At 40.3% G+C, this 144,179-nt stretch overlaps 1 protein-coding gene and 1 long non-coding RNA gene across 2 annotated transcripts; both read left to right on the top strand.

The window, feature by feature from the left end:
* Window positions 1–32,579: 32,579 nt before the first annotated feature.
* LOC143746333 (uncharacterized) lies at window positions 32,580–39,103 on the top strand. Its single transcript, XR_013206497.1, has 3 exons — window positions 32,580–32,639; window positions 37,683–37,761; window positions 38,288–39,103. It is a non-coding gene; the product is annotated as an uncharacterized LOC143746333 (long non-coding RNA).
* Window positions 39,104–43,253: 4,150 nt separating this feature from the next.
* On the top strand, window positions 43,254–114,501 carry aqr (aquarius intron-binding spliceosomal factor). Its single transcript, XM_077238569.1, has 35 exons — window positions 43,254–44,336; window positions 44,434–44,490; window positions 44,695–44,735; window positions 45,315–45,350; window positions 45,431–45,551; window positions 46,029–46,169; window positions 46,800–46,868; window positions 48,567–48,667; window positions 48,747–48,823; window positions 50,201–50,265; window positions 52,168–52,284; window positions 53,302–53,415; window positions 57,392–57,495; window positions 59,653–59,755; window positions 64,642–64,762; window positions 66,347–66,488; window positions 69,829–70,007; window positions 72,229–72,396; window positions 78,649–78,818; window positions 81,107–81,348; window positions 83,361–83,504; window positions 83,642–83,711; window positions 84,773–84,883; window positions 85,205–85,314; window positions 86,702–86,837; window positions 89,610–89,819; window positions 92,745–92,882; window positions 94,305–94,376; window positions 95,338–95,525; window positions 96,286–96,457; window positions 101,496–101,666; window positions 107,818–107,903; window positions 110,040–110,205; window positions 111,018–111,131; window positions 114,218–114,501. Exons 1-35 carry the CDS (start codon window positions 44,244–44,246, stop codon window positions 114,407–114,409), a joined length of 4,341 nt encoding a protein of 1,446 aa, XP_077094684.1. The 5' UTR covers window positions 43,254–44,243; the 3' UTR covers window positions 114,410–114,501.
* The last annotated feature ends 29,678 nt before the right edge of the window (window positions 114,502–144,179 follow it).

Below are 144,179 nucleotides of genomic sequence, written 5' to 3'. Positions count from 1 at the left end.
AACAGTGGCTTGGATCTTTACCTTTTCTACCTTTACCTAACTTCGGTGCCTTGCTTTTGATTTTTGAACTTTTGTCACAGGAACGCAGTAACTTGGAAAGATCCTCACAATGCCCTTGCTGTCTGAGTTGGCACTAATGGACTAATATCACATTGGACAATTATTTTGGTCACATAACCAGACAATGTCTCCTGCAGTTGCAGTTTCTCTGGGTACTGTGACACTTGGTTCTTACAAACAAGTTGGATTTTCCATATCCACTCCGTCCCATCTTTCGCTGTGGCCTCCTCCAGGTCTGCCTTGTTTTGGCCATCCAAAGATCTGTACAATTCCTCCAAGACCGGTTTAGTTCCTATGAAATTGGTGCCTGGATCTGACCAGATCTTTCTTGTATGCCCTCTGATTGCTGTAAATCTTTGATAGGCCATTAGGAAACCTTCTGCTGATACGGAGTTTACTAGTTCTATATGGATGGCTCTGCTACCCATGCAGCAAAAGACAAACCCCAGACCTTTAGTGCCACCCTTTTCTTGATGACATTTTTCACTTGATAGGGTCCAAAAAGGTCCACGGTAGTGAACTTGAACAGTGCAGCGGGTTTAGTTCTTTCTTACGGCAAGTCACCCATTACTTGTTGACATTTCCTTGCTTTTGTCTTACTGCAGACCATGCAGCCATCAACAACCTTCTGGGCAGTTATCCTTCCCCTAATGACCCTTGCCTTCCTTCTCATCTTGAGCAAAGCTCCAGCCACCCCATCATGACTTCCATTGTGGGCCTCCTGAGCCAGCAATGTAGACACCCATGCATCATAGGGCAAGATGGGGACCGCAACTTGATCGCTTTTAAAGCTTTGCACTCGGCCACCACAAACCAACAGCCCAGAGTCTTGATCTTTGTAGACCACTAGTCTGTCTGCAGTGGTGCAAGGGGAAGTTGAGCCTTCTTGGGCTGCAAGAAAAATGTCTCTAAGGGCCTCTTCTCGTTCTCTTACCGAGATGACTCCAGCTGAAGAAACAGTCTCCCACTTTGGACTATTTGCAACTTGATTGTGTCCTATGAACCTCTTTGCTACTCTCCAGATCCATGCAATTGTTTTTACCAGTCGGGTTAGAACACTGAACCGTTTAACATCCACCAGGTTCCGGAAAGCTGCAGATGGTCTCCTTGGTCCTATTTGGGCCTGGTTGGGCTCTGGTTCCTGTGTCTTTATCTTGGCCCTTGTAAGAGCAGCAGCAAATGCCTTCTTCTTCAATCTGTTGATGCTTTCTCTGGCAGCCACTGCTAGTTCTTTAGCTGACTTTATTGGCCACTCATTCTCTGGCAAACCCAAAAACTTGGGCCCTTTTTGCCACTCTGATCTGTCTTCATCCAGGTCTTGAGGGCTCGTGCCTCTTGTGATTACGTCAGTAATATTTTGTGAACCAGGTATCCACCACCAATCCTGAATCCTAGTGCTGGTTTGAATTTCTCCAATCCTATTCGTGCAGAAAGTTTGATAGCCATAGCTCTCTCGCTGCACAGCACTGTTGTGGCAAAACTTCTGTTAAACATCATCACTGCGTAAGAGACACTCGGAGTCAAATTAATAAAAAGAAAAGTATTTATTCTTGCAAGAATAGGTCCAGTCTAGTAAACAGAAGTTACGCTGTGCAAGAGAGTGACACACAACAGGAAGATATGAGACAGCCTTTATAGTGTTTTCAAGGTTCCTCCTCACCCGCTGTACCTTTCACCCACTCAGATAAGGTCCTTACTGCTGTTCAGTTTCTACTTAAAGACACAAACTGGTACTGAAATAAACTGGCCAAAACTGACCGTCCCTAAGGTCAGAGGTCCTGTCCCATATGTTCCTGAAAAGTCACGCACAAGCACGTACACACATATACTTTTATACATTGAATAGGTTCTTTCTCTTATGATACCTGTTTGGGATCAATGACTATTAAAATTTCCACAACAATTCCCCCCTTTTTATCATTCAGATTACCCAATCATAATAATAAAAATAATAGAACAAATTTTAAGTCATTTCATCACACTTATACTCTTCATCTCTGGTTTTCACATAACTGACCACTCTCTTAAACATTTGTGAAATAACATTTGGAAAAGTAAAAAGCTTAGGCTGTTTTTGTGGGGATAGTCCCTTAATTATTAGCAAGCAAGTAAAGACTTTATCTGCGGCCGGGCTGAATGAATAAGCACTGTTATTGCACTCCCGACCTAGGTCGGACCCTCAGTCACCTCAGTATAAACAAGAAATAGTGTATAGTTTAAGTAGGAAACACATCAATTTAACACCCTGGTTATCATTACACATCTTGAAACCCACATGGCATTTCAACAGGCTAAGAAATACGAAGAAATAAAAGTAGAATAAAATCCCTCATTTCGACCCCTCTCCTTGTACGTCATCACATAGCGGATAACCACAGCTTTTAACCTTCTGTTCATATCAAAAACATTCATAGAAAGAAAGAAAAAGAAAAGGAAACATACACTTTAACACATGTCACAGTAGCTCCCACTACTTGTATCATCATATTTTGTTCATCCTACTGAACAGACATCCCAGCTTTAACCAGTCTCTGTACTGAGCTGGAAACACACATTATAATTCATGGTAAACATAATAATATTGATAATCCTATCGCTGAAATTGGTAGTACAGTACCCCCAACCCCCCAAAGATTAACCAATCTTATCCATTTACCATCAGTCCACGCCCATTTCCATACATCGCCTCCATTTTCTTAACCATATTTTCTTAACTTTTAACTCGATTCAGCCAATGGTTTTACTTAGTAAGCTCTATTTAACACCATATTTAATAAAATCTATCCAGAAAAGGTTTTATATTTTTTTATCCATTCTTTTAACCAATGTAGTTGTTCAAAATTAACTCAAATATTTCCATTACGGACCATCTTTTAGCTTATTACCATACATATTCTCCCATGATCGGCCTTTCTTACCCTTAATGGACAGCCTAATCAAGTTTCTTCAATAATAATCCCTATAATTTACCTGAAATGTTTTCTAATGAATCCTTAACCAATCAAAATCATTTGATCTAGCCATATTTTGATTCAATCAAATAAAATCATCAAAATCATCACAAAAACAGATTCTTTTGCTAAACTCAAACCATTAGTTGGTGCATCTTCCTCCAGGTGTGTTGGTCATCTCGTTTGCCCCATGGACATTCCGTCTTCACCAGGTTGACTCTTTGCGAGTCGTTGCCGTAGTCTTTCCCTCGCCGGTGAGGGAGGTACGTTACTAGCACGTCCTTGAATCCCTCACTTTGTGCTCTATTGGATGGTTGAGGCCTGTTGGTGTTGTCTAAGGTGAGAGGCTTGGACCCAGGTGTCACACTCTCCAACCATTTTCTGATCCTTATAAGGTTTTCCCTTAAATCACGATGTACCCCTACTGGAGTGAACCATCTCCTGCTTTGACCTGTGAATGAAGACCTTAAGGTTTTGTTAGTGACCGCTTGTCTGGCCGGTCGTGCCTATTGGTGTGACCTGTGGAATTTTCACCATTTGTTCACCTTGCTGATGATATGCATAAAGAATTTCAAGTTTATTCTCAACACTTGTCCAATTCAACCTTGTTTCTTCTCATTTTACAAATCATCTTATCACTAAATAATTTCTTCCTCACTTAATAGCACTCAGAGTCCTTTTCCTCTAAAAAACATTCAACCCACTTTGTGTCACGGTGGGACCGGGAATAATTCCGTGGATTCAAGTGCAGATCAAGAAGTGTTTTAATAGGACAAAACATAAAATAAACAAACCAAAACTAAATCCAAAAACAGACAAGGCAATCCAAAAACAGACAAGGCAGGGCAGGAACAGGTACAGCATACAAAACGCGTAACAAATACAACGAACGAGCACAGGACAGCAAACACAGGAAGACTAAATAGGGAGGCAAACAAAGGAGGGTAACGAGACAGACAGGTGGAGCAATTAAACCAATAATCAGATAACAAGGGGGAGGGATTAAACAATGACAAGAGCACATGGCTCAAAATAACAAAACACCCATGTGCATAACAAGACAGGACAGACATGTGACATAACCCCCTCCCTACGGAGCGGCTACCAGACGCTCCATCCGACTCGGGCGGGACCGGAGGGACAGGCCAGGGGGGGAACAGGAGAGACAGACCAGGGCAAAACACACAACAAAAGAGTTCAGGAGGGAGGTGGAATGGTGGAGGATCAGGGGGAGGGATGGGGGGCCAGGTCCATGAAAGGGAACAGAATCAGGGGGTGATGGTTTAGCCGGGGGCCAGGGCGAAGCAGACAGTCCATCGGGCGGCCAGGGCGAAGCAGACGGTTTAGCCGGGGGCCAGGGCGAAGCAAACAGTCCATCGGGCGGCCAGGGTGAAGCAGACAGTCCATCGGGCGGCCAGGGCGAAGCAGACGACCCATCGGGCGGCCAAGGCGAAGCAGACGACCCATCGGGCGGCCAAGGCGAAGCAGACGACCCATCGGGCGGCCAGGGCGAAGCAGACGACCCATCGGGCGGCCAGGGCGAAGCAGGCGACCCATCGGGCGGCCAGGGCGAAGCAGACGACCCATCGGGCGGCCAGGGCGAAGCAGACGACCCATCGGGCGGCCAGGGCGAAGCAGACGACCCATCGGGCGGCCAGGGCGAAGGTGACGACCCATCGGGCGGCCAGGGTGGTGACGACCCCTCGGGCGGCCAGGGCGGTGACGACCCCTCGGGCGGCCAGGGCGGTGACGACCAGGGCGAGGGCGACCATGGCACAGGAACAGCAACAGACACCGGCTGATGAACAGATACCGGCTCAGGCACTGGAACAGGCACCGGCTTTGGAACAGACATCGGCTCAGGAACAGACACCGGCTCAGGAACAGACACCGGCTCAGGAACAGACACCGGCTCAGGAACAGACACCGGCTCAGGAACAGACACCGGCTCAGGAACAGACACCGGCTCAGGAACAGACACCGGCTCAGGAACAGACACCAAAACTGTAACAGCCACAAGAACAGACACAAACACAGAAACAAACACTGGCTCTGGCGCTGGAACAGGCACTGGCTCTGGAACAGGCATTGGCTCCAGCTCTGGAACGGGCACTGGCTCGGCCTCCGGCTCTGGAACGGGCACTGGCTCTGCCTCCGGCTCAGGAACACGCACTGGCTCTGCCTCCGGCTCAGGAACACGCACTGGCTCTGCCTCCGGCTCAGGAACACGCACTGGCTCTGCCTCCGGCTCAGGAACACGCACTGGCTCTGCCTCCGGCTCAGGAACACGCACTGGCTCTGCCTCCGGCTCAGGAACACGCACTGGCTCTGCCTCCGGCTCAGGAACACGCACTGGCTCTGCCTCCGGCTCAGGAACACGCACTGGCTCTGCCTCCGGCTCAGGAACACGCACTGGCTCTGCCTCCGGCTCAGGAACACGCACTGGCTCTGCCTCCGGCTCAGGAACACGCACTGGCTCTGCCTCCGGCTCTGGAACACGCACTGGCTCTGCCTCCGGCTCTGGAACACGCACTGGCTCTGCCTCCGGCTCTGGAACACGCACTGGCTCTGCCTCCGGCTCTGGAACACGCACTGGCTCTGCCTCCGGCTCTGGAACACGCACTGGCTCTGCCTCCGGCTCTGGAACAGCAGACACGGGCATGTCCAGGATCCGAGCCAGACGCTCCAGATAGTCTGTAACTGCCTTGGAGGCCACACAAATGGGCATTTCCGGATCTGTCTCCGACTGGGCAGACGTGACGTGCTCAGTCTCTCGCTGGGCAGACGGGACGTGAACAGTCTCTCGCTGGGCAGACGGGACGTGAACAGTCTCTCGCTGGGCAGACGGGACGTGAACCGTCTCTCGCTGGGCAGACGGGACGTGAACCGTCTCTCGCTGGGCAGACGGGACGTGAACCGTCTCTCGCTGGGCAGACAGGACGTGAACAGTCTCTCGCTGGGCAGACGGGACGTGAACAGTCTCTCGCTGGGCAGACGGGACGTGAACAGTCTCTCGCTGGGCAGACGGGACGTGAACAGTCTCTCTATTTAGTCTTCCTGTGTTTGCTGTCCTGTGCTCGTTCGTTCTGTCACGGTGGGACCGGGAATAATTCCGTGGATTCAAGTGCAGATCAAGAAGTGTTTTAATAGGACAAAACATAAAATAAACAAACCAAAACTAAATCCAAAAACAGACAAGGCAATCCAAAAACAGACAAGGCAGGGCAGGAACAGGTACAGCATACAAAACGCGTAACAAATACAACGAACGAGCACAGGACAGCAAACACAGGAAGACTAAATAGGGAGGCAAACAAAGGAGGGTAACGAGACAGACAGGTGGAGCAATTAAACCAATAATCAGATAACAAGGGGGAGGGATTAAACAATGACAAGAGCACATGGCTCAAAATAACAAAACACCCATGTGCATAACAAGACAGGACAGACATGTGACACTTTGCTTATGTAAACAAGACAACATTTATACATTTAGAACAGAATTAGTTCTGTTTTCTGCAATCCTTCCTGACATTCTGCAAAAGGAAAATCTTAAGTTATGCGCTGCGCAGGTGTGGCCTTGTTTCTTTCTGCCACAATAACAATCCAGGCCAGGATAGTAAGTCAAATTCATCCATAACCATTATTTTATTGGGCACATTCTGCCCTGCATCAAAAGTCTGCATGCTCTGTAAAGAAAAACAAATGTCGAGGTTATTTTCAGATAGTAAAGTACACGTAGTTTCTTTTGTCTGCTGTGCTGCCACGGCCTTCGCTGCTGCATCTGCCCTGGCGTCTCCTGTTGAAACAGTCCTGCAATTTTGTTATCAGCGTGTGCGGCACACTTACAGACAGCAATTTTGTTAGGGAGAAGAATGGCTTCTTGCCAGGCTTTTACCCAGTCAAGCTCAGTGTCTTCCCAACATATATTGTCCCCTAGTAAACCATACTTTGTCAATTGTTATCAAAATTGTTACCAATTGTTACCATCCCCCTTTTGATGCAATGATTCAACTCTTGCATCAATCTAACATAATGGTGTTTAGGTAAAGTTTGCCATCATCACTAACCCAAACGTTGTCCTTCAGACAAATTTCCTTCAGACATCTTTCTCAGCCTCTTGAAACAAAAATATTACTTAATTACACTTTGTTTATTACACCTTCTCGGTGGGCATTTACAGTTACATGTTAGATGGTCCTGCTGACCACAATTAAAACACTCTCTGTCATCTAGTGGGTTCATGTGTCAGCCTCAACTACAGCATCAGACACCTGTCCTTGACTATAGTTTGATCACTGTGAGCTTGCAAACGGCTCCAACTTACTGCACATCATTGAAGCAGTGTGTCCCATTCAGGAATGTAAACAGAGCCACTGATTAAGCAGTTCTCTGTATTCTTTTACAGTCCACCAGTGGCGGATTTAATCACAATAGCCGAATCATAATCTTTATCATTATTATTGGCAGAACATTAATTTTCATAAGCTGCATCGAAATGCACAAAATATTCTAAGTTGTTTTCACAAAGTTTTCGTTTAACTTTAGTCATACTTGTCCAGGGAAATTATCCCCGACCCATAATTTCATTTATAAAACAGACAATATCTTTTGCTTCAATTACTTAATATCAACAAATATCCAACATTATACATTATTGATTTTCAGAATTTTTTTGGTCAAAGTTGTCTTTACATTTTACTAATTTGGTATTATCATCAACAACCCTAATTACAGAACAAGTACATATCTAACATCCGGGAACCGGGCTGAATAATCAAACCCTGTTGCTGTACCCCCAGCATAGCTGGACCCTAGGTTCAAAACACAATGGTTATCAAACTAAAACTAAACCTAATTTCAATCATTATTTTACCATTAAAATATAGAATTTTTCCCCATTTTGCTTAATGAAACATTCCTTATCTTTATATCACATTAGTCCCCGTTAATCATACTCAATGCCTTATTTTTATTCTGAAACTCACTTTTCATACCATTTAAACAGTTAATTTGACTTCCATAAATTCTGTCAGACATTTAATTTTCATCACATATAGTTTTCTACTATATTCCTTCCATCTTTCCCTACATGCCAGTTCCTTCTGCATCCTCTGTTCTACATGCTAATTCTTTCTTTTCTCTACATGCCAGTTCCTTCATTATCTAACCAGTACATGATTGTTTGCACAATCGCCACACAAACATATCTCACACACCAACCTTCTTGGTTTTTTTTGGTTTTTTTCCGCTTCCTTCTTCCATCAAGTCTCTCACCCGTCATAGTGACACTTGAATTTCCAATCTTTCCCTTGTTTTGATAACAATCCCCTATTTCACACAGACAGCCTTATTGCTGCTTGCAACTTCAACCCTTATCATGTAAAGTTCTCAGACATCTAATGTCATGCTTCCATTTACTGGATGAAGAAGTAAAAACTTTATTTCTCCTGGCAGTTCAACTTTTTTTTATCTGCCTAATCACACATGTTGAATGCAGCCATAAAAACCTTTTTGTTTCTCACTGCCCTGTTCAACTGATTCTCGCACTACTTTCAGTCTAGTTGTGCTCAGTGTTCCCTCCCTGGGGAAATCATGGTATTTTCTCAGTTTTTTCAATATCTAAAACATAAATTTTCCCCCATAATTTTCTCATTTGATAGAAAAACCGGTGTATCAAATTTGCATGCTTACCTTGAGACTTCCCCATATTTGCTGCTTCTCTGTTCTCTGTGGATTTCTCTTCAACGCGCGTTTTCCTGATCTGTTAGGCATCCCCAACAGACCCGATTTTTCTTTTTAACCCAAATCGGTTGGGTTGCACTATTAGTGCCCTCCTAATTAAGGTTTACCAAAAACTGTTCTGGTTCCCCCTAATTAGCCTCAGTACCTAAAAACAATTTGCTCCGTCGTGGAACAACTAATTTTCAGGTTACCTATCTGTTTGAAATCTCTTGATCTGTTACAGACCTCAATTAATCTCAGATAATTTTCTCTCGTATCTGTTTGAAACCTCTTGATCTATATATAGATCTCAATTAATCTCAGATTACGTACCACAGAAACAGCCCTCAGCCAATATGGTTCACTCACATTTCATACCCGAAACAAAATACTTTTCCCCAAAAGAAAATATTTTAGACGTCTCTTACCAGAGATATGTTGGCTGCCACGGGTTCGCTTTCTTTTGATTCCAGTGGAGCCCCTCCCGGACCCGATAGCGGTCGGCCCCTCTCTCTCAAGCTTACGAGGTAGAGCTGGAACTGCTCAGTCCAGGTGGCCAAACACCGTCCGCTCTCAGGTCCAGAAGGCACTTCCAAGGAATCCCACTCTGACACCAAATTGTTGTGGCAAAAATTCTGTTAAACATCATCACTGCGTAAGAGACACTCAGAGACAAATTAACAAAAAGGAAAGTATTTATTCTTGCAAGAATAGGTTCATTCTAGTACACAGAAGTTACGCTGTGCAAGAGAGTGACACCCAACAGGAAGATATGAGACAGCCTTTATACTGTTTTCAAGGTTCCTCCTCACCCGCTGTACCTTTCACCCACTCAGATAAGGTCCTTACTGCTGTTCAGTTTCTACTTAAAGACACAAACTGGTACTGAAATAAACTGGCCAAAACTGACCGTCCCTAAGGTCAGAGGTCCTGTCCCATATGTTCCTGAAAAGTCACGCACAAGCATGTACACACATATACTTTTATACATTGAATAGGTTCTTTCTCTTATGATACCTGTTTGGGATCAATGACTATTAAAATTTCCACAACAGCACCAAGGACTGTTTGACTATTGACAAAATGGTACCACCTTTCAACTTTAATTCGCCTGTGCTGCTCAAGGTACTTCTTCAGCCTTGAGACAAACAATGCTCCACATATCTCCTAACGGCTTCGCCTTTTTGATGCAGCGGAGTTAACTTTGCTTTGGATTCCACCAGTCTAACAATTGAACCCTGGGCTGAGTTCCACCTCAGATACCTTACTGCTCCATAGGCATGCTCACTTACATCAGAGAAAGTAATTGCCCATGGTTCACCTGCAGAGCATGGGGGAGTCAGTGATCTGGTGAACTTGACTTTTCCAAGTTCAATGTACTCTTCAAAGAGCTTAATCACATCTTCCCTGAGGCCAACTGAGAGTGCTGTGTCCCACGTCTCTTTAACAGGACACTTTTCTCTTTTTGCCTACTGGAATGCCTTGCGTACCAGAATAGTCCCCTTCTGCTTGGCAGGAGTTACCAGGCCCACTGGGTCGTATAGCCCTGATACCTGGCTGAGCAGCTCTCTTCTTGTTAGGGTATTTGGCGTCTGGGTTCTAACTTGCCCTTGCAGAAGATCTTGGCCCAGTCGCATCTTCCTCTTTCTCCACGAGAAATTGATTGCAACCATTACATGAAGCTTATCTTCCTCTACTATGTAGCCCAGTCTGAGCGCCTTGTTGTCACCATCACGCAGATGGATTGGTAGGATCAAGGTCTTTGTTCCGTCTCCTTCCAGAATGCAATCCGTTCTGATGCTAAACGCCGTCCTCCCACTTTGCCCAGAAAAGACCCAAGGTTTGAGCTCAAACCCCCCGCCTTCAGGATCTGCTCGATTTGCTGTGATAGTTTTCAGCTGGCAAAGGTCATTCTGGGACGTAAGAATGTCATCAACATAACTATCACACTTGACGCTCCTCCTTGAGGTGAATGAAAGGAGGGAGGTTGACAGTTTCTCGCATTGCCAGCTGTGCAATGCACCCGGCTGGTTTGTCGCCAATGTTTACTCCAGTGATTGCATATTCCCCCAGCTCTTCATCTTCAGAATCCCGCCAGAGAAATCTAAACAGGTGCACTTCTCGATCTTCCAACCAAATTGAGTTGTACATCTTTTTTATGCCACCTAGAGCAGCATATACTCCACCCCTAAATCTGAGAAGGACAGCATGAATCTGGTTGAGAATATCTGGACCTTTCATTAACAGGTCATTCAAACTAACACCTCTAAACATTTGACTGCTGTTCCACACGAGTCTTACAGGGGTTGTTAATTATGAATTAATTTATAGGGAATCTTAAAAGAATCACTTAAATGGGCGAGCAAATGACTCGTCCAGCGTTCATTTGAACGGGCAGTAACAATCAGCTCTAAAACGGATATAAATATCCAAATTATAGTGAAACACTATATATAAGCAAGGTAACTTAGATCAGCAGTTTAAGACATTGAATTCTCAAGCACATAACACAATAAAAATTATCTTTAAATACAAACAAGACTTTATTGATTATTCTAACACATAAAACTAATACCTAACACAATCAGACGCACACACAAATTCATACGAGTTGCAGAAAGAAAGAGAATGAGGAAAGGAGGAGTTTTAAGAGTGAGATGATGAAATCCCAAGTTTCTATATGCACTTATAAGACATGACCTGAACGAACCATAAATCATTAATTTAACCCTTCTATCATTTCTTAAGCGGGGTAATTAAATGTTATATCAAAGCACCAGTTCAGTTAAGAGTCTGGAGGCTACTTGCTTGTCTTTGCGTTCCTTTGGGGATTCCTTTGTCTGCGTAAAAAGGTGTTTTCCGGGTCCGTTGATTGGCTGGCGGTCTCCTCGTGCCTGGATAGATGTCTTGGGCGGCCAATCACGTGGTGTGTTGGCAGATGGATGAAAGTCTTGGAAGTTGGAAAGCTGGCTTTGCAGTCGAAACGTTTAAACGAAACTTTGCAGCAGAACTTAAAATAAAATAAAGCTAAGAAACAGAAAGAAAAGTGAGACGAGAGTAGTTATAGATGGCTTGAATGAAACTGTTTAACCCATGTCCTTCTGATCTTGATTTTGGGTTATTTTTGTCTGCTCGTCTACATGGTTACTCGTCTGTCCAGTTCGTCATGGATTCTCCATGACTTCTGTAAATCTGCTCTAGCGAACAAATTCAACTCAACCAAACCTCCATTCAATTCAACTAAAAAAACCACACTGGCTTTTTCGGGTCCTAAGATTTTAAATTCAGCTGTTTGTCTCGCCTCTTGGATGAGTTCTGACCAATTAGGCACTGTCTTTATTTGGGAGATGGCATTCTCTTTACCTCTCATCATAAATCATGCGTTATCTGTGATCTATTTACTCTCCGGCTTTAGCAGAGTACAAAAGTGTACAGTTTAGACATGATTCCTATTATAAGAACACAAAACATTTTACACAGATTTCAATCAAGCCATCTTCTGAATTAAGAACATCTGATCGTACTGACAGGAAACAAGACGCACTTTCATTCAAACATCCAATAGTTATAACAATTACATGACTTGTATGTGATCTAAGCATAATAGACACATACAGAGGTTGTAGATACAATATAGGATTATGTAGTGGAACGATGTTTGAAAGTCCGTCAAGAATTGTTTTGGGATGATTTTATGTAATTTTATATGTAAAGTCTCAGTCTCTGTGGTTTTAAGAGATTTCCACCCTGGGGTCTTTCAAAGGTCCTTAAAAAGGAGGAGGTCTGTTTTAAATCATTTGTCATGGGTTCAAACAACCTCTGCCGTTATCTTGGTGGGTTCTGAGCCGTGCCATCTCTGAACCAATCAGTCTTTTCCAAACTATCTAACGTTGATGACGTTCTCCTTTAGTTGGGCACATCTCTTTGAAGCTTTAGAACTGGCTGGAGCCCACTCCATTTATGGCCCTTGATTAGACTTGTGTTTTGGGGGTCTGGAATGTTGAGTTTTGTGTGGAATTATGTTTGAACGAATCACCTGGAAGATTAATTTGTGTTTGGTTCGCCCTCAAATCCTTCAGTGGGTTAGGAGCAATCAGGTGACTCACATATCATACTGGCCCATCCCAGTTGACAATCATACCCTTGGTCAATTTAATCACAGCCCTTCGATCCACCATGTCATGCACTTGGACTGTGTAGGCAACTTTTCCATACAGATTATTTGGCCAGTTGTTTCTCTGTTCTCAGAAATGTGGCCCCGACTGCCCTTTTATTGTTTGGCAAAGAAGCTGGATCCTTCAACCAAGGATATATGGCATGCCAATGTGGTTCCTTGCTGTGTCTGTCACCTGTGACATATGTGAGGCCTCCTTTTATTACTCAGAGTTCCTTCTCCTCAGCAAGAGTCATTTCTTTGCCACCTGGCTGACAGTTTCCACAGCGGCAGCCCCAACACTTTGGCTCGCATACCGCACCATTGCTTTCCCATCTCCACCACTCTAGGAAGTCCCGGTAGGTTTTCGAAGTACTTCTTGAAACTCAACCCCAGCCGGTTTGCTTGATAGATGTATTTCACAACAGCTGTTCTCATTGACCTGGCAAAATATGTCTTGGACATGTGGGCTGACACAGTAAGCTCCTCAAAGAGTTCTGGATGAGTCCCTCCAACAGTCTTTCTTAGTGGTCCATCACAAAGCACTAAGTCCCCAACAACTCTGCTCCTCTGAGGTGCCAACTGTCATTCTCTATGGCTTATGAGCAGGCTTATTTCTTTTGGTCTCACAAGCTCTTCAAATGGTACGTCTGGAAAGTACTTCTGCAATGTCTTTGCTGTCACACTGTTGTGGATGTCTGCAATGCTGTCTAGTCCATAACAAACCAGTTGGTATGATTTAAGAGTGCCCTTGGGGGTGTTTACTCGGATCGTTAGAAGGTACCGCTTTGTCTTCACATGAACCTTCATCCCCCAACTCCATGAACAACAAGAGCAATTTTTTCACTTCTGAGGTTCAGTCTGCTTGCCGCCGTGTGGGTTATATAATTGGTGTCTGAAGCCAGATCAATTAATGTTCCGACTTTAAAAGTGCTGCCTAATGCTAATCGTAAATTCTCTAAGATTGTTATTCATGTCGGCACTAATGATGTTCGACTCCGCCAGTCGGAGATCACCAAAATTAATATTTAAGAGGTGTTTGAACTCGCAAGTACGATGTCAGGCACTGTAATTTGCTCTGGCCCCCTTCCTGTTCGAAGGAGTGATGAGATAGTTAGCAGATTGTCATCACTCAATGGCTGGCTGTCTAAGTGGTGTCCGCAAAATAATATAGAATTCATAGACAATTGGAAAAGTTTTTGGGTAATTCTCTCTAGTAATTTAGCTCATAGTCTTAGAGACAAAACATGACAATCTGGGGCTCAGGTCAGGAAGCAGACCAACTGGCTAAACCGACCGTCTGCTAGCGGCCTCGTGTCACCAAGGTCAGATAAATCCCATCACATAGAGGCTCTTTCACCTAGATATCATCATATAGAGACTGTGTCTGTTCCCCGAATTTGGAAATCCAAAAAACGTCCAAACCGATCTAAGGTTAAAAATGTAATTGATATTCAACAAATAAAAAATAGATATAATACAGATGAGCAAACGATAAAGCTTGGGTTGCTGAATATTCGATCCCTTACTTCAAAAGCACTCATAGTTAATGATATGATTTCAGATTATAACCTAGATGTGCTGTGTATGACAGAAACCTGGCTAAAACCAGACGATTACATTACTTTAAATGAGTCCACCCCTCATGATTACTGTTATAAACATGAACCTCACCTGAAAGGCAAAGGGGGAGGTGTTGCTGTAATTTATAGTAATATTTTCAAAACCACTAAAAAATCTAGTTTAAAATATATTTCTTTTGAAGTGTTGGTGCTTAATGTAAAAATATATAATGTAAACGATAAATCAAGTTTGAGAATTCTGCTGGCAACTGTCTACAGGCCACCAGGGCACCATAAAGATTTTATCAAAGAATTTGCTGACTTTCTATCAGAATTAGTATTGACTGCAGATAAAGTCCTAATTGTTGGTGATTTTAATATACATGTAGATAATGGAAAAGATGCAATGGGATTGGCATTTAAAGACATTCTTAACTCTATTGGAGTTAGACAAAACGTGTCAGGACCTACTCATTGTCGTAATCATACTCTAGATCTAATATTATCACATGGAATCAATGTTGATGCTGTTGAAATACTGCAGCAGAGCGACGACATCTCAGATCATTATTCAATTCAATTAAAATTTATTTGTATAGCGCTTTTCACAATACACATTGTCTCAAAGCAGCTTTACAGAAAGTGCATTTCGGAAATGTACATAGAAAAATACAGTTAGTTAATCAAGTAGTAATTTATGGCATAACATATCGCCGGCTTTGAGTCGTCTCTTCACAGGCGTCGAGTCGTCTCTTCACAGGCGTTGGGGCATCTGAAGTCTCCGTGAGAGGCTGGATACAAACTGGAGCTGACGAACGCTATTTACCTCGGGACTAGCGTCCCGAGATAACAGCAGAAAGGCAGATGGGAAATAATTAGCATAGCTGATGTTCATAATGTTAATGCATTCGAACTGATTCAGCAGTAGTATTAAAGGTTAAGCATTAAGTGAATGCTTGGTTAAAGAGATGCGTCTTTAATCTAGTTTTAAACTGGGACAGCGAGTCTGAGTCTCGAACAATATCAGGAAGGCTATTCCAGAGTTTAGGAGCTAAATGTGAGAACGCCCTCCCTCCTTTAGTAGACTTAGATATCCTAGGAATGACCAGAAGCCTCGAATTTAGTGATCTTAAAGAGCGCGATGGATTGTATGGCGATAGAAGGTCTGTTAAATACACAGGAGCTAAACCATTTAGGGCTTTATAGGTCAGTAGGAATACTTTGTAATTGATACGTAACTTAATAGGTAACCAGTGTAGAGATGATAAAATAGGTGTTATATGAACTCTAGCGGCTGCATTTTGCACTAACTGTAGCTTGTTTATTGAGGATGCAGGACAACCAGCTAATAAAGCATTACAGTAATCTAGTCTCGAGGTCATGAATGCATGAACTAACTTTTCTGCATCAGAAACAGATAGCATGTTACGTAGCTTAGCAATGTTTCTAAGGTGGAAAAAGACTGTTCTTGTAATAAATGAAATATGATTTTCGAAAGTCAAGTTGCGGTCTAGTATAACACCCAGGTCTTTTACTGTAGTGGATAAAGTAACAGGACATCATTCTAAATTAAAGTTGTATTGTAAGGGATTTTGTGGGTAGTTATCTTAGTTATTAGGGTTAGTATCTGAATTTAATAGCAGGAAATTACACGTCATCCAGCATTTTATATCATTTAGACACAATTTCTCAATTTAGATAAGTTAGTGTTTTCATCTGGTCGTGATGAGATATATAATTGAGTGTCATCAGCATAACAGTGGAAATTAATTCCATGTTTTCTTATAATATTACCAAGTGGCAGCATGTATATTGAGAATAGCAGAGGGCCTAACACCGATCCTTGCGGCACTCCATAGTCTACTGACGTTATCTTTGATTTTTCCCCATTTAAACAGGCAAAATGGTAACGGTCTGATAAGTACGATCTAAACCAGCTTAATGCCTGTCCCTGAACACCAGTGTAGTTTTGTAGTCAATCCAAGAGTATTTTATGATCTATAGTGTCGAACGCAGCGCTAAGATCGAGTAGAACTAGTATTGAGATACAGCCTTGGTCAGAAGCTAAAAGTAAATCATTTGTAATTTTAACTAGCGCAGTTCCCTTTCAAGGGAACTTCGAGCTGCGTCAAGCGCTGCGGGAACGCCCCTGCGTTGTGCGTCATGAAGCACGTATGGAATCAGCCCAATGGAGAGATGAAACGTCATAGGCGGGTGACGTCATCGACCAGGAAACTATAAAGCACCCCAAAAACACAAGCGCATTAGCTTCTGTGCTTTCAGTCGCGCTACATGTGAATCTGTCCCTGTGTGATATTGTCTGTCTTACATACCCTGCACCACACAAACAATTTATCCCTATATATATATATATTGAGAGATTATGGGGGACGAACAGCAGTTTAGAAAGTGTGTTCCTCCCTGCTCGCGTTATTTAACGAGCGGGGATACACATGATCTTTGTGTTGTTTGTTTGGGAGTTCAGCATGCCCAGTTTGCTCTCGAGGGAGCAGACTGTGAGCATTGCGAGCGTTTGCCGTTAAGGACGCTCCGCTCCCGCCGATCGCTCTTTGAGGAGAGCGGTTCGGTGCGCGCTCCCCGCGGTTCGGGTCCCGCTTCTGCCGAGGCAGAGCGGCGGCGCTTATCGTGGGGATCGCAGATGGATCTCACAGCGGGGTTTGAGACGGGCTCTGCCTTATCTCTCCCTTCACCTGTGAGATCCAGTGCCTCAGTCCCGGGTTCGGAAGCACGCGCTGCGGTTTCTTCCGCTCGGGCTGAGGCACCAATGCTGCAGCTATCCAGTTCTGAGGAACTTGATGTTGTTAGTGTTGAGGGAGATGTGGAGGATTCGCCACCCCACACTCCTGAGAGTGATGAGCTTATGGAGGTGTTAACAAGAGCTGTTGAAAAACTTAATATTGAATGGCCAGTGACTAGACAGGAGTCTGTTTCTAAATCAAAGTTGGATGAGAGATTTTTGCCGTCACGTGTGCAGCCTCCACGCCGGTGCCTGCCGTTTTTCCATGATCTCCACACCGAGGTGTCGAAATCATGGAGAAAACCGGTGTCATATAGAGTGTTTAGTCCCCAGACTTCAACATACGCTAATATTATGGGAGCCAAGGCTCATGGTTATGGTGCTTTGCCTCGTGTGGAAGAGACGCTTGCGAGCCATCTCTCCCCCGAAGCAGCATCATCTTTTAAGGCACCGGCATTACCCACCAAGCCTTTAAGAAACACTTCGGCTTTGGTGGGTAAAGCATATTCGGCAGCAGGTCAGGCTGCGTCATGTCTGCATACTATGTCAATCTTGCAGGCATACCAGGCTGATCTGCTAAGGTACATGAGTGAGAGTGAGGAGGTCAGTACTGACGTAGTTCGCGAACTGCGTCAGGCTGCTGATTTATCCCTGCGTGCCACCAGAGAATCGGCCAAATTAATGGGTCGTTCTATGGCAGCTCTGGTGGCCGCAGAAAGACATTTGTGGTTAAATCAGACTAATATTAAAGAGAGAGAAAAAGCTTTTCTTTTAGATGCTCCTCTTTCTCCCATGGGGTTGTTTGGTGATGCTGTGAATTCAGTTATCGATAAATTCCAAGAAGAAAAGAAACAAACTGCAGCTTTTAAAAAGTTTCTTCCCCTTAAAGTTCATGTCCCTGGGGCTGCTGGGCGGGAGCAGCCCCGGCCGTCTTCGAGCTCATCACATAGAGCGCAGCAGAGGCAGAGTGTCGCGTCTCGTGCTCCCCCTGCTGGACAGTGGGCTCAGCCGCGACACTCTCAGCCGAAGCCTTCTCCCAGTAGAACTGATCTGAGGACAGTTATATTGGCTAAGAAGGCTTCGGCTAAGAAGAAGTCCTGACGCCAAGCCGTTCAGGATGCTGAGGGTGGTCCCCACCGAGGCGGAAAGGTGTTCACCTCTTTTTACGGTGCCCATTCCTCCTCGGTGCCCTCAGGGGCTCGTTCTGCCAACCCCGCCTTTATGCCGGGGCACAGACGATCCCAGCGAGCGCTTTCCCGAGGGACGCTCGCTCCCTCTGAGGAGGGTCTCAGAGCGGTCAGACCAGTTGTTCCCTGCCGGTGCGCCGTTACAGGGCGCTGCGTCTGCTGCTCAAGTTACACCAGAGGCCAGTCTCGAGAGGCTGGTACCCTTAGTAGAATTTCTGGCAGAGTGGAAAAGCCTTCCAAAAATATCTCATTGGGTCCTGCAGACAGTAGAAAAGGGTTATGCTATCCAGTTCAGGTGTCGTCCACCAAAATTCAGAGGGGTTCTGCACACAGTGGTGGGCCCCGAGCAGGCTCTGGTATTGGAACAAGAGGTGAAAACGCTCCTTCAAAAAGAGGCTATAGAACGGGTTCCTCCTCCCAGTTTGGAGTCAGGTTATTACAGCCGATATTTCATCGTTCCAAAGAAGGATGGGGGGTTGCGTCCAATTTTAGACCTGCGCATATTGAATCGCTCGGTAGGGAAGCTAAAATTCAAGATGCTCACTATCAAGCAGATCGTGTCTCAAATCAGGTCCGAGGACTGGTTTGTCACGATAGATCTGAAGGACGCATACTTCCATGTGTCCATCCTTCCACAACACAGGAAGTTCCTGAGGTTCGCCTTCGGGGGCGAGGCGTACCAGTACAGGGTTCTTCCGTTTGGCCTAGCTTTATCTCCCCGCACTTTCACGAAATGCATGGATGCAGCACTAGTGCCTCTGAGGCTTCAGGGCATTCGTATTCTCAATTACATCGACGATTGGTTGATTTTAGCTCAGACCGAGCAGATGGCGGTTCGGCATCGAGATGTCGTCCTCGCTCATATCAGAAAGTTGGGGTTGAGGCTGAACGCAAAGAAAAGTGTATTATCTCCTTCCCAGAAGACCACTTTTCTGGGTGTCGTTTGGGATTCGGTATCGATGCGGGCGCGACTCTCTCCGACCCGCATCGCTTCGATTCTCTCAGCTGTGAAACAAGTGAAGCTAGGCCAGCTACTCACTGTCAAGCAGTTTCAGAGACTGTTGGGTCTGATGGCAGCAGCGTCCAACGTTATACCTTGCGGCCTGTTGTACATGAGACCGCTACAGTGGTGGCTCAGGACCAAGGGATTCTCCCCGAGGGGAAATCCGCTCCGCACGTTCAAAGTCACGCGGCGCTGCATTCGTGCTCTGGTCATGTGGAGAGAAACTTGGTTCCTATCCAAAGGTCCTGTGCTGGGGGCTCTTTGTCGTCGCATAACGCTAACGACGGATGCTTCCCTCACAGGGTGGGGGGCGGTCATGAGTGGTCGCCCAGCCCAAGGTCTGTGGCAGGATCATCATCTTTCGTGGCACATAAATTGTCTAGAGATGTTGGCTGTGTTTCAGGCTCTGAAACACTTCCTAACAGACCTGAGAGGCCATCATGTGTTAGTTCAATCAGACAACACGTCGGTGGTCTCTTATATAAATCATCAGGGGGGCCTGCGGTCTCGCCGGCTTTACAAGTTGGCCCGTCAGATCCTCCTGTGGTCCAAAGGGAAGCTACTATCTCTGAGAGCAATGTATCTCCCTGGGTATTTGAATGTGGTAGCAGACTCCCTGTCGAGGCAGGGGCCGAGGCCAGGGGAATGGAGACTCCACCCCGAGGTGGTGGAGCTCCTTTGGTTGAGTTTCGGTCGCGCCGAGGTGGACCTATTCGCTTCCAAGGAGACCACTCATTGTCATCGGTGGTTCTCCATCACTCTTCCAGCCCCCCTGGGGTTGGATGCTATGGTGCAGCCGTGGCCGAGGTCACGTCTGTACGCCTTTCCCTCGATTGCTCTGTTACCAGGAGTTCTGGAGAGGGTCCGCCGGGACGGGGTCAGTCTACTACTAGTAGCCCCGTTCTGGCCGGCCCGAGTATGGTTTGCGGACCTGATTTCTCTCCTGGACGGTTCTCCTTTGGAGCTCCCGGTCAGGAGGGATCTACTCTCCCAGGCGGGGGGCACGATACTTCACCCCCGCCCAGAATTGTGGAAACTGTGGGCTTGGCCTCTGAGGGGGCCCAGCTCATAGACTCCGGTCTCTCAACCGAGGTTGTTGAGACCATTCTTAACTCCAGAGCTCCATCCACGAGGAAGCTTTATGCCTTGAAGTGGAAACTTTTCACTTCTTGGTGTGGAGAACACCTGCAGGACCCAGTTAACTGCCCAGTGGGTGCAGTGCTGGAATTCCTGCAGGAGCGCTTCTCCACAGGGTTATCCCCCTCCACACTAAAGGTGTATGTGGCGGCACTAGCTGCTTACCACGTCCCTTTCAGTGGAGTTTCTCTTGGGAGACACCCGCTTATAACTCGTTTCCTCCGTGGCACTTTGAGGCTGAGGCCAGCAGTTCGTACGAGGGTGCCGACCTGGGATCTGGCCATTGTATTAGAAGGTCTTTCCCTAGCTCCTTTTGAACCTATCGAAGAAGTTCCCGAGAAGTTTCTCACTTTTAAGACTATCTTTTTGCTTGCTATCTCTTCACTAAAAAGAATCGGAGATTTGCAGGCTCTGTCGGTTTCACCCTCGTGCCTGGAATTTGCACCTGGCATGGTTAAAGCTTTTCTGCATCCTAGACCAGGTTACGTTCCTAAGGTTCCTACTAATATTGTTAGACCTACGGTTCTGCAGGCTTTCTGTCCTCCTCCATTTATGTCATCGGACCAGGAGAAACTTAATTCACTCTGCCCTGTTAGGGCATTAGACGCTTATGTCCACAGAGCTGCCCTGTGGAGGAAATCAGAACAACTTTTTGTATGTTTCGGGCCACCCAGGAAAGGGTGTCCGGCGTCTAAACAGAGAATGAGCAAGTGGGTGGTTGAGGCTATCTCACTTGCTTATGAGTCGGCTGGCCAGCCTTCACCTTTGGTTGTCCGAGCTCACTCTACCAGGAGTATGGCTGCTTCTAAAGCTCTTTTGTCGGGGGTTTCCCTGAGTGATGTTTGTGATGCGGCTGGATGGTCTTCACCGCATACTTTTATTAAGTTCTATGACCTAGACTTAAGCTCTACCCCTGGGGCACAGGTGCTCTCGTCCTCTGTGCGCTAGTCTCACATGACGGTCATTTGGTCCTATGGCGACGTGGGTATTCGCGTTCCCGCAGCGTTTGACGCAGCTCGAAGTTCCCTTGAAAGGGAACGTCTCGGTTACGTATGTAACCCTAGTTCCCTGATAGGGAACGAGACGCTGCGTCGCTCCGCCATACTCCCGGCACTCCCGTTAGTGCTTCCTTCAAGCCTATCAGAAGCTAATGCGCTTGTGTTTTTGGGGTGCTTTATAGTTTCCTGGTCGATGACGTCACCCGCCTATGACGTTTCATCTCTCCATTGGGCTGATTCCATACGTGCTTCATGACGCACAACGCAGGGGCGTTCCCGCAGCGTTTGACGCAGCGTCTCGTTCCCTATCAGGGAACTAGGGTTACATACGTAACCGAGACGTTTCTGTGCTATGATGCGGTCTGAATCCCGACTGGAATTTTTCATAGATATCATTTTCTTGCAAGAAAGAACACAATTGAGTGGACACAACTTTTTCTGGTATTTTAGACATAAATGGAAGATTTGAGATGGGTCTGTAATTTGCTAAGTTATTTGGATCTAATTGCGGTTTCTTAATAAGAGGTTTTATTACTGCCAGCTTGAATATTTTTGGAACATGACCTAAAAATAAAGATGAGTTAATAATATTATCTAGTCTCATGTAAATTACATTTAGCCAAGGCTGCAAAGCCAACTCCGTGTTACAAGTATGTTTGACCTATCACTTCTGCCACTAAAGATTGCTTTATCAATAATCTTCCTAATCAGTTTCATCGTCTCAGCATCCCAGATAGCTTAGAAGAACTTGATTTTGCAACAGAAACTTTTAACTCTCTCCTTTCCAGCACTTTAGATACAGTTGCTCCGTTGCGCTTAAAGAAGATTAAAGAAAATAGTCCAACACCGTGGTACAACGAGCACACCCGGTCCCTTAAGAGAGCAGCCAGAAAAATGGAGCGCAACTGGAAGAAAACAAAACTAGAAGTATTTAGGATTTCATGGAAGGAGAGCTCGATTGCTTACAGAGAGACTTTAAAAGCTGCTAGATCTGCTTATTTTTCAACCCTATTAAAAGAAAATAAACATAATCCAAGGTATTTATTTGAAAAAGTGGCTACACTAACGAAAAAGAAAGCTTCAAGCCCAGAAGTTTCCAAGAAACACAGCAGTAATGACTTTATGAACTTCTTCACTTATAAGATTGATAATATTAGGGACAAAATTATAACTATGCAACCGTCTACTACAGCATCACATCAGGGAGTGCATTATAGTCTCCCCGAGGTAAAATTTGATTCATTTGTTGCCATAGGAGAGGAAGAATTTTGCAAACTCGTTAATTCATCTAAATCGACAACATGTATGTTAGACCCTATACCGACTAAACTACTGAAAGAGATGCTTCCAGAAGTCATAGATCCTCTTCTTAACATCATTAATTCATCTTTGTCTCTAGGATACGTACCAAAAACCTTTAAGCTGGCTATGATTAAACCACTTTTTAAAAAAACGCTACTTGATCCAACAGAATTAGTCAATTACAGACCGATCTCAAATCTACCTTTTCTGTCAAAGATACTATAAAAGGCAGTATCCTCACAACTGTGTTCCTTTCTTAAAAGAAATGGTATCTGCGAGGATTTCCAGTCAGGATTTAGACCGCACCATAGCACTGAGACAGCTCTCATTAGAGTCACAAATGATTTGCTCTTATCATCCGATCGTGGTTGTATCTCTCTATTAGTGTTACTTGATCTTAGTGCTGCATTTGACACCATTGACCACAACAGTCTCTTAAATAGACTAGAAAACTATGTTGGCATTAGTGGAATTGCATTAGCATGGTTTAAATCATATATATCTGACCACTAGCAGTTTGTAGCAGTAAATGAAGAGATGTCTTATCGATCACAAGTTCAGTATGGCGTACCACAAGGCTCAGAACTAGGACCGCTGCTGTTCACTCTGTACATGCTACCTTTAGGAGATATCATTAGGAAACATGGAATTAGCTTTCACTGTTATGCTGATGATACTCAGCTCTATATTTCTTCCAAACCTAACGAAACTCACCAATTCACAAAATTATCGGAATGCATAGTTGATATCAAAAATTGGATGACTAGTAATTTCCTACTACTAAATTCTGAAAAAACAGAGATTGTAATTATCGGACAAAAAACTTCCACACGTAATAACCTAGAATACCGTCTAACACTTGATGGCTGCTCTGTTAAGTCTTCGTCGTCAGTTAGGAACCTGGGTGTGCTCTTTGATACCAATCTTTCATTTGAAAGTCAGGTGTCTAGTGTCTGTAAAACCGCATTTTTCCATCTTAAAAATATATCTAAATTACATCATATGCTCTCATTGACAAATGCGGAACAACTAGTTCATGCGTTCATGACATCAAGGCTAGATTATTGTAATACTTTACTGGGTGGTTGCCCTGCACGCTTAATAAACAAACTACAGCTAGTTCAAAACGCAGCCGCTAGAGTTCTTACCAGAACCAGGAAGTACGACCATATTAGCCCGGTTCTGTCAACACTGCATTGGCTCCCTATTAAACATCGTATACATTTTAAAATATTGCTGATTACTTACAAAGCACTAAATGGTTTAGCTCCCCAGTACTTGAGCGAGCTCTTAACGCATTATAGTCCTTCACGTCTATTGCGATCTCACAACTCCGGCCAGTTGATAATACCTAGAATATATAAATCAACTGCTGGCGGGAGATCCTTTTCCTATTTAGCACCAAAACTTTGGAACAATCTTTCTAACATTGTCCGGGAAGCAGACACAGTCTGTCAGTTCAAAGCTAGACTAAAAACACATCTCTTTGACCTAGCATTCACATAACACTCTATAGACTTCTATAATTCAATATTAGGGTGCTTAGATTAGGTCAGCCGGAACTGGGAACACTTCCCTCAAATCCTGATGTACTCGTTACATCATAAGTAGAATGGCATCTACGCTAATTTTAGTGTCTTTGTTTATCCCGAGGTTTTCCCGCAGCCTGCTGGATCCAGGCCGTTTCCAGATCTGACGAAGGACTTTCGCCTGGACCCGATGACAATGCAGTGCTGAAGTGCCAACTAGCCTCTCCCTATGGAGGATCCCTATACCACTCTACAGATAAAGCTTTGTGAAATTTTTCGGTTCGCGTGCCAACCCAAAGTGATAAGATAAAATACAAATTCTGCATCAAAATTTATAGACAAGTAGTTTGTTTAGGCATGGTTTGTAAGGAATTACAAACCTGTGGACATATATTCAAACGCACATAACTATAGAATCAATTCTTAATGCGCATGTGAACGCCATCAGCGTTTATCACAGGTTCACGTTTAAAGTCTGTTTAGAGAGAACGGTGTCGTCTTAGCAGCCCCTAATTTAATAACAAATGATCATTTAGACGGAAGTGAATCAATCAAAACTAACTTTAGCTGGAAAAAACATTTTTCAAGAGCCACTATAAAACCAAACCAATCTCTGTTACCTTAAATTATATGTTTATCTATGTAAAGCTGCTTTGAAACAATCTACATTGTTAAAAGCGCTATATAAATGAGGATGACTTGACTTGACTTGACTTGGAAGATGTCATCTGCAGTGTTGTACAAAATGAGACGAATGTCCCTTGTGATTTTGTCCTCAAGACTGTCCAGCAACTGAACTTTTTTCACCTCTCTGGTACCAGTCGGTTCACCCTGCCTCTGGAGTGCTTCCCAGTCCTTTCTCCACCTACAAAAATCACGTTTATTTCCAGTGAACTTTGGAAGAGCCGTTGGTTTCAATTTGATGGCTGCGACAGGATAATTGAGTCAATGCTATCTGTGATAGATGTTCAGCCTCTTCCTTTATCCTTGCCTCTATAAAGTCAGCCTTTCTGGAAACCAACTTGGGGATGAAAAAATGTTCAAGCCCCTTTAGATGCTCCTTGGATGCTCTCCTGATCTTCTGGTGGGATGCAGCATTTCCACGGACCATGCACCTCCTTTGCAGTTTTTACCAATCCCTGTAGGAGGTTAAGCATGGAGTCATAGCCCTCCTGCTTACCACTGGGCTTTACAGCCCAGTCAACATCAGCTGCCTTAAGTGCTATGGAAAATTCAGCAGCTCCAGAATAAGACCAAAGGGCCTCCTGAATTAGATCTTTGACCTCTTTTAGTTTCAAAACACTCATTCGCAGTTTTTTCTAGGTCAGCTCTTTGCTGTTCAGTTAACACAGGCTCCTCTCCTGTATCCAGCTCTGCCTCCCAATCTGCAATGAATCCAGCCTCCACATTATCATTTGCTCCATGACTTTTTCAGTTCCCTTCTGAGTTTATTGAATCCGTCTCTGAGTTCTTCCTCAGACATGTCTTTATAGGTCCTGAACATACTGTAGACCAGCCGAGAGAAAGATCTTTTTGCAGTTGTTCTCTCCACCTTAAGTTGCTCAACTGATCTCCCAATAGCTTTATCAGCCATATTTCAACTTCAGTCACAGATCACTTCTGAGAAGGAAAGTGTGACTGTTGAAAGATCTTTTGTGTTCTTCCAGGATCCAGGCTATAGAGTTCCAATTATCCAGCCTTTTTTGGTCCCAGGTTTTTCACTGTCAAGTTATCCTCTTAGATATGTGCAGCTTCCCCACTTGAAAGAGAATATGTCTACTCGAAGATTTTGAACTGGATTCCACTCAATGACTGAACAGCCGTTTCTTTTTCTCCTTTTTTATTCGTCCAGAATCAGTAGTTCATTTCTTTTTTCTCTTGAGTTCCCATCAGTGCAATTCATCGTCAGTTACCATTAGCCATTTGTCATTAGGTGAAAAACCTTTAAATAAACGACTCTGTTCACTAGCCCAGCGGGACTTCAGCATAGACAGGTAAGCAGAACAGGTCGGTATGAATTCAGTAAGATAGCTCCGTCTTCCTGGACACAGGACTGGACAACAACAGTGGAGATTCAACTCGGTTCACTGGCTCAGCGGGACATCAGCATAGACAGGTAAGCAGAACAGGTCGGTATGAATTCAGTAAGATAACTCTGTCTTCCTGGACATGGGACTGGATAACCACAGTGGAGGTTCGACTCGGCTCACTGGCTCAGCGGGACTTCAGCATAGACAGGTGAGCAGAACAGGTCGGTATGAATTCAGTAAGATAGCTCCGTCTTCCTGGACATGAGACTGGATCACAACAGTGGAGGTTCAACTTGATTCACTGGCTCAGCGGGACTTCAGCATAGACAGGTGAGCAGAACAGGTCGGTATGAATTCAGTAAGATAACTCAGCTTCCTGGACATAGGATTGGATAACCACAGTGAAGATTCGATTTGTCAAGGCTCTGTTCGTTCGAATACCACACAATCTGCGACTTCTTTCCCCCCACTCGTGTATGCACTGAAAAACACTCAACGGAACACGTGATTAAAGTCACCGCCACTGCACTCACAAACCTCAACCAATACGGCAGCGTGCGGGCCCGGCCGGCAGCCTCGGCGGACAGAACCTCCATTAACGATGTAAACAAACTCTGCACTGCAATATCACATCCCAAAGCACTCCTCTTCTTTCTCAAAATAATGCCTTCAGACACAATAGAACCACAACCTCTTTAAGAAACAAACAGAGTATGATGAATCTTCCACCCAATAATACTGCAGCGATTCCCAATATCATATTAAGCGAAAAAAGACAATCACTTATCTCCTTTGGCTCGTTCCGTGTTTCCGTGTTTCCTACCGCTGGCCATTTCCTTGCTGTCTCTCCATAAGAATCCACTGCGTCTTCTCGGTTCACTCTCCGCTCCCCCCGCATGCTTCCCTCTCAATATCAACCTCTTTTATGTTCCTCATGGTCCAATCGCACTTCGAGATCTTTCCCCGCCACACAGCTGACAACAATCGCACTCGTCAGCTCTCCTTCATTGTTTCTCCCTACTTCCGTGTTTTCCCGGAACAGGCCCCGTGTCTCATCAGAAGCGTTCCCTGTACACAACTTCCGCCAATAAGGTTCTGCTTTTAGTCACCCCATGACACAGGTACATTAAGCAACCTCAGAGCAACTACACATACATCAATACCTTTAGCTCATTACGCATCAGCATATCGCATCTTTCACAACGAAGAATCTCATAATCACATTCAGTAATATTAGACCATGTAGCTAATCGTTTTTGCAAGCCTTTTTATCCTTCAAGTCCATAACAAGCTGCAGAAAAGAGCCTACAAACAACTATCAACTGATTTATCTGTTATCATTTCACCATACTCGTTAACCTGAATAAAAATCATTATAGTTAAAGGGATAGTTCACCCAAAAATGAAACTTCTGTCAGTATTTACTCACCCTCATGTTGTTCCATCCCCGTAAGACCTTCGTTCATCTTTGGAACACGAATTAAGATATTTCTGATGAAATCTGAGAGCTGGATCACTCCTCCATACTAGTCCATAGGCTTCTTGAGGGATTGAACTTGCCGGCCTCGAAAACTTACTAAAGACATCGTTAAAATAGTCCAAGTGACTACAGTGGCTCAATCTTAAGTTTATCAAACGGCGAGAACACTTTTTGTGCGCAAAAATAACGACTTTATTTCAACTATTCATTTCCTTCTCTCAGGACCTCGAGTCAGGTTACTAGTTTAACAGCGTATGATCTGTTGATGTACGTCACACGCATCACCCACATGACCAGCGTCGGCCAATAGTGAGCCTATGTGAGACGTAGCTATACGCAATTACACTAGTTTAACTGACTAGAGGCCCAAAGAGAAGGAAATGAATAGTTGAAATAAAGTCGTTATTTATGTTTGTTTTTGCGCACAAAAAGTATTCCCGTCGCTTGATAAACTTAATGTTGAGCCACTTTAGTCACTTGGACTATTTTAACAATGTCTTTAATAACTTTTCGAGGCCGGCAAGTTCAATCCCTCAAGAAGCCTATGGACTAGTATGGAGGACTGATCCAGCTCTCAGATTTCATCAAAAAATAACTTAATTCATGTTCCGAAGATAAAATGAAGGTCTTACGGGGTTGGAACAACATGAGGGTGAGTAAATACTGACAGAATTTTCATTTTTGGGTGAACTATCCCTTTAACAATCCCCACTCAGCTTGCTTTTATCACAGCACCAGTGTTTGTACTTAAACATCAGAATCACAAATACAATCAACTAACACTTATCACCGAAGTAACAGACTAAGCCAACTATCCAATACAACTCCAAACTAGTTTAACAGTAGCAATAATCTCCGGTAAAACGTTCATCACATTTCTCTACAGTTCAGCATCTTAACGACTGCCTCTTCAGATTTTGTAGACATCTCAGACCTGCACAGTCTTACCGCCGATCACGCCGCAGTTGTAGCATTTTCTTTTAACATCCTTGTTCTTCTGCAATATTTGTTTGTATGATACGTGCTCTATACCGGAAACTGACGATACTGACAGTTTTTGAGTGATTGTACGGTTTTCTTGCCGGGGGGGGGGTATGTCTTACATGCGCTTCATAGGGCACACGCACATTTGCACCAGGGTTTCCGTTGTCCGGTAATTACCGGACATTGGCCGGGAAAAAAATTGAAATGTCCGACAAAATTAAATCTCTCCGGTCAAATTGTCCGATTAAAATTGCCTTATAATCACGCCCCCTAACACAATCTGAATTTGAGAATAAGCCTAAAATGTAGGCTATAAAGCAAAAATACACCGACCTTTGGCTATGTTATAAGTATAAAGGAACAGGCTCTACCTTTGAAAGTTATGAAACAACATGCTGCATTTCAAATAAAGCGCACGCCTAAAACGGCTGTAGCCTAATATAGACCTAAACAACGAACGATTGAGTGAGACGTTTCAAATATGGCCAGGCCCAGGCAGACTAGCCTTAAAAGCTTTTTCCAGAGGCCAGACGATGGTGAATCAGGAACATCTCATTATTGCCTATAGTTCAGTGGTTCTAATCTGTGCACTCGTACAGTTTTTTTTCTCTCTCATTAAAACTGAATAGCCTATGTTCATCAGTGCATGGTTACAGTCTATATCAAGCAGGGACACGTTTGTGTGCATTTTATTTTTTGATTTCACCGGAATGGATAGAGTCTCTGCAACAGCGATAGATTAAACGCGCGTCCGAGTGAAGATTGCGCAACTCACGCAGCGCGTCGTTCATGCAACTGATAGCAGCGGACACAAGTTCTCAGCTTGATTTAAAAAACAACAGATTTTAGCGCTATATCTCTTATTTAATAGCGAAATAAATGAATGATCTGATAGTTAACTGGAGATGTTTTATTTATTTGTATTAGGTACATCCGTGCCTCAATGTTTCAAAAAGTGAATTTGTGAGAAACCATAGTAAAAAACAATTGGCATTGATTGAAGCCAATCGGACGTTCATGTTTTTTTTTTGTCTATTTGAAAGTTAAGCTAATAATAACATGTTGCATTCTATATGGCCTGATGATTTCATTTTTTAAGTTACATAGCCTGCCTCCAGTTTTCCTCAACTTTACTAATTAAGAGGCGATATTTGACCGGCATATCATCAAAATGTCTGTAAAATGAAACCTCTGCCGGTCCTCTGCCTGCACCATTTTTTTTCTAGCGGAAACTCTGATTTGCACACACACACACGCAAGGTCTCTCGCTCTTTCCCTCTCTGCCGTGCGCGCGCTACACGGTTTGGATCTCCCGAGCTCTAGATTCCGGGAGATTTTAACTAATTTGCGGGCATCAGGGAGCCGCTATCAATATGCGGGAGACTCCCGGGAGACTTGGGATGTTTGTTATTGTAAGCCGCTTTCTCCTCTGTCATTTGAACGACCGGTTGACTTCCCGATTCTATGAAACCCCTCCCTCAGAAACAGGCAAGGGCTCAGATTGGTTAGTTGGGCCGGTGTGTTGCAATTGGCTAAACTGCTTAGCGCACGTTGTGCGGAAACTTCACGCCCATTACCTTTATGGGCAAAAGTTGCATGTGCTCTGGACAAATGTAAATAATGGTGTCAAGCGCTGTATCAGTTTGAGCCAGAATCAGACACAGAAAGCGGACCCATGAAGAGAGTCAAGCAGAACCTCCCCAAACACGGCTCTTACAAAACGTTTCTGAATGGTACATTTTTGTATTATTATTATTCTATTCTACTATTATTATATAAGAATTTCGATACGCTGTTACTTGAAAATGCTACTGCTGCTTATTAGCTTTTGAGATACGGTTTTTTCCTGATTAAATATTTAATATAACTATAAATGACTGAGTAATACTGTTTTTTAAAGTTATTGTTTTATCGATATAATGAACAACCGTTTGTCTATTCACAAAACTTAGTTTACTCGGTGTATCGTTTTCTTTAGGTGTACATGTGGCAACTGTGTTAAAATGCCAACAGAACGTGAAAACATCTGTTGCAAACAAACCATACTGTACACTGATAACAGCAGCTGAAGTTTGCTGTTGCGATTACATGTAATTTTTTTAACTTTATACACGTTTGTCTTGCACACAAAATAGCATAGAACTAACTGGCTACTATAAACAAACAGCGTTCACTCTTAAAAATAAAGGTTCTTCAAAGGTTCTTTGTTGGGATATATGGTTCCATGAAGAACCTTTTATATCCTTTCCATTGCACAAAAGGTTATTTGTAGCGCCAAGAGGTATAGTTCTTCACCATCAATCTCATGTGACCTCACATTGTTGGAGTAAATTTGTGTCCCATACAATGATTTATTTGTGGCGGCGTGCCACAATCTCTGCACTGACCGCCACAAAAAAGATTTGAAGTTTTAGTTGATGATTACAGCATTTTTTTTACTAGATCTGTAATGAGATGAGTTTGTAAACTTGTTTTCTGCCTAAATAAAAGCTGGACTGCAGTTTCCGTCAAAATAAAAGCTCACGTGCATGTAGAAATTTGCATTTAATGATTTTTTGATCATAACAGCTCTTCAATGTATATGTTAAAATATAATTATTATCATTAATTAACAATAATAGTTTCAGCCTCAAGAGTGTGCAGCAGAAACCTTTTGCCTTATGTGATTTTGTGTGAATTTACAATTTTGTCTGCATGCCTAACAGTTTACATTGCATTATTACATTTGTATTCATACACTGTCATGTAATTTGACCAATTAATTAAATAGTAATACAGACTGCAAATAAAACATAATACACCGCTATGTTAATTCGCGCAAACTATAGTTATTGGTTGTTTTGCCGTTTTACTTTGAGCATGATTGGTTAATCTGCCTGTCTTCCAGGAAACTGTCCAATAAGAATGTGAGCGGCTTTGCGCGCCTATTTTAAGTTTGAAAATACGTACGTTACTCTCGGTCGGTAAACAGCTGCTGCTTGCGTTGATTACTCGGTCAGACCTGGATTATTTAATATCTGCCTGTTGAATTCCTACATTTTGAGCGAATTTGAGTTGATATGTCAATGAAGAACAAAGCTGGAATGTGAACAGAGGAATACTGGCTAAGAAAACTTTTTTTCTAACGTTTAGGGACACGGGTAACGGTCATAGGCTTAACGTTACTGCAACCTCATAAGATAAATAAGTTATCTCTGTGTGTGTTTTTGTACTGCTTCACCATTAGCGTAACGATATTAGCACGTATTTCAATGTAATGTTAGTACCATCTGACATTGCTGTGTTTTGTTGTTGGTAACGTTATGTGTTTAATGTTGTCAGCTAACGTTAGTTTAAAACTCAAACGCATAAGAGGTAAAAAAAACGTCATTTATTCGTTAGAAGTAGTTTACATAACCTCTTCAAACACTGATAACGATATTGAAAATATATTTGTTTACATTATTATTATATTTTTTAGATCAAGCATTGGAATAAGATTTTTATCGGGGGAGAACACCCAACAGAAAGACCCATTCACCAACTACAGTAAGTTAATTTTACCCACTGTTCAAAAACCTACACTGGGATTAATGTATAGTATTAAGTATGATTTTCATCTTTAAAGTAAGACATTTAACATTACTGATAGAAAGTCTGAGTAACTTTTTGTCTTTTTTTCTGCTGAAGTGGGGCACTGAAAGGGGATTCATGTCACCTTCATCAGTCATCTCTTTAATCACTGGAAACCATTAAGGGAAAGACCCTCAGACGTGTCATAATAGGATAAATGCTGCTGCAGGTAAAATTATTTAATGGTTTGATTTTGGTGTAAGTTACCTATTGGCTTTTTTTGTGTGTGTGCTTCCCTTGCTATTATACACATTTCTGATGGGTGAAGTATTACTCGACAGCATCAGAGGTATGTGTACGAACATCTTTACTTGGGGTTCACATGTTCAATATAGCATACACTTCCGGTACACGCATACAGCGTCTTACGTACACATGTATTACGTAGACTATCACAACATCCCCCCTGTTTAACATAAATGTGTAAACACCTCAGACAACCAATACAACAACAAGATTGCTTCTTTTTTTTCGTATAACATAAGATTCTTAACAAAAATATGTCAAGCTTTTTTTTTTTTCAATAGAGTGCACATTATAACAATAATGAACAATAACAACCTGTTTGGTGGTTACATGTGCAAAATAAGCATTCAGTCCATATTTGGTATTCTTTTTACTGCTTGACTATTAATTCAGCTTTACACATAGTCCCTGTATTGCGCTGGCTTGACAATGACCCGTCCAGACCTTGTGCATGTTGGTCTTGTTGTCTCAGTACCTGTATTGTCTGCTTTTGTTTCAAGAGGTTGTGTGATTTTGTTTTCAACTGGATTCTTGTGGCTTTGTTCAACCACATCTCTTTTGGGTGTTTCAGCGAATTGTACCTTTTTCTGGATTTTCTGTGTGTGTGGTGCATACATTTCACGGAGTTGGCTCCTAGTACGTCTGACTGTGTTTCCATTTGGTGTTTGGATCAGGTAACTTCTCGGCTCCTTGCATCTTTCCACAATAGTCCCTGTGTGCCATGTTTTCCTCTCCTTGTCCAGCACTCTCACACTCTGTCCACGAAACAATGGTGGCAAGTCTCTACCACTACATTGATCATGGTGTGTTTTCATCCTTGTAATCCCTTTTTCCAGGTGCTGTCTGTGTTCAAGTTTACCTGGATCTGCATGACTTGGTAGGAGTGTGGTGATTGGTCTGCCAAGGAGTAATTCTGCAGGGGATGGTAACTCACTGTCAATGGGTGTCGCTCGCACCTGCATCAGAGCCACTTGTACATCTCCTTTGTGTTGTATTGTTTTTTTGATGATGGATTTGATGTGTCTCACATGTCTCTCAATAAATCCATTGCTTTTTGGGTAGTGTGGTGAACTTGTGATGTGTTCGATTCCCCAATCGGCTATGAACTTCCTGAAAGGTTGTCCCGTGTACTGTGGTCCGTTATCTGTCATTATTTCATCTGGTCGACCAAATAAAGACATGTAACTTTGCATTTTTTGTGCAACTGCATGGCTACTTACTGGTATGGGCATTTCGTCAACTAATGGGTACTTGGAATACCTGTCCACTGTAAGGAGGTACTGATGTCCATGGATCTCGAATAGATCTGACGCCAGGTATTGCCATGGCTTTGTGGGTATTTTGTGTGGAATGAGAGGTTCTTTTGGTTGTGCATCTTGATGTTCTGCACAGGTACTGCAAGATCTGCACAGTTTTTCAATGTCTGTGTTTATCTTTGTCCAATATACACTTTCTCTAGCCAACCTGCGTGTTTTTTCAACACCTTGGTGGGCTGCGTGGAGTTGAGTCAGAATGTCGCTGGTCATGGATTCTGGAATAAGCACTTGTCTGCCCTTAAATACAACTCCAGCTTCTATGGCAAGTTCATCTCGGAAAGGCCAATAGCTGCGTAGGTCTTTTGGCAGGTCTTGAATTCTGTCAGGCCATCCCTGATGAATGATTTCTTTTAGCACACTGAGCTTGGGGTCTTTTGCAGTCTCAGTTCTGAGAATCTCCTGTTTGTTTGGGGAGAAGTTTACAATTGCAATAGTATGATGCTCAGGGTCTTCAAATTCGGTATCCAGCCCATCAATGCGTTCATCAAGTTCAATGTCTTCATTGTTTTCAGGGTTTGGCAGGCGGCTGAGAGTGTCAGCTAGAATCATTTGGCATCCAGGACGATACACGATGCTGTAGTTGTATCCCTGTGTTTTGATCAGCATGCGTTGTAGCCTGGTAGGAGCAGCATGCAGAGGCTTTGTGCATATGGTGACGAGAGGTTTGTGATCCGTTACTACGATGAATGATTTGCCGTACAAGTATGTGTGATATCGCTGCATACCATACACAATAGCAAGCATTTCTCTTTCAATGTTGCTGTATCTTGATTGACATTCAGTTAATGTCTTCGAACCGAAAGCAATGGGCCTGTTGTCTTGCACCAGTGCTACACCAATGCCTCTCTGTGATGCATCTACCTCCAGTGTGAGGGTGGCTGCTGGATTGTAGTACTTTAAGCAAGCATCAACAGTCACTGTTTTCTTTAGGTCATCGAAGTATTTCTGATAATCAGTGTCCCATACCCACTGTGAGTCACTTTTTAGCAATCCTCTCAGATTGTGGGCTTTATCAGCAAACTTTGGTATGTAGGGTGACAGGTAGTTTAGCATGCCCATGAATCGATGAAAGTCATCTTTGCTTTGTGGCGTTGGCATTTTTTGTATATCGTGGATTTTAGCTGGATCTGGTCTGATGCCTTTGTCTGTGTACAGGTTGCCAAAAAAGGATATGCTCTGCTGTTTGATGATACATTTGTCACTGTTAAACACCAGACCTGTTTCTACAGCTCTTTCCATCAGGCTTATCAGATTCCTGTCGTGATCCTCTTCGTCAACTCCACAAACTGCAACATCGTCTGCTATGCTGATTACACCATGAAGACCTTCAAGAATTTGGTCCATTTTGGCTTGGAAAAGGTCTTGGGACACACTGAGACCAAATGGTAAGCGTCTCCAGCAGTATCTGCCAAAAGGAGTGCGGAACGTCGTTATAATTTGTGACTCCTCTTCAAGATGTATCGACCAGTATCCGGCTTTTGCGTCTAGCTTGCTGAACACTTTTGCATTTGCAAATTTGGGGTTAAGTTCTTCCACAGTTGGAATTTTGTGAGGGCACCTCTTCAGGCTTGCATTTAGTTTCTGAGGGTCTAAACAGATTCGAAGTGATCCGTCTTTTTTGGTGCTGAAGGCAAGACTAGAACACCAATCTGTGTTCTCTTCTACTTTTCGCAGGACTCCTTGATCGACAAGTTTGTTCAGTTCATTTTGAAGTTTGTCCTTGATGTGGATACTGCATTTGCGTGGTGGGTCGATGAATGGATTAGCACCTTCCTTTAGGATGAGCTTTGCTGTGCCACTGAAACTGCCAATTTTATCAAATTGGTCTGGGTATTTCTCTCTTAGTTCTTTGATGCCTTTTATGTGTTGTTGGGTACTCACTTTTGTTTGTCGTCCTTCATGTTCATTGTTTTCTCTTTCAGTCATCACATCAACATTTACTGTCACAAGGCTGAGGAGCTCACTTGTGGGTAGTCCAACCACGGCTGGTCCAGGTACGTCAACGACATAGAACTTTGCATCTATCCATCTGGACTTTTTGTGCTGGCATGGCATGTTGATGGTTCCAAAGCAGGGGATCACATCACCAGTGTATGACGTCAATTTTACATTGGATGCTGATTTGAGATGTTCCATGCTTTGTGGTGATGCACCATATATCTGTTTGAATGTACGCAGTGGAAGCGTGTTTCCAGATGCCCCTGTATCTATTTTCAGGCGAAGTGTGTATCCATGTCCTTGCAGGAGAGGTGGTTTAATATTCAGAGTTGTATATGCCTCATCTCTGGGTGGTTTCACATGAATGCTATGCATGCATTTTGCACTGATGGTGATGGAGTAAAAGTGTTGCTGGTATGTATACTCATCATCTTTAGTGCTGTCTACAGTGCTAATGCTGGACTCATCTTTGCGTTTGTGGTCTTTCCATGGGTGAGCGTGGCTTTGGTATCTGTTGCGTGTTCGTGACTTACTTCTTCTGCACTGGCTGGATAGCTGTCTCTGTCGTCTGCTCTTTTTACAGCACTTTGCCCAGTGGCCTCTGTTACCACACATAGAACATATATCGTTGTATGCAGGGCACTGCCTTGGCTTGTGGTTTGTGTTGCAGTTTTGACATGTTCGTCCTCTTGTTACAGCATGGACATTTTCAGTCTGTGACATACCAAGTTGTTGTATCTGTTCATTACCAGCTGCTAAGGCTTCGTACTTTCGTCCCTCTGCTAGTACCTCGGCAATGGGGTGACCTTTAGGTTTGCTGTATAGGTCGTTTCTTAAGGAATCAAAAGGAGTACTGGCAATGATAAGTTCGACTAAGCGTTCATTGAGCTCATCGTCAGTGAATTGGCATTTCAGTGCTAAAGTTCTTGCTCTAGTCACGAAATCATCGATGCTCTCACTTGGCTTTTGTCTATATTGCATGAGATGGAGTCTGTGAATTCTGAAGTTCACATTTAATTTTAGTTGCCCTTCAAAGAAATTCCACAAGGTGTCAGGCTCTCTCTTATCTGCATCACTAAGCCCACTTGCATTTAGTCGTTTTAATCCTTCATCTCCAATTCCTCTACATATTTTTCTAGCTTGTTTCCCTGCATCCGTTATTTCTTCATCTTCCATGTACAGATTCATTTTTTGTTTGAATAAAGACATTGCTTCACTCAGATCGGGGTCAGACCAGTTCATCATTGGTAAATGTGCTGCCATTTTAACGCCTTTATCTTGTACTCACGTCAAAAGTAGTCGTTGTTTTTTATGGACAATTATCACGCAGACAATGCTCTTTTACGATCCCACCGCTGCCACCATGAAGTATTACTCGACAGCATCAGAGGTATGTGTACGAACATCTTTACTTGGGGTTCACATGTTCAATATAGCATACACTTCCGGTACACGCATACAGCGTCTTACGTACACATGTATTACGTAGACTATCACAACAATGGGATTGCCATGCTTTAAGTGTATGTTTACATTTTTAATCATGTAATAACAGTCTCAAAGATGACATTACTCAGTTCATGTTGTGTGAATGTTATAATGGCAATCGTTTTAATAATTTAAATCAATTTTAAGATTGTTTAAAGGAATGGTAAAAAAAACTGCTTTTTAAGGACTTTCCATTGAATAATTTCTTCTTTCCCCCCCTTCAGATTCGCCAAGTATCCAGCTGATTACTGGCAATTTGGTGGAGGATTATTCTTTAGCTGCTACATTGCACTATCACTTCTGGTACGGATTCATTGACCTTTTGTGTTATTTTTTTATTTGACCTAATTTAATAAATTTCTTTTAATTAGTACAATGTATGGTTAGGATTCTGAATTAAAACGGTGTAATGTTTCTCCACAAATATTATTCGAAATATACGGAGCCCCCAGGGGTCAGGCAAAAATTGTTGAAACAATATAAACCTGCATTGAAAGATATGTCAAAGAGCAACAGACCACAACCCTCTCAGCTCAACACCAAAATTTGTTGATTTCATTTTACTTAATATTTTAAAAAATACCTGCATGTAATTACAGCTGTAATTAATATTAATATTCCTAAAGACCTCTTAGCCGAATCACACAATAGCAGCTAAAGTGTTTTACAATACAACATCAACACAATAAGTACATTGAAACCATAGGCCCCTAAATATGCTCTTTTTAGATATAATATTGTTAAATATATATATATATATATATATATATATATATATATATAAAATAAAAAAAAATCACCGTAAAATACTGTGTGTTTGTTTTCACAGGATCCTCCACACCCAACCCCAGCCATCGTCCTAAAGGACTGCGAGAATGGGAACCCTTTAGCCAGTGGCAGTGTTTCCATTAGGATGGATGGAGAGGACATGGTTGAAGATGAGGGGCATTGACGTTACCCTGGGTGTTAGCCTGCTCTTCTCGATGTATCAAATCTATAATGTCGCCTACCCAAAGTGCCTGAGAAAGACATTGTTGTTTTTTGAGGCTTTTGTTTTTAAAGGAGTGGACCAGTCCCTATTTGTGTGAAGAGAGTTTATAATTCCCTGTAGTACAGTTCTGTCTTCTGCTATTTCTCTTACAATGGGATTTTACAAGGGATGGCTCACCCAAAAATGAAAATTATCATCATTTACTCACCAGCAGCCATCAACTTTCTGGTTACCAACATTCTTCAAAATATCTGTTGTTCAACAGAAGAAAGAATTGTGTGCAGGGTTTGAACAACTTGGGGGTGAGTAAATGATGATAATTTTCATTGTTGGGTGTGCTATCCCTTTAATTATAAGCGAAACAGAAACCAGGCATTGTTAACCATGTTCTCTCCATCCTTCCAACTATCTCTTTAATACTTTAAGTTGCAGTTTTCATTTGGAGTGGACTGTTTATTATTGTAGAGTCTGGTTTATTTGTTGAGTCTGTTTTCTGTTGATATCTGGTTTATTTTAGTGCTTCTGCTGTCTTGACGTTTTAAATTAAAACGTCTGATTCATTGAAATTAAATGTATAATGAAATGTTTGTCTGATTCATGAAATGAATACATTTGGCCATAGGCCATAAAAATAAAATAATTTTTATTCCTGCATTTTCTTTATATGTTTGTTTACTATGGGTGTCAAAAAAACTTTTCATAAATGGTTCTACAAAGAACCTAATAAAGTGACATGAAGAACTGTTATAGGTTCTTTAAAGAACCTTTGAGAAGGGTTCTTTGCAGTTCCGAAAAAGGTTCTTTATGGCACTAAGAAAAGATAGGTTCTTCAAGGAACCTTTCAGTGAAAGGTTCTTTGGGGAACCAAAAAAGGTTCTTCTATGGCATCGCTGTGAAATCCCCTTTTTGCCAATAGTATCCAGCTGCAGACCCGCAGCACCACCAGTTTCAGAACCCCAGCGCCAGAACCGGAAGTAAGGGGCGGAGCTTACGTTCTAACACCAGCGCCAGGACCGGAAGTGAGGGGCGGAGCTTACGTTCTAAACCGAGAAACGCCACCTAACGTTTTGGAGCGTAATTTGCTTAGACACGAAACGTCATTATTACACACGAAATGTCATACTTTATACTTATTATAATGATACATTAAGGTATAGTACAATAAGCATTTAAAACATTGATTTTGTGTAATATAATTCTATATAGTTATCCGTTTTATTGTATTATGAGAGTTACTTCCTGATCGTGAAAATAATGCTTGAAACTTATGGTCATTTTATATAAAATATACTTTATTTCACAAGAACATGTGCAGCATGCATTTTTATTTATGTAAAATAATGTCAAAAATCTAAAAAGAGAGAGAAGATCCGGCATTGTTTTAAAAGAAACCATAAAAATGTACCGTACTTCAAATAATAGCCGAGTCCCAAATAGACGATTGTCTCTTTAGACGCCTGGTGTGGCTGCAGGTCTGGGTAAATAAGTCCGGTCTCAAATAGAGGTCGGGTCTGTTTTTTAGTTTCAGGTTGTATTAAATCTTCTAAAACCCGTCAGATCGTCCGCTTTTTGGCGGAATAGATGACTGCTGCGCATGACAGGGCGCTTAACGAGCAGAGAGAGAGAGAGCCCCGGCCGCGCGCGCGCACTCTCACGTCTTCAAACAACACGAGCACTGTCTTGCTCTTTATTTGTCACATACCAGTTATAGTTCATACAACGAGCAGTGACTCACTGTGTAATAAAAACATACCCTAAATATTATTTAAAAGGTGCAACAATTTTTAATATTTTTAAATACTTGCAAAAATAACCATGCTTGTGTCATTGTAAATAATTCCGCCCCTCCCTCACTTCCGGTTCTGGCGCTGGGGTTCTGGCACTGGGGTTCTGAAACTGGTGGTGCTGCGGGTCTGCAGCTGGATATATCTCCTTTTTGGTTCTTCCTGGCACCTTTATTTTTGTTGGTATTGGTTTACGTTCTTGATCAAGTCGAGAAATTACGTCATAAAGTATACATGGAAAATACATTTACAGAATTACTACATAATTACAAATTCAGGTCCAAAATGTGTGTACACGTTTGTCATAGACGCACGAAATAGCATAACTAAGTGGCTACTGGCCAGCACTGTCATTTGTTTACGTCCTTGATAAAACTAAAACATTACGTCTAAAATTATACATGCAAATACATTTAAAATTATTAAGTCTTACTTACAGGTTGTGGCACAACAACTGCTGCCTCTGGTTTTAAAGTTGGAACTGCTTCATGTTTTATAACAGTTTCTTGTTGAATCCGGCATTGAATTTGTGGAGATTCTGGAAGCTGTCTTCAGTAAAATGCGCAGCACAGAGAGCTAAATTACGATGTAATTTTTGGAACATAATCAAACATAAATTGTAGCCAATGTTGACGAACTACAGCATCCGTAGGAAGCCAGAACACGGAAGACCTGACAGCTGGGTGAAAATAACACACTTTCGACGGCATGACTACTGCTCTCCACTATAACTCTTCGACAAAGCTGCAGAAATATGGCCATGCCCTCTTTTTTGCATATTCTGGAGGGAGGGTTGATGTAAATTTATGGGTTATTTACGTATAAAACCGGGGAAGTATCTCGTTCGCCTTGTTTTTGAAGGCATTAAACTTTTTTTTTTTAAAGACGATATCTCTGCTTACGTTGAACTTTCAGCGCAGCAATTTTGCATATGGGCATTTCTCAGATTAAGGGGCAAATTGGGTTGCTGCAATTTTGAAAATTAAAATCCCAAATTTGACTAATTGGTATAAATTATCAGTCCTTAAGTCAGGTACAATGTTATGAGCTTGATTGAGACCATAAGATAAGGGAATTTATGATTTTTTGCCATTTTTTTAACTATGTCAAGTAAATGTGTCATTACCATCACATCATCGAATGTATGTAAAAAAATAAAACTTAAATGATAAATCAGTGCTTTTAAAACATTTTGTGGTTTCACATGGAATCTATTTTATCTTGAACTTAATGGAATTGTTGATTTTTAATTGCAAGATTAATTATAGTCACTTAAGTATCTACATTTCTGATTCATCAATCTACCCTGGCTTGGAATATAAGCTTATTTTAAGGGAATGCCATATATCAAAACTTTTTTAATACAGTGATAATTTAGACTGTCCAACTCTGTCCAACTCTATATAATTGTAGGATGTTTTTGTAATTTATACATCATTTATTGGCAAAAATATGTATGGTAATGGTGATGGTGATGACATTGCAGTTCTGGTAATGACAGTTTGTTGCGGTGATGACAAATCACCGATCATAACCTATTGTAATTTAAGGGCCTAAGTGACTTCAGACCAAAAAAAAACCCTCCAGCTATTAATTGGTTTAAACATCAAAACACAGTTTAATCTGATTATGGAAGACCAAACAGGAACTGTGTGTATCTGCCGTTATCACCGCCACAACCTGTCATTACCAGCACAAGCTGTAATGTGCTGGTAATGACTGTGCTGGGAATGACAATTAAGTCAAAAAACTAGCCTTGCTAGCAAAGATGATGACTAAGCAAGTGTAGCTAGCTTTCTACATGTAATGTACACTTTTTTAACTAATAAAGTGATAAAAATAATCCAAAAATGTTTAAAAATACAGAAATACAACACATATGGTAATGACGCATAATAAGTGTACATGCCCAACACAAAGAATAAAGAGTAGATTTATTACTTTTCTTGGCATCAAGGCATCAGTCTTGCAGCTTGAAATCCATGTGATCCACTATGCTATTAGGTTACCATGGCTACCAAATAAAACTTTGATGAAAAAACTGTTAAAAAGTGCCTTTATGCAGAGCGTGTTGGTAATGACAGCTAAACCATGGGACAGGTAGAAATTAAGCAAAATAAAGTACAAAATGCATATATATGCTTAATCTGTGCCTGTAGTTTATTAGTTCAGGTAACATTTAATTCATTTGCATTTTTTTTTAATTCATTTGTGATAAATAATGTTTGAGATTTGTTACGACAAGTGAAAACTCTGGTGGCGGACATCACCAAAACACAGATATTGTACCACAAAAGTGTTAAAATCATTAGTAATAGCAGCTATAAAATAAGTCTGCTTGTTTTTGTTTATACTAATTAGTGGTGCTAAAATGTATTAGATTGAATTAGTTTTTAATAGAATTACGCCCTCTGGACAGAAATAGGCCCGAATTCTGGGAAATACCCATATACAGTACTGTTCATGCACCAACAGCAACATTACACACTATTTAAAATGAAAAAAAAAAGTGAAATCTCAATCAACCACCCCTTTAAATGTTAATTTAACATTTACAAATCCCAATATTGAAAACTTATTTGTCAAGTTGCCAATCATGATTAAATATTGCTGTCCATTTTAGGAAGTAATTTAGGAAGAGACAATTGTAAAATATCTATTTCAAGATAATAGTATAATAATAGAAAATATACTGTATAACAAATTACTATTAATAAAATACCCGTTTGTGTTAAACTGCAAGCACATCAGTATCACAGACAGCAGATTCTCAAATACCCGGCATCCGCCTGAAATTTTATTATTTGAAATGCTTATTTTAATATGCCTATTGACACTCCCTGTTTAAAAAGAAAGAAAGAAAAAGATCTGAGAACCGCTGGTCTCGCCCTGCGTCTCAATGTCCGTAGACTCCGTACTAGTATCCACCCTAAACAGTATGCGAGATTAGAATACCTAAGTGTGCCCCATATCTATGGTGTGTCCCTCCCAAGCATAGTATTGAGAAGAGTATGCCAGAAGTCCCCGGATGGTCTACTAATATTCACGGTGTATTTTCGAAGTGTGGATCCCATAGAAAGTAAAAGAAATGTGGATCCCATAGACAGTAAAAGAAAGTTGGATCCGTGCTCTTTAAAGGCTACATTGCCCACAACCCATTGCGATTTGGAGGAGGAACTACAAACACGAGTAAAACGTGTTAAAAAACTACAAAACATGGCGGAAATGCGCGACCGACGATGAGAGGTTTAGATAAAGGTTTGAGTGGCTAATCAAATTTTAACCTGCATTTATTTATTTATTTAATGTAATCCGTGTTATATTTGGACTTTTATAAAGATCCGTTTGGCCATTAACTTTTAAATTCACCATTAATATATAATGCATTGATATGAGGAGAGTCTCCGCATGAAAGACAAGAGACTGTAGATCAACGTGCTTTTGCATTTCTCTCCGATACGGTAGGAACTGAAATGAAAATAAATGTGGTTTTTAACTGTGACACGATGATTGACAGGCCAATTTACTGTGACAGGATGCAGCAGGGAGCAACCGTTAAAGGCGCAATTGTATGACGTGGTAGTATGTCCAAAAGCTTGTCTACTTTTTGCTACACACTCAAAAGTATATACTTTTCTTCACAAAAAGAGTAGATGCTTTTAGGGCGTAGTATAAGTAGGCGCAGCATACGGCTTTTATTTTGGAAGGAAACTCCGAAGGCGGAAATTGTCATTAGCCGCGACTTTCATACTTTCACATGTGAGCATACGGCTAAAGCTAATAACGTATTCATGACGTCTCTGGTATAAACAAAGTTTGCATTGATTATCAGTATTGATTAAGTTCACATTCCAGCGTGTATTTTATCTTTTATTTTTTCAGCAGTGAATGCTGAAAGAAGTGAATGAACTTTTCAGCCATTACATTGATATAGGTTACAGTAACGTTACGTTAGCTTGAAATAATCAGTAAGACTGATGATTATTTGATTCGATTGATCATCATTATTAATGATCAGTGATCGAAACATGCAGAAGGACTCGAGACTGATAAAGACCTCCGCGCCTTCAGTGGATCAGATTAACGCTGAATATGTCACTCAGGTGAGTTATGATTAACGTTACTTTATAAAGTCAAAACAGTCGGTTTATTTGTGTACATCTTCTTAAATTTGCCGTGTTGTCTTTTTGTTCTCTCAAGCTTTCAAACAAATACTGGGCGCCTCATGTCAAGAATAAATTACCATTTGATTCTCAGGTAAGATGACACATTTTGTGCTTTAATTCTCCTTTTTAACTTCAGTCTGCAGGAGTTTTCAGAATATAGTATACATATTAGAATAATATAAATAAAGAAACTACTTTATACTAACAGATCAGTTTTTTATCAGTGTCAGTGAATGATCAACTTGTATCTAAAGTCTGGCTGAGGATGTGACTCGTGAATATTTTCTATTTTCAGGTCATTGAAGACATTTATCAGAATGAGATTCTTAAATCAAAGTAAGACTATTCATGTACAGTTATTGGAGTGTAAAGTGCACTTATACACGATTCACTAATGATATGCTGCTATTATTATTACTATTGTTGTTGTTGTTGTTGTTGTTGTTATTATGCTAACCCCCAGTTTCACAGACAAGGTTTAAACCTAGTATCAGACTAAAATGTATGTTTGAGCTGTTTTAATCTTAAGCGACTTGCGCTGACAAATCTTAAAATATGTCATTGCCATTTTATTTTCTTAAGAATCACACCAGTAATGTTTTTATTTTTTATTTTTATGCACATTTATTAAAGCTAATTGAAGTAAAAGGCCTAATCCTGGCTTAATCTAAGCCCTGTCTGTGAAACCAGGCCTGTGTCTATTAAAGTGACCTTGGCTGTTTTTGTAATGTTTTTACAATTCTGAATTGCATGAAATAAACTCAAAGCTCTTTAGAAAAATAGTCGGAATTGATAGATCAAACAAGCATCCATTGTATATTCAGTTATTTATGTTCAATATAAAATGCATGAGTGCTATAAATGAGCAATTTGACCACTTTGGAGTGTGTATTGACTTTGGTCTTCTCTTTTCAGATTTGCCGTCAGAAAGATTATGTTGTTGGAGTTCAGGTTGGTGTTTTCTGTCAGCAGTCTGTGTGTTAGAGCCGTGTGTTACACACAGGTGTCTGATGTGCTTGTCTGTTCTTCAGCCAGTATCTGGAGAGTTACCTGTGGTTGAACTACACACCTGAAGCCTCCACCAACAGCTACCTGATGTCCATCTGCTGCATCGTCAACGAGAAGTTTCGGGAAAACGTTCCTGCCTGGGAGGTTTGTCTTCAACTCGGACTTTAAACACACAAGTCAAATAAATGACACTTCTGTAGATGAACGGCATTTAATAAGATACTTTGGTCACAATTAGTACATTAGGGTTTTATGTTGTTAAATGAATGTTTATGGCATTGAGTGACACGTGCTTGTGTGTATGACACTGTGCAGCTTCTAGACATTAGTGTTTACTTCAGCTTGTGGAGAAGCTGCTTTACCTCCTTCATTTAAGGTGGTCAGTTTACTATAAAGGTAAAAAAAACACAAAGATTTTAGTAATGCTGTATATTCAAATGCATTCTCTTAATGAAATATGCAGTTTTACAGTAAATTTAAGGTCAGTCTATAAAACTTAAAATGCTCCTACTGTATTTTTTGTATTGTGAAGATCTGGCAACCACAGCTGCTGATTTCTGTTTCCAGGCCCATCTGATATGATGTAAGCGTGACACACGTGTTGTTTCTCTCTCTGTTCAGGTTTTTAAGCGCGCGCCCACACACTTCCCTCACTTCTTCAGGTGTGTGATGGAGTCGTGTCTGTCGGGCGAGCAGCTCGGCCTGTCGCTGAAGGAACAGACGGTGCTTCTCCTCTTCCTCGATCACTGCTTCAACAGTCTGGTTCGTCACATGCTTTTCATTTACTCAATCATTAGCAACTGTCTAGGTTTTTGGCCAAAGGATTTACTACATTACCTGTTGTTTTTCTCATCACATGGTGGCACTGTTGCTTTGCAAAACAGAGCACGTTATAGGGGTTTTAACTGCTCTCTAAACTCAGGGGTTCATGTGTAAAACTACAGCTTCAGTTCAAGGCTGTTTTCATCTATTTTTGGCTTGCTGCTAATTTAAGGCATGGTGTCCCGTCCCTTCAGGTGGCCCATTTGCATTGTGGATGTGATTTCATTGTCTAGTGTTTGTAATATGCTAATTATGTTAGACTATAGGCTTGGGTGGCAATAAAAATGTCTTTCATGAGCCTGAATAAATGCACATCTGTAATGTTTGTGATGCTGTGAGAGGTGTCAGTGCAGAAAATTGCACCTATAGTAAAAGTTTCACACACTCGATTTTCAGTCTGTTAACTGATATGTGTGAAGTAGCACGGGTAAGTGGCAGGAGCGGAGTCATCGTGCTTCAGTCTTAGAGTCATACCACCGAGCAAAGGCCGTAAATATGGCAACACTGAAACAGAAAAACTTGATTTTAGCAGTTTTAACAGAACTTTTTATGATGTGTTCTTCACTGCAGGAAGTGGACTTGATCCGTGAGCAGGTGCAGAAACTGGTCTCTCTGCCCATGTGGATGTGTCTGCTTCCGGTGAATATTACTGCATCACACACACACGTTCCATGCTCCATATGATCTCTCTCTACTAGAGATGTGCCAGAAGCCCAAGTCCGAATTCGGAAAGGCATGGAAAATGAATAATAATAATAATAAACTTAAATTGTAAAATATGTGGTCAGTAGTAGGGCTGAAGAAAGCTCAATTTGGATTTCTTTCTGAAATATTGGCAAAATTCCAATTCTAAAGGCAATACTTAATGTAAGAGAAATAAAAGAGAAGAGTTGTTGTAGAGCACATTTGGAGTCTGCAGCTCAAGCTGTTGCATCCGTCTTTTCACATGTTACTCTGTAGGCATCTTACAACAGTTCCCACACGAGCAATTTATAGATTATCATGACAGAATATGCTTATCAATGATTTGAAGATAGTTAACTCCACATCAGCAACATAAATTCATCAACTAACCATTCAGAAATGTCCTGTTGCTTCTACATATTGTCACTTCTTCTTGAGTATCTCCATCATTGTCCGACTCCAGTTTGAACATAAAAGGCAGAACAGTTTCTGACGAGCAGCAGTTTATTTGCATTTAAAGGGACACACACAAACAACGAGTTTTTGCTCACACTCAAAAAGGGAAAACTTTAAAATCTTTTAAAATTCTGTGGGGTATTTTGAGCTAAAACCTCCAGAGACTTATTTTACATTATTGTAAAAAGGGGGACTATACCACCCCTTTAAGTTAAATGTAATTTCCTTAATTTGCATACAAGGAAAATACAGTTACAATAGTGCATAAAACTGTGTAAGTGCATAAGTAACCTGAAAAAACACGCTTCAACAGACGCGTAATGAACTACATGAACACAAGATAGCAAACTAACATTCAGAAACCATCCACTTCTTCTCACTACATTTACATCAACCTGATCTGAGCGAGTGCTGAGCGCCTTTTGTTGACGATGTTTTCAGCTGATGAAACACACGCTCAGCTCTGACCGATGTGCACGGATGGTCAAGTATGACGTTGCACGATTTTCCCCACCAACTGAGAGGGTTTTCGTCAGCAGGAAGCCTTTTCTCGACATTTTTTAAATGAGCAACGCGCAGCCGCACCACGTTGTACTGGGTGAGCTAACAAAAACAAACAGCGTCAGTTACGTCATCATGTCTTGCGTGCATCTTGACACACCCACAAATTAGAATGTGCAGGATTTTTAAAAAAAAATTATTCAACGAATATTCGAAATTAAAATTTTTATTTGACAGCGCTAGTCAGTCGGTATCGCTGCTCCCTATACACAGAGCATTTGTAGAATTGGAAAGTGAAAAGTGCACATTCAAAAGCAATTTCAATTGCGTAATTTCCTTTCCGAACATAGTATCCGGCTTCAGGCACATCCCTAATCTCCACATCATGCTGTACGTGCACATGTGTCTTACAGCAGTAGGAATTCCTCTATATTTTTTCCCAAATTCTGTATTTCCCATTTACATTTTACTGGATCAAATTTTAATAATCAAAAAGGATGTCTAATAAATTGTATTTAATACATTTAAATGCTTTAATAAAATATGAACAATAATAGTGATCTATGAAACAAGTTTTAATTTCTAATGACTAATAAATCTCCATGTCGCATATACTTTCAAGAATTGATAGTTTGTCCACTATTTGTCCACTATTTTAGATGTTGCAAATTGACTCCAGGTTTTGTAATTATTTAGATGAGACTGCAGCAGGAATTAAAGAAGGTCCCAAAACTGCAGAAATTCTGGAACCTCATTAAAAAGAACTATGAGAAGATGGACCCTCAGGATATGGAGCAGTAAGACCCCCTCACACCCCACAAACCTGAAACACGTCAAAACAATGTCCCGTGTGTCTCATGAACTGTGTTTCCACAGAGCGAAGAAGGAGCGCACCTTCCTCGCTGCTCTCATAAAGAAGTTCCTGCTGGTTCTCATGTCCATCCCTGCGTCAGGTAAAGCTTTACATTCAGAACCTTTATACCTACACTCATGTTGGGTTTGGTTTGGGATCGGTAAGATTTTTAAAAATGCTCACCAATGCTGCATTTATTTGATGATAAATACATTGTAAACACTAATATAGTGAAATATTGTTGCAATTTACAATAACTCTTTTCTATATTAATACTATAAAGGCTGACAAAATAATAATCAGAAAATTCTTTTTATTTTTTTATTTTAAAGTTTATCAAACCTATAGACAGAATATAAGAAATCTAAAAAAATGTTTACATATTTGTGTTTTTGTTGAGTATCATATTTGATACATCAGGCTTTTATGGCTCATATTGAACATAGTGAGAATATAAAGCTCATACTTAAAAAATGTAAAAACACCTTTATTCAGAGGCTCAAATTGAGCAAAAATATGCAATTTGGTGCAGATGCTGATATTTATGAGGCCAAAAAGTAAGATATAATTCTGATGCTTGTAATGTAAATCAATGAGATCTTTATTACAATACAACAGATACTTAAAATTAATATAAATAGCAGTCATATCTCTCTCTCTCTCTCTCTCTCTCTCTCTCTCTCTCTCTCTCTCTCTCTCTCTCTGATTCTAGCAGTCATATCTCTCTCTCTCTCTCTCTCTCTCTCTCTCTCTCTCTCTCTCTCTCTCTTTGATTTTATTTTTCACTGATCTCCCTCTCATATATATATATATGACTCCATATCTGCCAATACGATGACATTTAAATGCTTAGTTTTATTATAAAAGCTCTGGAGTTTTAAAACATATAATGCAATACAATGAGAGATGAACAAATAAACCTTCCTCAAAAGCCTGATGATCATATTTGATACTCATATTTGCACATGATTTTTATAAAAATTATCTATGGATAATCAGCAATAAAGTTGCTTCAGTCCAGTAAGTGTTCATGAACCACAATCTGAAGGTGTACGTTTTTACAATTATACTAAAAGGCCTTTTAATGGCTAAATGCATGTCTTGATTTATATTGACCTGCCCTGCTCTCTAGACATTAGCACTGACACTGGAAAACCCATTTTGCAGGATGTATATAGTGCTAGACATTAATATGGGGTGGATTTCTGTTACCCATAACGCCTCAGTGTTCATGGAGCCCTTCAGGCTGTGACCTTATTTCTGCTTTGAGTATCTCTCTGTGTTTTCACCATCGTGTGCCATGACCCAGCTTCGCTCCTCTCGTCGGCCCCTCCTCCCATCAAGCACCTGTTCGGGTCACACAAGAGGCCAGCGCGCCCTGTTTATTAGACGATCACTCTCTCTTCACGGAAGTCTGTGTGAAATGAGGTGTGTCGTCACTGGTCTAATGTGTGTTTTATGGTTCGTGTTGCTCTAGGCTCCGTCTCCATGGAGAAGGTTCACTACTGTGAGAGATTCATTGAGTTCATGATTGACCTGGAGGTACGTTTTCATGCCAGCATTTGTTCTGCTGCTTATTTTAATTTCTCTCGTTATCTTTTTGTAAAAATGTTTAAGTCGGCATGAAATTAAAATTCACAATTCATCATTTTCTAAATGCATGTTATTTACTTGTGGATATGTTTCATTTTTAATTTTTTTTTGACATTGTAAGTATTTTTTGCAAGTTTTTTTTTTAAATGAAAAGATAAAGCAACATTTGGAACATAGATAGATAGATAGATAGATAGACGATGGATGGATGGATGGATATATGGATAGATAGATGGATATGGATGGATAGATAAATACAGATAGACTATAGGCAAGGCAAGGCAAGTTTATATAGCGCATTTTCATACACAATGGTAATTCAAAGTGCTTTACATAGAAGAAATTAAAATATCAAAAGAAATCAGAATAATTAAAACAGTTTAGAATAAAAGATAAAATACAGAATAAATAAAACAGTTTAGAACAAAAAATAAAATAATAAAATAAAATACAGTACGAACAGTCGGACGAACAGTGGTACAGTGCTCATTCAGTAAATGCACAGTTAAACAGATGTGTTTTGAGTCTGGATTTGAATGTGACTACTGTAGGAGCACATCTGATCTCTTCTGGAAGCTGGTTCCAGCTGCGGCTGGCATAGTAGCTAAAAGCGGACTCGCCATGCTATGAGTGAACCCTTGGTATTTCTAGCTGATGTGATCCTAATGATCTGAGTGATCATTAGGATCTATAGATGGATGGATAGTTAGATACAGATAGATGGATGATAGCTAGATAGATGGATGGATAAATACAGAGACGATGGATGGATAGATAAATACAGATCGACTATAGATGGATGGATAGATACAGATAGATTGATGGATGGATAGATAGAGATAGATGGATAGATAGATGGAAACAGATGGATGGATAGATAGAGATAGATGGATAGATAGATGGAAACAGATGGACGGATAGATAGAGATAGATGGAAAGAGATGGATGGATGGATAGATAAATAGATGGATACAGGTGGATGGATGGGCTATATTTTTTCTTTTTCATTAAACCTTTACACACAGATGTGTCACAATACGAAATAATAGATCTGTCACTCCTTCCTAGGGGTTGCACAACTCGTGGTTCATGCTACTGTAAATGAAAAGACATTAAATTGTTTTTATCAATAAATATTTATTAATTCATAGCCTAATGCAACAATTACATAAGTAAATTCTCAAAACATAATTATGACATTAAATTTTTTAATTTTCATGTAACAGAGTAAAGCCAAATAAATGGCTGTTCTTGCCTTTCATTTCAGACTCAGTGTCCGCTTTTAGGGGCCGTTTACTTATCGCGTCTTTTGCGCGCTCAAGTTCGTTATTTCAAATGTTGGTTTGCGGCAAGAGCACTTATAATGGAACGCTCACACGGTGCGGTGCTCTATTTTACAGACGCACCGATGCATCTGCGAAATGAAAACATCTCAACTTTTCAGAATGCTGCAAGCGTGACAAAGACCAACCGATCACCTTCGGCCTTTCCGTAACATCATCGAAAGCTCGGCCGCAAGCACTTGTGGAAAGAAGGAGACAGCGGCACAGCCGCACTTTCCACAAATTTTTAGATTCTATATGTGAACGGCCCCTTACAAATTACAACATTTTTGTCATCCTTGATAAAATACTTCCACACATCTGATCTGTTGGTGACGTTCACCATTTTTAATTCATTTATGGTTAATGTACGCTTGAGTAGTAGATTGTTTCTGACAGCGCCGACCAGTGGTTGAAGTAGTCGATCTCTCGACTCCTCGACTAGTCTATGCAAGCCCTACTCCTTCCGTTGATCAGGACTGTACTGTGACTTCAGATGTGTGTGTGTTTCCCCGTGTCTCTCTGTCAGGCTCTCCTCCCGACCCGGCGCTGGTTCAACACACTCCTGGACGACGCTCATCTGGTGGTGAACTGCCAGCTGTCCCACCTCACCGAGCGGGAGCAGGAAGGACACCTCTTCTGCCAGGTACAGCTCAGGGAAACGACAACCACCAGCAGCGCAAGACATGATTCATCCAAATAACACCACGCTCCTCATGGAGCCCAGCGCAACTATCAGAGCGCAGAGACTGTTCACATGAACTGCATCTGCTCTGAGTTTCAGTTGCTTTAACAAAACATTTAACACATCTTTGAGAAACACTTATCTTTAAAGGCTCCTGCGGTTTTGCATCAAAATATACGTTGCTCAATTTTGAAGATATTAAGACAGCCATAAGTATTAGTATTGTAATTTTACATTTGTAATGTATCATAATTTATTATTTATATATATATATATATATATATATATATATATATATATATATATATATATATATATATATCAATTTTTAGAGTGAAATAGGATTATTTGTCTTTTTATTAATTTATTATTATTATTATTACTTTATAGTCATATTGATATACAATCAGTAACCCCTACAAACAAGCAAAGCAAACCTGAAGAATTAATGTAATAATAATGTAATAATTTGCAGATGCAGTGCCAATATGGATAACCAATAATAATCTAGTGGAAAACTTTTTACTCTATTAAAATCAACTGCAAAAAAAAATAAAAATCTGTCCCACAATCATTTAAGAGATGAGCATACAATGAAACAATAAAAAAAATATACATGCCGATGTGCAACAAATATTAATATAACAAATTATAAAGAAACAAAATGCCTGTGCTGTAGACTAAAACTTATCTTACAGACTCGAGAGTAAATGTTTCATTTACTTTAGTTTGTTTAAATATAGGTATGCAGACTAGAAATAGTGATAATTTGGCTGTAATTGATCAGCCTAAATGTGTCAGCTTACACTGATCAGGCTGGTTTGATAACATTAAAGCTCATAGATGTCCGCTGATATTGATATGACTGAGTCTGTTCTACTTCAATGATTTTTTTTTTAAAGCACAAACAACTTTTGTGAGGCTTTTTCAACAGTTTATTCCACTTGACTATTCTAATGATTGTTTTGTTGTGTGAAGCTGCTGGACATGTTGAAGTTCTACGCTGGCTTTGAGATCAGTGATCAGACTGGAAACGCTCTCACACAGAAAGAGATGACCACACTGCACTACGACAAGATCACCTCTTTACAGGTAAACATCAGTTTACTCATGGACAACTAGGGATGCTCCGATTGATCGGATGGATCATGATCGTGATCGACCGATATTGGCTAAAAATAGATTGATCGGCGAACCCCAAAAGCGGCGATCAAAAAAGCCGATCATGTGACGTGAATTACTCGCGAGACTTTTTCCCACCTGCATGCGTGGCGCACGGGCACACGACAGCAGAGTGGAGCTTGGCAGTGGCAACATGAGTTCTCCTTCACCGGAACGAATAGGGAGTCTCCCAACGGATTGAAGCGCGCGTCCGAGTGAAGACCGTGCACCCCGCGAGCCACAACAGAACGCGGTATCTGCGCCACTGATCGCTGCGGCAACGAGCACTTTGATCACTTGATAAAAAAAATAAAAAAATTTCAGCGCTAGATCGCCTCTTATTTAACTAATGAACAAAATGAATGCTCTGAGTTAACTGGAGATGTTTTTATTTATTTGTATTGGTACATTCATGCCGCGAGATGTTTCAAAAGTGGTGGTGGTATTTTATTTTTTTTGATCTGACGTAGTTGGTTCCTAAACTACATCAGATTCAGATTATTTTATTTAATGCCATGTCAGCATTCAAAGCTATTTTCATGGCAAAAATTCAATTATAAAAATACAAATATCATATAAATACAATAAAACAAAACAAATATAAACAAGAAGTCATTTTATACAATATATATTTTAAATGAACATATGATAAAAAATCCAAAACCTTTTCAGGCATAATCTCATTAAATATGTCCTTTAATGAAGTAACTTCATAAAAGAGCATTCTGCTCAACTACATCAGACGTTCATAATAATAACAGAAAAAAACTTGCCATAGTTTTGTTCTTTTATCAGTAGCCAGTTTTGGTGTAACAAGTTGTACATTTTGTTGCCAATTAGAAAATGTAGTGGGTGTATTAAGAGGCTACCATTTCCAAATATGCCTAAGTGTAACTTGATCCCCTCCCGGCTGATCTGATGTGTGTTGGTCTGCCTGACCCCTCTTTGTTTGGAATAATTTAATGTTACTCTGCCTTATTTGGGAAAGCTGGCCTACAGTAGCCTTAAGACATCTCATTTTCTAAATACAATTAAATAAACACATTTCTACAAACGGTGCAAACTCTGCTAGATTATAGATAAAAGATTCCCATTCCCCTGCCATTCTGTGATCGGCAGTGATCGGCAATCATGATTTTGGTGATCGGTAATCGGCCCCAAAAATGCTGATCGGAGCATCTCTATGGAAAACCTGCCAATATAAGGGGATTTTAACATGGTGATTCCCAGGCCTGGAAAATCATGGGAATTTATACAACTTTGGAAAAATCCATAGAAAAAAAACATCCATTTTTTTTTACGGCTTCCCTTTAATAGTCGACTAAACATTGGACAAAATTTTAGTCAGTTAGTCATGGGAAAAAACTGTCTCGTAAAAACAACAATTGGTGAAGTCATGGTGCCAGATCGTTAACTCTGCTGATCCATGTGGAAACGTTGTGCAGAAAATCCAAAATCTGGGAACATTTCGAGAGGGTCAAGAATGACCAGAACCTCAAACATGACTTCTCATTTAAAGCATGTGAGTAGTAGCCTAAAGGCTCTTTCTCACTGAACGCGATGCGATAAAGCGAGGTGAATCGCTGACAAATGGAGCTTTCACACCAAAAGCGAAATGATAGATGGCCTTCTGCTAATTATATAATAATGTACGCCTGCAAGCCAGGTGGCGCTGGCTGACAATGCATTTTTCCTCATGCATGTATCTCGTAGGTTTTTCTGTTCGCCTTTAACATCGTATACGGCACAACATGCAGCATTAAATTAGTGTAAAGTTTGGTACTACACCAGAAACATAAAATATCTTTAATACTTACGAGAATACATCATAAAAAACAAAGACGAGAGGTGGGATTAGCAGATCTAGAGCGAACGTGCTCTCTGACGCACTGGAAGAAAACGGACAATGCTCTTCAGAACGCATAATTCAGTGGAAAATGAATAGACGTGACATTCTGTATATAGAAATATTCAAGTAAACGTGAGAATAAATCTCTTCTCAGACACCAATGATAAAAAGAACTCCACATCCATTCTCTTCCGGAATAGTTTTCTTCGGTGTTTACACAGGTTTTCAAAACAGCGCCACCTTCCTCACACTTTTGTTCAATGGCAGCAGTTCGGGTAAGCTTAAATCTTAATTCGACGGCTCGTTTCATCGCGGGGCAACTGGGACAAAAAAGCGCCACACTTGTCGTAAAGAAAAAAATCTTGCTTTGTCGCACCACGATTGGTCGGCCACGGTGTGAATAGCTCCATAGAGATCTATAGTTTTGATTCAAGAGCGCCATCGATGATGCATTTCTGCAATTAACTTGTTCAAAAAAAAAATTGCAGTGCATATTTATGAAACAAATGCGATAAACACTAGTCAACACTACTGAGGGTTGGATGTTTTTATGTGGTTATATATATAAAAAATGTTGTAGTTGACTTTTAAAAAAGTGTGTTCCTACCACACTGGTTTTGGGATTTCGGTGCCATTTTCATAATGAAACGTTAAATGCTAGGGCATGGAAAAGTCATAGATAATCATTGGTTAAAAAGAGTGGAACCCTGATTTGTACTATTATATATAATGTTCACTATATTTGACCTATAAAAAAAAAATTTGTATTATCCTTTCCCTCGTTTTTTTTAAAATAGATTTTTTAATGCATCAAACCAAAACACTCAGTTTCAGTAAGGAAAGTTACAAATGTTCCCATATCAGCATTGATGGTGTATCAGTCGTCACCAGAGAGGCTGGTGTGTTCTGTAACACTCATCTGGTCCGTGATTAGGGTTGGGTATCGTTTGAATTTGAACGATTACGTTTCCTTGTTTCGATTCGGGTTCCTAACGATTCTCGATTCCGATTCTTTTAAGAGGCAGGGTCAAAAAAGTTTAGGATATTTTAAATGAGCTAGCTAACCAACGGCCTTTCTGAAGGAAATAGTCTGACCTTCTCCATCAATTTCTATGAACTTTTTATGAACTTTACTATGAATTTCTCACAGGGCTGTTTTCAACAACAATATAAATATCAAATCTATGAACTTGAATATAAATATGATAAATTATGAATATATTTTCACAGGGGTACACTTTCCTCAAGAGAGCTTTATTTTTGAAAACCTCATGAAACACATTTACACATGAGTGTATGATGCTGCAGGTACTTAAACATGTTACCGTGCTCCCACTGATGGGCTAACCTGGTGCAGAATAGCAAATAAACAATAAGAAACAACTTGTAAAAGCTTCGTCATCTGGCGAGGAGAGAGCAACCAGCGAAATAACCTGTGTTCTGAATGGCATCGAGAGCACTTTTGGAACATATCCATGCCTTGGTTTGATGCTGTGTTCACACCAGGCGCAAATAGAGCGTCTGGCGCGAGTGATTTCAATGTTAAGTCCATGCAAAGATGTGTTACGCGCGTAAAAAAATCCTGCGGCGCAAATGGGGACAGGCCTGCTTTTCAGTTTATAATGTCTATGTTTATATATATGCGAATACTCATTTTTTACACGCGTCAATCTCGCTCTTGACGCGCGAATGGATTCAAAGTGTTCAAGCGTATAACTAGACGTGTAGGCGCGAATTTGACCTGCTATTCGCGTCTGGTGTGAACGCAGCGTTAGGACGACTCTCGAGTTGCTTCCCTCGGTTATGCCAACACTTCTGGCAGACGCTTCTTCGTTGGTGTTCAGCGGTTTCTTCTTCCGGTCGGCGGACTGTGAATCGAAACTAGGAATCGAAATTTAAACTTTTGAACGATTCCGGGAAAATCGCAAAGCTAGTCCCGGTTTCCAATCGATACTCGATACCCAAGCCTATCCGTGATGATTCATTGGTTGGCTATGATGAAACCTGTCAGATGCTTCTGAAACTTGAAGGTCTGTGATTGATGTGTTTGTATTTCAGAGAGCAGCGTTTGCTCATTTCCCTGAGCTCAATGATTTTGCCCTGTCTAATGTGGCCGCCGTGGACACTCGAGAGTCCCTCACCAAACACTTCGGCCACCTCAGGTAAGAGATACGAGGCGGCTGCTGAGTTGTTTAAGTCCCCCTGTAGTCAATCATTTTATCACTTTAAACTCATCTTTGATGACCAAAATAACATTCAAACATTTTTACTTGAAAAAAATTCTTCTTGTCTTAGAGTAGTTCACTTAAAAAGGAAAATTAACCCATGATTTACTCACCCTCAAGCCATCATAGGTGTATATGACATTCTTCTTTCAGATGAATACAATCAGAGTTATATTAATAAATATCCTAGCTCTTCCAAGTTTTATAATGGTAGTGGATTGCAACCATCAGATTGATCGTTCTGGCGCAGTATGGCTGCCGTCGCATCATCCAGGTGATGCTGCACATTGGTGGTGGTTGAGGAGATTCCCCCTTCCATGTAAAGCGCTTTGAGTACCCAGAAAAAGCACTATATAAATGTAACAAATTATTATTAATTAATTTATGTAGCTGATGTGTAGTTATCTTCTAGTCATTGATTAGCCTATTCTGTCATGATAATCTATAAATCGTATTCCGGGGGCGGGGTTTATGTAAATTTCCGGGTTGGTGATGTCACTAACCTGGGAGGAATCTCCTGTAGTCGCTACCAGACGTTTGTTGTAGTCCTTCAAGAGCGATTTCTTTGAAAGAAAATATCTCCCTTTGCTTTGAACTTTGAGCGTCGTAACTTTGAAGATGTTGTTTATGCTCAAACAGCAACTTTACACACGAACTAGAGTTAGAAAATTGAAATCATAATCAATTACCCTTTTAAAAAAAATATTTTATCTTTACATGACCCATTAAAAACTACGCTGAATGATAGTCTGTGCACTTATTATGAAATCTACGGTAATCTGCAGGTAGCGCAAAAAGACAGGCTTTTTTATTTTCATAACGAGTCTTCAGCAACACCCATCTTTCTATCAAATAACACCAAAGCCTGTCATTCTAGCAGCTTTGAAAGATTTGCAGATCACTTTTTACTCTTTCACTCTCGGATCACCTTTTGCTTCAAGTCGCATTTCCATTACCCTTTAAATGGCGAATTAAAAATATGCAGAAACTCCTCATATGTGCCACTTACAAGTATATGGGGCTTTTCTTGCCATTAATGCTGTGATAACACGCCTACGTCTCCTTCAATTAAAAATAGTGACATTTAGGAAAGATCGCAAAGGTTTTGCGCAAATACGGTCCTATAGCTCATCCTGGGTGGACATTTCATTCAGTAACGTTTGGCAGGTTTGATTTATGTGCTGTTTGATGGTTAGTTGACGTGCACAGGCAATGCTTCTATTGAGAATGGGAATGTGATGTCAGCAATGCAAAGCAGTGCAAAGAAGCTATAGCAGTGAGTGGAGATGTTTTTGTTAATATTATCCGACTTAAGAACACATTGCAAGGGTAATCGCTTGCAATAACCGTTCTTATGACCAGTGTTAACACAAAAACATCACAAATGGAGTGTAAATGTTTAATTTGTTTTTCAACTTTCTAGCTTTGAAGCAACGGGAGAAAGTGAATCGAAGTGAAAGTTAACAAATTCACCAGAATCTGGCTTTATAATTTATATTTACAGACTTATTATATTATAGATATAGATTTATAATTTCTGAACTGCTCGAAAGTGTAAGCATTCGCACTGCAAAAAGATGCTGTACTTTTCCAGAAGATGCGTAACAGTGCCCCCTACCGCATAAACATGGAAACCCGGGAAAACTCGTCAATGGCAGGGAACGAGTTAAAACATCCTGTACGTTCTTTGAATTACCCAGTTTTATCATTTTTTTCTTGTTTAGCCTACATCTGTCCAAATATTTGATAAAACAGGCTACTAAAAATGTTATAATGACATTAGTGGCGGATGGAGGATGTCATGATATCTTATATAATCAGAAGTGCAAATGAAGTGTGACAATTTTATTGTTTGATAGATTTAGAAAAACTCAAATGCTTTGGTTTAGCAAATGACTTAAATTGTGAATTGGTTGTGTTTGCCAGTTATTGATTTAAAATGATGATGAGTTTTGTTCAAGTAGTGTACAATTTTATAAGGTGTGATTGAATGCCTGTTATTAAGACAACCTTCTTTAGCTTGTTTCTGAAACAACACTGTCCGCTTCTATTCATCTTTGACCCATTTTTCCCTCTTCATCTCTCTGTCTGTAGTCCCAATACCCTCCACCGGGTGTCGGCATACCTGTGTCTCCTGCCGGAGCTTCCCGACGGAGAAGAAACGGCCTACGAGAAAGAGTTTCTTCTGGAACTGCTGGTAGGCACATCTTGAAATATGACAGAAATGCTTTTCTGCCAAGCACTCCATTTTGGCCAGTTTCTAAGGCTGCACTCAGTGAAAAAATTAGGAGAGAAAATTTGTCTTGGGCTTAAAGAATGCTATCAGGTAGAATCGATTTTCTTTTCCTAATCCTACTAATTAGCCTATAAAAAATATTTAATTCATGTTATTGTATGTGAATAAATATGTGTATAACTATAGGGCTATATGAAATGTCATTTTTTGATATTGACGATTATCGTCTGGAAACAGCTGTTGTAATCGACATCGCGATACTTGCGAGACATCGTCGATATACGATTATATCGTCATATCGCCCAGCCCTAACTGGCAAGTCATAAAAAATAGGCCCATCTAATAGAACATAAACAAACGGGTACATTTTTGTGATTGTTTATAGTTTACAGCATAGTGTCACACATTTGTGACTGAGATCATTTGGTGACGCCACGTTCACACAAACACCTATTCAAACCTTCCTTTCACATATGTTTATGTAACAGACACCTGGATGTATATAGAAAAGTTGGTAACATTTTACAATGAGGCCTCATTAGTAAATGCATTATCTAACTTGAATTAACAATAAGCGATTTATTTTTATATCAGTGGTTCTCAACTGGTTTGGTCATGGGACCCACATTTAAAACTAAATTAAGGAATTTGAACCAAGCAAATTGGTTCTCAATATCGGTTCTCATGACATCCCTAGTTGACATACACAAGTACAAGTAATAAGCCTCTTTACTTAACATAAACATAAATTGTAAGAATATCACTTTACACTGATGAATAACAGTATAAGGTAAGGCTATTATTAGCAGTCCCAACTACTATTTGCTAATACAATAAAGGTAACAAGTTGGCATGAGCCACCACAGTCGTCAAAATTATAGAAAATAACAAAATAAGGGGGAAAAAAAGTGGAATTTTGGAAACGTCTCAGGTTACGTATGTAACCCTGGTTCCCTGATAGGGAACGAGACGCTGCGTTTGAGACGCGGTCGGAACGCTCTGCGTGATTACGTCGTGAAGCACGTGTAAAATCAGTCCAATGGAAGCCCGCTACGACATAGGTTACGTCATAGACCAGGAAACTATAAAGCAACCCTGAAATCAGACCGCGATAGCTTCTGAAAAACCCCTTGGTCCTGAGCCTTTTTTTGCATTTGGTAAAAGGTTTAAAAAACCTGTTGAGTTAAGCGCTAAATTTGGTATTACATTGTGTGTAAATTAATAGGTTTGGACTAGGTGCTGGAAACTCAAAGCACAGGACAATAGAGACACCAGAATAACTATTCATTATTCTGAAGCTCAAAATGCAGAATTATTTTAGACGAATGTGCTTGCACTCTTTCACTGGCCTACATTATTTTAAATATATTTAGTCACTTTTTACTGGTAACATCAGACATTTGGCGTTATCAGGACCCACAAATATCCCCCCATTGCATTATTATACATTATATTCATTACGTTCAACACTTAAAGTCTGTAAACTTGATTTTTTTTCTCACATAGTAATTTTCATTTTGTTTGAACTATCCACAATGCATATAGTTGCATTTTTGTATTGCGATATATTAATAAACCTATACTTTATATACAATTTCAACACAAACAATTTCAACACACACAAAAGTGTGTATCTCCGTGTAGTTTGTCTCAGTTCAGCTCACTGTAGTGTAGTGTCGGGGGACAAACATGCTTCAAAGGTTTTGCACGAATTCACTGGAGCTGTGGATTGTGGATTAGATTCTATTTGCTACATTCTCAATTTGTAAGTTCTATTAGTGTTTGACTGCTTTAATTGTCACTTTTATAGATGTTTTAGACCCATTGGTGGTCCTGCTCTGGCATGTTTTAATTACTCGCTCCAAATGTCATCAAGAACTGGATCATTTCCTCTTTAATGCTGTCGCTGCGCTGGAGGCGGTGTCAGGCCGGTCATTCGAGCGTTCAGCGTTTCCTTGAGCAGCTGAAATCTGCGGCCCACAATAGAGTTAGCGCAGGTCACAAACCAGATAAAACACTTCATTAAGCTTCAACAGGATAAGCTGCCCCAACACTCCTGATTAATTCGTTTGATTTTCTCAAAGCGCCGTCCCACGTGAGCCGCCCGACTCATTTTCTCATTGCAATTGTTTAATGTTTATGAGTTGTCTCGCAGCGTTTGCTCATTTGGATTTTGAACACAATGGAATGGATTTATAGTGATCAGAAAGTTAGACTTTTAAAAGTGTAGTGCGTAGGCCATAATTTATTTTAAGAAAGGCTTTGAGACTGTGGGATTTGCACTTCACAGTTTACGATAAATTACAAACGCACAAAAACATTTTGATTTGCCTGCAAAATCTGTACGGATTGTGTGCTGGAAAACATGTTTACGTTTGTACTTGTTTCAAAACACAAAAAAGCTTTTGATGATGCTGTATTAATTTTTTTTCCATTCAATTTATATTTATTTGTAAAGCGCTTTTCACAATACATATTTTTTCAAAGCAGCTTACAGAAAATGAGTCCACATTACAATTTAGAGTGAGGTTTATCTCTGTTCAAGTTATGTATTTCAGAAATATACTTTTCTTTTATTTATTAAAAAAAAATTATATAGTGCTTTTTACAATACAAATTATTTCAAAGCAGCTTCACAGAGATAACAGGAAAATAATCCAACAGAGTTTGTTTCTAGAAGAAAATAGCGTTACAGTCCAGCTTAAGTAAGTTCAGTGATGGTTCATTTTTGTTGTAAAAAAGTTATTGATTTAGTTAATATATTTATATATATATATATATATATATATATATATATATATATATATATATACAGGTCCTTCTCAAAAAATTAGCATATTGTGATAAAGTTCATTATTTTCCATAATGTAATGATAAAAATTAAACTTTCATATATTTTTGATTCATTGCACACCAACTGAAATATTTCAGGTCTTTCTTTTATTGTTTTAATGATTGATTTTGGCATACAGTTCATGAAAACCCAAAATTCCTATCTCAAAAAATTAGCATATCATGAAAAGGGTCTCTAAACGAGCTATTAACCTAATCATCTGAATCAACTAATTAACTCTAAACACCTGCAAAAGATTCCCGAGGGTTTTAAAAACTCCCAGCCTGTTTCATTACTCAAAACCGCAATCATGGGTAAGACTGCCGACCTGACTGCTGTCCAGAAGGCCATCATTGACACCCTCAAGCAAGAGGGTAAAACGCAAAGAAATTTCTGAACAAATAGGCTGTTCCCAGAGTGCTGTATCAAGGCACCTCAGTGGGAAGTCTGTGGGAAGGGAAAAAGTGTGGCAAAAAACGCTGCACAACGAGAAGAGGTGACCGGACCCTGAGGAAGATTGTGGAGAAAGACCGATTCCAGACCTTGGGGGACCTGCGGAAGCAGTGGACTGAGTCTGGAGTGGAAACATCCAGAGCCACCGTACACAGGCGTGTGCAGGAAATGGGCTACAGGTGCCGCATTCCCCAGGTCAAGCCACGTTTGAACCAGAAACAGCGGCAGAAGCGCCTGACCTGGGCTACAGAGAAGCAGCACTGGACTGTTGCTCAGTGGTCCAAAGTACTTTTTTCGGATGAAAGCAAATTTTGCATGTCATTCTGAAATCAAGGTGCCAGAGTCTGGAGGAAGACTGAGGAGAAGGAAATGCCAAAATGCCTGAAGTCCAGTGTCAAGTACCCACAGTCAGTGATGGTCTGCGGTGCCATGTCAGCTGCTGGTGTTGGTCCACTGTGTTTTATCAAGGGCAGGGTCAATGCAGCTAACTATCAGGAGATTTTGGAGCACTTCATGCTTCCATCTGCTGAAAAGCTTTATGAGGATGAAGATTTCATTTTTCAGCACGACCTGGCACCTGCTCACAGTGCCAAAACCACTGGTAAATGGTTTACTGACCATGGTATTACTGTGCTCAATTGGCCTGCCAACTCTCCTGACCTGAACCCCATAGATAATCTGTGGGATATTGTGAAGAGAAAGTTGAGAGACGCAAGACCCAACACTCTGGATGAGCTTAAGGCTGCTATCGAAGCATCCTGGGCCTCCATAACACCTCAGCAGTGCCACAGGCTGGTTGCCTCCATGCCACGCCGCATTGAAGCAGTCATTTCTGCAAAAGGGTTCCCGACCAAGTATTGAGTGCATAACTGAACATAATTATTTGAAGGTTGACCTTTTTTTTGTATTAAAAACACTTATTTTACTGGTCGGATGAAATATGCTAATTTTTTGAGATAGGAATTTTGGGGTTTTATGAGCTGTATGCCAAAATCATCAGTATTAAAACAATAAAAGACCTGAAATATATCAGTTGGTGTGCAATGAATCTTACATATATGAAAGTTTAATTTTTATCATTACATTATGGAAAATAATGAACTTTATCACAATATGCTCATTTTTTGAGAAGGACCTGTATATATAGCCGTTCTGGAGAAAACCGTGATGTCATCGTCCAGCTCAGATCAGTTCTCATGCAATGCTGCCAATGCAGCAGATCAATATTATTGTTCAATATTAAATGTTTAATTTAATACATATACAAATCACATAGTTCGCTAATAATGTATTCATTTAAACAATGTATTAATTTAATGCAGAAACAATGAGCTCATTGAAGTGATGAATACATGCATGGCTCTTCAAATGTTCATTGGATGCGATTGGCCCACTTTGCGCTGTGATGCATGTATAGTCTACATTTGGCTGTCTGCTGTGTTTGAAGGGTAAACTGTGATAGCACAGCGTGATTCGTCCAGCAGGCAGATGATGTGGTGGTTCATGGAGGAGCTGGCTGAGAGAAAACAAAGCTCATGAAACCGTTCTCACTTCTGTTCAGGTTTCCCACCATGAGAGACGGATCTCCCAGATTGAACAGCTCAACCAGATGCCTCTATATCCCACAGAGAAGATCATCTGGGACGAGAACATTGTTCCCACAGAGTACTATTCAGGAGAAGGTAGGCAGCTTTGATTGAGTTAACTGCATATCACTATACTAATTATACCAGTGGTTCTCAAACTTTTTTCTTTGCGCCCCCCCTTAAATTTTTTTTTACCACACCCACCCCCAAAATTTAATAAATAAAAACGGAAAGATTTTTTTAATTAAAAAAAACGTGCAATGAAAAACACCTGCAATAGTTTGCAATAGCACAGCAGCAGAGTGGCGAGTTCACAATAGCAGCTTGAGTTTCAGTCCGCTGAAGAGGTGCCTTTCTACAGCGAGCAACTTCTATGTTGGGCTTGTTCCAGCGGTGACAAGTCAATGGTCTGAAGAAGAACGATTAAGTGTACGGCTGTTTTTTCCCCCTCTTTTTTCTGCTGATCTCCTGTGCCGCCCCTGCAGTTTCTTTGCAGTTTCCCCACACTTTGAGAACCACTGAAATATACCATATACAGTCAAAACCAAAATGTATTCAGACACCTTCAACATTTCTCACACTATCACAGTTTATTTGCTATTGTTTAGAAAATGGTAATAAAATATGACAAGAACTCAGTTATCAAATCAGTTGATATTTCACTGGTTTTGTCCATCCTTCTGTTAGACTGTCTCACAGATGAATTATGTTGAATATCTGTCAGCTGTTAAATTTAACTACACAATTAGTTAATACCAATTTAGCTCAACAAATTACCAAGCAATGCTTCACTTTGTTCAGTCTGTGGTGTAAAAAGGTCGCATTAGCAATTAAAGAAAAAACGCATGATCAGGTCAAAGTTTCTGAATAATTTTTGGTCCCCTAATTTTTATACATGTTACTGGTATTCCACTGTATGCAAAATTTTTGGGTAATGTCACAGTTTATTTCAAACAGCTCTTTTCCTAACAGTTAATAGTGACCATGTATTTCAAACACAAAAGATACATAAAAATATCATAAAAGTTGCCCACATGAATAAAATATTATTTTTTGTGTATGGAAGTAATATTCACATATTTAAGTCATTATTCCATGATAGTCTTCCCCTCCACCAAACTTGAATATGTTTGAATATGTGCCAAATGTGACGTCATTAATTCCAAACTCCATTGGTGCTAATTTGTGTAAATTATAAAAATCCCTCTTTTGTGTGTGTTTGCAGTGATGAGTACATAATGTTATAATTTTTTATTTAACTTTTCCTGTAGTAATATCCGATTCAAAACTATTATTTTAATAGTGATGCAACTGAAAATATTCAGCTGAAAAATCATTTTTGGTTTGAAGCCGTTTTGGAGGGCTCAAATCATTGACTAACACGGTTTACATGTTTATATTTCAAAAAGAAAGAGTATAAACATAATTCTTTAATTAAAAAGTTGAAGTAAAAGCTGCCTTGTGTGCAAATAACATTTTATATACAAATTATTTACGAATATACAAGTATCATTATTAAATTAATTTGTATTTATTGGTTATTACATAATTTTTTTATTACATTTTCATTTTAATGGAAACTTTTATTTTGGTGCAAAATTTAGTTCGGTTCATCACTGTATTTCAAAAAATTAAACCTAAAAAGTTCAGTAAAATTTGTTGTTGTTTGTGAATCTGAAGGTTGTTTAGCTCTACCGAAGCTGAACCTGCAGTTTCTGACCCTGCATGACTACCTTTTGAGAAACTTCAACCTCTTCCGACTGGAGTCCACCTATGAAATCCGGCAGGATATCGAGGACGTTGTACTACGGATGAAGCCATGGTTTGTGAAACATTTTTAGCATCTTAACAAAAAAATTATGTATTTGTGTACCCAAATGGACTTCTGAAGGCACATTCCCATAGTTTGCTCCAAGGCTTCTCAAAAGGGGGAACGAAGCGTTTGGGAATGTAGGAAGTATCTACTGCAAATGGACAAGTGATAGTGAAAGCAGATTAAAAAAAAAAGAAATTGGGGTGGGGGGAATTCATTGCAGTTGCTTTGCTAAATTGTCATCATAAAAAGAAAAATTATGTTCCTCTTGATGTAGATACACACAGGATCAGTTTCTGTAAATGTCAAATAAACTTGAGATAAAGGGTCATGTGATGCTATTTTAAAATGTCATTATTTTGTTTATTGGGTTTAATAGAACAGGAATACGTAAAAAAATAAAATTTTATTTCTACAAAACCCCTCCTTCCAAAAAGTCCAGAGTGCTCTGATTGGCCAACTGACCCAGTGCGCTGTGATTGGCCAAACACCTCAACACGTGTCAGAAATGTAAAGCCGCGAGCATCAGCTTCCAAGGCTTCTAAAGCAACTCTACACACAGAGTTAATAATGTTGTTGGGTTTACTGAGCAGTTTGAGCCAGAGTCGGATACTGAAAATGTGGATGATCAAGCAGATGGACTGGGACCAGTTTAGCAATCATGAAGAGGCAACTCTCTTACCTTTCAGCTACAATGTTATAACAGTTTAGTTTGTCATCTTCACTGTAACAACCTTATTTCCTGAAGTGACAATATCAAATACAGTTTAAAAAACATACTGAAGTGTATATTTCTAATTTATTTAGGTGTCCTTCGTAAAATGTGCTGAAATCAAGCAATCTTTTGTGTAGTACTGCTCATAAACAGCGTCGCTTTCACATCCAAACACACATTGTCTCCGTGACATGATGACAGCACTACAGTTCACTGAAGCCTTGCCTTCTTTCCTTGCGTATACTTTTGGAAAGGAATTTATGCTAATATTTCACATTGTGATGTAGGCATTCCGAAAGTAATATCTGGACTTCAATCGATGTGTTGTTGGCAGGTCTGTTCTCTGTTAGACAGAATAAATCCCTTTGTGGGAGAATTTTCGATTTGTAACTCTGCAGATCTTACAAATGCACAGATAAATTACACTCTAAAGGAAAAGGAAAACATGAAACCGCTTCATATGACCCCTTTAATGCTGTAGCTTGACTCCTCTCTTCATAGCATAGCAGGGCTCTTAGACTAAGATGGTAGCAAATACATCATTTCAAATAAATTCAATCATCATGTAGGTTGTCTACAAGCCGGAAGGTTGGTGGTTCCATCCCCGGTTCCACTTGACCAAGTGTCGAGGTGTCCATTAGCAAGACGCCTAACCCCAGCTGCTCCCGACGAGCTGGATGGCGCCTTGCATGGCTGACACCGCCATCGGTCTGTGAATGAGTGAATGAATGGGTGAATGTGAGGCAATATGTAAAGCGCTCTGGTGGCCATGGGTCTGTTGAAAGCGCTATATAAATGCAGTCCATTTACCATCATCTTGAGGGTCCCTTCATTCAGCAACAAACATCCTTGCTGAGTCGTGATATCCGATTCATGAACAAACGACTCTTATGAACATTTTTTTAAACGAGTCACTCAAAGATTCAGCCTTGAACTTGCTCATGAGCCTTATAAATCTAAGTAAATCATTCAGATTGGTTACTGACTGATATTTCATGTTAAGAGCCAGTCTCACCATCATTTAGAGTTCAGTCCTTTGGGGAATGAACATAGAAAGACCTGTAAAAGGCCTAATATTGCCTAGTTATTTTCACCCAAACTAAAGTCGGCAACACTTTACAATATTGATTCATTAGTTAATCACATTGGTTAACAAACTAAAAATGAACTGCACTTCTACAGCATTTGTTTTATATTTGTTAATATTCATTTCTACATTTACTAATAAATTATTAAAATTAAAAGTTGTATTTGTTAACATTAGTCAATGCACTGTGAGCTAACATGAACAAACATTGAACAGCTGTAAATTGTTAACAAAGATTAACAAATACAGTTACAAATGTATTGCTCATGGTTAGTTTGTGTTAGTTAATACGTGAGCTAATGTTAAAGATGTACTATTTAACTTTTACTGCCGGTAGAGGGCGTACATTCAAAACAACAACAACGTCGTGACCTCACCATTTTTCACATCATATGCATTTACAACAAGACATTCAAACAATAAAACTAACACCGTCTTCTGTGTCTTCAAGTTTTCTGTCAGTAAAGGAATCCAACCAATCACTCTATTAAAACACATCCAAGATCGAGGTCTATGTCTAGTTGAAGTTTGTCACGAAGTTCTCTCCATTTAGGAAATGCCATACCGATGTTGATCCTGGTTTTATTTCTCGTCTTGTACCAAAATCGTCTTGGGTCGTTTGGTTGACCCGTACGTTGACTTTTTCGTTTATGTTTATGGGTCTTTGTCAACAGAACCAGCTGCAAATAGTAAAGAATTATTGTGTTCCATAACGACTGCGCAAAACAAGCTAGTTGCTTGATAGACGCTACAACTTCCGCATTTGCCCACGAGACTATGTTGCCATAGTTTCTACTGCAGTGAAAGTGGAAACGGAGGGTAACGCGGATATGATGCCATTGACTGGCGACTCTCTCACACCTGCTCACACGTACTGTTTCATTTGTTTAAATCGCTATTTTTACACGATTTACAAATAGTTAGAAACATTTGGGATAAAATGTAACAAAATATATAACACTGGCCTAGTGGCTTTTGATTATTTTACTGCAAAAATCTAACATAGTGCACTTTTAACAAATGAAACCTTATTGCAAAGTGTTACCATAAAGTCTTCATTTACTCACTTAAATGGTGCTCCAAACCTGCATGATCTGCTGTGGAAAACAAAACCAGATGTTTAGCAGAATTTTGATATCCAGTAAAAAATGAATCACTGTCAAACTCCAGAAATGATTTTAAAAAAAGTCAATATGATTTGTGTGCCGCTTCTGCACACAAGAACTTCTGAAGTTATATGATAGCTTTAGACAAGAAGTTATTATTCGCTGATAAAAATCTTCATCGCTGTAAATGTAATGTATTCAGATGTGGTGTCATGCCAGGTTTGCTGAGAACCACTGCAGAGATTGTCACTGAATAACCTCCATATTCTCACTTCAGAAGACTTGAAATGTTTTTTTTTTTTTTTTTTTCATTTCATTTCATTTTTGTAGCTTGACAACTACTGGTCAGCATTGACTTCACTATAATGTAAAGAACAGTGTGAACATGCTCATTTGTGATATGGTGTGTGTTGTGCTAACGCTGAGGGCTCTGTCACGCAGGCAGTCGGAGTATGGAGGAGTGGTGTTTGGAGGATGGGCTCGAATGGCTCAGACCATACTGTCATTCTCTATTGTGGAGGTGGCCAAGCCAAACATCGGGGAGAACTGGCCTGCCCGAGTCCGTGCTGACGTCACCCTCAACCTCAACATCCGAGATCACATCAAAAACGAATGGGAGGGTAAACGGCTCTTTCTCTGTCTCTGCAAACACTGGCAACACTTTTAAAAACCACCGTTGCAAACTCCTAGCAAAGCTTGAGCTGAACTGAAGTATCTAGGCACGGCAACATTTTCGTTTAGATTAAGTTGAAGTACTAAAACTAAATGGTAACACTTTACAGTAAAGTTCATTAGTTAACATTAGTTAATGTATGAACTAACAATGAGTAATACATTTGTTACTCTATTACTTAATCTTTGTTAATGTTAGTTAATAAAAATACAGCTGTTCATTGTTTGTTCATGGTAGTTCACAGTGCATTAACTAATGCTAACAAATACAACCTTTTGATTTTAATAATGTATTTGTAAATTCTGAAATTAACATTTAACAAAGATTAATAAATGCTGTAGAAGTATTGTTCATGTTAACTGAGGTAGTTAACTAATGTTAACTAAACTATAAACTAAAAACTGTTAAAATTAAAGCTGCAAGCAGCGATGAAAAGGGCCCTCGCACCCGTGCCACCACCACCTGGCGGCTTTAGGAAAACAGAGCACAGTGGGCAGTACGTAAATATAGAAGGACTTAAAGTAATTTGTATTTGCCACACTTTCTGCCACCAGCAGGTGGCGCTATTGCTATAACCGAATATGAGCATGGTCATGTATTCAGGACAGAACTCTTTTCAAACATGTGATATTTGGGGCAGATTGGACATTGTATGTCTGAGTTACTGCAGGCTTTCTGTGGTTGCCTAGCAATAGTGCTGTAGCTGCGCGTCGATGATGTCGACGCTTCGACATCAAAATAAATTTTTTGCACCGTTTCCAGCGGTACAGCTCGCCACCACACGTGGGAGACCGAAACATTGCAGAATGGAGGATGAAGACAGCTAGAAATCAATGTGCTTTCCATTAAATGAATTACACACAGTAAACAGACCCTTAACAAAAAAAAAAACGTTGCAATTTAGACACGCAAACTGGGTGCCGGTGCGGTGAGACGTACATGCTCGGGCAGATTCGGCTTGAAGTCGTTCATCCTCGGTTGCGGCGCCGCACGCGCTGTTACAAAAGAAGCCCTGCACACAGCCAAGCGAAATGGGGTCTTTCCGGTCTTGGGCAGCCAATGCGTCATTTTTGCCGCGCCCACTTTCGCGCTCGTGCGGACTCGTCGAGTTTAAACAAGGCTTTACTCCGTGTCAGCGCGCGCTCTGATCGGTAAAGCGGCACAGACCTCTCCCGAATCATCTCCAGCAGTAGCAGCCTCCGAAGCACCACTAACTCCGCCTACGTTTCCCTCGTAAGCTGTTATTAGTATTTAAACATTCTCTATGATAAAATTTTTTTGTAAAAAATATTTTAATAACACGTTTTTGGTTATAGAGTTATAGAGTTCTTATGACGGTGTTCAAATACATAACATTAGACTAACGTTAGCCAGCTTATAGTATCATAATTCAGTACACTAGTTAGTATTTATTTGAGATACATTATGTTTTTTTATTAATCGAGCAGCAGAAAAATTAGCCGTTAGATTAGTCGACTAATCGTTTAGTTAATAATCGTTTACCCCAGCCCTACCTAGCAACATCAGAACTCACAGAGAACTTCTCTGATGATGCATATTTCACCCAGAGGCTGAAATTGGGTTTGCACATCTACATTTGTCAGGCCGCCGGGGGCACATCCTTCGACGAAAACTCAAGATCTTTGCAATTTAACGTCGCAAAGGCCTTAAGATTACACTCACCAAATTTGAAGAGGATCAGCAATTGAGCCATTTTGCCCCACCCAATTCTGAAACCCATATCAAATGTACATTTTCACCACTTCTGAAGCGTGTGCAAAGTTTCATGAGTTTTCGAGCATTTTTAAGCCCTCAAAAAAGCGATTCACTTTGGAGAAGAAGAAGAATAAAAATAAACGCAGCAAAAACAATAGGGTCCTCTCACCATCGGTGCTCGGGCCCTAACTATATATTAATTTAATAATTTAATAAAATTAATAAAAATTACAAAAGCACAACACATTTACAAAAAATCTAAATGCCACATAAACTAATTAAAGTATATTAATTTATAAATGTATAAAATGAAAACACAAAATAAAATCCATTTAAAAATATGAACTAAAAAAACTCGCACAAACCGCACTCCTTGGCATTTCTTCAGCACGTTAAAATGATTATGCTCACTTAATCCTTCAATCTCTTCACATCATGGTTTGTTGTTCCAGGTCTGCGGAAACACGACGTTTGCTTCCTGATCACGGTGCGGCCCAACCTGCCGTACGGCACACGCTTTGAGCGCCGGCAGCCGTTTGTGGATCAGGCCGGTCTGGTGTACGTGAGAGGCTGTGAGGTGCAGGGCATGCTGGACGATAAGGGTCGCGTCATCGAGGAGGGTAAGACTGTTTACTGACTTCACTAAACCCAGGGCTCCAGACTGACTTTTTTTACAAGGAGCGCTGTAGCCCCTGACTGAAATTTTTAGGAGCGCAAGCAGAAAATGTAGGGGCACACCTTACATCAGCTTGCAATGCAGTTATTCAAATTTCCCCCAAAATAACTGTAATACTGACAAATTCTTTAATAATAGACTTAACATACAGATATTACAATGTTCAGTTTTATTTTAAGTTCACAGGGCTCCAGACTAACATCTGAGGGCAGCAGCACCGAGACACTGAGCTCTACAACACATATCTGGTAGCACTGGGGCTGACAAATAAAGCACTACGCTTTAGGGTGTAGATGAAATTAACTTTAATTATTATCATTCATATTGTCTTAATATAAATTAAAAAGCAAAACGAGTAAAAAAATATATACTAGGGAGTGAAAATATTCAATAAGCATCCTACTGTTTACAATGGTAATTTATTTTAATTTTAAATAAGTGTTTAAATAAGACTTTTCCTACATCTTAACATTTTTAGTTTTTAGGACAATCTTTGAAGGAAAAACAAAAAATGTGTTGGTCATCACATTAAAAATAACATTTATGATATTATAGTTTTGAAGTTCTAGAAAAAGATGTGTAGTACTTGTAAGCGTTTGACTATTTCTGTCACAATACCATAGTTATGTTTGGAGCACTAGCTTAGCCAGAAAAGCGTCTCTAGGTGTGCGTAAGAAATACTGGGTGTGCCACATTTATTGTCAAATTAATGTGCAAAAAAACCCGGACCCGGCGCATCACTAACTTAGACTGGGCTGATGAGTAAAACTATACTCAGGCTCGCCACATAAACACAATACTAGGCCTATACAGTAGGCCCTATATAAAATATAACTCAGGGCTCAACATTAAGGCTTTTCATGTGCTTGTCATTCGAACAAGTAAATTGGCCATTCTCTAGTCCAAGTAAAAAGCCAGAAATCGGTTTAAATGTAGCCTATGCTTCATCTTTCATTTTAAATTCTTAGATTTGATCAATAAATTCAATTGAAATAATAAGACACTATGCTGTTACCAATCAAATTAATTAATTTATACTGAAAAATTACAACCGCATTAAATAATGTTATGAGATTGTTTTAAATATTTTTTGAAGATACAATGACATATTGGAAACAATTATAGCCTGTACTTTTAAACACGAAACTAAACCACCAGCAGGGAGCGGCAGGTGACCGTCTTAATGAGTGAGTTATTGAGTCATTTATTCAAATGATTCGTTCAAACGGCTGAATCGTTCAGGAATGAGGCAGTTGTTTAATGGGTCATTGAATCTTTGACTCAATCGATTCATTCAAAGCGCTAAATCATTAATTAATGCAATTATATGTTCTGGTGAGATGCGCTGTGGTTCTTGGGATGTTTGTTTGGAACTATTTTTCGCTGCTCAAATAGAAAAAAACAGTCAATATTGTGTCTAAAATGTAAGTTACTTGATATTGATTACTTGTTTATTGAACTGTCATATGAAATCAGTGTCACATTTTCAATCGTGATGGTATTCAGCACTCGTGGTCACTGTGATGTTGCTTAACTGTATCATATCATATGTTATAAATATAAAAACTCCACATTAATTTTTTAACCGCTCTGTTCATTAAGTTTCTTTGTGTGATCTGCGCTCATTTGTATCCATTTCTCCTCATGAGGTTGCACGAGCCTCAACAGCACAACCGTATTACCAGTCAGCGGCTGTTTGCGGATTGGTTGGCAGTCCGAATGTCGGCAGATATTTTTTTAACGATAACAATTTAAAAATTAAAATACATTTGTGATGTACAAATATTTTAAGTAAACAATAGTCCAAGTTTAGAAAAATGTTTTAATTAAAACTTTAAAAAAGAATTCTGCATATAATTTAGGTGTGCCGGCTGCCACTGTGGGTGGCACCGGCACACCCTGGCACACCCGTGGCTACGCCTATGGTTTAGAGTTACTACATTAACATAAATCCATGGTGAATTTTGCTGATTTGTGAACTGAAAGCCTTCTTTAAGTGTTTCTCCTGGTTTCCACGTCAGCGCTGATCTATGGTTTATAGCAGAGAACTCGAATCGTAGTGTTTCTCACTGGATCGTGGAGCGATGATGTTATTAATTCTGAGGCAAAGTCAATGGATTTCTTCACTGGATCTCCTAGTAACTGTCGCGTGATCGAGATCGGCAAGTGCAAGTTCTGGGCGCTGCGCACTCTATTATTGGTCCGAACTAATAAACGGTCAATGAAATGAGTAGCGCATTTTCGTCCCATTATCACTTTGTTTGCATTCGCAGCTCGGCAACTTTGTGGTCGCGCCAGTGCGACCTAAATAAATATTTGGTCGCAGCGGCAGGAAAAATGGTCGCAAAATGCAACCAATTGGTCGCAGTCTGGAGCTCTGAAACCTTATGATCAGTTTTCTGTTTAGTCAACATACAGACAGACTCTCATGAGATTCCTGAGCAAAAGTCAGAACAGGGTTCGTACAGTTGTTGGAAACCTTTGGAAAGTGCTTGGTTTTTGAATAAAGTGCTTGAATTATAATTGTCTGTAATCCTCTGACTGGATCCAGGACAGGATTAAAATAAACCATCCTCTTGTTCTTTACGCTTGGATCCTTCTGAAGTCTCGATGGAGAAGCAAACCAGCTGTTTAAACTGGACGTGTCAAAACACTTCTATTTACTCCTCCGTTTGTCCTGTTGTCGGCAGACTCAAGTGTGAGGAGTATGTCAGAAACTGAACGCACATCTGTATACTAGTAGCCTGGTAATACCAGACTCTGCTACTTCACTTTGCTTCGTACACAGAGTCTGGGATAGCATAATAGAGAAGTGTTTTCTCTCTCGCTAGGGGGCGCGTACTAGAGTTTAAAATCATTGGTTACCCGTAAGCCAATCAGATAAGTTTGTTTATGACGCATGTTATGCGCCGACACAGCCGCATCGAACCACAGACATCATGCATCGAACTCAAATCTATGATCGAACTTCCACTGTAAACACTTGATGATGCGAGCGAAATACCCGAGTGAACATGGCTGTAAACGACTTTTTTGATCTGTGAGTGATGTAATAGAATGACTGCTGCGCTTGACAGGGCACAAACGAGCAGAGAGAGAGAGAGAGAGAGAGCCCCGGCCGCGCGCGCGCACTCCCACGTCTACAAACAACACGAGCGCTGTCTTGCTCTCTCTCCCTCGCGCATATTCATAAAAATCAATCGACAAGATAGTAAGAGGTCGGAAGACCGCGGTTTCACGTGGAGCATTTGGAGATTTTTAGAGATTATAGACTCTAGGAACAACATCTCAATGAACAACATCTCAACTATAAAGGCCTGTCTCATATAAGTTAGACGCCTAACTCAAGTACAAGCCGGTGCAGTTCGACGATTTGGGCAAATAAAAGCCCGGGCTATTATTTGAAGTTTTACGGTATTTAAGACCTGGAAAAGAAAAGAGACACTGACCTGTCAAAAGGCTCCCCAGTCTCTCGCTGACGATCGGTAATAGTTGATAAATTAAACTTTTCCCAAAGGGAGTAGGGCCACAACATCACCTCCATTCAAAATGTTTAATACACACTCATCGTGTTCGGGCTTCAGTTTGCTAATGCCGGGAATATTCTCCACAACAGAGCGAATTGCATCCGCGTCTCCATATCAGCGGTCGTTTTCGATTTCCCTGACCTAATCTTAAACACGGCGCTTACCGAATACGTCACGGCTTTCAGCCCGCCCTCTGTTCGTTGATTGGCCAGGCTGTTTTCAGGCCGGTGGAAAACAGAAAGATAGGCTGCTATCTCAGACTGACTACAGGAGCGAAATGAAATTAGCGGAAGTAGGAAGTCTGACGTAGTCAGGCTAGTATACTAGAGCTGCACGATTAATTGTTAAAAGATTGCGATCTCGATTCAAACACTCTTGAGATTCCTAAAGACACCTTATTCCTAAATGACAATGATTTCGCTATGACTATTACCGTGCGTCTCCATTGGAGCGGACCGAGCGTGAAGCTCAAGTTCCATAGGAATGAATGGAAAACACTCCATTGCTGCCCATGTTAATGAATAAGAGGGTCAGCTGTCACGCTCCTGATGTGAATGCTCTCATTCATTGATATGGCAGCGACAAAACATGTGCTTCTCAAGTTCTGCTGATGCTTGTGATGTGAAACGGTTTAAACCAAAGACTTTATGGACTTTAGTACGGTCATCACACTGCAACATTCAAATCTGCGTTAGACTGGAGAGAGCAGCGGGCATGTAAATGTACATGTAATCTTTTTTTTACAAACGTTTAAATAACAGTAAAAAAAAAAAGTGTACTGTAAAGTTTATAGTTTGGATACAAATGCCAATTTCTACATTAGTGATCGAAATAAGTGTATAAATCAACTTTTGAAAGTATTTTGACACATGTATGTATTGCTTATAGTTACGCCAGGAGGTGGCAACAAGTGAGTGTTTGTCATTGAATCATCCATTTAACATATTTATTCACAATTTATCCAATAAATAAACATGTTTTTATGAATTTAAAAGACATTGACTCCATTCAAATTATTTATTTTAATTATTTGGTTCAAATTATTTATTTTAATTATTTTTGTTCAAATTAATATATTTTTAAATAGAATAAAGCAATGAACATTTTATCAGAACCTCTAGTTTGCATGTTATTTTGTTTAGTTGTCTAATGTTTTTCTTTTTTCCCCCTTCAGAATTGTGGGAGAATCCCGATCTCCATTTTACATAACATTTTTTTTTTTAAATGTTAAATTAAAAAAAAAATTATCCAGAATCGTGCAGCTCCACTGTATACTGTATCTGTGTAGACCGCATCAGTGATTATAATGGCCTCTATTTGCTTTTGACGTGACTAGGGTTGGGTACCGAAATGCGGTGCCAATAGGGAACCGGTTCCGACGTAAACAGTAGTAACAAGACCGAATAAGAACGAAACTTTCGGTGCCTGACTCTCTGTCTTACATGCGCTTCATGAGGCACGCACACACACGCAAGGTCTCTCGCTCTCTCCCTCTCCGCCGTGCGCGCGCTATTCGGTTTGGAGTACTTTCATAGGTTCACTCAACGCTGCGTAGCTAAGATGCAGTGGGAACGAAATACCAAACTCGCCAAGCTTAGCACTGCCGTAACTAGTGCAACGACCAGATAACTTACATGACTGGTTCAAGCAGACAAAACATGGGAACCTGGAGCCATGTCGAGATTAGATTACCCTGGTAGTTATCTCTATTAATCTCCAGTATTATTACATTGTTTGATACAATATTGTTTTATTTTATACTATGTAAATGTGAATTTTTATTTTATATTGGTTTATTTATTATTACCATATATTACTTGTATTTATATTGTTTAAAGATTTAAGTTAATATTGTGTCCAGTTTGGCCCTGTAAATAAAAGGGTATTATTTTTTGACAAAGTGTGTGGGGTTTCGTTATCTTAAGTACCGGTTCAAGAACCGTTTAAGCACCGGAACGTTTAAATAATACAGAGTAGGTACTGGTATCGGATAAAACCCAACCAATACCCAACCCTAGACGTGACACTCACGTCCGGTGTAGGTAAATGTTATCCGTTAAATGATAACTATTTGTCGATGTCTTGCTCTGGAGGCAGTCATATGCAAATGTATTCGCCCCGCTATCACTCAATAACAAAACAAGCTGTTTTTGAAGCTTGATTTAAATAAATGCTTTGTTTATAATGAGAAGGACATTTTACACTCTGAAACTAGGAGAGCGATAGATCCCCACGGCCCATGAACACAGCTCTGACCCGATAAGATGAGCGATAAATCCATTTACTGGCCCAAATCTCTCTCACACATTGACCCCTGGCCGTCCTCATTGTTGGACCTTGGGAATGTGGTCTAGAATCACTGGTCATTTCTGTTCCAGTGATTTCAGTGTCAATTTACTTAACAAATGATCCCTAATTTAGGTGGATTAGTGCCTTGTCCTGAATATTTATTTCCTTTATTACAATTACAGTTATTCATTTAGTAGAGGCTTTTATCCAAAGCGACATTCAATTACATTTTGATTTTATGGTTTTATAGTCAAACGATTACTTTAAAAATCTTTGTATTGTTACAAGATTGAATGTGCTGTTGACTTGACTTTCAGGAAGTATGTTTTTATATACAAAGATATGATGTATTGATTATTGTGTTCTGATGCTTGCACCAGGTCCTGATCCGAAGCCCAAACTAAGAGGAGACACCAGGACGTTTCGGGTTTGGCTCGACGCAAACCAGTACCAGCAGGACATGACCAACAGCATCCAGAACGGGGCAGAAGACCCCTATGAGACCTTCAATATTATCATGAGACGCAAACCCAAAGAGAACAACTTCAAGGTCTGTATTTTCCTGCCACTAGACTCACACAACCAGACCGTTGACCAGTGTTGTCATGAACTAAAAGTATAAAAAAAAGGGTTTTGTTAATTGAAGTAATTTTAATTGAAATACACCTTTTATTTATTTCAATTAACCAAAATGTTTTTTATATATGTTTTTGTTTAGTTTGTTGCCAAAGCAATATTTCTAATTTTAATAGTTCAAAGGGTTAGTTCATCCAAAAATTAAAATTGTCATCATTTTCTCATCCTCTTGTAGTTCCAGACCCGTGAGACTTTTGTTCATCTTTTGTTCATCTTTTGTTCATCTTTTGTTCATCTTTTGTTCATCTTTTGTTCATCTTTTGTTCATCTTTTGTTCATCTTTTGTTCATCTTTCGTTCATCTTTCATTCATCTTTGAAATGAAGAAATTTTTGATGAAATCTAAGTGATTTCTGTCCATCCATTGAAAGTCTATTGACCCAAAACTCTGAAACTTCAAAACGTTGATAAAGAGGTCGTAAAATAAATCCTTATGCATCAAGTCTTCTGAAGAGCCATGATCGCCTTACATGATGAACAAATTTAAAGGAGAACTCCGGGCAATTTTTAAGTTAATCTTGATCGTTAGACCTTTGTGAGTACTGACTATAGAAGAAAAAAAAAAAAACGGATTGGTGCTTGCTACGCGGAGCTGCGACCGCGACCGCGATTGCCCAGAGCTCCCACCCAGCTAAAACGGCAGCTATGGGGGCATGGACATAAAGAGCGTTTTTGAACCTCTTAACAGACACAAAATGCAATTAAAATGTCTGTCCAACATGAACAGGGACCCTACATGTGAACAAGATGCGTTTAGCAACTTAGCCATTGTTTCAACTCACCTAAATAGTCTTTTAGACGGCAAGCTGTAGTCTCGCGCTGCAGTCCCGTGCTGTAGCCGGAAAAGGTAAACAATGTCCAGGTGGGAGGAGCGTTGATCATGTGCGACGAGTTATGATCAGAGTTGCTTACAAGTGAAGAAGAAATGGTTCGTGTTTGTGCCTTTCCGAATTGTGGCAACAGAATGCGAAAATATAAGAGCTTAAATTTTCATCGTCTTCCTTTCCATGACCTCGAGATTCTGCAGTTGTGGCTAGTTGTACTTCAACTTGATGTGCAAACTCCCGTAGAAGTACTACGTGCTAGAGATTACCGCATTTGCAGTGAACACTTTGACAAGGATGACTACACACTCTCAACACAGCGGGGCCGTTTGAAGAAAAATGCCATTCCATGTACGAAGACTCGTCGCACATGATCAACGCTCCTCCCACCTGGGCATTGTTTACCTTTTCCGGCTACAGCATGGGACTGCAGCGCGAGACTACAGCTTACCGTCTAAAAGACTATTTAGGTGAGTTGAAACAATGGCTAAGTTGCTAAACGCATCTTGTTCACATGTAGGGTCCCTGTTCATGTTGGACAGACATTTTAATTGCATTTTGTGTCTGTTAAGAGGCTCAGAAACGCTCTTTATGTCCATGCCCCCATAGCTGCCGTTTTAGCTGGGTGGGAGCTCTGGGCATTCGCGGTCGCAGCTCCGCGTAGCAAGCACCAATCCGGTTCGTTTTTTTTTCTATAGTCAGTACTCACAAAGGTCTAACGATCAAGATTAACTTAAAAATTGCCCGGAGTTCTCCTTTAATGTAGGCTTTTATTTACGTATAAACATTATTCTGCAAACATAAACTGAAGAATCATACTTGCTCGAAAAATCATACTTGCTCGATGCGAGTAAACACAAACCTCATTGGTTCTTGCAGAAGCTCAAAAGTACTGTGTAACACATGCACCTCATTGGTTCTTGCGTTTCAAGCAAGCATGCTTCAGCTTCTGTGATCCAATTTAAATGCTTTAAACTTTGTTTGACTCTGATCAGTGTTTATACGTGAATAAAAGCCTAAGTTTAATCTCTTAGATTTCTTTTAAATCTTCATATCTTCATTTGTGTTCCGAAGATGAACAAAAGTGGTGAGTGAATAATGACAGAAGTTTCATTTTCCAGTTAACTATCCCTTTAAGTACTCAATTTACTAAAACAAAAACTGAAATAAAAATGTATAAAAACTACATAGAGATTTTTTCAAACAATCTAATAAAATGACAAAACACAAGTACTTAATCTTTAACCAACATTTAAATGGAAAATATAGAACAATAACCACCCAATCAGACAGGAATTACATATTCCCATTTAAACATCATCAAAAATAGTTGTCCAATCATCCACAATTATCGAAAAATAATTCCTTGTTGCTTGCAGGCTGTGCTTGAGACCATTCGTAACCTCATGAACACAGAGTGTGTGGTTCCAGACTGGCTTCACGACATCATTCTGGGCTATGGAGACCCTGGTAGTGCCCATTACTCAAAGATGCCTAATCAGATCTCCTCCCTGGACTTCAACGACACCTTCCTGTCCATCGAGCACCTGAAGTCCTGTTTCCCCAATCACACGGTGGAGGTGTCAGAGGAAGATCCCGCTCGACAAGTCCCGCCTTTTAGGTCAGAAATTGACACAGACACACACACACATATATATATATATATATATATATATATATATATATATATATACACATATATATACACTCACCTAAAGGATTATTAGGAACACCTGTTCAATTTCTCATTAATGCAATTATCTAATCAACCAATCACATGGCAGTTGCTTCAATGCATTTAGGGGTGTGGTCCTGGTCAAGACAATCTCCTGAACTCCAAACTGAATGTCAGAATGGTAAAAAAAAGGTGATTTAAGTAATTTTGAGCGTGGCATGGTTGTTGGTGCCAGATGGGCCGGTCTGAGTATTTCACAATCTGCTCAGTTACTGGGATTTTCACGCACAACCGTTTCTAGGGTTTACAAAGAATGGTGTGAAAAGGGAAAAACATCCAGTATGCGGCAGTCCTGTGGGCGAAAATGCCTTGTTGATGCTAGAGGTTAGAGGAGAATGGGCCGACTGATTCAAGCTGCTAGAAGAGCAACTTTAGCAAATAACCACTCGTTACAACTGAGATATGCAGCAAAGCATTTGTGAAGCCACAACACGCACAACCTTGAGGTGGATGGGCTACAACAGCAGAAGACCCCACCGGGTACCACTCATCTCCACTACAAATAGGAAAAAGAGGCTACAATTTGCAAGAACTCACCAAAATTGGACAGTTGAATATGAAAAATGTTGCCTGGTCTAATGAGTCTCGATTTCTGTTGAGACATTCAGATGGTAGAGTCAGAATTTGGCATAAACAGAATGAGAACATGGATCCATCATGCCTTCTTACCACTGTGCAGGCTGGTGGTGGTGGTGTAATGGTGTGGGGGATGTTTTCTTGGCACACTTTAGGCCCCTTAGTGCCAATTGGGCATCGTTTAAATGGCACGGTCTACCTGACCATTGTTTCTGACCATGTCCATCCCTTTATGGCCACCATGTACCCATCCTCTGATGGCTACTTCCAGCAGGATAATGCACCATGTCGCAAAGCTCGAATCATTTCAAATTGGTTTCTTGAACATGACAATGAGTTCACTGTACTAAAATGGCCCCCACAGTCACCAGATCTCAACCCAATAGAGCATATTTGGGATGTGGTGGAACGGGAGCTTCGTGCCCTTGATGTGCATCCCACAAATCTCCATCAACTGGAAGATGCTATCCTATCAATATGGGCCAACATTTCTAAAGAATGTTTTCAGCACCTTCTTGAATCAATGCCACGTAGAATTAAGGCAGTTCTGAAGGCGAAAGGGGGTCAAACACAGTATTAGTATGGTGTTCCTAATAATCCTTTAGGTGAGTGTATATATAATTCAGACACCAGATATCCTTTTTGATATTTTATTTACTAGTGGGTGCAGGACACTATAGTTAATTTATGTAAGTGAGGATAGCAAAATAAAGTAAACTGTGACATATTACACCCAAAAATTCTTCAGTGGACTACCAGTAAAATTTATGAAAGAAATTTACCAATAATTATTCAGACACTTTCACCTGACCATGTTTTGCTGAAGTGTTTTTTTCTTTAATTGCTAATGTGACCTTTTTACACCACCGACTAAATGAAGCATTGCTTGGTAAGTTGTTGAGCTGAACTAGTTTTATCTAATTGTGTAGTTAAATTTAACAGCTGACAGATATTCAACAAAATTCATCTGTGAGACAGTCTAACAGAAGGATGGACAAAACCAGTGAAATATCAACTGATCTGATAATGTTTAGATTAAGTTCTTGTCATTTTATTACTATTTTCCAAACTATAGCCAATAAACTGATTAGTGAGAAATGTTGAAGGTGTCTGAATACATTTTGGTTTGTGTGTGTGTGTGTGTGTGTGTATGTGTGTGTGTGTGTGTGTGTGTGTGTGTGTGTGTGTGTGTGTGTGTGTGTGTGTATATATATATATATATAATAGTATATATAATTATATTTCACAATATTACTTTCGAACTGTATGGCATGTGGACTATTTGTGCAAGGTTTATTGAAATTGTGACTCTTCTCTACCAGAATTCGATTCCCTGTGCAGAATGTGAAGGCTAAGAAGCGTAAAGCAAATGAGGAAGAGACACAGGGTGAGGAAGTTCAGACTCTGGTGGTGGAGCCTCATGTGATTCCCAACAGGGGCCCGTATCCCTACAACCAGCCCAAGAGGTGCGTGGAGGACACTTTCTCAAGACCCAATCTCTCTAGCTACGGGACAGTGAAATAACTACCTGGATTCAGAATGCATGTCTGTATATACATAATGTCTGTTCTGCAAAGATCAAAATTTTTGTCCACTTCAACAGAAACACCATACAGTTTACACCCACCCAGATTGAAGCCATTCGTGCAGGGATGCAGCCAGGCCTTACTATGGTAAAAAAAAAGAAAAAAAATCACTTACTACGCTTTTTATCTATATATCTTCTTCTTTTTTTTTTTATTTCTGTTGTTTTAGATTACCTGCTTATGAATTACACTAGCGGTCAAAAAATTGCAATAATTAAGGTTAGTGTTGTCATGAGACTGGAATTTCGATACAATACCTAGGAAAATATCAATATTCAATACCATTGGGAAAAACTGCCATATATATAATGTGACCTATCCTGGCAAAATAAGTTGGAATGCACACTGGCTAATTTCGAGTTACAGTCCAAAAGAACTGAAACATTTTGGTATATTTTTTTAGGTTTTCACAAAAATTAGTTCATTAAGCGATTCCAATGCTCCAAATAGCAATTAAACATGATAAAGTATCTTTATTTGTGTGTTTTCTGAGATAAGTCCTTTCCTTTGATGTTGAACGGTAGTATATCATGGTTTCCAAAAAAAAAAATTTATATATATATATATATATATATATATATATAAATAAAAAACACTTTTCATTGATAATCAGAAATGTTTCTTGAGCATCAAATAATCATATTAGAATGATTTCTGAAGGATCATGTGACACTGAAGACTGGAGTAATGATGCTGGAAATACACCTTTGATCACAGGAATAAATTGCATTTCACAATATATTCACATAGAAAACAGCTATTTTAAATTGTAATAATATTTCACAAAAGTACTGTTTTTACTGTATTTGTAATCTAATGAATGCAGCCTTGGTGAGCAGAAGAGACTTCTTTCAAAAACATTAAAAAAAGAATAATTCTAAACTTTTGACTGGGACTGTACAGTGTTATCCTAATAGAAATATATAAGTCTCTCACTGCAGTTACTCATATATCTATCAGCTGGTTTTGAATCGGTAATTTAAATGCCTGTCAGTCTCTCCCTGTGTGTTTATGTAAATGTAGCTTTCAGTCTAAAACCTCCACAAGTGCTGAAGAACTGTCAGCTCTGACAGGAAAAGATCAATCATCAGCTTCACTTTATAAAATCTTTCATTAAATCATCTAAATGTTCTTTCCCTCGGCTGTAGGTTGTTGGTCCTCCCGGCACAGGAAAAACAGACGTGGCTGTTCAGATCATCTCCAACCTGTACCACAACTTCCCCGAGCAGAGAACGCTTATCGTCACACACTCTAATCAGGTGCACGACCGACACTGTTACTGAGGGAATTCATGACTCAATGTTCACCAAATTCAAATCCTAGCATTCAACATATTCCCTGATATTCCCTGATATGATTGTAAAGCACTTTGGGTGTACAGTAGTACTTATGAAAGCGCTATATAAATGCCCCATTCATTCATTCATTCATTCATTCAACAAAAAATTAGGGTTTCCTAACTCACAACATCTACCAAAAATTGTAGTTACATCTTAGTTAAAACTATTTAAAATATATAATGAAATATTTCTTTTCCATTGTTTATGTATTTATTTTTTGGATATGTGTTTATTGTTCAGGCTCTGAACCAGCTGTTTGAGAAGATTATGGCGTTAGACATAGATGAACGTCACCTTCTGCGTATGGGCCATGGAGAAGAAGAACTAGAGACTGAAAAAGATTTCAGCAGGTGCGGACACACACACACACACACACACACACACACACACACACACACACACACACACACACACACACACACACACACACACACACACACACACACACACACACACACACTTAACAGTCCTGTTGGCCAAATCAATCCTGATTTACAGTAGACTTATCATAAGGAAACATACAGTAGACTTATCATTTTTCCTGATGTTTTGAACCATTTACTATGAAAAGTCAAAAGGTCATTTCTAATCCAAAAAGAGCTTTTAATTGCAATAATCCTCTATTGACATCAAATAACACTCACGTTTGACCTATGACCTGCTAGGTTTCTGAGGTAATAAGGAAAAAGCAGGATACTTATTCCTAAGTAACGATCGATTAAAAGCAAAAAGTGTGAAAATGTATGCTTTGAAGATACTGAAAAATCCCAATGTTAGAAACTGCGGTTCAAGTTTTTTTCAACAAGAATTTCCAGCATGCTTTGGTGAACCTGTGAGCTTAGTCAATAAGCTTTGCAGAATGACAAAAAAAAGTAAATGGCTGTGCAATACTGTGTGTGACATCAGTGTCACAACATCCACCTCAGCACATCATGCCTTTAAAACTAAGGATTTTACTCAACAAACATACAGCATGACTCCTGTTGTTTGATTCACAAATGAATATCTCCAGTGAATCTGTCAAAAAGACGAGTTTTGAATAAAACGAGACGAAACATTTGACACTAGGGGTGTTATATATATATATATATATATATATATATATATCGAGATTTCGTAATATGTTGATTTGATTCGCAATATAGAGTTAGTTTTATTGTTTTAGTTTTAGACAGTAAGTTTTAGACTTACTGTATTTATAAGGTTTAATTCATCCAAATTTGTTCACCCTCATGTCGTTTCAAACCTATGAGATTTTCGTTCAACTTCCAAACACAAATGAAGATATTTTTTATGAAATGAGAGATTTCTGTCCCTCCATTTAGAGTCCAATTCTTCTGAAGAGAGACATTGGCTTTATATGATGAACAGATTCACAACGTTAAATGCTTGCATCACACGCGAAAACAACATGAGAGTGAGTAAATGCAGAAGTTGGATGAACTAACCATTTACCGTTTGTGAATAGTCATATGATGCGTTACATAGCGAGCACCGGGAGAGTCTGTGTAAGAGATACAACCAATACCTGAATTGAAATCGTGAGAGAAAAAAAGGAAAGCTTACAGAGTTTCAGTGACATTACTATATATATAATGTAGAATAATGCAATGGGGGAATATTGGTGGTTCCTGATAATAATAAAAGCGAATTTATTCAACTTAAGTAAGCGTCAAGCCCTGCTCTGGACAGCATGGTTTAGTTGTCTTGAGTATTAAGAGTCCTCTCCTCTGTCAGGTATGGAAGAGTGAACTATGTGCTGTCCCGGCGTCTGGAGCTCCTGCGAGAGGTGGCCCGTCTGCAGGACAGTCTCGATGTGCCCGGGGATGTTTCCTACACATGCGAGACTGCTGGACACTTCTACCTCTACCAGGTACACATCCGCTTCCTTTCGAACTTACAACTAGCGTAGCACTGAAAGTAATAGTAGTAGTGTTAGTTGTGCAGTCATCATTTTGACAATCTGTTTAAGTAATATTCAGCCTATTTTTTTTTAAGAGAGGTGATTTTAACTCTTAACTTTAATGGCCAAAAATGGGGTATTTAGCTGTTTCACATCTCAACCACATAATTTGCTCCCTGCAAGTAAAAAAAAAAAATAACATTACATTAAATGGTGACAAACAGGAAGTGAAAAATGAATGAAATGAGAGATCTTGAATTGGGATCTTGAGAGAGAGGAACGGGTACAGGATCTCAGCTCTCAAGACATAAAATCATTTAAAATAAGAAAAAACAAGCATTACAATAAGATCATGTAAGATTAGTGGTCGACTGAAAGTGATTTTTTTTTTTTCCGATGCTGATATTTACAGTAGTGGAAAAAAAAGTTATGTCCAGCCAAGGAAAATTGACGTCTTCACCCTATTGAAATATTACCGAACATTTGTTACATTTTGTAAGCATATTGTTTAGTTGTGCTTTTTGTCAATTGTTTTATTTGTGATAACGAAATGAAACATACCAAAAGGCTTTCATATAAAAAAATAATAATATATAAACGCATGCTAATATGAAAACGCTGCAAGAGAGACCCATTGAAATATTAATAAATTATTAAATTCAATAAAGGAATTTTCCTTAGAGCTTTTTTTTTTTTTTTTTTTTTTTTTTTGCACAGTGAAATAAAACCTGTAGCTGTAGTTTGCTTGTATTTTGATATTTTAATCAAACTTTTTTGATGCAGTCCGCACAGCACGGACTGTTCCACAAGGTGCATGTGCAAAAATTGTTTATGGTTCACTGACCAAGCATGAAAAACTTTGCTTAAACATCGTCCAATAAAGATCTGTGAAGCTTATTTTGATTTACAGTATCCTGAAAAGGTGACATTTCTTTTTTTTCCAGAGTTTGTCTGTATTATGTAACGTACGTTGCCTTAATAAAAAATGTTCAGTAACTTGAGCATTGAATGATAATATTCAAAGTGCTCTCCATCATTTTAACAGATAATAAATATTGTATATACCTGCTTTAGAAGCATTCCAGTAAATGCTGCTAACAGGGATTAGAAGTGAAAAAGGGAGACTATTACATTTTAAAGCATCCGTGTGAAAACAAACCTGGAAAGAGACGCCAGGATTTGGGGAGAAAAACAAGAGATTCTTAGTGCATTCCAGTGAATTATTAATAGGACATACCATCAATTAAATCGGCGAGCAGACCACAAATGCGCAGTACACGTTGTCCTTTTTTCATACTGTTAAGGCTGAATACATAGGGAAAAAAGAAAATAATCAGGAGGAAAAGAATGCGCAATGCAGCGACTGCAAAGAGCTCTAGCCACAGATGTTCTTGTTAAGCCACGGTACATTAAAATACCAAGCGTTGTTATTCTTGAAAAAAGAAATTTATTAGGACATTTTACAGCTCATTCAGTCAATCTCACAGATAAGGATTGTTGGTAGCACAACCTTATGATTTGAAATGATTTGTTTCAGTCTTAATCTAAACACAGTAAGCTCTTTAGGGAAAAAGATAGATAAGATACTGTAGATAAGATGAGATCAGATAGATAATTCACCCCCTCAACAACTGTTTTTCATTGAAGAACCAGGATTACTTGAGTCTCGCAAAAGCCTCATGTCGTTCCAAACCCGTAAGCCTTTTGTTCATCTTCGGAACACAAATTGAAGATATTTTTAATAAAATCTGAGAGATTTCTGTCCCTCCGTTAACCACCTACGCAACTACCACTTTGATGCTTCAAAAAGTTAATTAAGAGATCTTAAAACTAATCCATATGAATTGAGTGGTTTAGTCCAAATTTTCTGAAGAGACGCTATTGCTTTATATGAAGAACAGATTAGGCTTTTAATGACATATAAACATTGATCAACTCACACATCAGTTGTGGTAAACAGACCAATCGCTTGACCAATGAGGTTCATTCTCGTGTTACGCAGCACGTTTGAGCTCCAGCAAGAACCAATGAGGTTTGTTCAAACAGTTGAGCTTCTGTTTATGTTCGCTGATCAATGTTTAAATGTCGATAAAAGCCTAAATTCAGTCTGTTCATCGGGAATACCGTCTCTTCAGAAAATATGGACTAAACCGCTCAATTAATATGGATTAGTTTTATGATCTCTTTATGAACTTTTTGAAGTGGTTAGTTGTGTAGGCAGTCAAAGGAGGGACCGAAATCTCCCAGATTTCATTAAAAATATCTTCATTCGTTTATAAGATGAACGAAAGGCTTACAGGTTTGGAGCAACATGAGGGTGAGTAAATGACAGAATTTTCTTTTTTTTTGTGAAATACCCTTTGAGTTTTGATCACAAAACTAGGGTTTGTGGACTTCAAATATTGTTGTGAACGGTGTGCGCGGTCTTGGAGTCAGGAAGGTTGAGAAGCGCTGATCTGTGAATCTAGGCAGCGGTTTCACACAGGCCTGCTTTCATTTGTGTTCATCTTATCGCTCTCTGTGGTTCGATACATCACGCTGTGGTCTGTAGATTCATATCAGCGCCTCGGGGGGGATCCTTACGGGCCATTAACTCAGATCACAGAGATTACAGTGAAAAGCGTGTCGCACTAATTAAGTGTGGATTGTGACCAGGCTGTTTGTCCATTGATGCGCTGTTGATGAGTTCTGCCCATGAAATCCTCAGGCGCTGATCTTATCGGTCTGTCTCTGGTGTCGTAGGTCATTTCTCGTTGGGAGGAATACATGAGTAAAGTGAAGCCGAAGCCCAGCCGAGAGGTGCCGGTGGAGGACGTGGCGTCACACTTCCCCTTCCAGAAGTACTTCTCCAATGCTCCTCAGCCAGTGTTCAAAGGCCAGTCGTACCAGGAGGACATGGACATCGCTGAGGGCTGCTACCGCCACATACGCAAGATCTTCACACAGCTCGAGGTACGGCTGCACCAGAGCTAAAATTAAATTATTAATTATGTTTACATACTTTTTTAGCTTTTTATCCTATACTTTACATAGAGGTTTGAATCTTCACTTGCCCCACGATTCAATTACGATTCAGAGGGTAATGATTCGATCATAAAATGATTCTTGATGCATCTTTTCCTCCAAATATTTCATTAATAACAATTGTTATTAATAATTACAATATCATTATTTTTGTTATTTTTATTATTAAAAATAAGAACAAAGATGCAAATAACAAACAAAATACAACATGAGAAAGAAAATAAATTAACAGTGCTTTACTTTTTAAATTTTTATTTTTAACAAGCATTCAAGTAAGAAATAATGCAGAAATGGAATAATCAAATGTAAAAATAATTACTAATCACTCTAAATAGATGGGGAAAGTCCGTTTTTTGGGTTAGGGAAAGTTTGTCTTAATTTAATTTTAGCTTTAGTCCTATATTTATTTATTAATTATGTTTACATACTTTTTTAGCTGAGGTGTGAATCTTAACTTGCCATTCGATTACAATTCAGAGGGTAATGTTTCAATTATAAAACTATTCTTGATGCATATTTTCCTCCAAATCTTTTATTAAAAATAATTGTTATTAATAATCACAATATAATTATATTTGTTATTTTATGTAAGGGACAGTTTATCTTAAATAAAGATGTATAATAGAACAATGAAATAACAGTGGGGGATAAATCATTTTATTGTAAATCATAATCAATGTAGTTGAAAGCAGCAATTACAGGGCAAAGCACAACAGCAGAGGTCTGTTACATGTACATTAAATACATGTCAATTCTGATGATAATTTGACCCAAAACAATGGAATTGAAAAAATATAATGTAATTCCTCATTACTTTGGACTAATAGGTGTAGCTGTCACCAAATTGATATGGTATTGTCAGAGAATTGTGACGTGCAAAGTTTAATGTAATTATGCCGAAGCGAGATCTTTTTTTAGTGACTTGTCAGATTTGACAAGGGTATTCAATTATAAGATATAGACCCTATACAATTACCTATTGAGTCTTGATGTTGTTTTTGGGCTCCACTAGAATAGGGTTTCATGCTTGAATGTTACAAAAAAACAGCAACATTATTTTCCCCACATTTGTTGCCACTCCTCTCTTCCCAGTCTGTCAGTAACTCTCTGTTTAGTTCCTGTCTCTATGAAGCCCCTCGTTCTCCAAAAGCACACTGTACTCTGCTCGGCTGATTGCATTGATTTGAATGAATTATTTAATTGAGGAATATTGTATATTGTTCGTTCCTGGAAGAAACTCAAGACTACAATGGAGGCGTTTCAGGAGTTCAGAAACTGTGACACTGATAAAGAGAATAACTCCCGCTGGAGGGACGTTTTCATGCTCAAACTGCAACATTACACACTTAAGAAAGATGAACATGGACAAAAGCTTAATAGGTCCTCTTTAAATACATATTTTGCTCATGTCTGCTTTGAACAGAGCATGGTCTAAGCCTGATGTTTGTTCATCCATGAAGATAAATTCATCAATAATTATCTCCCTCCCCTCCTTTAAGGCCCGTTATTCTGGGATGCCCTCTTCTTTGATGTTGATTTCTCCTCCTTTCATCCTTTGTGTTGATCTGCTGACAACAAAGACACGTTCCTGTAATAAAGTTGTGCGTCATCATAGCCACAATGCTGCTGTGCATGTGTGTGTTTGAGTCTGTTTGAGCATCACTGTCCCTCAACCGTCACTGCTGAAGACTCAGGGTTAAAAAAACTGCCTCATCAATATTGAATGCTTTGATGGGTTTAATATTAATGCAGAAGCCCGTCAAATATTCATTTCCCAATGGATACAGTCCTGAAAATATCCAGCTGGGTTAACCTCTCTTCACTGCACATTTCTGAGCCACTATCGAACAGAAACAGATATTTAATATCTGAGTGTGCCGCCCATCTCGAGAAGAAACCAAAGATGCTGTTTCTAACAAATGACAGGAAGTAAAAAGAAACACAATCACTTTAAATGGGTGTTCTAACACCAACCTCATCTTGTGAAATTCAGTCATTCAATTCAATATTGTGGTGACTTACATTTTAACCTGATAACGCCTGCAGCTTGATATCGGATATGCACATTTCTAATACATCTAAATTATAAATGTAATCAAAATTAGCTGAAAAAAATGTTTTTACAGATTTTCTTTTAGTATATGTAAAAGTAACTTGTATGTTGTTTGTAATATTTCAAGAAGAACACTTACTGAACTAAAACACCTTTGTTTTACTTGATTATCCATACACCATTTTTCAAAATGAAAACATTTTCAAATGTGAGTATCAAATATGATCATCAGGCTTTTAAAGCTTTATTTGTTAATCTTTCAATCATCATTGTATTGCATTATATTATATGTTTTAAACTACAAGCTTTGATAATAAAACTAAGCATTTAAATATAATTTTACTCTTAAGAAAGACATATTATTGGCAGGTATAGTGACGACGACTGATATTTATACAATTTTATAGAAGTATCTGCTGTACTGTTATAAAGATCTCATTGATTTACACTACAAGCATCAGAATTGTATATTACTTTTTGTCTATATAAATATCAGCATCTGCACCAAATTGCATATTTTTGCTCATTCGAGCCTCAAAATATAATTGAGGTGTTTTTCCTCAAGTATGAGCTTCATAATACTCCCTATATCAGACTACATGAGCCATAAAACCCTGATGTATCAAATGATACTTTATTTTATATTTTGTCAAAAGGTTCAGTCATCGCATGCTGTTTTTACTCTAGAATGTTCCTGGTATATTGGGGGATTTTTGTGTGATTTGAGTCAAATGAGCAACATGTATTACGCGTGTGGTTTTAGCACTGAAGTGTTCATAAAGGCTGCTTCTCTCCTGCAGGAGTTCAGGGCTTTTGAGCTGTTGCGCAGCGGGCTGGACCGATCCAAATACCTGCTGGTGAAAGAGGCCAAGATCATCGCCATGACCTGCACACACGCCGCACTCAAACGCCACGACCTGGTGGAGCTCGGCTTCAAGGTATCAGTGTCATGTGACTCACAAACACACCGTCCTCTTCAACCATTTCTTTTTATAGTTTAGTTAAACCAAGTTTAAAAAAGGCATTTTTGATTAGGTGACATGTTGGAATCATAAACGCTGCATTTGACAAAGACAAGATCAGTAAAACAGAATCGGCAGACAACCACAAATGTTCACCAAGAGTTTGAATTTGTATTTCCAAACATTTGACTTAGTGTATGTGTCAATAAAAATGTGAACTGGTGTTTTGAACCGGTTCTTTAATGTGATCTGAATTACAGGATTCCTACGCAATTTGGAAAAGTATGGAAAAAAGAGTATTTTGATAGAATATTTGAGAGAATATTTTAATTCCCAAACTATTGCACCTATTTAGTATTCTATAATATAAAATTAAGAATTTAATGTAAAGAAATGTATCATACAAGAATTGTTTTCATGGCAGCTGTTTAGTGATTATTTAGTGATTGTCAAACACACTGAATGAGATCAAGGTGCACTTTTTCATTATGCAAAAATGCAGGTTATAAGAGTTTTTTGGTTTCTTCTCACGATATTCTTAGTACCGTATTACAGAGCCTCTAAAAGGACCTTTGCAAACAATTTGGGTGCAAACGTGAAACCATTAACACTATGCACACTGAGCCACCTATTGCACCATCAGCCCATTTCACTGTGTGGTTTCTTGACCGCCACAGAGTATGTGTTAAAGCAGACCTAAAGCCTCGAAATATGACATACTGCCCTAACCAAACCCAAATATTGAACACTTTTTCACAGTACCAGTCTTTTTTTATAGACCCTTGAACTTGGCAAATAGGACACAGCTGTATTGTGCCATCAGCTCATTTTGTGGCATGGTTTCTCTGCCGCCACAGAGGGTGTGTAAAATAGGACATTAAGCCTTTTATTAGAGGTACTACCTTAAGGAAAGCCACATTTTGAGCAAATAGATCTCTATTAATTCATGTGCATCCTTGCTCTCGTTTTCTTTATACCAAAATGGCAGTGCATAAAGCATAACGGAAATAAGTTATAGTATTTATAAATCTAGAAATTGCAATGCGCAAGCACGCAAAATTCCAGTGCGCAAGTGAATAGTTTCTTGAGGGCGCAAAAAAGTTTCTCATTTGCATGTAGAAGTCGTTATATGTTTGAGAAAATCAATGAAAAATAAACAAAAAAAAACTGAAATATCAATACATATTTACAGATGACTGTAGCTTTTCAGACAATATTTAACATAAATGGTTCATACATCATTATAAATTTGGTACAGAGAAGTTTGGAAATTTGAGTCTGGAATGTTGAAATGTCTAGGAACCCTGGAATTAACTGACATACTACAGTAAATGTGCAAGTCTACACTTAACATTAATGTCTGCTGCCTAAATACTGACTCACTTGATCATTCTCTAGTATGATAATATCCTGATGGAGGAAGCAGCTCAAATCCTGGAGATCGAGACCTTCATCCCTCTACTGCTGCAGGTACCACACTCTCTTGCTTCAAATGTTGTTTGTTTTTGTTTATTATTATTATTATTATTATTATTATTATTATTATTATTATTATTATTATTATTATTATATAGTTATATAATGTTCAGATTAGAGGAACCTTCATTTCAACCACACAGCCATTGCATCAAATTAAATTCTAAATGATTGATGCAAAAGTTATGCAACTGAAAATGTTCCTTTGAAGATTCTGTATCTCTAAGCTCCTCCTTTCCGAGAGCCTGGTGTGCTCTGATTGGTCAGATGGCCCAGTCTGTTGTGATTGGTCTACTCTGCTCTGATTGGTCAGATGGCCCAGTCTGTTGTGATTGGTCTACTCTGCTCTGATTGGTCAGATGGCTCAGTATGTTGTGATTGGTCTACTCTGTTGTGATTGGTTAGATGGCCTGCTAGCAGCCAATGAAGACTACAGGCTGGCATTATGCATATGTTACATTGTTATGAAGATGTATAATAGGAAGTGAAGCCATGTGGATTTGCTTTGGCAAAACAGTAAACAGTGTCTTGTCGACATGAACAACACGAACCAAACTCTTCCAGTCTCAGCAACAACTACAGTGTTTGAGGGCGGAGCAAAGTAGACGTTGTTTGCAGGCAACCAATGAAGACAACAGTCTGGCATTGTGCATGTCTGTTACATTGTTACTAGGATATATAACAGGAAGTGAGAGTGGAATTACTGACGACTCGTTTCAGGCAGTTCAGAATCGCTTCTGAATAATTTTATTTGTAGTCCACTTTTTGTAGTCCACAACCATCTTTAAAACTTTGCAGACTTTTACATTTACAAACAGCTCTATTAGGACTACATGAAAGGTCATAATCGAAAAAGCATTATGGGGGCACTTTAATGCAAAAATAAAATATAGTAATCATCTAGCTAGAAATAAAAAAGTTTTCCACACAAATTTTCTGCACTTGTGTCACACAGAACCCAGAGGACGGCTATAGCCGACTTAAGCGCTGGATTATGATTGGTGATCATCATCAGTTGCCTCCTGTCATCAAGAACATGGCCTTTCAGAAATATTCGAACATGGAGCAGTCGCTTTTCACCCGCTTCGTGCGTCTGGGTGTCCCCACCGTGGACCTGGACGCCCAGGGCAGAGCACGGGCCAGGTCAGTGTGAAAGCTCAATCACACATGAGCTCACTTGCTGTGTTGTTATTGGGTTAACTAATACTATTTAGAAGAATTTTCTCCAATTTAAATAAAGCTGAAATAAATATTAAATGAAAAGTTTAAACTTAAAATTTGAAATGTTGCCTTGCCAAGTAACTGAAGCAAAATAAGCTGAAGTTCTAAAATGACTAAAACTAACACTTTATTACTTTATTTTTCAACAAATTGATCAATATAAATAATAGTATACAGATATAATAAATAGAATAAATATAAATAAAACTAACTAATAATAGTATATAAAAATACTAAAATAACTTGAAAATGTGTCTTCTTGTAGACCACATTGTAATGAGCAGCAACACACAGAAAATATTTGGTAAAATATCTTAATATAATAAAAAAAATGTACCAAATTTGCTATTTCTTATTATTACTAGTAGGATTTTGATTAAATATTCTGTTTACATTAATTTTTCTCAACTCGTCCGCCATCTTGATGTTTTCTTTTTACATTGCACTGCAGATGATCCTGAATTTTTCTTTTCTCTTTTTTTATTGTTGCCAATTTTTTAACTTGGAATCCAGAGCACATTATCTTAGAAGGCAACATGATGCTGTCTTCCTTTCTGTTGTGCAACTACAATGTCTTAACATGCTGTTTACTTTGACGCTCACTTGGTTTCAGAGCCACTGTGTCCTCAGATCCACTTTTTCATCTGAAGTGTCCTATTTTGCCTCTCTCTCTCTCTGGCAGTCTGTGTAACCTGTATAACTGGCGCTATAAGCAGCTGGGGAACCTCCCTCATGTTCAGCTCCAGCCCGAGTTCCAGTCACCGAACCCCGGATTCACATACGACTTCCAGCTCGTGAACGTGGAGGACTTCAACGGCGTGGGTGAATCAGAACCCAACCCATACTTTTATCAGGTGAGCGTGTTATGACATACACATGGATCACAAGAGTCTTTCTTTCTCCCCTGAACCATCATAAACTAGTCATTTGCAGCACGTCTCAAAAATCATCCTTCATTCTGTGGAGGAAGTGAACATTTTTATCTTAAATACAAATAAATAATATTTTCATCATTTGTAAATGACACAGAAAAAAAGTTATGCTCAGTTAAATATTTAATTTTATTTCATATATTTTATTAGAGATTTTAACACTTTCATTTATAATGCATAATAAAAGTATTTAAATTCAGTAATTGTGCTTTGTAATGCACCCTGTACGATCTCATAAATAATTGTAACCACTGTTATGATGCATTATAATACTTAGAAAGGATAATGCATTAAAATGCATGACAAAATACCAATTTCAGATTTAACAATCTATATTTTGAAATATTCAAATTTCAAATATTGTAATACAGTTTAACTCTAGTTACAATGCGTTATTATGTACATTATGAATAAGACGATATACATAAAGGGTTTAAGTGAAGTGCTGCTTATATTTCTTTGACGTTTAATTAGCGCTTCACCGGTGGCGTGTTTAACTGTAGGTGTCTGTTTCGTGAACAAAGTTGATAAGCTACAACAGGTAAACCTGTCACCTGGGTTGACAATATTGCTTTCTCGATTTTAATCTACCTTGATTTTGATGAACCGAGATCTTTTAGTCTCTGCTGTTGTCAGTTGACGCGTGAATAAAGCTGAAGATTATTTGTAACGCTCCTGTCATCCAATAATCACTTGGTGCTTTGTTACATATGATATGAAACAAAGTCTCAGCTTTCAAATTCTAAAAAAACTATACTGTATTACATATTTTTTGCTTATCTTCATTATTTAATGAAGAATAAATCTGTCATGAAGACACATTATTGTTACAACCACCATTTAAATGTCAATACTTCTACACTGAATAGAAGTAGAAATTTAATTATCTTGTGTGAAATTTAAACATTTATGTTTTTATATTCACACGCTAAATGGTTTGTTTAAATTTTTTGTTTAAATCATTAGATTATTTAATAATGTAATTTTTTTATTTTAGATTTTTTCTCAATGTACAATTGACAGTTTGGGTTTGGAACAAGAAAAAAAAAGTAGATTAAAGGCAAAAACAGGCATGGAATAAAGTTTCAATATGACCGTCATGTACAAAACTCAACTGGGATATAAAAAAGGCATGTAGTTGAAGAAACACCCACTTGCAAGTTGAAAAAAGGGCTAGGCATGACTTTCACGACATGGATTTTTGTTAGTGAATCTCGGCAGATTTATGTTGAAGCTTATTGTTCCTAAGTGACGAGCGTACGGCATGCGGTGTGTGTGCGTGTGTCACATGAGTCCGGCTATGTGCCCCTGATACTGTTTACTAGGATCCTGGAGAGAATTGTCCTCATTACAGTATCCATGCCAACACACTCACACACACACGGATCTAATGGGCCGTATGAATTAGCCTCTCACAGAGCAATAAGAAAGCCATTGTTTGCGCAGTCAGTGCTTGCAGCCGCTGAAGCAGCATCTCTTATTAGTAAGTTTGTTCCCTCATTAGTGTCCTACTGGAGCTGTTGCCTTTTAAAGTTACGAGATCTTCCTCCTTCTAGACCAGTGTTACTCATTGCGCGGCACGCAAGCCGCATGCGGCTCGCCAAGCTTTCATTTGTCGCTCGCATGGTGGTAAATAATACAGTGATATGATCAAGCAGTCACTACAGATATTTCATAAAAACATTTAAAAAGAAGTAGGACTATAACATAACCCATTAAAAACTGAAAGTGTCAGCTCTATTTTCAAATAATTTTGATCGGATTGAAAGGGGTGGTTTATCGAGAGAACATGTTCACTTGATCGATTGAAAACCGAAACTGAAAGGACGCCGTCTGGCGCGCTGAACGCGCTGTTCTTCTGATGAATAAAGTGTCTTATAAAGGAGTGTCACGTCGTTCTATAATTCTCCTTTCACTCAGTATCTGTGAAGTGAAGCAGGACAACGGCTCACCAGTCCTTGTTTCAGATTCTCATCCACAGACGACTGATTTTGGACATTTTTACTGCGTAATCAATACAAACAGCACGGCATAACGGTTCATCATAGTCTCCAAATTATGACCAGAATTTGATATTAAGTCTGCTGTTTAAAACAAATAAAGAACCAATGTAGGAAAATGGTTATTACGCGACAACAGCGGGAAACTTTGTATATTTGTGCAGTGTGCGAATGTCAAAAAACCTATTCCCAATTTGAATCTTTTGACTTATAAACGTGCACATCACCCTGATCATGCATCATATCACGATGTTAAGCATTCATGTAAACTACAATACATTCAGATTAATCAATCACAATGAATTCAGACCGATTGAAACAAAAGTTGTGCATGTAAACATATCCAGTCCCTGCGGAGTTGCCAGTTATGGCGGTATTTCCAGCTCTTAACGCCGCATGTGCTCTTGGATGATTAGATACATGAGGGGCTAATGTAGAAAAAAATAACTTAATGTCATTCTGGGATGAATCTATTCTGGAAATCCTGCTTTTTTGTCATTAAGGGAAATTATCTTGTCTCAGTTACAAATTTGACTGGTAAATCATTTAAAAATATATATTTATTGCATTGCATATTGAATGTTCAGGGGTGACATATTAATAAACAGACATGGTATTTATGCCTGGATGTAACTTTTTAAACTTTCCTTTAAAAATGGCTCTCCTACTGACTTTGTCCTATCAGTGCGGCTCTCATGAAAAAAATAGTGAAGACCACTGTTCTAGACACTCGTTTGTCTTTAGACTGTCTGATATGCATGTACTCGTAAATATGATTGTAATCTGGACAAATTTGAACCATACTGAATGTCCAAACATTGTTGATAGGCAAATTAGGTCAAGAGAATAGTTAAATAGTTAGTGTCATTTCACTTTATTTTCAGGGTTGTTGGTAATACTTCATACGTGGTAAAGTTTTTTGATCATTTAAATAATAAAAATAAAACATTATGACGTTAAACACTATGACATTATATAATGATCAACAGATTATTAGTTAACCTAGAAAGAAATATGATTACATGTGTTCCTGTTTGGGTTTTCCAGTTTTAGTATTTAGTATTCACATGCCGTTCATGTGTTTCTAGAAAATACTTCAACTTCAACAGAAAGTATAACTAATTATATAAAAGAAATTGAATAGGATGTAAATTAAGAGCTGAAACTAGTCCTCATTTACTGCACATGATCTGTTGAGTTTAATGTAAGGTTTATAATGTAATGTAGTCATTTAAATCTTTTCAAACAAAAAAAGGATGTTATTGCATATAAGATTGTAAACACATTCAGACTTTTTATCTGAACATTTACTAGTGTGCATATGCTGAACATGTGTTAATTAAAATGCTAATCGGATATCCAATTGTCCATTAGTCACTGGGCTCAATGTGAAGCCATAGATGAATACAGTGGGAGCACTAATGGTTTATTATGTGTCTTTACACTGCAGTGGAGTAATCTCAGGCTGTGTTTCCTCATGCTCCAGGCATCTCTAATTGGTTTATGGTGCAACATTGACCTGCTGTCCTTTAAAAGAGCATGTGATTGCTGAAGCAGTTCACTGCGATAATCAATAATGTTAACCATGATCAGTCAGTCTTGTCTGTTTAACGTTATTGCTTTCTTTACTTGCTTTGATTTTCTCTTTTTGTGTGTGAAATAATGCTCAGATCAACTCTAAACCTATTCTGTCGTCATTTACTCTCACCCTCATGACAACATTATAAACAAATCAAATAAAACGTTTAATGAAAACATTGTAAATGTTAAATCTTAAACCTGTAAATAATGAAATAATTGTCAGAATTAATTTTTATTTTTATCTTTTTATTTTATTTTCTTGCCTGGCAATTCTCCTCTGACCTCTGGCATCAACAAAACATATTCCCCCACAGAGCTGCCACTTACTGGATATTTTCTGGATCTGTTTCCGGCCATTCTCTGTAAACCCTAGAGATGGTTGTGCGTGAAAATCCCCGTAGATCAGCAGTTTCTGAAATACTCAGACCAGCCCGTCCGGCACCAACAACCAAGTCACTTACATCACCTTTCTTGCTCATTCTGATGCTCAGTTTGCCATGTGATTGGCTGATTAGATATTTGTGTTAAAGTGCATTTGAACAGGTGTACCTAATAAAGTTGCTGGTGAATGTAATCTGATATACTGAGAATATAGAGCTCAAACTCCAGGGGGAAAAGCTCTGTTTTTATTCAGAGCCCCACACTGAGCAAAAATATGCAATTTGGTGCAGATGCTTATATTTATATGGCCAAAAAGTAAGAGGAAATTCTGATGCTTGTAATGTAAATCAATGAGATCTTTATAACAGTATAGTATATACTTGCATAAAATTATATCAGTCGTCACTCTATATCTGCCTATTATGTCTTCGAGTAACATGATATTTAAATGTTATTTAAAAGTTTTTTTTACCAAAGCTGCAGTTTTTAAAACATAAAATGCAATGATTGAGAGATGAACAAATAAACCTTCCTCAAAAGCCCGATGATTGTATTTGAGACTCACATTTGAACTTGATTTTTCTAAAAAATAAATATGTATGGATATTCAAGTAAATCTTAGTTGCTTCAATCCAGTAAATGTTCATCTTGCCTTATTACTAACAATATCAAAGTTATTCTTGCGTTTCCTTGATAAGTCAGGTCAGATTTGACACAGAAAGACACGTGAAGCTCGAGCTGAAGGAGGACGTTTGTACAATAATACTAAAAGACTTTTTCTTGATAAAAGAGTCTAAACTATCAATTAGAGACAGAAGGACTGGAGGAGATTGAGTGCGACAGATTTTCAGCAAAGTTTTGATCATGTTAGTAATTTGCGTTTCAAGTATGATCCAGTAGGCTTTATAAGGTGGTCAGCAGTGACTTTAACTGTATAGTGAGAGATGTTGAATCCATGTAACCTTTGTGTGCGTGTATGGTTGTGTTTGTCTTTGTAGAATCTGGCAGAGGCCGAGTATTCAGTGGCGCTGTTCATGTACATGCGTTTACTGGGATATCCTGCTGAACGCATCAGTATACTGACCACCTACAACGGCCAGAAGCATCTGATACGAGACGTCATCAACCAGAGATGTGCCAACAACTCATTCTTCGGACAGCCCAATAAAGTAAGACCAACTGATATGATGATTTCCTGTCATGAATTCATGTTTTACCTTCAGAAGTGTGTATTTCACCTTCAAGATCATCATACGGGTAGAAGCTTCTGTGTGGCCGAGTGAACTGCTGTGGGAATTGCTGCATTTGATTAATGTGTGTGAACAGCTTGTCCTGTATCACGCTGTCCTGTGCTCTAAATTACTTTTTTTCTGCCCTGTATTCACTATTTTCCCTCTTTTGCAGTAGTGGACAGGTTTGCTTTAGCTTGTTCTTCATTGTGATTGGCAGAGAGACTCACTAAAGCTTGTCCTGCTGGATAGTGTTTGGTCGAAGTGTTGCTAACAGTCTGTCAGAATTGTACAACAGTGCAAATTGATCCTGCAGTGGTTTCTATCAGCCGTTTCATTAGACACGAGTGAGCCCAAACCAAATAAATAAACCAATGCAGTTTGCACAGACATTTCGTATATGAGCTTTCAAGACTGCAAAACAAGAATCTCCTTGCCTTTGGGAGACATAATGGAAAATTCAATTTAAAGGAAAGTCCTCATTTACTCCCCCGTATGACCTTCTTATGTGGAACACGAAGGGAGAAATTTAAAGGCAGAAAATATCCAAAAAAAAACACTAGATTTTGTTCAGTTGTGTACTTTATCCCAATTGTTTCCAACAATGTTTCAATCCAGAAAAATCAGCAAATTTAACCGCTGTAACGGACAGTGTCATTGCTTCGCCTCCCAATGACATCATATACACGTTACACTTGATTTCCAGTTTTACTTTTTACCTCCTAAAATTATCTGCATGCCATTTAGCAACACAAACCATCCGGCATTTATTAATATGATATTGTAATATCATCTAGCTTTACTGCAGTGTGCAACAAGTGTCTCAAAGGAGCCACCGAGCAAAAGCACGTTATAACATAACTTTAAACACACATTAAAATGTATGGTTGTGTTGACCAAGTAAAACATTGCTGTGTCAAATGTAACTCTAAAGGTCATTGCAAACTGCGTATGCGTGTTTTCATGTTCGTCAGCCTAAAAATTTGTCACACACAGAAACCTTACACATTGAGTCCGATGCGTATTTATTAAACCTTTGCAGAAAAAAACGGCAAAAATACAAAATGGATTCGTCAAGCAGTGAGGATGATTTGTTTGTTGCCCTCTCACTTCGTAAAAAGAGGAAAAGAAAGAGGAGATAATGGGTCCATCCAATCCTGAGATAGGAAGGAGCGTTTCAGCTCCTTATCAAGGAGTTGCGAAATTATCCCGAGCGATTCAAAATTTACCTCAGAATGTCAGTGGAACAGTTTGATGCTTTGCTAGCGATACTGGAGCCACATATTAAAAAGAAGACCACCAATTTCTGTGAACCAATCGATCCTGAACAGAGTCTGGCAGTATGTCTAAGGTATGGACACGTGGGAAGCGCTGGGCAAACAGAACAGCTGTATAGCTACAGGTTATATTTTGTACCCAAATAATAAATTAGTAATCGAATTGGGTGCTCAATCGCACCTTAATCGATCCTGAAATTTCGAACTGATTGAAAGGGGAGGTTTATTCCTTTTCTAATCCAATGGAGAACATGTAAACACTTGATCGAATTGAAAACCGAAACTGAAAGGACTGCGCATGTGCAATGATGTAAGTAACGAGCTGTTCTTCCCAGAGCCTTGGCTTGTCTCCCCTCTCAAAATGCTGGCTGTGGATGCGAAAAACGCAGAAAATCTAACCCGATCCGAATTATTTTTTTACGGACGAAAGTTTCGTAGACAGTGTGCAAGCGTGATTGACATAAAGTGAGGTCGAATTTTTTTCTTAACGTTCAAAAATTTCGGATGCGAATTTCGGACTCGGTTGTACAATGGCCTTAACAAAGTTCAGGGAAGGAGGAGGTGGGACCCGGCAAATGTTACTTTTATTGTCATAGACTTAAACAACATAACGAAAGAAGCTGCATCGGTCGATTACAGCATATAAGACATCAATGAAATTGAAAATTGAACCACATTGAATCAACACTGAACTGAATTGCAACAGCTTATTTTTACCTGAAAATACCATTACTTGATTTATATACTTCATGGACCACTAGTAGTGACACATGAGAGTGAGAAAGTTAATCTTATTAGTCTTTCCCTTTAAGATATGTTTTGATAATCATCGGTGGCTGTCTCTCCTAAAGAAAGCATCAGAATCAGTCTGATAGCATGTGTGTAAAGGACTGTATTCTCACGCAGGGGTTAACTGGACGCTCTGGGTGCGGGTGAGATCAGCCCAGTCCCTCATTAGCATTTAACATTTCTTCAGTACAGAAATGGGCCACTCTCACTTGAGTATGCACATCATGTATTGAGCGGGCAGAGAGCACGTGTCCATGCTCCCCGAGACTCGCTGATAAATTTCACATTGGACACCATCTGCTGAGAGGCATCGCTCTAGCAACTGAGACCGAGGAGAGCAGAATTATAATGAGACACCAGCCTAATTTAACACTCAGCCACAGGAAATGAAATGCTACATTTGTCACTGCTATTAGATGTTAACCGTTATTTCATGACCAGAACCAGACTTGGGTCACATCTCAACTGCCTGATTTTGAGTTTATTTCTCTACATAAATACATTTGTCTTGGCATATTTTCACTTATGTCTTAAAGTTTGAAAAATCAAAACAAATTAAAGAATGTAATGGAAATATTCTCATTGGAATGTGAGAATACTCATATTTTACTTTTACCTTTTACTCTTGTGTTCTCCGAAGCGTCGTCCTGCTGATTTGATCACTTTCTGAGACACACACACACACGTGCTCTCCTTTGATGCTTTTCCACCAACATGGTACCCGGTCTGTGTGCATCCTCAAACCGTCCCTCTGCAGAAAAGGTGGTTCAGGGCCGATAAGATCAGTTCAACTCTGGCCCTAAAAACTTGCTGGTTTCAAACGGAATGGGGCGGAGAAATGGTGCCATTGAGCTATTGCTCTTTATATCTAAGTATATAAAACTATGCGTGCAAAAGAGAGACCCAGTGAGTGAATCAACGCTTACAGTTTCAATTTATCTCAGAAAAAGACAAGTGCTGTCAGTTTAGTTCGCTAGAATCACTCCCGGTTAGTCTCTCTGTTTATCCTGAGGTTTACCGCAGTCTGCCGGATCCAGGCTGTATCCAGATCTGATGAAGGACCTGCGCCTGGACACGACGACAACGCAGTCCTGAAGTGTCAACTAGTCTCTCCTTCCCTTTACCTACAGGTCAAACGTTGGCAAAATGATTCCAGTTCACATGGATATGCGGAAACGACAAAAAATTCTGTATTTTGCTGCAGGACAAGTAATTTGGCAATGTCAATTTGTAAAAAAAGACAACGCACCTGCGCACATATGTATTCAAACGTGCATACTTATAGACTAAACACGTAATACGCATTTACACGCTGCCAGCATTTTCACGGATTCGCGTTTTTGAAGTTTACACGGAGATAATAACGCTTTTCAAAACTTGCACCTTGGAACTTCCCCTTACGAAAAATGTACCGTGGTTTTACTACATATAAAAAATAAAACACGTATATTAGGGATGGGACGATTACCGGTTTCACTATAAACCACGATAAAATGTACTGACGGTTAGTATTATCGTTTAAAATTAAATTTATCATTAAAACCGTGTTTGATTATCGCGATTTTAATAACTCACTATAAATCCTGTCCAGCCAGCAACAGTCTGAGAAGTTTTATTATTTATTTTTTTTTTGAGAAGGAATGGCGGAAGGCAGTGACCGTGTTCGGGAGATTTTTCAGCCTTTTAAGAGGACCAAATCTGAGGTGTGATCATATTTTGGCTTTTACAAAAATCCTGAGGGAAACTTAAACGACGATGGTCACCCTGTCTGCAGAACATCCACGAAAATGTCGCTGCGATAGGGGCAAGTTAAACACTTCAAATCTGCCGAGTCGTCCTGTGTGACCATCACACACTGTTGTATAGCGAACGCAAGGCAAGTTAACTTTGATCTCAATACTAAAACTACATCTGGGATATAATTGGGCACAAAATTTTGTTTTGAGTTGAAATATTTTATCTCACTCGCTTGAAATAAACTTGAAGCTTTCGCGAAGAACAGTTTGCAGCAAGTGTCTGAGCTAAAGACGAACGAACAAGTTCAAAACCATAGGGTTCAAACGAGATTATTAAGAGTGAGATTTAAGAGATAAAAATGTATATTCATTGTACACTTATTACACCGATTTTTTTATCACATAATTACGGGGACATATTGAATAGAGATTAATGTCTCTTTTCTTACCTGTTAAATCCATTTTGTACAGCGTACAAAACTCGTCCAGACAAGATCACAACAATATTATCAAATTCTGTAAACAATAAATCAACTCTGATTTAATTTAATACAATCAAAAACGGAGACGAGAGATGACAAGTTGTATTTGAATTAACTGAGAGAGTGCGTCCATTGTGATACATGGATGTGCGCTGTGTTATATGTTGCTATTGACGACGGTCGTTATAAGGAAGGAAATGCCACAGAATAGAATCTTACTTTAAAAAGTGCATAGAGCTGCTTGTTTTATTTATTGTTTGTTGATTTTCAAATATAAAACTTGTTGAAATGTTTTCAGTGTGAGCATCAGTTCTTTTTTAACACTTGCATCTTGTTTTAACATAACCGTGATAATATTGATAATCACGATAATTTTGGTCACTATAATCGTGATATGAAATTTCACCGTTCCATCCCTAATGTATATTGTAGTTAAACCATGATAACCACCACAAATTAACCATAGTTTTGCTAAAAATAAATTCTAACTATAGTATTTATTTGGTTATACAAATGTTCAATACGCCTATAATAAAACCATGGTTAATTTTCTCTCACTCTCACACACACACACACACGCGCACACACACTTCATGTGTACTGGTACACCTATCGTAATATGGAATGGTTTTTATACTGAGCTAATTACATTTTCTAGCCCCAACCTATCCAACACTTAAAACCTTCAGCATTTTTACATTTGAATAAATATGGGTACACAATCGCACACACAAAAAAATCTACTTTGTTGCTATTTGGTTATGTTGCTGTTTGGCTACCTGGTAATTACATTGCAGAAGCTATTTCTGACCAACTCTTCTCCTTGTCCAGTCTATTATGGTAGGTTTTACACAACACGTTGTACAAACATTCTTGCTGTTGCCACAAATCAACAAGCTGATCCTCCATCTCGCATGACTGCGTTTATGCTTCCGTCTTCCATCATCTCGCTTTCTGATTCGATAATGTTTCGTGTCATGTGATAATCTCCAGAGCGTGCACGCCTTTGTCCTCGGGGTTCCCCCACACATCAGGATTCGCGATCGGGGCGGCTCCGACGTTCTTCCGAGGTTCGGACACTCTTGACACACTTCACACCAAGGGAAAATCTGATAAGATAATCTGTGGAACCATCAAGATAATCGGGACATAGCTTGGATTGTCGGAAGTGGGGAAATCAGCCCAAAATTATCTTTTGTTGTGTACCCAGCATAAGCGGCCACTAAGTTAATAACTAATGATCTTTGCAACAGAAGTTAATAAGTCAAAAACTAACTTAAGCTGGGCAATAACTTTATTCTAGAGCTGCTGTAAAGCCAAATCAATCTATGTTACTTTAATGTCATATTACCACTGTAAAGCTGCTTTCAAACAATCTTCTATATTGTTAAAAGCACTGTATAAATGAAAATGACTTGGCTTGAACTGCAAAACAGTGCCGCACTCCCAGCACAAACACCGGTGTTTTTTTTAGACTTGCTATAGACACGTAACCGACACATACTGTAGCAGTGTTATGTCAGTGTTTGTTCCTCAAGTCTGTGAAAACACACGGCTGGTTTGCGACAGGGTCCGGCTCCACAACGTGGATCATTCGAGTGGAAAAGGGGTATCAGATGTGCATGAGTTTCGATGAGTTGACAGTCCATGACTTCAGGAATCTGGTCTCACAGTTGTGTGCAAAACTTCATTAACTGCCGGTCTTGATGTCTGCCAACCAGGACATCGTCTTCAACTTAAATAAACCCTCATTAAACTGGAGAAAGAGATACTCAGATGACCTGTTTTTTAAAACTCTGTGTTGTAGGTGACAACGGTGGACAGGTTTCAGGGTCAACAGAACGATTACATCATTCTCTCACTGGTCCGCACTAAAGCCGTAGGACATTTGAGGTGAGCACTTTCTCCAACGATTTCATTCCTGTTTAAAAGTGTAGTTTAATGTAACAATGAATCGCTTTAAAATGACAAAAATAACTTAATGTTTTAAATGTTTTTGTAATGTTACAAAACAAATCACTTTTTAAATAGACCAAGACATAGTCAAAGCCATTTTTTATGTTTAAAGTATTAGCTACACTAACAGTGTAATTACACATTAATTATTAAATGCAACTTTAAAATTTGAGGAAAAATTTTGATTTTTTTAATTGATTTTATTTGTAAGTTGTACTCTAGCTTTCTATATGAGTCTTAAATAAGTTCAGAGATCTGTACTTGACCCAACCCGACCCGTATCACTTCTAACCCTTACCCGGGTGCATTAATATTATTTTATATTACCTAGACAGACCCGATAAAATTAGACCCAAGTCCGTCCTGACGGCAATTTTTTCCAAACCCGACCCAAATATAAACGGCATGGACGTGTGCACAACCAGTGAGAAATCCCGGCGGCCTGGAGACCGATGTGGTCTGCTGCTCCCTTCATTTACATTATTTATTAATACTTAATATTATTGCCTGCCTGCCATTTTTATTTCTGAATTCAGCTTTCAATTGTGAGCAGTGGATTGGAAAAATAAGCTTGATAAGAATTAAGAATAAGCTTGATGATTAATAAAATGTAACCTAAAGCCTAATAAATCATGGATCCGTTAGTGTTGAGTGCAACGCTATTTAACCGGCTTCTGGGCGCAAAAAAAAACGTAATGGAGCGACCTGTGGTATTTCTGTGTGCAAGGTTACAAATGTTTATTTTTTTTCTTTGCGTTTTTTCCAAAAATGCACTTTACATGAACGTACAAGTTAATGCCGATGTGCTTTTCGTCGCTGTCTGTTCATTAAGTGCTAAAATGTCAATCACTCAACACTGTAATCTCCTATATATTAAACATATATATATATATATATATATATTTTACATCCTAATACTTTTGGACCTCTGACCTCGGGTTTGCGGATCTAGTCTGTATGCATTGCAGAAACCCCAAACCCTTCCTAATAATGGAAGCTAAGCAGTCTGATTATTATCGTTAAGTAAAACTGAAACCATAAAAGTAACCATTTTCTTTACTGTAAATTAAGGCTGTACGCATTAACGCACACCATTTTTTTAATTCATTAAAAATATTTAATGCCATTAATGCAACTTTTTTGAATGACCGTTGAAAAAAAAAACGTTTTTTCCGTCATCCTTTGGCTTCGCCACAGTAGATGTTCACGCTATCATTCTTTCAACTGCTATTAAACTATTCAAGCACGATATAAAAAAAAAACGTAAATCTATACTGACGCACGGTCTTAAATTAGTTAACGTCCTAAATGAACGTAAAGAGTTATGAGGACCTCGGATATGTGTCAGATCCGCGTCGTGCTTCAGGTCTTAAAGTGACAGCATCCTAATAAACCTGCTACTGTCTGTCCTTAATGTTAATCAAAGAACAAAATACAAACAGACAAATCACTCTTTGCTCTTGACTGAATAACTTGTATTGCTTTAATAAGGATGAACCTATATTAAATTTATAACTTAAGCAGTGAAGACCATGAATAAATTTGATACATTTCTGTATATATTCTACCTGTTAGATTAAATATTAAATATTTAAAATAACTATCTTTGTAATTTGGAGATTAACTGTGAAATTATTACTATATAAAAATATATAAAAATCGTTTTGTTAGTTGCGATTACAGAAAAATTTGCAATTAATTAGTACATTTTTTTAATCGATTGACAGCACTACTTTAAATAAAATAAAAGTTAATAATGAATATATAAATAATAAATAAAAATAAAAGAGTAAAAAAAAACATATTTCAGCTAGTTGCCAAGGCAACATCTAATTTTTTAGTTTATCTTGAAGTATTATATAAGCTAAAACTAATGAATGAAAATTAATTATGTTGACAAATTTAAAAACGATGACACAAACCTTTATAGCTTTAACTAAAATTAAAATAGAAATAAAAATGTAGAAATAAAATCTAATTGAAAATATGATATCAATAGTATGTCAGTGACACTAAAGACTGCTGGATATGTTTCCAAGGCGAGGAGTTAACGGATGTTTCCTCTCTCTGCAGAGACGTGCGGCGTCTGGTCGTGGCCATGTCTCGTGCGAGACTCGGCCTCTACATATTCGCTCGAGTGTCTCTCTTCCAGAACTGCTATGAGCTGACGCCAGCCTTCAGTCAGCTGACCTCTCGACCCCTGCAGCTGCACATCCGGCCCCGGGAATACTACAGCTCTGTGAGGACACACACCACTCTACACTGCTGTTCTTGTCGGGGCTCTTCGATCGCTGGGGAAATGGGAATTTTTGGAAATAGTTTCAAAAATATATCAGTTGCAATAAATTAGTGCTTTACCTCTTTGTCAAAGCGTTGTAAGCCATGAACCAAACCAACCAGCTATGAGTTAGACATTTATTTGATGCAAAAAATCTATTATTTGAAATTACAAAACTGTGTACTTAACTGCTTTAGTGAGGGAATGAAGCATTGCAAATTACATAATCAAATTAAAAACAATGGAAAAAAATAAAACTATTCATTTGAAGATGTTGGTTATATCTATAGAAACAAATGCATTTTTGCTTAGTTAGAAGACAGGCATTACGTCCAGATATATGTGAGGTTCCAGATCGAAACAAATGTTTTTTTTTGTAAAGTGCACTAAATAATGATATTTAGGACACATTCAGCTGCTGTGTGAACATTGTGCTCCACTGCAGCTTTATGACACGAGTAGCTGAATCCACTGCACGTGGCGAGACTTAATTTTGTGAATAATTTTGTTTGTTATTTCAGTCTTTGTATCACATTTATGTCACTAGGAGAGAAAACTGACCAATGTAATTCAAACCGTGTCTTTGTCTCTCTCAGGGAAAAAAAAATATATTTGTTGGTGGATTGTTTGTAATTTCAGCCTTGTGACAGAGGAAAAGATAATTTTTTTTGTTTCCTGGAAAAATGTGCTGAAGCCTCTCTCTCTTTTTCTCTCTTTCTTTCTTTCTTTCTCTCTCTCCCGCCCCCCTAACCCCCCCCCTTATTTCCATCTAGACGGAGGCTCGTTCCTCTCAGCCTGATCAGGTGATCAAGGATATGCCAGAGATGGCTAACCTGGTGTACAGCTTGTACATGCACATGATTCAGAGCACGCAACAGCACAGACAAGTAAGTGTGCTCGTACTCGCAGAGATATTTCTCATGTGTAAAACAGGTCTGATGTTTTCATGAATAGTGCACAAATTGACTTTTTTTAAGCGATAAAGACACAACTGACTTGTTCTTTAGTAAGATATTTGTTGGTAACACTTTACAATAAGGTAAATTAGTTAAAGGAGAACTCCGGGCAATTTTTAAGTTAATCTTGATTGTTATACCTTTGTGAGTAATGTCTATAGAAAAAAAAAACGAACCGGATTGGTGCTTGCAACACGGAGCTGTTCCCGCAAATGCCCAGAGCTCCCCCTCAACTAAAACGGCAGTTATGGGGGCATATATATAAAGAGTGTCTTTGTGCCTCATAACAGACACAAAATGCAATTAAAATGTCTGTCCAACATGAACAGGACCCTTACATGTGAACAAGATGCGTTTAGCAACTTAACCATTGTTTAAATTCACCTAAATAGTGTTTTAGACGGCTAGCTGTAGTCTCTCGCTGAAGTCCCGTGGGAACTGGCTAGTTTAACTTGATGTGCAAACTCCCACACAAGTACGCGCTAAAGATTATGCATTTGCAGCGAACACTTTGACAATTTGATATGGAACATGATATGCAAGAAGATGATTTTGAAAGTCTTCTGCTCAAATCCGATGTTCGTGGCTATCTTTACGAGCCGCAATATAGCGAAGTGTCAGATTGCCGACACGAGCAGGTAGAACGACAGGAGCAGTCCGCCTCAACTCGAGCCAGCGCGGGCTCCTCGTCCGTGACAGGCAGGTCTTCTGCATCGGCTGCAGAGGCCGCAACAGCCGCGCCCTGTTCCTCCATCAGCCAAATCAGAAGACCCGCCTGTCGCGGACGAGGAGCCCGGACTGGCTTGAGTTAAGGCGGACTGGTTGTGTCGTTCTACCCACTCGTGTCGGCAATCCGACTGAAATATCCAGCTCCAGATTGCCAGTACTGTGGGCACCAATAAGTTGAGGAAGCTCAGAAGGAACTATTGTTGATACTATTGTATTGTTGAACTTTTATTGTTAACATAATTATTTTTGTTGATATCATTATTGAAATAAATGGTTCACATTTACGTTGTTTTCCTTATTAGTGTTTTATTCCACGTGTATGTTCGATAAATTTGGACGACCAACATTCCATCAGTGGAACTGTTACTAACCTACTGTTACCTTACATGATAATAGATAACAAAATAATGGTCATGCCTACACATTTTTATTCTTATTTTGCAAATTCAAATTGCATTACAATGTTCGGACTGAACATTCAACATAAATAGAAACGAGGAGTAATTCAATAATGATTTCGGCAACAAACTAGATTTTTTTTTCTGTGAAATGAATTTCAAACTCTGGCGGCACCCACCCTGTAGACAGTAGAGTGCTTTCTCTGAATCTGATAGGCGGATACCTCCTCAGCTTTGTTCTGGATTAGAGGGAGTGGCTTGACGAGCTGTGCAATGTGGTGCATTGTGGGAGTTGTGGTTTTCAGTACAAATGCGCCCTAAAGTTACTTTCTGTCTTTACTCGGCGAAAAGGCACCAAATTCGAAACTTTTATTATATTTCGACTACATATATGACCCACTTTCAATAAAGATGAATGTTCCCACGGGTGAAATGCTCCTTTAAGAGACATGTGTTTGTCAGACACATTAAAGCTCCAAAAGTATGCTGTGCTGCGTCTCGCCATGTTTACTTCCGGTATACTGCACGCGGGTTTTTGTATGCGCGAGAAGTTCCTCTACTCAAAAGACCAAGATTCCTTGCGAATAGAACATACTCAGAACACAAATCACTATGGGGATATGCTGATACGCGTTTACATGACCAAGAATTCGGGTTAGAAAAGGGGTACCCCAGGTATCATATCCGGGTTTTTAAAATCCGGGATATGAGCATATTCGGGTTTTTGCTGGTGTTTACATGGCCGTGCGCGACCGGGTTATTGCTAATATTCCGGTTTTGAACGGGTTATTGGCTACATGTAAACGTAGTCAGTGTCCTCTCTGCTCCACGATGTATTTTTCACTCAGTGAGAACATGGTGTGGCGTGAGAGTGGCGTGGCTTGTCGGACATAGCAACAGTAACTAAAGGGGGCGGGTCTTTGCGAACGATCAATTGTATAACATACTAATAATATAATAAACTTTATTTTATATTGCGCCTTTAAATGTTACTTCTCAAAGCACTTTACTTAGACAAGGATACAATGTAAAGGTAAAAAGTAAATGCATAAATAATCAAATGCATACATGATAATTTAATGGTTTATCATGTTACAAAACTGTATATGTTTTGTCAAAACTAGTATTATTTGTATCATAGTTTTACACCCATTTTACAGTTTAGTTTGTTACCATTGACAGATTTTGTTTCTAAAGAACGTTGCTACATAAACATGTAGTTCTCCCGAAAGAATTTCAACTTCTGATTCCAAGAATTGTTTGAATTTTTTGTAGTTATGTTTATCATGTTAATGACCAATTCATGACAAATATGCACCAATGACTAATGCTCCTTCTGACCTCTAACCAGTAACTGACACACACAATCATAATTAGGATTGAATCATTTTATAAATCCCTAATAATTCACTTTATTAGGACAAAACAAAACGGCCACTTATAGTGGACAACATAATTTGTCATATTAAGTCTGAGTTGCTGAAAATTTAAGATGCATTGAAAATAATGTTTGTGAGGTGCCCAAATGCTCTAAAGACCCTGATACACTTCAATCGAACTTTGTTTTGGTCTGATTTTGTTCGAAATGATGTCCCACCAGTTCGTTCTTCGATTTCGCTTGGAGTTTGTTTCGGGAGTTTGAATCAGCTTGCGTTGCTTTATTGGAAAAGTTTGCTCTGGCTGATAAACACCTTTTTTTAGTGGCTCATTTCTTCTGTTCAGTCTGTCGAGGTCAGACGCGAGTAAAAATATATTTAAGCCGAATATATGCAAACATATCCACATCCCTTTCTTAACTGCTGTTTATTTACACACTCATCTAAACGCCGCTGCCAGTAGATGGTGACTGACAGTAAAATTTGATTGATTTTCCCGTCTCTGTTTCTGCAGCAACACATTCTGGATCCTCCTCGTCAAGTGCAGAAGTCAGAGCCGCCCATGAAGAGCGATGAAGAGCGTCCTGAGACTGCGACTGAGGAAGAGGAGCAGCAGAAGAAGACTGAGGAAGATCACGCTAAGATGCCCGAACACCCAGGTAGAGACAGCGACAGCGGGGACAGTGACGAGGAGCAAGAGGCCTAGAGAGCCTTTCTGATGCTGAGGAGGAATGATTGTTGAAATGTTCATTGACCTTTTTTCAAAGGAGTTTTTTAATAAAATGGAATTAAAACTCATGCTTTTCGTTCATTTTTCTTACACACCGTCTTTTTTCCTTTACTATCAATCTGATTGTTTTATCCCAGTGGCCAGTTTTCCATTAGACGCTGTCATTATCCTGAAACACTGTTAGTTTAGTATCAATATATGTTGTTATAGCTTGTTAATATTTTGAATTAGAGTTAGTCATATTTTCTGTTTTCATTTAAAGTTTAGTTTTAGATTAGGTTTTGGTACTTCAAAATAAACTAACTTTAAACAAAAATAAGAAAATATATTGTTTTCATTTAAAGTACTTAAATGACTAAAAACTAAAGATGAAAACTTCAAAAAAAAGATATTTTTTTTATTTAAAGTTAAAGTTAGTAATTTCATGTTTTGTCATTTGTATTACTTTTTTATGTCTATAGTTTAAGTTGAAGTACTAAAATAACTGAACTAAAAATGAAAACTTAAAAACTATAGACATTAAAAAACTAATAAAAGTGACAAAAACAAAAAAATCACTAACTTTGTCATTCATTTTTTTTAAAAGTCTCATAGTTTTTTTTATTATTAACTTTGGAGTTATTTTAGTAGTTTTCAGATTTTTGTTTAATTTCATGTGTTATATTTTTAGCATCTATAGTTTTGAAGTTTTAGTTTAGTACTTAAACTAAACTAAAATTTTTGTTTAAACTTTTGTAATTTCGTTTACGATTTTTATTCGTTTTTTAATGTCTATAGTTTATAATTAACTTTGTTTTAGTTTAGTTTTAAGTTATTTTAGTACTGTTCAAAGCTTTTATATCTGATTTTATTTCAGTTAATGTTTATTTCAAATAAATCACTTTTTTTATGGTTTTAGTTAGCACTGATAAGCCTGTGGTGTAAAGGAGGAACTCGAGCACATATCTGAGAGTGGATCACATGAATGAGTGTGTTGTGTAACTGGTGAAAGGCGTCCACTCTCAGGACGAGTGTGTGGTGGTGACTTTACTGCTGCTTCATCAGGGTCTCTGGCGTCTGCAACAGGAGCCGGCTGGTTTGGATGTCGAGGAAACATTAACAGACCTTTCAAGGACCATTTTTTACTCCGTTCAAGAGACACTTCCAGTAAGTTCTTTAATTTTAAAGCGTTCAAGACTAGCAGTTTTTGGTCAGTTGCACAACAGGATGAGCCAAGTCCAACTTTAAATGCAGATTTGAAATGTGTTTTCTATGTCCTGTTTCATCAGCTTGCCGAAAGTTTATTATAACTAAGTGGCCTAATGATCAGCTGGAGGTTTAAAACAAAAGCACATGAGATTGTGCGACTCCAAAGCAGAACGTGACAGAAAAGCATGAGACTGATGATGTGATTTCCTTAAACTGGAGGTTAATGAAACTAGACTGCGCACTGATCACATGCTTTCAGATTTGCTTTCTTAAATATATTCTCAGTTTTCTTTTAATACTATTAATGTTGTTTTTTAAATTGTTCACATAATTTATTGCGTCAAAGTCAATATAAAACTATTTTACAATTTTGACTTTCGCTGTCAAATTTGTTTCTATACCAAACCTTTTCTCTTAAAATGGTTCTTTATTGGAAACTGTGGTTCCATGAAGAACCTTTAACATCCATGGAACATTTACCATTGCACAGAATTCTTTATAATGAAATAAAAATAGTTTCGTTAAGTGTAGATTATTACAATGTTCTTCACGCTTAAGGAAATAAAGGTTCTTTTGAAAAGATTTGGGGGAAGCCAAAATGTTTTTTTCTGTTCCATTGCTGTGAAAACCACTTTTTGTATCCTTTACATCTTACCACCGCATGATTACTATCAGTTAAATATCAAGATGAAGGGAGTGGGGTAAGATGAGCCACTTTTCATTCATCATCAGGCAAAGAAAAATCACATGAAGGTTAAGCTGATGCACCTCATTATATTTCAGCCTATCTGTTAATAAACTGAAAGATGCCAGAGTCTCAAACTTTGTTGCACATTCATTTAATAATCAGATGAAATACAGATTTAATGATTATATCGATGTCGCTAGATTTTCATTTTTCAAAAAAAGTAACAGAAATAACATTTTCTTTTCACAACAATTTACTGGACACACTTTGAAATAAGGATTTACCATGAACTAACAGTGATCAAAACTTCTGCACAGTTTAAAGCTAATGTTAATTTCAACATTTACTAAGACATTTTTAAAATGTATTAGGTAATGCATAGTAAAATTTTCAAGGAATTTTCAGTCCTTTAGACTGGTTCTATCTCTAATAGTAAATGTTTTTTGAGCAGTAGGTAAACCATATTCAAGCACAACCAAAACGATGTTCTTCAGCAAAATGCATGCAGTTTTGTTTTTAACCGCTAGAATGCCAAAAGTTACACAGTGTGCCTTTAACATTGACAGATTAAAAATTGGGTTACTGTGTATTCCACAAGCTCAAATCAAGGATTTAGGAAATGTCACTCCGGTTTGCAGTTCCTCAGACTTTGTGAAGCTGGCGTAGTTCCTGATCCTTTTTCTTTGAAAGCTTGTTTCTCTTGCCAGCGCTCCTTCGGATCCTCTGAAGAAGTCTGGCCACGACTTCAAGGTTTTCAGTGAGATCAATGTGACGGTGAGCTTTAGATTCAAACGTAGGAAAGGCTCTCAGATGTATGAGCCACTGAAGCACCTGAAGCTGACGTATATACTGTCTCATCAGGGTTATTATAGTAAAATAAAACTATAGAAAGCATTTTTTATAACTGAAAATATATATATTTTAGATTTCACATCTTCACCTGTATAGATCTGCTACGGACTTAAATCATGTACTGTATGTTACATGTGCAGCAGCAGCAGCTTGTCTTACTTGCTCACAGCAATGTCTGTGAATGTACTGGCTGTAGAAAGTCTTTGTACTTGCTCTGTACAAGACGATCTTTTATTTTATTCTCATATTATTTATTTATTTTTTACTTAGTCTTATGATTGTGGGTGGATCTTGGGCTTTGTTGTAAATAGTTATACACATAAAATGTTTAATAAATAATCACAAAAAATACATAATGACAAACACAACAAAATGACCCTAACCTAAAATGAAAACCGAAAATGTATTAAGAATAGAACTAATTCAATATTTTATAATAGAATCTCAGTGATAGTATAGTATTGCTGTATCTCTCTCTCCCCTAATTACTGCTCTCATTAGAGCATTTCAGAGATGTATTAATATTCTGAAAGCAGGATTGTGTTTGCATTCTAATTAAAAGCACATTCCTTCTCAGGAGAACAGTGTTGCTTGGTGAAGTTTATGCAGTGGCTTTGAAAATACATTTTCTGAAGCTCTTTTTCTCCCTGCAGCTGAAGATGTCGTGTGGCTCATGTTTCTGGGCCGTCGTATGGCTGCTGGTGCTGCTGGTTTTGGGCTGGCCCTTGAGCATTATGCTGGGGGGTCTTTATGGCCTCATGGCCCCGCTGACTGTGTGTGTCGGCCTGGACCGGCTGGCAGACCTGCTGATGGAGGGAGCGAACCTGGGCCGAAAGTGTGCGCAGAACATGAGGCATGGCAAACCACTGTGCTGAGACCACGAGAAGATTCCTCAGTTTCACATCTTTTCATTTCAGCTGTATTAATCCATGTCGGCAGGTTTTTGACGTCATTTACTGTGCGGTTGGTTCTCTGTGTGACTGACTCATCCTTAAAGCCTTAGTGACACTTTCCTGCTTCCTCTCTGTATCTGTGGCTCTCATGCTGTTTATATATGAAAAATTAAAATATTCTGAGAGTATTCTGGTACTGATGTCTGAGTTCACAATGTTGAAACACATGAGTGAGTGTACTGCAATTACTTTTTTATTAAGTGGCGGAAACAAGCTTTCATACCATTACTGATTGTTAATATGTAAGACAAAACAAATATGAGGTCAATTTCAGGCCATGAAACTGTAGAAGCAGGACTTCACTAGGATTTTTAGGCGGCTTCAAATTTGTGTCGCTACCTACACGCATACAAAATTGAATTTACTAAAAGCTAAATAAATTAAACAGATTTGGTCAAATTTTGTTTGTGTAGGCCTACTAAGTAATTTAATGAGGTCAATTTGTAAAGAAAAACACATATATGCAAATGCACATACCTATAGACTAAACACATAATATGCTTGTGTGCGCTATCACCATTTTCACAGATTCACGTTTTTGAAATTTACACGGAGATAAAGTTTTTCAAAAAAACAGAGAGGAGGATCCAAATGCATTGACTACTTTATTCAAACAAAACAACAAAGTAAATCCAGGCAACAAACAGGGTTTCCCTCTGTGAGAGAAACAGAGCACACATAACATCCACATAGGATGCCAGGGGCCTGTACCATGATGGTAGTTGAACAAACTCAGAGTTGCAGGATTAGTTTTAAGTTGACAAAACCAAACCAATTCAACCAGGCTTTGTTGTTACCATGATGCTGATCATCAACTTTCTATGTCAATCAGGCTTTGATCGTGAGTTTAGGAGTTTAGGTGTGACATCAGTAGCGAACAGCCAATCCCATGCTAAGAAAGATTGAAACTGCGATTAATTTCTCGTGAGAGGGTTAGGGTTTAATAATTCACTAATTAAAAAAAAAATTAAGAATTTAAACAAATTTACACAGCAAGAAGAAAATAGCTGTCTAAGAAAGAGGACAACTAAAAGAAATGTCTCGCTACTGTATATCAGTGCAAGTAAAAGTTGTGAAGTTAGTTTTTACAGTTGATAATGGTATAGAGAGATATGAACATTTAAGCTCACATGTAGTCATTTTATAGCTTAAGGTATAATAATTACATAATATCTAAATCATACAAATTTATTATTGTAAATAAGCATTACTAAAAGCCAGACGATGTTGTCTTGCAAATCATTTGCTATGTAGTGACCTTTAATTTGGAGTAGAAACAGGTGGAGTGACTTTATCGCATCAGACATGTCACTTTGCTCACAGCTGATTGGTCCATGTTCGTTTTGCAACCACTTACCTGGAACATAACCCGCCCCGGACCAGGTTAGCCGTGGAGCGTAAGTTACTATGGCGATGAACACTGCTAAAAGCCAAACCACTTTCATGGTGCCTAAAATTCAGGGTTGGCGCAAACTAAGCTGAAATATACCTGGCTAGCCACCTAAACCGGCTTCATGGTATAGGCCCCAGACAAAGAACATGAGAAACACTGGGGTATTTATACACACAAGGGGTGATTGGCAAAAAAATCAGGAACTAATCAACAAGAAAAAAACGTTGCGGTTACGTATGTTAACCCTCGTTCCCCAAGGAGGGAACGGAGACGTGAGTCAGAAGTGATTCTGACAAATGGGGATCGCTTGCGAGAGCCTATGTATTTCGAGTGTAACTAAATGGGCCAATCCACATTGGCATGTGATAATTGCACCAGCTGCTGTGCATCGCGACCCGAGTATATAATGAGCAGCAGGTGCCTTGCATCCTTGTTTTTCCGCTGAGGAGCCAGACCTGTGACTCGGCCGTACAGCGGAAACTCAGCAACTGTTGCGAGAGAACTCACGTCTCCGTTCCCTCCTCGGGGAACAAGGGTTATGTAAGAAAAAATGATGTGGACGTCGAAGATCTCAAAAATGAAGTTTATTACAGCATAGCAGTAGCAAGGTACACGAAGCACCTTGGGTTCATCGGCGTCAGACTGAACCCAGAACATCCAAATCTTAAACCTTTTATCCTATTACTGTTTACCACTCTTAATGTAAATGAAGTTGCTCTTGTTGTAACAACTGTGTTCTGTATGTTAATGAAGTTGAGACACCCCATTGTCTAAAAAGGTTCTTGGTGTCCCACACCCATTCCCATTCTAAAGTTGACTACCATTTGTTCAGGATTTGATGACCCCAAATGGTGAAGAAACAATATAACTTCACTTCATTCATCTCTATGATAATTAAGACATTTTGGGCATGAGCTCATTCTAAAATATATTTTGGAGTGGGATCTGGGTCGAGGCAGACTACAATTTCTTACAGTCCCCTCTCTGATGCTCTTGGCCCAAAAGAAGCATTACATCCACTCCCTTCGCACAGATTACACCTCCCTTCCCTGGTGGGCAGGTGCCCAGTGGCGGTGAAGCCCTGGCTTTTAGTTGTCCCCCTATGGCGCTCGGAGAATCTTACCCGTCTTCGGGTCGACACCTCATACACACTGGTTACAGCCTCATCCAATTGGGCATATTTATCAAAGAGACTCTTCTAAAATTTGGCATTATGATATGCAAACATTTTCTTGGGTGTGGGTGATAAGGCATTTAAGAACCAGCATAGACAGTAGGAGTGTCCTAAAGTGATCATTGGGTTATCTGAAATCCGTGCCTACAGTGGCTCAACTATAAGTTTATCAAGCGACGAGAATACTTTTTTTACTTTTCGCGCATGCGTCGTGGAAATCTCTTGAACTCTCGTCTCAGGCCCACAAGGAAGAAAAGGGATAGTCGAATAAAGTCGTTATTTATGTGTTTTTTTTTCGGAAAAAAAGTATTCTCGTCGCTTGATAAACTTATAGTTGAGCCACTGTAGGCACATTGAATATTTAAACATGTTCTTTAATGACTTTCTGGGCCGTCAAGTTTCATTCCCTCAGGCAGCCTATGTAGCAGTGATCCACCTCTCAGATTTAATCAAAAATATCTTCATTTGTGTTCCGAAGATGAACGAAGGTCTTACGGGGTTGGTACAGCATGGGGGTGAGTAATTAATGACTTAATTTTCATTTTTGGGTGAACTAACCCTTTAAGGCTCCAGACAAAGTGTCAGGCAAACAATTTCTTAACAATACGCATGCATCACTGTCCAGTCCTCTATTAAGCTACCTGCTATAGCTCAATAAACTCCCCACTGGAAGGGTTTCAGGAAAAGTAAAGCGGATACAACTCGAATGCTATACGCTAGTCTGTCAGCTGTATATTAGTGACAGTTTGCGTTGGTTAGGTTGTAAACCGGCAAGGCGTACCAATCCTGAACATCAACTAAATGAAAATGAAACCTAAAGGCAAAGACGCCTGCGCACTGTAACTAATTAAGCATACACAGACAAATAGTCTGGAGACCAGGAATAATAATAAACAAACCTATAACCTAGTAAGAATATGACATATAATATAAATATGCCTTCATTTGGAATAATAATAATAATTTTCACAAATACCCCAGAACATAATAATAACATCCATCACTAACATATATTATATATGTAAACACTAGTTATACCCGATGGAAAGTTCTACAATCACCATCTGTAAACTGGTAAACTTCAGCATATTCCTTCAAGTTTTTCAAAAAATCGAATGGGTCGTGTTTGGCAGGATCAAATTTCCCAATATTCTTGATCACAGTTTCTAATTCATTTGGATTAAAACCTCTGACTACAGTAGAAGTCATTGGTTCTTCCCCTTCTTCACTATCACGCATAGTCGTTGTAGCATGGACTGTGCCATGGGAAACCTAACTGTACAGTCAGAGTATTGGCTACTGAATGGCTGAGAATCCTTTTCCCAACCCTCAGCACTGTCTTCCTTCAAATCTGGCATCTCTGAAACTGGATTTAAAAAAGTGACACCTAATGTCTTCCTTTGGTTTTTCTCAGTTTTGCCATTCTTTATCATAAACTGACAAGCCGCCTTCGCTTCATCCAAATTGTTATTATTTAAGCATACTATTGTTAGTTCTAAGAAGTGCGATCTCATTCTCCATCTTGACTTTTTTTCTTTCCATATCGTTTCACTAGCCAGGTAATATTTTGTAGAAATTACCCCAACACTGAGTCGTTCATTTTCAGCCTCTAACTCTATACTCTCCTCCTAGTTACTTTGTATGAAGCAAAAAGTGCTTGAAGCGCATTAGCAAATTTTCTCATTTTTGTTCTTAGGTATTTTGGGATCATTTTCAAACTTAGAGATAGCCCACTTGTACGGTTTATCAACAATATTCTCTATTCCATCAAACATTCCCTCAGAACCATGTTTAGCGATGTATTTAACAATAATTTCTTCCATTTTCAAAAGTCTTATCAACCTTTAGAGTATCTTGTGATCTAATAGTTATTCACAAAGTCTGATTTTAAATAACTACACGTTATCTAGTTCCTTTAAGATACCCATTAGTCTAATTATTCACAGCTCCAGTACTTCGGACGCAAATTAACAAAATAGCCACACTACCTGAGGCTTAACTTAACCATGGCCACAGTGGTTTGGACCTTAAATTTCCCTACACAAAACAGTTAAAAAAAATGAACACTGTCACAGTACGTCGGGCAAAACCACACTGCTTCGGGTTCTTATTTTAAATTTCACAGAGCCGTACAGTGTCAGACTTACTAATCTACTACACTATAAAACCCAATCGTTGTGAAATAATTCTGTGACCACACTGCCTCGGATCTATTCAATTACTTTAGAATTTCCTCAAAATTACTACAACTTCACAATCGATTTCAAATTGGCTGCATACACTTTTGTTTCGGTTACTTTAGAAACAACTGATCTAATATAATTCTGCCACCACACTCCTTCGGGTTGATTCAATTACTTTAGAATCTTAACAGATGTATAAGAGACCAATACAAAGTTTCAGTTACTTTAGAAACTTTACACTTAAGCACTTTGTTTCAATTACTTTAGAGACAACAATTCCAATACAACTCTGCCACCACACTGCTTCGGACTGATTCAGTTCCGTTTCTTCTGTACAAACAAAATTGTACAGAATAGGCTTAACAACTCCTCCTGCTAATACTGAATAAACCAAATTCTCTTCTGTCCTTAAAATTTTCCTTTTCTAGATTTTTTTTAAACGAGGGGGTTCCCTGACAAAAAACAGCATAAATGAAAGAAATCAGCTTTTTCTTACCTTTCCCCACTTTTTTGTTGGAAATTCCTCGATGGGTGGCTCGCCAATGTAAGAAAAAATGATGTGGACGTCGAAGATCTCAAAAATGAAGTTTATTACCGCATAGCAGTGGCAATCGGCGTCAGACTGAACCCAGAACATTAAAATCTTAAACCTTTTATCCTATTGCTGTTTACCACTCTTAAAGGGCACCTATTATGCAAAATTCACTTTTACATGGTGTTTGAACATAAATGTGTGTTGGCAGTATGTGAGCAAAACCACCCTAGAATGATAAAAATCCACCCAGTGGTTTTTTTACAATCTCAATAAATCATAAGCACTGTCTCAGAACGAGCTGTTCTAAGATTCGGCTCAGTGTGACGTAGAATTGAGCAAGCCCCACCGACGTGGTTTGGTTGACACTGTGGTTTTGGCATAGACCCCGCCCTCGGTGATCTGTACACCAGCCTCCATTGTTTCAATGACAGCCGGTGTTCTGATGATTTGTGCTGCCTTGTCGAAAATGTCTCCTAAGAAACATAACTGTTCTGTTGTGGGATGTAATAATGTTCATAGTAGTTTTCACTTACTTCCGACATCAGAGCCACTGAAAACGCAGTGGATGGATTTTATTTAGGAAGGAAAGGCGCCACTTAAACTTCCAAAATACATTTATGTTTGCGCTAATCATTTTCTGACAGACTGTTTTGTGAACGAGGGTCAATTCAAAGCAGGTCTTGCTTCAAAGTTAATCCTCAAGTGTGTATCGTTGCCTACTGTTCGCGATCCAACGTCACCTCCAGTTGAAGTAAGTGTATTTTATGATTTTTGAGCAAATAGTCATTTCAGTCGATGTCAGCCAATTCAACAACAAATGCGTCTAGAGTTGTTGTCGTCGTCGTAAGACGTCTGTGTAATAATTTAAAGCTTGTTTGTATAGTGTGTAACCACACGTTTATAAATATATATTTTAAATATATTGTATTAAAAACTGTGCATGTTTTCTTTAAAGACAAGACATCAAAATTGCTGTTTCATCTGTCTTGTAACTTTCCATACAACAAATAGCGTCAGACAGTTTTATGTCACGTATTATTTTTTGCAACAATTACAAATGTAAATAAATTAATACCTGTTCTATCTCCCTGCAGCATATATTTTCTTTTTCTGTAGCCATCTTCTCACATTTGCCACATAAGCACCTGTACGACAAGTAATGTAAACATGACGCAACAGGTCCCTCGCATAAATGTAATTTCGTTTTTACGTAGCAAACGTTATCACAGTATTTGTGACTGTAGTTTCAAAAAATTGCGCCAACGTTATCACAGTTTGTGTGTGTCTGTGTGTGTGTAGCACATTCATAATTGCAATGGGGACGCGGTTACAACTCTATAAGTACATACATGTATCAAATAACCATTCTGATACGTCCTGGTCCATTCTCATTTGTGTTTCTTCTGCCGGAGTCTCTTCATCATCTGGGTCTGATTCCGGTTCAAACATGTACGGCTGAATGCCATACAAAACAGCGGGTCTCTCACTCACTCTCAGCCATTCTGCTTCTACCGACTGTTTATTGCCATAGGTTTGCAAGTTACGCCCTCATCCAAAGGAAGGGCGGGGATATGCATCTCATTTACATTTAAGGTGGTACACACCAAAACAGCTCTTTTTAAAACAGGCCCCAAAAATGACATTTTCAAATGGTTATAATAAATTAATTGTGGGGTATTTTGTGCTGAAATTTCACAAATACATTCTGGGGACACCCAAGACCAATATTACATCTTGTAAAAAGGGGCATAATAGGTGCCCTTTAATGTAAATGAAGTTGCTCTTGTTGTAACAGCTGTGTTCTGTATGTTAATGAAGTTGAGACACCCCATTTTCTAAAAAGGTTCTTGGTGTCCCACACCCATTCCCATTCTAAAGTTGACTACCATTTGTTCAGGATTTGATGACCCCAAATGGTGAAGAAACAATATAACTTCACTTCATCTCTATGATAATTAAGCCATTTTGGGCATGAGCTCATTCTAAAATATATTTTGGAGTGGAATCTGGGTCGAGGCAGACTACAATTTCTTACAGTTACCATACACAAACCGAGACGTTCCCCTTCGTCAGCTCACTATGACGTGATTTAGAAATTATTCTGATAAATGGGGATATCTAACAAAACCCCACGGCTGCTGGCCCTTCCAGCGCTCAGCTTGAGCCTCCTTGCCTGACTGCAGTGTTGGGCAGGAAGTAGGAGCTCTAAGCAGAGAAGCTCAGTCACTGCTGTTCCGCAAGACCCACTCAGTGTGACTTATTGGATAACACTGGGAAAGCGTGCCCCTTGGTGAAGGGAACGCTGCAGAAGCCACATCCTGCCCTGGAGGGAGGCACTGTGACAGATACACATATGGACTAGCCAAGCAGGGTAGTACAACATATGGCAGTCTCTGGGGTGGTTCCAGCCTAGTTATAGGGGGGAAGAACACCAGCAGAGATGACCGAGCGGGCTCTGTCGAGGAAAAGACACAGGCTTGTCCGCAGAGGAGCTGATCGTGGAGGAATACACATATGGGGTCGCTGCAGGGACTGCTACATAGGGACACCCAACCTAACACAGGTTCCACAATGCATACGAGTGTAGGCCTGGTGTTGGACGCTCTGCAACGTCTGACTGTCGCAAAGGTGATGGAGGAACTCACAGGGTTAGCCATTTCTGGGGAACACTACTGGAGCAAACAGATGCACATATCCGGCCCATGGGGGCGGGAGTGGCGTTGCAAGCCGACACTAAGAACGGGTCCCTCGCGCTACTGGCCACTGGGGGCAAGTATACAGGAAGATACCGGCACTACACGGAGGCTATAGAATCTAGCGAACGTGTTAGGTGTTGCCCAGCCTCGCTCTACATGTATCTGTCAGCGAAGCGCTTTGAGCCAGTGCCCAGGAGGAAGCAACACTTCTAGTTGAGTGTTCTCCCAACCCGAAAGAGCAAGGCACGCCTTGGGCTTCTTAAGCCAAGTAGATGACATCCTCTATCCAGTGGGCCATCCTCTGCTTGGAGACAGCCTTTCCCTTTTGCTGGCCTCCGTAACAGACAAAGAGCTGATCTGAGGTCCTGAAGGTTTGCGTTCTGTCCACGTATAACTGCAAAGAGCGGACTGGACAGAGAAAAACTAGGGCTGGGTCTGCCTCCTCCGAAGGCAGCGCTTGCAGGTTCACTACCTGGTCGCTGAAGGGAGTGGTAGGACCCTTGTGCACGAATCCGAGCCGGGATCACAGGACAACGTGAGAGTTGGCCGACCTGAATATTAGGCAAGATTCGTCGACCGAACATGTTTGCAGGTTCCCTACCCTCTTGATGGAAACCATAGCAGTCAGGAGCACTGTCTTTAGTGACAGGATCTTTAACTCAGCTGACTGCAGTGGTTCAAAGGGAGGTCTCTGCAGTGCGCTGAGCACCAGAGACATGTCCCAAGAGGGTAAAGAGGGGGGTGAGGCGGATTTAGTCTCCTCGCTCCCCTCAGGAACCTGACGATCAGGTCATGCTTTCAAAATGACTTAACTTCAACTGCACCGTGATGTGCGACCATAGCAGCAACATAAACTTTGGGATGGAGGGAGAAAGCCTTCGCTCCAACCCCATCTTGCAGGAAAGAAATAACAACTCTGATCGGACATCTTCAGGGGTCTTCAAGGTGGGAAGAACACCATTCAACGAACAGGTTCCACTTCATAGCATAGAGGCGCCTGGTTGAGGGGGCTCTAGCAGAAGTGATGGTGTCTACCACTGCCTGGGGTAGGTCACCTAGAACCGCCATGTCCCATCCAGGGACCAGACATGGAGTTTCCAGAGGTCTTGACGCGGGTGCCATAGAGTGTCCCGTCTCTGAGAAAGCACGTCCTTCCTTAGAGGAATGGGCCAAGGAGGTGCTGTCACGAGGAGCATGAGTTCCGGGAACCAGGTCCGGTTGGGCCAATACGGCGCAACTAACAAGACCTGCTCCTCCCTGACGTTGCACAGTGTCTGAGCGAGAAGGCTCACTGGGGGAAACGCATACTTGCGTAGGCCCTGGGGCCAGCTGTGCACAAGTGCATCTCTGCCGAGGGTCCCCTCAGTCAGGTATTAAACAACTGACAATGGGTAGAGTCCAAGAGGCAAACAGATCTATCTGAGCGACTCTGAAGAAGTCCCATATCAGCTGTACCACCTGGGGATGGAGACACCACTCTCCCGGAAGTGTAGGCTGTCGTGAGAGCTCGTCGGCTGCATGATTGAGCACGCCAGGGATGTGAATGGCACGAAGCGACCTCAGATGCTTCTGACTCCATTGGAGATGGCAGGTGAGTTGTGACATGCGGTGGGAGCGTAGACCACCTTGATGGTTGATGTACGCAACGGTCGCAGTGCTGTCCGTATGGACCAATATGTGCTTGCCATGGAGCGGCCCTTTGAGGCGGCTTGATCCCGTAGAAACCCGTAGAAACGAAGGGTCCATCCAAGGGCTGAAAGTTGTAGGCAGTGCAGGCTGACGCGCACCCGGTACGTGCCGCTCTGCCACGCCCATCTCCAGACTCGGCCGTGAAGCCAGTGGTGGAGCGGTCTCATATGAAGCAATTGGAGCGGCGTTACTGTGGCTGCGGATACCATATGCCCCAGGAGCCTCTGAAAAAGTTTCAGTGGGACCACTGTCCTGCTCTTGATTGTACTCAAGCAGTTCAACAATGACTGAATGCACTCCTCTGTGAGTCGCGCTGTCTGGTTGTACGAGTCCAACTCCATACCGAGATAAGAGATCCTCTACACAGGGGAGAGTTTGCTCTTGTCCCTGTGTTCGCATATCTGATCCCGAGACTGAGCCAAAATCAGCCAGTCATTGAGATAGTTGAGAATACGAACGCCGAGTTTTTAGAGTGGAACAATGGCGGCCTCCGCGACCTTCGTAAAGACACAGGCAAACAGGGACAGCCTGAAGGGTTGGACTTTGTACTGATATGTCCGTCTCTCAAACGCAAACCCGAGGTACGGTCTGTGTCGAGGAAGAATCGAGACATGAAAGTACGCATCCTTCAGGTCCCCCACAAGACAGGGGCATCGCTGCTCCACACGGAGGTGAAGTGGATGCCCCTGGACTTGGGAGGGCGCCAGGTGAACTGAATCGCATAGCCGACTCTGATGGTACGGATGAGCCAGTGAGACAGACTGGGGGCGCTAGCCAGGCTCCCAGACATCGTGCAAGCGTGACCAATATGACCACGGACGTACCCGGGGTGGAGCAGCGAGGTGGAACACCGGGACTCGACTCGGGAGGCACTGAGGCGGCCAGAAGTGGGGTCTGAGTGTGCTGTGCAACACTCCCTGGTTTCAGGGTGGGGCAGAGGGGGCGTGGGAAGGCCTTGTAGCGTCCCCGAACCACACACTGCTGCCCGCTGGCGATAGAGGGGGACGGGAGTGGCAAGGCATGGAAGCGTTGCTCACTGCCGTCCACGCCCTCTTGAGACTCAGAGATAGAGAAGCTGCTTTTACTGAAAATGTGGGTACCCCTGACTGAGACACCACCGGCGGAACAGAATTTGAATAAACAAAAGATTCTCCGCCCGGCCCTCCGACTGGGAAGAACAGCTGACTCTGGGTCGCCCGTCTCAGGGCTGCTGAGACAGGTGGCGTAGTCTTCCTGCGAAAGCTCAACGTCACAGTAGAGCTGGGGCGGGGCAAGGCGATTACATGTCGCACTGTGCCCCCAGAGTAGCCTGGGAAAGTGTGACTGTCTAGTCTGAATCTGATTCAGCATGAGAATACACCATTACAGTGGGAACTCAGTATCATCTTCATTTCCAGAATGTAACAGCCCTCTCTCCGATGCAGTGATCGACATCTGATTCTCCCCTGGAGCCCAGATTTAAATGCTTGGTCCCTCATGAGAAGGACCAGTAATCCCATCCAAAAGCTGCCAGGCATGTGAGACAGTGAACATGGCCATCAATCTCGATGGCACACAGCACGCTGAATGGTCAAGCTCTCGTGAGAAAGGCAAGATGAACAACGTGCCGACATGGTCATGCTCTCATAAGAGAGCATAAACCATCCACGAACACAGTCTCAGCATGTTTGCGATGCACTAGAGGAGTGAGGAGCCCAAGGAGGTGGTTTCGTCGAGGAACGCTCACTGTAATCCTCAGATCACCAGTGCTATTAGCCAAAGTAGCCCTTTTCTGGTGGGCACCAGAAGATGATCTAGATTGGGGAATAGGCAAAGGGACTCCACCTTGTTTGAGGCTCTTGAGTCTCTACCGCACATCTAGAGAATACGACGCGCGCTGGGTTGCCGTGACAACCCGCACTGTCAGCCGGCAGCTCGATGGCACACGGCACGCTGAGCTGCTCAAGCCTTTACGAGAAAGGGGAGACAAACAACATGTCGACGTGATCATGCTCTCATGAGAGAGCATGAACCACCCTCGAACGCAGTCTCAACATGCTTAAGCCCAGGCACGTGAAAGAGTGATCGTGGCCGTCAAATGAGGACAGGAAACAACCGTATCCAGAAACGTACGGTTTGAATGACATCTTGAAAAAGACACAGTGTCAAACCGTGTATGCTCTTTCAGGAAACTGCTCTCTCTGGTGCTGAAGCACCCAGGGATGACCGCGGCTACACAAACAGGATGATAGTGAAAGCCTACTGTGAGTACACACATTCTCATTGAAGTCGCAACATTCTGAGCTGTGAAAACAGCTGTTTAGCTCTTTGTGAGATCGCGGCCAGCACTGTCTGCGCTGCAACACCAACACCAGCTTGAAGAGGCGTTCTTCTGAAGAAGCAGACTCGTCTTTAGAAGCTAAAACACATCTCAGATAAGATTGCAGAGCAGGAACAGCATTCACTGTCTGGCTCCGAATCGAAATCGAACTCGTTTAGTTATCATCGAAGTTGATAGGCATTCGCAAGCGACCCCCATTCGCCAGAATCACTTCTGACTCATGTCATAGTGAGCTGACAAAGGGGAACTATGAAGGACTACAAAACATGGTGCAAACCAGGAAATAACATAACAGTCTACACATGACAGGGGAACACAGTCAGGAACCCCTGCGATTCCAAACACAACACTGAATTAAATTAAATTCACATTTATTTGTAGAACGCTTTTCACAATATTTATGCATTTTCTGTAAAGCTGCTTTGAAATGATGAGTCTACATTACAATGTAGAGTGATCTGTTATCAGAGGTGACTGTCAAGTTTCATGTATTTCAAAAATGTACATATACAAATCACACAGTTAGCAAACAATGTATTAAAAGGGGTGGTAAAACACATTTTTACAAATGCTTGATTGTGTTTGTGGGGTGCACTGTAACATGTGTTCATGCCTCGTTTTTAAAAAATTGCATTCTTTTTCATATATTTTACCTTTATTCTACACTGCTCTGTCCCTCCTTGTAAAAACGGTCTGATGGTTTCCGGGTTCTATGAAGCCAGTCCCTCAAAAATACGCGATGTGCTCAGATTGTTTAGCTGGCCCAGTGTGTTGTGATTCGCTAACTGACTAGTGCAGGTTTTCCTGGAAACATCACACCCCGTACCTTTACCGGTAGCCTAGTTTGTGCTTTGGAGAATTATAAACGATGGCGTCAATAAAACCATACCAATTTGAGCCCGAATCAGACCCAGAGAATGTTATGGCGCTTTTCCACTGCATGGTACGGCTCAGTACGGTTCGGCTCGGCCCGGCATGGTTCGGCTCGCTTCGCTTTTCCACTGCGTGGTACGACTCGGCGCGGCACGGCTCGGTTCGCTTTAGCTCGGTTGCTTTTCCACTGCAGTTAGTACCGCTTCAAAGTGGGTGGGATTATGACTGATCGTAAAAATTTATCCACTCCTCGGCAACCAACAAGAGGAACGTCTGCGCTTCTTGTCCACTGACCACGATTCAGCCATTTCTTTTTTGGAAGTTTTTTTTCTTCAAGCAAGTCAAGCAAATCGTTTTAAAACAGGTGCTACAGCGGTGGCTGTTACTGGCTATTTAAATCCAGCGGGTTTGATGTCTTGCAAATACAATGACGCTGGTAGTGACGATTCTGTCTGTCTGACCAATCAGTGATCTACAGTGCTTTCACATCACATTTTAGTATCAGTACGGTACGCTTGGAACCTCAACAGAGGTGGTACCATTTAAAGCGAGCCGAAGCGAGCTGTACCGTACCGTACCATGCAGTGGAAAAGCGCCACAAGTGAGCCGTACCGAGCCAAGCTGTACCGTACCATGCAGTGGAAAAGTGCCAAAGCGTGCCGTACCGAACCGAACCGTACCGTACCATGCAGTGGAAAAGCGCCATTAGTAAAGATGATCGAGCAGAACCTGTTCAAGAACGGCTATTAAACGACGTTTCAGAAGGGTTTGTTTTTTGTTGTCTCATTACCTTTTAGATACGCTGTTATTTAATTGTACCAATTATTATAGTATACAAAAAAATATGCTTCATAAACAAGAATTTCATATAATCGTTCTAACAAATTATACTACAGTCCTCAAAGGGATTTTTTTAGTAAAGACTGCGCATCTATAGTGATCGTTACTGACTGTATGGCACGGTTACTTTTGTATTTTAAGAACGATTGTAGCCAAATATCTGTCGACAGAACTATTAACCAAAACGAACACTAAACATTGGCTTTACTGCAGTAGCCAAATCAAACACAGAACCATGTTTAGCATGCCTGTAGATAAACAAGCGATAAACAATACATAAAAGCTCTAATCAAATAATAATTTACTCTAATTCCAAGTTCGCTGTTGAGATTTAAAATAGTTTGTAACGTTAGGTGTTTGTCGGATAACGTTAAGTATGAATGAGCATTTAACAAGCTGGTTTGCAGAGCCAAACAGCGTTGTCATTTGATTACTTCCTTGCTACAATGTACAATTAACAATACAAACTATTACAGGAAAACACATCAACGAAAAATAAATCATACTTACAGATTGTGGCCCGTAAACAACAGCTTCTGTTCTTAAAGTTGGAACTGCTCCATCTTTCAGGACAAGCCGTTGTGTGAATCCTGCATTGAACTCGATCGCCAAGATTGTGGAAGCTTTCCTCCATAAAATGTGCAGCACGGAGAGCGAGAGTTGGGTAATAATTAACCATTGATCCCTAACTCCCGTGACCCTAGGAAGGATGAACAAAGTGGCCGTGCAATCTGGGCACTGATGAAAATAACAGCGTTTCGACGTCATCGCGGCGGCAACAACACTCCTATACCACAATAACTCTTCTCCAACGCAATATAAAATGGCCTCGCCCCCCTTATTTCGTATTCTCGGAGGAGGGGTTTATTAGGGTTACTGACGTCAGCAACCCTGGTGGAATGTCGTTTAGTCCCTACTGGCTGTTTGCTGTAGTCCTTAGAAATTGATTTCTTTAAAAGCAATTGCTTTGAACTTTGAGTGCTGTAACTTTGCAGATGTTGTTTATGCTCAAACAGCAACATTACACACTAACTAAAGTTGGAAAAGTGAAATCGTGTTATACCACCCCTTTAATTTAAACAATGTAATAATTTAAGGCAGAAACAACATGCCCATTGAAGTAATTAATACATGTTTGTTAACAAATGATTGTGACAGAAAAATTTAGCATTGCTGCATGTTGATTCAGAGTTGGCATCATCGGAAGTCCTGTCAGGAGTTGGCGTCGTCTCTTCACAGGTGTTGGGCATCTGAAGTCTTCATAAGAGGCTGGATCCAAACTGGAGCTGATGTACTCTCTAGTTACCTCTCGATGGGCATCCCAAGATAAAACAGAGAAGCACATAGAAAATAAATAGCGAAGCTGCTGTTCGTAACATTAAGCAGATAATCATGTGCATTTGATCTGATATAACTGGAGTATAAGGTTATGAGATGCATTATATGAATGCTTGGCTAAAGAGATGTCTTTAATCTAGATTTAAACTGGGAGACTGAGTCTGAGTCCCGAACATTATCAGGAAGGCTATTCCAGAGTTTAGGAGCCAAATGTGAAAACGCTCTCCCTCCTAGAGTGGATTTAGATGTCCTAGGTACTACCAGAAGCCCAGAGTTTTGTGACCTTAAAGAGCATGATGAATTATAAGGCAAAAGAAGATCAGTTAAATACAACGGAGTTAAATCATTTATGGCCTTATAGGTCAGTAGCAATTCTTTGTGATTGATACAGAAATTAATATGTAACTAGTGTAGAGACGATAAATTCTGTGTTATATGATCATATTTTCTTGAACTAGTAAGAACTCTAGGACTAATTGAGGATGAAGGACAATCAGCTAGTAATGCATTACAGTAATCTAGTCTAGAGGTCATGAATGCCTTAACTAACTTTTCTGCTTCAGAAACTAATAGTATGGTCCGGAGCTTAGAAATGTTTCTGAGGTGGAAGAAGGCTGTCTTTATAACATATGAAATATGATTTTCAAAAGCCAAGTTGCTGTCTAATATAACACCCAGGTCTTTAACTGTAGAGGATGAAGTTAAAGTACATCCTTCTAAATGAAAAATGTATTCTAAGAGATTATGTGTACAGGTTTTTAAGTAATACCTCAGTCTTATCTGAATTTAATAGAAGAAAACTACAGGTTATTCAGTATTTTATATCTTTAACACTCTGTCAACTTGGAAAATTTAGAGATTTCATCTGGTCATGATGAAATATATTACTAAGTATCATTGTCATAGCAGTGGAAACTTATTTCATGTTTTCTTATAATATTACCAAGTGGCAGCATATATATTGAAAATAGCAGAGCGCCTAACACAGATCATTGAAGCACTCCATAATTTACTGGCGTTATCTTAGATTCTCTTACGAGAGTATCTCTCGTACTGCGTAATATCTTACGCTACGGGGAAAACCTCTTTTCCACGAGATCCGCTGATACAAACTGATTTTCATCTCTTCAGCGAAGCACTACTGCATCGCTGGATCCGGAGTGAGAAGCCGCGCCGTCTGATAGTAAGCCTTCAGCGGGACGAGCCTTCGAGTCTAAAGCCGCTGGCCTTCACCTCGCCGCTTTCGGCCGCCGTACCTGCTACGCTTTCCGGCCTCAATATCCTTTTACTCTGCTGAGAGTGTGTGTTCGCCGTCGCGACTCACACTCTCTCTCTCTTTATCTAAAAGAGCAGCGTCTTTTTAAAGATGCTTCGTTCCTGTGGCTCGTGCCGAGCCGCACTCAGCGACGGGGACCGCCATTTCATCTGCGTTTCCCGCCTGGGTAAGAATCATGCAGCTCTCGCGCTCGCTGAGCGAGCTATTGCCATGGTGACTCTGAGGACTCATCTGGAATTTTTTCTCCGAGTCTGCACTCACGCCCGCTGTAGTGTCGCGCCGTAAAGCGCCGTACTCAGCGGGTCCTCGAGCCTTCTCCAGCTCATGAAAGCTCGCCGGTTCGTCCGCCAGCTTCACCAGCTTCAATCGAGTCGTTCACTGACGGACAACGGCCGCAGCGCGCCAGCGCCTCTGCCATTATGACGAAGAGATAGCTGCATCTGTAGAGAAGGCCAGCTGCTCTATCCCGGCGTCGGACAGTGACGATTGGGCGAGCTCTGTGGACCTCCCCCCTTCTGTCCGCGAGTCGTCAGGGAAACGGGCAAGCATCAAAACCACGGCTAGCTTTCTTTACGTTATAAGAAAGCTACCCCGCCCCTGCCCCCGTGGGCGCGCGACACCGGCGAAATGAGGAAAGAGTGTGTTTTAGTCCCACCGAGGCCGGACCAATCTCCATTTCTCAGACAGTTCTCAGCTCCTCTTAGTTTGAGCGGCTGAAAATGTCAATATTGCAGCAGTGAGCCTGTTGTATAACACGCACGCCTGCAAACAAACGCCGACACACACAGAACTGTGATGACGCTCTCTTATCTGCTCAACGCCCCCCGTGGGCGTGCGTCACCGGCGAAATGACGAAAGAATGTGTTTTAGTCCCGCCGAGGCCGGACCAATCTCCATTTCTCAAACCTGATACAGCCTGTTGTATAACACGCACGCCTGCAAACAAACGCCGACATACACAAAACTGTGATGACGCTCTCTTATCTGCTCGTTCAGTTCCAAGTAAATGCGACTGTTCCAGTGTATTTTGCAGTAAACAAGCCGGTACCATGGCCCGCTTGCCTGCACACAAATGCCGTTTCCACGGCGACCCAGAAAAATCATATAAGCAGTGTATTTTCTGGTATTCCGGCCACAGCCGATGGTGTTATGAGTGTAATAGAAATGGCCACAGCCCAGTGTTCATTTCTACACACAAACACAGCCCGCCACAGTGCAGGGCTCGCACAAATGAGATCGACTCATGTCAATTGTGCATTAAATGTGACCCGTCACAGAAACCAGGGACACAAGTCGGCAGCACAACTTTCGAGCAAAATGAGAAAGAAGAGTTTTTTTTTCAAAATTGGTGATTTTCAATTTTTTGGAGAATCTGTTAATTGAAATCACGAAGAAGCCTCTCCATGTTTGAGATAGCAGTATTGGTATATTTAAAAGCTTACATTTTGAGGTTGAAATCGGCTTGTTTTCGGAGATTCTAGCATGCAGTAGGGGCGTGGCGTGTCATTGTCTGTGTGTATTTCCATACTGAATAACCCGGCGCTTTTGCCCCCGCCCTCCAAGTCAACCACATGGCTACTTATTATGCTGTGCTCTGGCCAGCTCTCTCTGATATCAAAATTCAATGAAGATGGATGCCGCAAAGATTGTCGCAGACGAGATGAACCGTCTGGCAGTTACACCGAAAATGTTTTCGCCGCACTTCGTGGGCTCCGGAAACTGAACCGGAGGTATGGGCGCAGCGCGCGCGCCCTCAGTGCTTCAATACGGCGGCTCGGCTCGCTGACAGCGGTGGCTGGCTGTTTCATATGTGACGGAGAATCGAAATAGAGGATGCAGTTAAGACCTTTGCTGCGATGAAGGCCTGCCGTGCGTGTTTCTGAAATGTAAGTTAAGCTTCATTTGCTCTTTAGTCGTTATTTAAGATGCTGAACCTGCTGATGATATAATGTGCTTGCGGACATTTCATTTGTGTGTGTATACGCACATAAGAAAGTGGTGTAAAGAGATTTGCAACAGTAATTTGAGGAGGTGAAATGTGATTATTTGGAAAATTGCAGAAATGACTGCTTAAAGAAAAATGCCAGCAGGCATTTGCCTCCTACATAAACTTTAATATTGTTGACATTTTGGGCACACGAGCGTTGCGCACTATTTGCGCTATATGTAGGCCTATGGCTTATTGGTCTTTGTTTGTTGTTGTTGGTTTTGCGTTATATGTATATGGCATATTGGTCTTTGTGTGTTGTTGCTGGTTTTGCGTTATACTGTATGTATATGGCATATTGGCCTTTGTGTGTTGTTGCTGGTTTTGCGTTATATGCAGGCTATATGGCATATTGGTCTTTGTGTGTTGTTGCTGGTTTTGCGTTATATGTATATGGCATATTGGTCTTTATGTGTTGTTGCTGGTTTCGTGTTATATGCAGGCTATATGGCATTATTGGTCTTTGTGTGTTGTTGCTGGTACGTTGCAAATAGAGGGGCAGGTCAATTGTTTTTCGCCTAGTGCGGCAGAAGTGCACTCATTCGAAGTGTAAAAAAAGCTGTAAAGCACATGGAGGAGCTTTACAGGGGGTATGGCTTATCTAAATGAGATGTAAATGAGCCCTATTGTCACCCCCAGCAGCAGAGACAGGTGAGAACTGCACAATCTTTAGAGCTCGTTTTCTCCTCTTTGAGCTTTTTTAAGTGCCTACTTTAAAATGGCCACAACTTCTCCAAATAGTATCAGATTTCCACATGTTACACATCGTTGGAAAGCTTGGATATTACACTCTCAGAATCTATGAATAACTCAAAATGCCCCAGAACCGACTTGTGTCCCTAGTTTCCGTGACTGGTCACAAATGTAGTGAATGTGCCCACAACCCAGTGCCCACAAACACTACACACTGCTTGTGCCACGTTTTCTGTAAAATAAACCAACACACATACAGTCAGCTAAGGCCCACGGTGTTTAAGTCTCGCCGCGGCCAGACTCCACCGAAACTTCTCGCTCGTTCAGTTCCAAACAATGTGACTGTTCCAGTGTATTTTGCAGTAAACAAGCTGGTACCACAGCCTGCTTGCCTGCACACAAACGCCATTTTTACGGCGACCCAGATAAATCCCAAAAAGAGTGTATTTTCTGGAATTATGAGTGTTGTAAGAATGCCCACGTCTCAGTGCCCATTCCCACACACAGACACAGCCCGCCACTGTTCAGGGCTAGCACAAATAAAATCGACTCATGTCGATTGTGCAAAAAAAAAAAAAAAGTGAAGGTGCCCACGACACAGTGCCCACAAACACTACACAATGCGTGTCCCACGGTTTCTGTAAAAACGAAACCAACACACATTCAGTCAGCACAAGCCGACGGTGTTCTCAGTGCAGTGAGTGTGCCCGCTGTCCCGCGCCCACATTCCCTCACAGACACGCTCAACCCCACGGGGTTTGTCCCGCTCGCTCTCTCTCCACAATCTGTCATAGAGAAATCGAGCGCGACCAGGCTGCCCGCCGTGATCGGTGCGCCCCCCGCCTCATTCTCATCCCGGATCTCATTCTACCTCTAGCTATTCACGCAAATGCGTGGGCAAAGCTTCCCGGGGTATCAGAATGGGTGTTGAACACTATAAAAAGAGGCTATTCGCTACAGTTCGCTCGACGTCCCCGCCGTTACACGCCACGTGTCGAAACCACGGTAAACAACGAAGTATCTCATCTACTTCGAGCCGAAATAGCGAAACTACTGAGCAAAGGGGCCATAGAACCTTTATCTCAGGCTCAGAGCGAAGGGGGCTATACAGCAGATATTTTCTGGTACCGAAAAAAGACGGGGGTCTCAGACCCATTCTAGATCTGCGGCAGTTGAACGAAGCGCTTTTGAAGCGCCAGTTCAAAATGCTGACCACCAGGAAAATCCTCGCGCAAGTTCGCCAGGGAGACTGGTTCATGTCAATAGATCTGAAAGACGCCTATTTCCAAATACAGATTGTGTCACGTCACAGGCGATTCTTGAGATTCGCCTTCGAGGGCCAGGCATATCAATACACAGTCCTACCGTTCGGCCTATCCCTAGCACCCCGTACATCTATGAAGTGCATGGACGCGGCTCTCGCACCTCTGAGACTTCAGGGCATGCGAGTTTTGAACTACTTGGACGATTGGCTGATTCTAGCTCGATCACACTCAGAGCTCATAGAACACAGGGCCACATTACTCGAGCATCTCGAGAATCTGGGTCTTACAGTAGATTGGGCGAAGAATTTGCTGTTTCTCAGCCAGAATTTTTTTTTCTGGGAACAGTGCTGGACTCGTTGTCTATGACAGCACGTCTGTCGACGGAGCGCGGACTGGACATTCAGTGAACCGCAAAATCCTTCCGCCGCGGCCCCATAGTCCCGCTTAAAAATGCTGGGTCTCATGGCCTAAGCATCTTCGGTACTTCAGCTGGGCCTGCTTCGCATGCGCCCACTGCAGTTATGGCTGAAAGCGCGAGTCCCGCCCCGGGCATGGACCTCTGGTCTGTTTCGCCTCAGGGTCGACATGAAATGCTTTTCGGCTCTGGAACCTTGGAAAATAGCCGACTGGTATCAGTCAGGCGTGAGTCTAGGAACTCCCTCGAGTGTGATGGTGGTGTCCACGGACGCCTCCACCTCGGGATGGGGAGCGCTGCTCGAGGGCAGACCGTTCTTTGGCCAGTGGTCGGAACAGGAAAAGCTCATACACATAAACTGCCTGGAAATGCTGGCAGTCGACAACGCGCTACGACGTTTTTGTCCCCAGATAAAAGGCCACCACGTCCTAGTCCGGTCGGACAACACATCAGTGGTGGCATACATAAATCGCCAGGGCGGCGTCAGGTCCCGAAACCTTTACATGCTGACGGAATGCCTCCTGGTCTGGGCTCAGCACAACCTGCTTTCACTGAAAGCAGCGCATGTGCCTGGTCACCTGAATCTGGGACCAGACAGACTGTCCAGAGACAATGTCCCAGCAGGGGAATGGTCGCTGCAACCGCAGACGATCCAACTGCTGTGGGAGACATTCGGCAGAGTGCAGGTGGACCTGTTCGCGTCCCAGGAAAACGCTCACTGTCCGAACTTTTTCTCCAAGAGCAGGGATGCGCTGGTCCACGTATGGCCCCGCTCCCTTCTCTATGCTTTTCCCCCCGTCTCGCTCCTGCCTCAAGTGCTGGAACGAATCAGGGAAAACGGATTGCCCAGTGCTGCTCGTGGCTACGCTCTGGACGAACCAGATTTGGTTCCCAGTCCTGATGCGGCTGACCAGCACTGCCCCGTGGCCTATACCGGTTAGGAGAGACCTCCTCTCTAAGGCAAAGGGCACGATTTGGCATCCTCGCCCGGATTTATGGTCCCTACATGCATGGGCCATCAACGGGTACCCACTAACCTCCCGGAGGGAGTGTTAAACACGGTCACGCAGGCTAGGGCCCCGTCTACTAGACGGCTCTACTCCTCGAAATGGTCAGTGTTCTCTACCTGGTGTCAAGCTCAGGGCTTTTCACCCGTAGACTGCAGGGTTACGGAAGTGCTCTCCTTCCTTCAGGAGCTGCTGGATAAGGGTAGAACCCCGTCCACGCTCAAAGTATACGTGGCGGCCATAACGGCGATGGCAAAACCGCGTCTGGCCAGTCACTGGGGAAAAACGACTTGGTCGTGCGATTCCTCAGGGGAGCTCGGAGGCTGAATCCTCCCAGACCCCCCTCAGTCCCTTTGTGGGACCTTTCTATGGTTCGGGAAGCCATGAAAGGTGCCCCATTCGAGCCAATCCATTTGTCAGACATGAAACACCTGTCTTTCAAAACGGTATTTCTTGTGGCTCTTGTTTCAATGAAACGTGTAGGGGACTTAAAAGTGCTTTCAGTAAGCGCGTCATGTATGGAGTTTGGGCCTAATGACTCAAAAGTCATACTCAAACCAAGGCATGGGTACGTGCCCAAATCCCTCAACACACCGTTCAGGGCCCAGGTTATTTCCCTGAGCGCCCTCCCGGTGAATAATGAGGAGGAGGATGCTAATCTCCTTTGCCCCGTCAGGGCGCTGAGAGCTTATGTGTCCCGCTCGTCTGTCTTCAGAGAGACTGAGCAGCTCTTTGTTTTGTTTGGCGGACGCTCCAAGGGACTGGCCACATCAAAACAGAGCCTATCCAGATGGATAGTCGATGCCATAGCGCTGGCTTACACTTCTAAGGGCCTGCAGTGTCCTTTGGGTGTCAGAGCGCACTCCACGAGAGGCGTGGTCTCGTCGTTGTCGTGGTCTAGCGTGATTTCCTTGCATGATATCTGTATGGCGGCGGGTTGGGCCTTGCCGTCTACATTTATAAGATTCTATAACCTAGAGGTTCCCGCCTTACAGGCCAAGCTGCTGTCTGTCTAGAATTCAGTACTGTCTGCCCCGCTGCGCCTGCGCAGAATGCTGAGTTTTGCTTGTGCATCGCTCACTGATCGATAGAACAGCTCCATGGGTGTTGAATAACCCGTACTTATACCCAGTTCAGGCTGAACACGTTCACCCTCTCTGCGTGAAACACTGTTAACATAACTAGCTCCTGTGGGATGCTATTTCATGGGGAATGATGCTTGTAGCCTCTCTTCTCCGACTCTCTGTGAGTCTGGGGTGATTATGCTCTATATGAGCCCCGGGCTACTGCCCTTGGGACTTTGGTGCCGGATCCCAGTACGCACGGCGTGTTGCATTGTGTTCCCCATAGCGTAAGATATTACACAGTACGAGAGATACTCTCGTAAGAGAACGTACTCAGTTACTAACGTAACCTCGGTTCTCTCTAGAGAGGGGAGTACTGCGTATCTTGCCGTGCATATAACAGCGATGGTTCGCTTTGGTGATGAGATCCAGTTTGTATCAGCCTGTCGAGCGTATTTACAGGCCAAGGCCACGCCTATTCTGGCGGGACGTGATGAAATGGGCGCGAAGCGTCAAGCAGGGCCTCTCTCGATAGGCTGCTGCTGTTGCCGCAGGGCAGCCAATAGGCGCGCGAGCCGTCTTGCGTATGTCTGCGTGCTGCTGCACAGCGTTTTACATTAATTCAAAATTAAGGATAATTTTTGGCTTCAACATCTCATGGAAAAGAGGTTTTCCCCATAGCGTAAGACATTACGCAGTACTCGTTCCCTCTCTAGAGAGAACCAAGGTTCCGTTAGTAACCGAGTACGTTTTCCCCCGTTTAAATAGATAAAATGGTACTTATCTAAAAGGTACGATCTAAATGGCAGTGTAATTTTGTAGACGGTCTGAGAGTATTTTATGATCCATAGTGTTGAACACAGCGCTAAGATCAAGTAAAACTAGTATTGAGATACAGCCTTGGTCAGAAGTAGGCTAAGTCATTTGTAATTTTAACAAGTGCAGTTTCTGTGCTTTAATGGGGCCTGAATCCAGACTGAAATTTTTCAGATATCATTTTTTTTTGCAAGAAGGAGCACAATTGAGCTGACACTGTCACGGTTCATGAATCCACTGTCTCTCTCTTGTCTCGCATGTTTTCGCATTAGCAGCGCCAGCTGTTACCACTTGTTTGTCCCTTTATATGTTCAGAAAACTGGTGTCTCATGTTGTCAGGTTGTTGTGGCTTCCCCGGTGTGTGCTTTCTGTTCCCGTGCTCGTCTTCTGGTTTCCTGGTTGTGGATATTCGTCTTTGTTCTTCGATGTCAGACTTCACCGTTCACCATCACCGGGTTGCCTGTCGAGGTCCCTGCGCCACCTATCATCTGTGTTTGTTTTCACCTGACCTGCAACTGTCTACGTCTGCTAATAAATCATTTTTACTTGCATCCAGTTGTCCTTTCTGTTACAGACACAACTTTTTCTAGTATTTTAGACATAGATATAATATTTGAAATGGGTCTGTAATTTGTTAATTCATTTGGATCTAAACGTGATTTCTAGAGATATAGACGGGTTAAAAATATTGAGAAGAGGCTCTTCTTCCACAGGTAACAGATCTAATAAATGTTGGTTTAGATGCAATGATAAGTTAATTTAGCTCTTCCCGTCCTACACTATAATTGTAAAGCACTGCAATTGTTCTTGAGGGGCGATAATTGAGGCTGAATCATAAGACGCTGTCAAAGGTAGTACATTTACAAGTGTATTCCTGATGCTTTCAATTTTCTCAGTGAAGAAATCTGTGTATATCTGTGTAATCTGTGTAAGAATACTACTAAACTGTGATGGAATAATTTGTTCAGGTGATGTCTGTTTATTTGTTAATCTAGCCACTGTACTAAACAAGAACCTTGGATTGTTTTGGATGTTATCTATGAGTATACAGAGATGCTCTCCCCTGGCTGCTTTTAGAGCCTTTTTATTATGGGAAGTGCTGTCTTTCTATACGATTCTAAAGACATCTGAATGAATTTGTCTCCATTTGCACTGAAGATCCCCACGGCGGAGCAGAAGACCACCACACCAGAGAAGACAGGTCTGGTGGTCCACGATGAAGCTGGCGGGGCTAAAGAATGCCAAAATGTAGCTGAGGACCACCACTGCGGAGCAGAAGACCACGAGAGCAGATCAGATGGGTCTGAAGGACCCCACCGTGGATCAGGCAGAACTGGAGCAAAGAACACAGAGAGTTTGTTTGAGGGTTTGCCTCTGTGGCCGTGAACAGAACAGAACAGGCAGAAAGTTCAGTAATGCCTCTGTGGCCATATTCAGGAGTAATGTCTGTGGCAAGACAATCAGAGTCTTTAATCGTGGCCTCCTTGGCCGAGACTCTGGAATTTAGAACGGTCTCTCTGTCCGAGATGAAACAGGCAGGGAGTTCAATACTGGCCTCCCTGGTCAAAAGAGGGCAGACTGGAAGTTCAGACTGGAAGTTTGTTTATCTAACATTCTGCCAAGGTTCTCTGAAAGTTATGAACAAATGTTTTTTTTCCAGTAACGGCAGTGGAACGTGTATTCAAAGTTATCTGGTCTTTAATAATGTTCTCAAAATGTTAGTACAAAACTCAAACGAACTATGCTGACTGGAAGTTCTCAGTGGTTTTGTAAGGGCCGTCAGGAAACACGGGGATGACCTCAGAGGTCGTATCAGAGCTTAACGAAAATTCGGGGACAACCTCTGTGGTCGTGTCGAAGGCAAACAGGAAGTTCATGGATGACCTCCGAGGCCGTATCGAGGGAGCTTGGATCGGCCACTGTAGCTGGGGACGGGTAGATTTGGGGCTGAGGCGAAGTGGAGTTATGTTTAGAATCTTAAAAACTAGGAATATTAGCATATTTAATAAAGTTTTCCCAACTCAAAAGTCTTTAGTTGTTTAAATTTAAACAGGTATGGAAGCTTTAGGGGTTTTATGTGTTTGTTTATATAGACTTTCAATTGACTTCATAGTTGTTTTGTTGGCCTGTGACCAGAAGATCAGACAATATGTAAAATGAGGGATACTCATTGCATTCACATACATCATAGCAGGACTAAGACTCAATGAATTTCTAATAAATCTAAAATTACTTGAACTAAACCTAACACGTTGGTATATTTTTTCTTACATGTGTTCCAAAAGAAAGATTAGAGTCTATCCAAACACCCAGATATTTAAACTCTTTGACAATTTGTAACTTTTGCCCAGATTACACAATATCGCGCACTGAAGTTCTACATGGCCGTTTAAGGAAAAACATCCCAACAGTTTTATTAACATATATCATAAGACATGATTGATATAACGATTTAGTAACATGACTCATTGTTCTCTTGAGTTTGGAAGCAACATTTTCAC

Source organism: Siphateles boraxobius, unplaced genomic scaffold, assembly GCF_051911475.1.
Source record: "Siphateles boraxobius isolate OS27281-9 unplaced genomic scaffold, OSU_SipBor_1 22, whole genome shotgun sequence".
NCBI lineage: Eukaryota > Metazoa > Chordata > Actinopteri > Cypriniformes > Leuciscidae > Siphateles > Siphateles boraxobius.
Note: the sequence above shows the minus strand (reverse complement) of the source record. Positions and strands in the feature narration are given on the sequence as shown.

What these genes read in the sequence shown, in the direction of transcription:
- aqr (XM_077238569.1), top strand. Translation starts at nt 44,244, where the DNA reads ATGATCAGTGATCGAAACATGCAGAAGGACTCGAGACTGATAAAGACC. An exon ending in AGTTTCTTCTGGAACTGCTG is followed by an intron (nt 59,756 to 64,641) that starts GTAGGCACATCT and finishes ACTTCTGTTCAG; the next exon opens with GTTTCCCACCATGAGAGACG. An exon ending in GCACGCAACAGCACAGACAA is followed by an intron (nt 111,132 to 114,217) that starts GTAAGTGTGCTC and finishes CTGTTTCTGCAG; the next exon opens with CAACACATTCTGGATCCTCC.